Source organism: Mobula birostris, chromosome 24 (genome assembly GCF_030028105.1).
Source record: "Mobula birostris isolate sMobBir1 chromosome 24, sMobBir1.hap1, whole genome shotgun sequence".
Lineage (NCBI taxonomy): Eukaryota > Metazoa > Chordata > Chondrichthyes > Myliobatiformes > Myliobatidae > Mobula > Mobula birostris.
In genome coordinates, this window is record NC_092393.1 from 49,304,115 (window position 1) to 49,448,293 (window position 144,179).

At 41.0% G+C, this 144,179-nt stretch overlaps 2 protein-coding genes across 4 annotated transcripts; one reads left to right on the plus strand and one right to left on the minus strand.

Moving 5' to 3' along the window:
• Positions 1 to 5,597: 5,597 nt before the first annotated feature.
• On the minus strand, positions 5,598 to 49,762 carry cog1 (component of oligomeric golgi complex 1). Of its 3 annotated transcripts, XM_072242153.1 has the most exons (15): positions 49,191 to 49,761; positions 42,508 to 42,752; positions 39,827 to 40,008; positions 39,473 to 39,643; positions 38,038 to 38,194; positions 34,385 to 34,595; positions 32,215 to 33,012; positions 24,779 to 24,925; positions 22,559 to 22,720; positions 16,376 to 16,503; positions 16,166 to 16,274; positions 14,604 to 14,713; positions 11,051 to 11,129; positions 10,459 to 10,514; positions 5,745 to 5,827 (listed from the first exon to the last, which is right to left on the minus strand). In XM_072242153.1, the coding sequence occupies exons 1-14, from the start codon at positions 49,503 to 49,505 to the stop codon at positions 10,497 to 10,499; spliced, it is 2,832 nt and encodes a 943-aa protein (XP_072098254.1). In that variant the 5' UTR covers positions 49,506 to 49,761; the 3' UTR covers positions 5,745 to 5,827; positions 10,459 to 10,496. The 3 variants fall into 3 exon arrangements, with proteins under 3 accessions (XP_072098252.1, XP_072098254.1, XP_072098255.1); XM_072242151.1 differs by lacking the exon at positions 10,459 to 10,514 and having other exon boundaries at positions 5,598 to 5,827; XM_072242154.1 differs by lacking the exons at positions 5,745 to 5,827; positions 10,459 to 10,514 and having other exon boundaries at positions 16,189 to 16,274; positions 49,191 to 49,762.
• Positions 49,763 to 49,878: 116 nt separating this feature from the next.
• cant1a (calcium activated nucleotidase 1a) lies at positions 49,879 to 68,497 on the plus strand. The gene is made up of 4 exons (XM_072242259.1): positions 49,879 to 50,164; positions 58,492 to 59,146; positions 61,702 to 61,905; positions 63,684 to 68,497. Exons 2-4 carry the CDS (start codon positions 58,519 to 58,521, stop codon positions 64,052 to 64,054), a joined length of 1,203 nt encoding a protein of 400 aa, XP_072098360.1. The 5' UTR covers positions 49,879 to 50,164; positions 58,492 to 58,518; the 3' UTR covers positions 64,055 to 68,497.
• Positions 68,498 to 144,179: the final 75,682 nt, after the last annotated feature.

The following is a 144,179-nucleotide window of genomic DNA, read 5'->3' on the forward strand; positions in this document are numbered from 1 at the left end:
TACCCAATGACTTGTCCTTCATATCCGTTTGTGGCAATGAATTCCATAGATTCACCACCCCCTGCTAAAGGAATTCCTCCTCATCTCTGTTCTAAAGTGTTGTCCTTGTACCGAGGCTGTGTCTCTGGTCCCAGATTCTCCCACTATTGAAAATGTTCTCTCCACGTTCACTCTGTCCAGGCCTTTCAATATTTACTAAGTTTCAATATCCAATAATTTGGGGAAACAATTGAAAGAACTGAACAAAATGCAAATTAAAATGAGAGTAATTCAGCAGATCAATCCTTTATGACCTCAGATAACGACCGATGCCTAACATGTCAATTTTTCAAGTGTCATGTTCACTTCAATTGTAATATTTAAGAGAAGTTTGAATAGGTACATAGATGGGAGGGTTTTGGAGGGTTAGGGTCTGGATGCAGGTAGATGGGAGTAGGCAGAATGTCAGGTCAACATGGACTAGATAGGCCAAAGAGTCTGGTTTCTGTGCTGCAGTACTTTCTGACTCTAATTTCATATCATTAACATCTTCTATTAGTATTACAACAATAACCTATCTTTAATAACTTCATGCATTATCCTCAGAACAGCACAAGAGGGAGACATTTTGCACATTAATGGGGAGAACTTGAATCTCAAGAAGCAAATGTTTGGTAATAAGTTCTGTTAGAATGACAACCGGAGGTGGGGAGAAAAGATTTCTGCAAATATATGATTGAAGATCAAATCAAAACTGAAAACCTGAGAACTTCCCTTCAACCATCAGGCTCCTGAACCAGAGTAAATAACTTCCCTCATCCCAACACTGAAATAATTACCCAACCTATGGACTCACTTTCAAGGACTTAGAACTCGTGTTCTCAATATTATTTATTTATAATTTTTTTTGTTTTGCTTTTTGTATTTTCACAATTTGTCATCTTTAGCACATTTGTTTGTCAGTTTACTTATGTGTGGTAATTTTCATTGATTATATTGCATTACTTTGTATCTGCTGTGAATGCCTGCAAGAAGGTGAATCTCAGGATAGGATATGGTGACATATATGTACTTTGGTAATAAATTTACTTTGAACTTTAAAACAGAAACAGAAGATGCTGGAAATACTCAGGAGGTCCAGTACTTCAGTTTGAAGATGGTACTGGGCTGGAGGGGAAAACAAACAATTCATTAAGTTGCAGGAACAGTAGGGCAAGGGAGATGTTTCTGATAAGCTAATAAGTTGTAAACAAAGTTATCTAGTTAATGCACAATTTGCTTCCACTTCTAATCCAATGTACTGGATTCAATATGTTCTCTTCTACGTTGGAGGAACCAAATGCAGACTGGTTGATTGCTTTGGTTCACAGGGGTAACCAAGATTCCTGTTGCCTGCCTCTTTAATTCCCGATCCCACTCTGACCTATTGGTCTGTATCCTCCTGTATGATTAAAATAGGCCCCAACTCAAACAGTTACTCATTTTCCATCCGGGTACATCTGCAGCCATCTGGTCATTTGAATTCTGCAGCTTTAGGTAAATTAATATCCCAGTCTATGTCAGTCATCTATCTGTGATATTGGTTTAGCTTATTTTCAAAAATTTCTTTTGCTTCCTCTGGGAGGACATGGCCAGTCTGACCTATTGTGTATGTCTTCCTGCTCTGCATTTTGTTAGCCTTACATTGCTTTAGCTCTATCTGTCAATATTCTCCCATTCACTCATTGGCCAAATAATCTTGTTTACAGCGTATCCCCGTGGGCATGCTGTTTTCCCCAATCAGAGACATCCTCCTCAAATTTCCCTTCAGCTTAATGAGCTTTGTTTCTTTCCTTCCCAATTCTGATAGAGAACCTTGGATTTGAAACATTAACTCTATTTCTCCTCCCATGTATGTAGCGTGACTTGATAAATACTGTATGTGAGATGTTTTGGTTTCACAGAGGAGTGAGCACATGAATAGAAACCTTAGAAGCCTGGGTGGGTGACCGAAAGATTTTGGTGACAAATTTTATCAAAGGTTAAAGGTCTTAAAGATCAGCTTTTTTGCCACATTGAAACAGCAAGGAAATCTATGTAGTAAACATACCTTACAGCTGGTGGTGGGAATTGAACCCCAAACTTAAGCTGCCATTGTAAAGCACTATGGCAATAGCTCTGCAGCAGAAAGGGATCAAGGGGTGCACAATCAAAAGGAACCCGTAGGGGGAGTAGCTCGTAGCCAAATCATTTAACATGATTGTAGAGGTTCAATATGATGGGATCACGAAGATAATTCATGAAGGCAGCCAGTAATGATGGATAAGAGAGGTCCAATGTGGACTGATAGAAAGCACAATCTTTTTTTTAATGCAGTTGGAAATCAGTACATTACTGAAAGACAAATTGGTGTCAGTGATTCTTTTGTCAAGAAAACAGACACAAATGCAGTATTTTGGACATTGGGGGAGGTATAGACAAGTAAGAGGAAACAGGAGAAAAAAATTGTAGGTACAGATGTTTGGGGTATTAAGTGCAGTTAATGATAAGGATGTTCAGCATGGTGAGGGAGGAACAAATGGAGTATTGATTTGAGCGGAGGCAATGGGTGATGAGGGGGTCCGTGATTATTCTGATTTTGAGGAATTTTCTGGAATAGGATTTAGTTTTGAAACATCACGTTATCATTATAGGGTAAGATTTGAGTTGAAATCAGCTTTTAGCAGGTTAAATGGGATCCGGGATCAGCCATGATGAAATGGCAGAGTGGACTTGATGAGCTGAATGGCCTAATTCTACTGTTTTTTTTGGTTTTATTAGCTCCAAGTCTAAACTCTAGTTTGCACGAAAATAAAATTAGAAGCCAAAGATTTAAAAACTCTGAAACAAATGATATTTTTTTACTAAACAACATTGATCTAGTTAATCTTGTCACAGCACATAAATTTGTGCCCTGAAGTTTTTTCTGCAAGTCCAGTTCACCATAAGGAATCAAGTAAATGTGACTGAAAATTGACCACAAGTTCCTCCATATTAGAAGGGGTTTCTTTCCCCCATCCAAGAGTGTTTGGGGTATGGATTTCATCACATGGGTGGCAAGACAAAGCCTTGACATGTTTGGAGTATCCATACACTCCTAAATATCATAATCTACAAGACCATGGATCAAGAGCTTCAGTGGGATTTAGGCTGGGTTTGTCAAGTGGTACCTTACACTGTAAATATCTATTACATCTGTCCCAATGGAACAGATATCTCCAGCAATCTATATCTTCGTTCGACAGCAGTGACACAATGTGCCATCGTTCTCCCTACTTGATAACGCACCACTATTACCTACACCATGTTGACACTGTCTTACATCAGTTTGACAAGTCAGAATATTTTCCAGTTGAACATGGGAAACTGATCATTTGAAGAATCTTCAAAATGACAGTCGCTGATAGTTCACATGCCCCATTGTTGTAGTTTTTTCTTTTGACTATAAAAACCGTGCTGCGTCCTTGGAAGTCCAAGATGTTTTGTTCAGTTCTCTATATAATCAGGGTCACATAATGAACAATGTTTAAAACGTAGGCCGGTGTAATTTTCTTCCATTTAAAGTTTACTGAACAAATTTTCTCGTTTGAGCACATATTGAAGACTCTTTTTACCCAAAGCAGGAACTTCTCTTCCCCCAATGTTTCAATGCGCAACCAGCATTAAAAAAGTGATTGATATTGAATATACAAGTCATATTGGATGAGTTATGGAAGTTTATGGTAACACAAGAAATTCTGCAGATTCTGCTAATCCGGAGCAACATAAAAAAAAGTGCTGCAGGAACTCAACAGGTCAGGCAGCATCCATGGAGAGAAATAAACAGTCAATATTTTGGGCCGAAATGTCAACTGTTTATTCCTCTCTGTAGATGCTACCTGACCTGCTGAGTTCCTCCCACATTCGGTGTGTTGCTCTGGTAATACTGTAATTTGGTAAGCAATATTATCCTTTCCATTAGCTCCCAGAGAACTAATTAATATTTTGAAAGGAGAATATACAGTGGTTCCAGGCAAGAAAGAAAGACCAATCAATTGTATATTTGGATTTAATGCTACACATTTTTTACCGTGTCTTCCTTCTGATCAGAAAGCCTGCAAGGTAAAGTTCAGCTACCAAACCAACACTTTTAGATCTCATGGATCCTTAGCTGCGATCATGTATTTACCAACAAATTAATGGCAGTTAATAATAAATTATCCCCAATCATATATTACTACATTTAACACAGAATTTGTATGTCACTTGATTCAAAACTAACACTGGTAAAAAAAAAAAATCTGCCTGTTAAAATACAGCAGTATTAAATATCAAACTATGGTGTTACCATAGAGATGAAGATTTAGTTTCCAAAGATTAAATCACTCTCTTCAGGTGTAAATCTATTGTAGGAGTGTAACTTGAACATACAATGTTTTTTCATATCATGGACAACATTTGAAAGTTGTTGATTATAACAAAATGCTGAACAATTTGCATATCTGGGATATGACACAACAGGTGAGTAATTGGCTGCAATATCCAATTACACAGCTTCGTTTTATGAGCTTTTCTTCCCCCCTTTTGCTCTGCAGTATTGCCTCTGGCACAAATGTATGCAAGAATAGTTATGGCAATAATCCAACCATACATTTCCCCAAATACAAGAGATAAAGCTTTGAACCAGCTGAGCAACAAACTTAGTATTGATTTTTCTGGAGAGAAAAATGCCCTTTTTTTGGTTAATAATGAAGGCTGCCAAAATGTTAAATCTTACCATAAATAATCTACTTTATGGCTGTGTTACATCAAAGACACATGTACCTTTTAGACCATAGAACAGTACCATACAGGAAAAGGCCCTCCAGCCCATGATGCCTGTGCCAAATATGACACTGAATTAATCTAATTTCTTTTTCATGTTAATGATCTATACCCACTGTATTCCCTGCAGATCCATGTGCCTATGTAAAAGCCTCTTTGCCATTACTCTCATATCTGCTTCTGTTACCACGTTGGCACTGATGATTATATAAACTCAACATTCCATGCACATTCCCATTACACGTTCCCTTTCTCAGTTTAGAGATATGCCCTCTAGCATTCGGTATTTCTACCACAGGAGATAGATTCTAGTTGTCTACCCTGTGGCTATCAATTTTATAAATTTCTCAGGTATTTTTCAAGCTCTGTTTCGGTTGCATCCTCTTTTAGTAGCATAGCAATGTAAATATTTGGAATATAAAGAGCTTAATCAAAATAGGACCACACATCCAAACGGAATGGAAGATTGCAATTTGATGGATGCGTACTGCCAAAACATTGAAAGAGAGAATGCCCACGTGAATGAACAGCTGAAGAATCCACTCATTAGAACGCAGTCTTGACACCCTGGAGACAAGCTCACGTTACCATTTTGTTATTTGATTTAGCATCACTAGGAATTGAACAGCTTCCAATTCACTGAAGGCCCAAGTTGACATACTGAAGACTCCACAACACTATCTTTTTATAGAAAAAGATACCTTAATAATGTCAGAAGTACTCATGGCAATTTTAAAGCAATTGCGCTTACCACCTATTTAAATTGTACACTATAGACATCAATACATTTTCAGAGTCAATAGTAGTCAATTTTATTTTTGTATTTATTAATTGATTATCTACATCAAAGGTTGCCTCCACCCCAGAGCTGTCATTATCACTTGGTCATACTTGATAGCCAGCCTAATTTAAAGAGCGACGATGCTGTTGAAGATGAGGATGTATCATCATCGTGTAAAGAAGCCAGCTGATGAAATAAGGCGCCAGGCTTCAGACTGTCTTCTTCTGTGACCGATGTGGGCAGAATCTACAACAAAACGAATACAATATTTTAAGTTCCACTTTCTGCGTATATTGCGCAAGACTGAAGGTTACAATAGAGAACTGTGCAAGTAAAGTCATTCATTATTCACCGCTACTCCAACAGTGTGTGTTGCAACAAACATCCCACTGCAATTCTACATTTTTTTGATAAGTTAAAATCAATTATTTAATTTAGTGATACAGCACTCTTCAGGCCCATGAGCCGCACTACCCTGCAACACACCTATTAGCCTAATAACAGGACAACTTACAATGACTAATTAACCTATTAGCCAGAACGTCTTTGGACTGTGGGGAGAAATTGGTGCAGCCCCATGGGAGAACTTAAAAACTCCTTACAGACAGCATTGGAATTGAACTCAACTCCAGAATGCCCTAAGCTGCAAAAGCGTCATGCTAACTGCTATGCTGCCGTAGGGCCCTAACAAAAATATTCTTAACTATCTTTCTCACTGTTCCCTGAATAACTCCCTCCACAAACTACATAAACTCCTTCGGAGAGATCACCATTTATAAGCACAATATTCTATGCACATCTGCCAGTGGATTAAATGATGAAATAATATATGGTTGACAATATTCACTAAAAAACACACACACACACAAATCGACCAGCCGTATCATGATGCAAGGTCATTTTTGGAATGAAAGAGGCCAGACGTGGTAAATAATACAATTATGTCATAGATCCTTTTACAAGAGGTCATGCCCTCTTCTTGCTGCTACCATCAGGCGGGAGTACAGAAACCTGAAGTTCCACATGACCAGATTCAGGAACAGGCACTTTGCTAAAGTGATCAGGTTCTTGGAACCGACCTGCACACTACGAATCCCCCCCTCAGCAATGGAAAACTAAAGACCTCTTGCACCACCATGGACTTGTCTCTGATTGTGCTTTATTTCTGCACAGTCTTTCCCCCCTCTTCATTGTATAATCTGTGTATAATTCATTACTTATTTAAAGATACAGTGCGGCAACAGGCCCTTTCTGACCCATGAGCCCACACTGCCCAATTACATGTATAAACCTACTAAACAATACATCTCTGGAGTGTTGGTGGAAACCAGAGCACCCAGGAAAAACCCACGTAGTCACAGGGAGAACGTACGGCTGTAGCAAGAACTGAACTTCGACGAATACACACAAAATGCTGGAGGTCACTGGTGCTGTAATAACACTATGCTAGCGTGCCACCCCACGGTCTTGTACATATAAAATTTATATTTTGTGTCATCTGAATCTTTGTGCGTGTGATGCTGCTGCAAGCAAGTTCTTCATTTAATCTTGTAATCTCACCGGACTTGTGCACATGACAATAAACCTGACTAGTCTATTAATTACAGCACAAGCGTGAAGACCATCACTCAGTGTCCTGCAATGACACTAAAGCTGTAAAGTATGGATTTGTTCTGGCCAGGCACAGCTGTTCACCTGACAGAGTAGCTGAGATACGAAACCCATTTGGCTCCAACTGAAATTTCCATTGGCCAAAGGTAATAAACAGGACATAGTTAATACTTGGGAGTGCAGCAAGTGCAGTCACCACAATTCCAGCAGGTCAAATTTAAGCAGTGGAACATGCAGTCTTCCTGACAATGCATTCACATGCTTTAATATATCTGACAACTTAAGCAGCAGAAAGGTAACTTACAGATTAACACACAAAATATTGGAAGAACTCAGCACGATGGAGGGGAATAAACAAAGTTTTAGGCCTGGACCCTACATCAGGCCTGAAAAGGAAGGGGGCAAAAGCCAGAATAAGGTAGGGAGAGAGGTGAAGGAGTACAAGCTGGCAGGTGATAAGTGTGACCAGCTGAGGGGAAAGGTGGGCTGTTGGACAAGGAGGATGAAGTGAGAAGCTGAGAGGAGGTAGGTGGGAAAAGGTAAAGCACACAGTTTCCTATCCAGAAGTCAGAATGAGACCTGCAAGTTACTTCACTGCTAGACTTCAATGACAGGGTCCGGTTTTGCAACGGTCCTCCATTTGAATATGGTAAATTGCCATTTAAAAGCTGAACCCCATGGATTTCAATGGGAATTCTTGACCTGTAAGTCTATTGTTTTATATTGACTGTCCTGTTGTACATACTATTATGAATTACTATAAATTGCACATTGCTCATTTAGACGGAGATGTAACAAAGATAATTCAATTCAATTAATTATTTGTATCTTTATTTTAATGTAAATATTTTAAAAATTATTAAACTTAGTACTTGAAGTGATATACATCACATCTCAAGTAATAAAAGGCCTCATAGATAAAAACCCCAACTAAGAGCTGCCATTTCACCGGTCAAGAGGGATTTGGACCAAATGGACGGAGCTCAGTTAGGTAATTTGGTTGGCATAGACGAGCTGAGCCAAATGGCCTGTTTCATGTGCTGTCGGGATCCATGACTCGTCTATCAGGGATGGGCCACTGTACTTTTCAGCACCCTACCTAGTTGCAAATTGAGACACTGCAGACAGACTCCAGGATATAGAAGATCAGGACCACTTTCCTGCTCTCCTGAGCCTGACACATGGGCACTGTGGGAGCGCAGACTTGGTCCAACACAATCTGACTTACTCTTACAGATAATTAACGTAATGCTAATTAAAAATTTATATTAGAATCGATCATTTCTATTCCACAAAACTGAAAGATCTGAGTTTAGAGCTGTCCTTATCCAAAAGATCCATGTATCACTGCCAGTTGATCTATACTGACTGAAGAGTGTCAATGTAGTTTTGAGTAATTATCTATTAGAAATTAATGCCACAGCTGTTTGGTATTTCATAAAAACACACACCTCACATGCACACTGATGGATATTGAAACAAGCTGCATTACCAGCATTCGGCAGCAACTCTTCAAGGACAGGAACACAAAGTACAAGTATATGGCAATAAATTACATTCGTGAATTTGATTTATAAATAATTCAAACATGGTATGTACTGAGTATCATAAAGGCCATCAACTCTGAGAACCATTTTAGTGTAAAATATTGACACGATTTAAAGTAATTTTGTTGTTTCAAATTAAACTTTACTTCATAACATTCATTCATAGAATTTAAGTGTTTCTGTGTAAGACAGCAGATAAAAGTTTTGTTGAAAGCTACATAAAAATTCAGTCCTCAAAGTATTGGGTATGTTTAACCACAGCAAATGTTAAGGTTGCTAAGTTGTAGCCAGATTAAAAGGAAAAAGCTGTTCTAGCACCAATCCTGCCCAACTCTACAAGCAAACAGTCCATCACTGCAAGCCACTCTTGCCACATCCAGGTGATTCGTTACAGCCCTGATTAAAATGCTTCTGGGCAATGCAGTAAAGCAGAACACACAAACCACTAATAGTAGTTTCTGGGCAACAGTACAAAAGTTATACAAGAAAACTCAGGTAGCAATAAAACCAGTGCATTTGAATTTAGGTAGCGCATCAGTGCCCCCATCAAATTTACTCAAGAACAAAAACAATTCTCGTGCATAATAATGTCAAAAATTACAGCAGCCTCCATGTTTGTACAATTAACCTTGAGAGGTTCCCAACCTTTTTATGCCATGGGCTATTAAGCAAAGGGTCTGTGGACCCCAGGTTGGGAATCCCCACTTACGAGCGTTTGTGTTGGGAGAGCAAAACTAAAATCGCAAGTGAACTTTTGAATCCACAGTGCAGTTCTTGTTTCATAATTCTAGATAGGTAAATACAACCAAACCATGAATGTACACATAATCAAACAAGGGATTCTACTGATGCTGGAAATCCAGACTAACACACAAAATGCAGGAGGAATGCAACAGGTCAGGCAGCACCTATGGAGAAGAATAAACAGTTGAAGGTTCGGGCTGAGATTTTCAGGACAAAAAAAGATTCAACTGTTTATTCCTCTCCATAGATTCTGCTTGTCTTGCTGAGTTCCTCCAGCATTTTGTGTTACTGCAGACATAATCTCTTCAGTATTTTGTAACCTCTCTTGCAACTCTGAAGCTGTTGGTTAATTGCAAAATTTGCCTGCTACCAAAAACTATAAAAAAAACTGTGCTGGAGACACACCAGAAATTGTCTTTCCTTTTCCACAATATTGTCACTGAACTCCAAGTAAACGAAAAATTTGTAACCAGAATCATTAAAGTTAGCAAATAGTTCAGCCAGAAAAAGTATAGCAGAAATGAAAACAGGAGTAGGGAAGACAAAGTAAGCAATTTTTTCTTTTAAGGACACGGTGGATCATAGAATTATATTTTAGCAATTAACAATCAATTTTGCACTAATGGAATGGGTTTCAGGATTTAAACAGCATTCTTTTTCATATTGCAGAGTCAGCTATAATCTCAATGTCAGCCTGTTCAGAAAACCATTTCAGAGCAGATACAAAACTCAGTGCTTATTGAAACAGAGAACACAAGGTAATTTCTTTTAGAAACGCACATCCAATTTGAAACTGAGTTAAATTTAGTTCTAGCAGAACGAGCCTTGCACAGGCTTGACTGTCTTCACACTACTTCACATTTACTCATCAGAAATGCACTGGCATTGCTGTCCATCTGATCATAATGCTGTTTATTGCATATGATTACTCGAGCATAATGCAAAGCTAAATACACTGCACATGACTATAAATACCCAGTGAAGCTTCATCGAAAGGTCGCAGATGTGACAGGTCAATGGTTCAGCTGAAACTGAATTTACAGAAACCAGTTAAATTGGAAGCACATTATGAATAAAGATCCAAGTTTTAATGTAAGTCTTAAATGTTATAATATTTTATGTAGTGTGGTATCAAAGAAACTAAAATACACCAGGATCAATTTAATATTGCCACCAAGACATCATCCATAGTCTTGGTGAAGGACTGGTTTCAGTAAGAGGATGCTCCTGCTCTGCTAAACTAGCATCTGAAATGTGCAGAAAAAGTCTCAGCCTTTTCCAAAAAATTAGTATCATGTCAAAAATGATCAATATCTTTAAGGGGCTAGGCACCTTGTAAAATATACAATATAGAAGACTTTATCCACCATTTTGATAAAACCCATTGTTGTATACATACACTGTAATAATGATTAGGTGGGAACACTTAAAACTATTATTATGATGAAACAGATTTCTTCAGGTATAAAAACCAAGGAATTAGCTGCTTTACTTTTGTGGTACAAGAGTTAAAATTCAAACCACATCTATATTCACAGTAATCACTGAACATGAAATCCACACCTACCTGACTCTTAACTTCACTTGCTCGGACAGATGATTTCGGCTTTCGGGAACTTGTCATACTAAGTGGCAGTAGACCAAATCTAGAATTGCACATTTACAATGTTAATGAGATGTATGATTAGTTCATACCAATAGTTCAAACTAACATGAATGACCAAGTTACTCCATAGTGTATAAACTAAAAGTTAGTTGAATTAGTAAGCTACTAATATGCCTGAAACAGAAAATGGATTTTGTTTCTTTGCACAAACATTTCTTAATTTATACCAGGGCCAGTCTGCAAGGTAGCAAACAAGGATATAACACTGAAACAAAGTTGTGCCAAAATACATGTACTCAATATGCAAATGAATATCATTATTGGCCAACTCAAAATGAACTTGCAACATGAACCTTTCACTTCAATGTTGGCTCTGATCTTTAAGAACAAATCAAAACTAAGTGCAATCTCAATGAAAGGTCATTGACATCTTCCACCCCACCCTCCACTCCTAGCCAAGTACAGAAAAAGCCCAGTTATCCAGAACCTTGCCACCTGGCATGCTATAGTAACTGAACATCCTGAGTTTTCTCAACTAGGACACCAACATTCTGATTTATTCAGGAAAACTATTCTAGGTCCCACAGAACTGCAGGAAGACCCAAAGGAACAGCAACAAAATCCCAAGGAAATGAAATTTTGCAAAGGAAATGCACACTGAATTTTCATTGTTAAATATTTGACTAACCTGCCATATAGCACTGAATAGACACTGAGGCTCACTGTCAATGTTGACCCTAGTCCCATTTACCAGCACTTGGACCAGAGCCTTCTATACCTTGCTAAAGGTTGAAAAGGTACCGGACTCCACAGGTAGTGTGTTGATAGGTGGGGGGAAAATCTCAAAATCCCTCCGGGAGAAGGCTCAGGAGCTTGAAGACTCGTAAAGCCAGATTTGGGAACAACTTCTTTCCAACTGTGATAAGACTGCTGAACGGATCCTGACCGGATCTGGGCCATACCCTCCAAATATCCGGACCTGCCTCTCGGTTTTTTTGCACTACCTTACTTTCCATTTTTCTATTTTCTATTTATGATTCATAATTTAAATTTTTAATATTTACTAATTTTTACTATTTTTAATATTTAATATTTGTAATCCAGGGAGCAGGAAGCACAGAATCAAATATCGCTGTGATGATTGTATGTTCTAGTATCAATTGTTTGGCGACAATAAAGTATAAAGTACCTTCTCACTCCTCACATTAAATCTGACCATTAGTATTATATATCTATTATAGAAAAAGGGTTCCTTCTGTTTATACTGATCAACTTTGTATCTCTCTCTCTCTAAAATTCTTTGTCAGCATTCTGAGCTCCAAGGAAAACAAATCATCTCCTGATAACCTCCATGATACCAAAGTCTAAAGTTCAAAATAAATATATTATCAAAGTAGATACATGTCACCATACACAAACGTGAGATTTGCTTTCTTGCGAGCATACACAGTAAATCCAAGAAACATGATGGAGTCACTGATGGACCGCACCCAACAGGACTAACAACCAATGTGCAAAAGACAACAAACTGGAAATACAAGCGAAAAAGAATTATAATAAACAAACATTAAATATCGAGAACATGAGATGAAGAGTCCTTGAAAGTGAGTCCACAAGCTGTGGGAACTGTTCAGTGATGGGATGAGCAAAGTTGAGTGAAGTAATCCTCAAGAGCCGGATAGTTGAGGGGTAGTAACTGTTCCTGAACCTGGTGGTGTGGGTCCCGAGGCTCCTGCATCTTCTTCCTGATGGCAGCAGTAAGAAACGTTGGCTGTTTGTTCATTTCCATAGATGCCACCTGACCTGCTGAGCTCCTCCAGCAATCTGTGTGTGTTGCTTTAAATTTCATCCGCCACAGCCCTCGACTTGCCAGCTGATCAATATCATTCAGTAACCAAAGGTTATCCCCCATTATCGACAACATCAACAATTTAAATTTATTTATTTATTTATTTATTTAGAGATGCAGCACAGTAACAGGCCCTTCTGGACCAGTGAGCCCACGCCACTCAATTACACCCATGTGTCCAATTAACCTAATAACCCGTATGTCTTTAGAATATGGGAGGAGACTGGAGCATCCCAAAGAACCATACAGGGTCACAGGGGAGATGTACAAACTCCTCCTAGACAGCAAAGAGAATTGAACCCGGGTTGCTGTTGCTGTAATAGCACTGCATTACACTATCCACTAGGCCACCATGTCGCCATTATGTTTATTATGTTCACTGCAGTCATTATGTGCTTTGGCAGTTTTTAAACTTCAATGATATGCAAGAATCTCACTTGCCGCTGCCAGAGGGAGGTGCCTGTGATTGACCGGTCTCTATCTCCCTCTTGCCGGAGTCTTGGGTCTCAAGATTTAATTGACTTGGACACTGTAATTCATGTTACATGTGTTTCTCATTACTGGTTACCTTTTTTATCGTTGCTCTTTTGTGTGATTTTGATCAGGGCGGACCAGCTCTGTGGTCTGCAGTCAGCAAGCCGAACCGATACAACACCGAATTGAAATGAAGTGAACTAAACTGAAGATTTCTAGTCCGTTTCAAGGACTCTGTCATTTGATGTTTTATATTCAGTGTGTTCTTTCGCTTGTTTTTTGCCATTTGCACAATTTGTTCCTTCTTTTTGCACATTTCTTTGTTTCGTGGCTGTGGGAAGGGGAATCTCAGATGTATATAGCAACAATCTTTGATAATAAATATACTTTGACTCTTTGAATTTAGATTTTCATTGATGGGTAAAGAAGTCTTAAAGCCAACATTCAGCCAGTGAAAACACACTACAGAAAATTTACAATATTTTCACCATCTCTGGTGTTATTTCCGATTTACCCCCTTTTACAGAGATTTTGTCTCTACCACGTTGCTGGATCAACTTAGCAAAAAAAACTTGGGGAAATGTAACATCCAATCTGAACAATAAATGATCAAGAATGACGCTAAGGTGAAATCAGCCCATGTACCTCAACCTCTATGATTCCAGAAAGGCATGGGACAGGTTGTCGTTAACAAAAGATACAGAGTGACAAGAAAACAGACCATGGGCATGAGCATAGGAAGGCTAGACAGACTGAAGATGTTCTTCCGCCTGAAAATGTTTCTATGTTATGAAATAAAGATGAAATAAAGATAAAAATGATAGAATCCAATGGAACAAACTTATAATTCCTATGGTATTAATTTATAGCATCCTTAACAACATGATTCACAAAAGCTTCAAATAAAAATTGCCCAGTAATACCTTAAGAAGTAGGTTATGTGTCCACATTCAAAATTTTTATCACGTAAACAAGACTAAATTGCAAACCAGATCTGTGCAATACTAAGACCATAAGACATAGGAGCAGAATTAGGACCATTGAGTCTGCTCCCCTAACAATTTTCCATCTGAATACCAAATAGCCCAACAGCATCTAACAATATGAAATTGGGCCACATACAGACACACACATTTACAACAGTTACATTCTTCCAAGCTTACCACAGAAATGTGATAAGGATTCACTTACCGGATTTGACTGGAAGCCAAAGGCAAGATATTATGAGGTTCTTGCGAGTTAAATATCGTACTTCTGTTGGTGTATTGTTTCTCTGTGCCAGTTAATAACCCAAAAAGCACCTAAAGAATAGAAACAATTTTGTGGTCCGGCTCAAAGCAGAGCAAGAAGAGCAATCTGAAATTAATCATTCCTTTACATTTTGCACTGATGTACTCAAATTTTCTTTTAAAACGTTATGATTCAGAATCATTATGAAAGTGTTCACTACAGCCCTTTCCTGTTTTCGCAGGCTCTGTATTTCAATGACTCGATACAGTTGCCAGAGATTAGATGTTCAGTGAGGGAAAAACAAGTCTTTAAGCCCACTTTCCGCCAATTTTAGCTTTTAATATTAGGCACCAGAGGCTAGGAAACAAATTTACAACAGAATAAATAAGATTATACAGAGCAGGAATTAGGAGGCTATGTTCCAGATGTCTCATTTTATGATGGCATGATTAGCAGAACTAAAAGAGGGCTAATTCTGATGCCTGGGGTTGATTCTGTTTAAGTATTTACTCAATGTTATGGTAAATCAAAACTGATTAGTGTAAGGAGGCATGTGTTTATTTTACATTGATATCTAGTAGCACAGAGGCTTAGAAAAATCCATCAGTGAATATGCATGCATTTAAGTATTGGGGGTTGTAAATAATAATATTTTTTGCAATATTTATCACCAGTATTGCTAACTATAATGCGAAGCTTGTATGGAGCTAAAATAATATTTATACAATGTCTTTCCATGTATATTCACATTCTGTCACTGTACGGTACATTTTATCACATTAGTATACTATATATTTAGTGGCCATTTTATTAGGTACATCTGCTCGTTACTGGAAATATCTAACCAGCCAATTATGTACTCAATGCATAAAGCAAGCTGGCATGGTCAACAGGTTCAGTTGTTGTTCAGACCAAACATCAGAACAGGGAAGAAATGTTATCTAAGTGACTTTGACTGAGGAATGATTGTTGGTGCCAAATGGCATGGTTTGATTACCTCGGAAAAGCTGATCTGGGATTTTCACGCACAACAGTCTCTAGAGCTTATAGAGAACGGTATGACAGACAAAAAACAACGAAGCATCCAGTGAGCAATAGTTGTGTGGGCAAATGCAGCTTGTTAAGGAGAGGAAAGTGGCCAGACTGGTTCAAGCTGACAGGAAGGCAACAGTAACTCAAATCGCCATGTGCTGCAACAGTGCTATGCAGAAGAACATCTCTGAATGCGCATGTCGAACCTTGAAGAGGTTGGGGCACAGCAGCGGAAGACCACACCAGGTTCTACTCCTGTACCTGATAAAGTGGCCACTGAGTGCATTTCAAAAAGGTAGCACAAAACTTACTATCTTTACATTCATTACAATTATTCACCAACCAAATACACACCAAATTAATTTTCACGAACTTCATCTTCCTTTCATCCACTAAACTATCCTATTTCACAATGCTTGTCCAGGAATCCAACCGAGGTTTGGAACTACTCTATACAAAAGATTTGATTCAGACTTAGCTGTTCTACTTACTGAAGTCCTTTGAGAAAGCTTACTCAGATTGTTGTTAAGATGTGGAGTAAAAACATCCAAATCAAATGGATCAATGTGGCTTTCCAAAGTGTCTGTCACATTCTGAACCCTAGTTTAGTAAAAGCAAAGAACAATGTCAATCTTAGTACAAGTGGTTACATGTTTTTTCAAAGAACAAAATATTCAGGCTTTTTCAAAGAAGATCAGTACCTTGGGTCTTGCTGATGTCTGCTGCTTTTCACCTCTTCATTTCTGGCTATTAAAACTGAACTGAGGTATTTAAGATCAAAAAGCAGTTGTAAAGCTCTGTTCTGGGTTAAAGGGAATGCAGAGTCAACCTGAAACAAGACAAAATGATAAACACACACATATACATTCAGTGGCCACTTTGCTAAGTACACCTGCTCATTAATGCAAATATCTAATCAGTCAAACATGTGGCAACAACTCAATGCATAAAAGCATGCAGGCGTGGTCAAGAGGTTCAGTTGTTGTTCAGACCAAACATCAGAATGGGGAAGAAATGTGATCGAAATGACTGACTGTGGAATAATTGTTGGTGGCGGATGGAGTAGTTTGAGTATCTCAGAAACTGTTGATTTCCTGGGATTTTCAAACAAGAATCTCTAGAGTTTACAGAGAATGGTGCAAAGAGAAGAAAAAAATCAATACATATTACATAAAGTTTGATTCTTAAATACTTTGGAACTTAATTAATGCTCCACCATGCTGAGGTTGAACCATAGAAAAAAAGCATTTAATACTGAAGGCCAACCAATAAAGATTTTAACCTTTTAACAATATGATGCTGCCTACCAATCCTCAAGAAAGGGCAAAACTATTGAAATGTTATAGATCTAAAACAGAGTATAAACATTATAAGAGAATGAAAAACATATTTTAAAAATCAAAAGTAATCTCTAGCCCATATTGCAGTATGGTTACCAGCCAACTGTGGATTTTAAGCACCATCAAATATTTCAAGATCAGATTGCAAGTGGAAAGAGCAAGTTATGCTTTGCCAAGATAAGGATGGCCTGTCAATCCAATGAAGTATTAGAAATTTCTGAACTGCATTCACCCTTTAGCAAATCAGACAATGAGGGATTACTTCATGTAAAAGTCTTTTATATTTATTTTGATGCAGAAAAAGATGGGAGTTTCATAGAAACATAGAAAATAGGTGCAGGAGTAGGCCATTCAGCCCTTCGAGCCTGCACCGCCATTCAGTATGATCATGGCTGATCATCCAACTCAGAACCCTGCACCAGCCTTCCCTCCATACCCCCTGATCCCTTTAGCCACAAGGGCCATATCTAACTCCCTCTTAAATATAGCCAATGAACTGGCCTCAACTGTTTCCTGTGGCAGAGAATTCCACAGATTCACCACTCTCTGTGTGAAGAAGTTTTTCCTAATCTCGGTCCTAAAAGGCTCCCCCTTTATCCTCAAACTGTGACCCCTCGTTCTGGAATTCCCCAACATCGGGAACAATCTTCCTGCATGTAGCCTGTCCAATCCCTTTAGGATTTTATACGTTTCAATCAGATCCCCCCTCAATCTTCTAAATTCCAACAAGTATAAGCCTAGTTCATCCAGTCTTTCATCATTTGAAAGTCCTGCCATCCCAGGAATCAATCTGGTGAACCTTCTTTGTACTCCCTCTATGGCAAGGATGTCTTTCCTCAGATTAGGGGACCAAAACTGCACACAATACTCCAGGTGTGGTCTCACCAAGGCCTTGTACAACTGCAGTAGTACCTCCCTGCTCCTGTACTCGAATCATCTTGCTATAAATGCCAGCATACCATTCGCCTTTTTCATCACCTGCTGTACCTGCATGCCCACTTTCAATGACTGGTGTATAATGACACCCAGGTCTCGTTGCACCTCCCCTTTTCCTAATCGGCCACCATTCAGATAATAATCTGTTTTCCTATTTTTGCCACCAAAGTGGATAACTTCACATTTATCCATATTAAATTGCATCTGCCATGAATTTGCCCACTCACCTAACCTATCCAAGTCACTCTGCATCCTCTTAGCATCCTCCTCACAGCTAACACTGCCACCCAGCTTCGTGTCATCTGCAAACTTGGAGATGCTGCATTTAATTCCCTCATCCAAGTCATTAATATATATTGTAAACAACTGGGGTCCCAGCACTGAGCCTTGCGGTACCCCAGTAGTCACTGCCTGCCATTCTGAAAAGGTCCCGTTTATTCCCACTCTTTGCTTCCTGTATGCCAACCAATTCTCTATCCAAATCAATACCTTACCCCCAATACCGTGTGCTTTAAGTTTGCACACTAATCTCCTGTGTGGGACCTTGTCAAAAGCCTTTTGAAAATCCAAATATACCACATCCACTGGTTCTCCCCTATCCACTCTACTAGTTACATCCTCAAAATATTCTATGAGATTCGTCAGACATGATTTTCCTTTCACAAATCCATGTTGACTTTGTCCGATGATTTCACCGCTTTCCAAATGTGCTGTTATCACACCTTTGATAACTGACTCCAGCAGTTTCCCCACCACCGACGTTAGGCTAATCGGTCTATAATTCCCTGGTTTCTCTCTCCCTCCTTTTTTGAAAAGTGGGGTTACATTAGCCACCCTCCAATCCTCAGGAACTAGTCCAGAATCTAAAGAGTTTCGAAAAATTATCACTAATGCATCCACTATTTCTTGGGCTACTTCCTTAAGCACTCTGGGATGCAGACCATCTGGCCCTGGGGATTTGTCTGCCTTTAATCCCTTCAATTTACCTAACACCACTTCCCTGCTAACATGTATTTCCCTCACTTCCTCCATCTCACTGGACCCTCTGTCCCCTACTATTTCCGGAAGATTATTTATGTCCTCCTTAGTGAAGACAGAACCAAAGTAATTATTCAATTGGTCTGCCATGTCCTTGCTCCCGATAATCATTTCACCTGTTTCTGTCCATAGGGGACCTGCATTTGTCTTAACCAATCTTTTTCTTTTCACATATCTATAAAAGTTTTTACAGTCAGTTTTTATGTTCCCTGCCAGTTTTCTCTCATAATCTTTTTTCCCCTTCCTAATTAAGCCCTTTGTCCTCCTCTGAATTTCTCCCAGTCCTCAGGTGAGCCACTTTTTCTGGCTAATTTGTATGCTTCTTCTTTGGAATTGATACTATCCCTAATTTCCCTTGTCAGCCACGGGTGCACTACCTTCCTTGATTTATTCTTTTGCCAAACTGGGATGAACAATTGTTGTAGTTCAACCATGCGATCTTTAAATGCTTGCCATTGCATATCCACCGTCAACCCTTTAAGTGTCATTTGCCAGTCTATCTTAGCTAATTCACGTCTCATACCTTCAAAGTTACCCTTCTTTAAGTACAGAACCTTTGTTTCTGAATTAACTATGTCACTCTCCATCTTAATGAAGAATTCCACCATATTATGGTCACTCTTACCCAAGGGGCCTCTCACGACAAGATTGCTAATTAACCCTTCCTCATTGCTCAATACCCAGTCTAGAATAGCCTGCTCTCTAGTTGGTTCCTCGACATGTTGATTCAAAAAACCATCCCGCATACATTCCAAGAAATCTTCTTCCTCAGCACCCTTACCAATTTGGTTCACCCAATCTACATGTAGATTGAAGTCACCCATTATAACTGCTGTTCCTTTATTGCACACATTTCTAATTTCCTGTTTAATACCATCCCCAACCTCACTACTACTGTTAGGTGGCCTGTACACAACTCCCACCAGCAGTTTCTGCCCCTTAGTGTTGTGCAGCTCTACCCATATCGATTCCACATCTTCCCGGCTTATGTCCTTCCTTTCTATCGCGTTAATCTCCTCTCTAACCAGCAACGCCACCCCAACTCCTTTTCTTTCATGTCTATCCCTCCTGAATATTGAATATCCCTGAATGTTGAGCTCCCATCCTTGGTCACCCTGGAGCCATGTCTCTGTGATCCCAACTATATCATATCCATTAATAACAATCTGCACTTTAATTCATCCACCTTGTTACGAATGCTCCTTCCATTGACATACAAAGCCTTCAGGCGCGCTTCTACAACTCTCTTAGCCCTTATACAATTATGTTGAAAAGTGGCCCTTTTTGATGCTTGCCCTGGATTTGTCGGCCTGCCACTTTTACTTTTTACCTTACTACTTTTTGCTTCTACCCTTATTTTACACCCCTCTGTCTCTCTGCACTGGTTCCCATCCCCTTGTTGTGAACTAACCTCCTCTCGCCTAGCCTCTTTAATTTGATTCCCACCCTCCAACTATTCTAGTTTAAAGTCACCTCAGTAGCCCTCGCTAATCTCCCTGCCAGGATATTGGTCCCCCTAGGATTCAAGTGTAACCCGTCCTTTTTGTACAGGTCACACCTGCGCCAAAAGAGGTCCCAATAATCCAAAAACTTGAATCCCTGCCCCCTGCTCCAATCCTTCAGCCACGCATTTATCCTCCACCTCATTGCATCCTCCACCTCATTTCAAATCCATTACACAAAACAGGTGCCTACAAAGGCACGAAACTGTTATTCTGAAGCATAATATGAAGAATGGATGCAGAAATCTTGTAAAAGAACAATCGGCTTATTCCTATTACTTTCATAAGAATTTGATGATTTTCTCATAAAGTACTATACAGTATTTAGCTAATTTTTTTTTGGTGGGGGGTGGTTTCAATATAATTCACCTCAACTACTGTGCAGTCACAGTCCTAGTTATTTATTTTCACAGAAAAGCACATTGGAAATCAAAGCCATGATTACAAAGACCAGTAACCCACCACATAATCCACACGTTATAAACAGTCCTAAGCAAATCAGATTCAAGGAAGAAATACACCACCTTTAGGATTCTTAAGACATTCATGGGATTTTCTATCAGTCAGTATGTACTGTATCATCAAAATGGAGATAAGACAGCTGATTTTTGTACTGTATTTTAAATCACCTTTTATTCTTCAAATTAGGAGAAGACGGTGGCATGATGCAGCACGGGCAGCCTCTCCAGTGAAACTATATCATATTTGTTAAATAGGGTACCGTGCACAATTCTGATTTGATAGAGACAGCTGTGAGAAGCACGGAGGAACATCTGGAGAAATTTCTGAAATACCCAGTTTACTGCCGCTGCTACTGTGCGATCGAGAATCTCCGGAGGGAAGGCCCCAAATCCTCGGCTTTGCCTGCTGCTGGCGGCCGGGGCTGGGGTCGAAGCACTTGGCAGAGATGGTGCTCGGTGTCGGAGGGCTGGTCGGAGGCTCGAAGTTTTCAGACGACTCAGAGTTGGACTGTGGTTCGACATGGCAGGGAGAGTTTTCTTCCTTCTCCCATCTGCGTGAGATGTGGGACTTTCAAGAGACTTTGAACTTTTTTTTTTAACCGTGCCCATGGCCTGCTCTTCATCAAGTTACGGTATTGCTTGCACTGTTGTAACTATATGTTATAATTATGTGGTTTTTGTCAGTTTTTCAGCCTTGGTTTGTCCTGTGTTTCTGTGATATCACACCAGAGGAATATTATATCATTTCTTAATGCATGCATTACTAAATGACAAGAGGACTGCGTGTCCTCATAATCTAATCTAAATCTGTAATAAACGTAAGCCTAACCCACTCAAACTATCTTCATATATTAACCGCTTCACTCCAGACGCAAGTCTTATGAACCTTCTGTACAATGCCTGCAGATGGAGACCCATCATGTAGTATGGCATCAAAATCATTAACCACTGAGCATTAAAATTTAGGAACAATATCATCAATAATTTACTTGCTCTTGCTTTTCCAGTACTTTACTGGAATGACAGAGTCCACTTTCACAATAAAATAGTTTCTGTGACACTTCTATCGTACATCATAATGAGCAAACAAAAATTCTGAGCAAGTTGATATCCTTGAAACTCATGTTACATTGGCAGATAATCAAATAAAAATTTGCAGTCTTACACATACCACACAAACCTTTCTCACTGACGTCAAGTTAACACTGGTCTGCACTGACTGCTTGATTTCTGTATTTTCTTTGAAAAATTACCAGTAGCTTTTGGATAAGCGATGTCATTAATAAATGAAATTAATACCCAAACATTGACGACATCGCAAGCTGAGGTACCATGGAAGGAAAGGGTGAATGATCGTACTATCACAACTGTCACTGTGACCAAGTTTAAATGACTTCCTGAATAAGCATCTTCGTAAACAACAGATGCACCGAAAATAAATGAGCTCAACATATCTTTTAAATTAAACAGTCCTTAATAGCTTTAGTATATTCACAATTATTGGTCAGTCAGTGAGATTTTATATGATCCAAAGTTTTAACTGAGCCCTTCTTTTTATTATTTTGCAGCAACAACAAAGATCTGATGATTTTTTAAAAATTCCATACCTTATCCAGTTTTGTGGAACACAGTCTTTCATAAGCAGGAAGCACCTCATCCATACAGGACTTTAGCAACTCCTGAAGCGTGACCTTAGGAAGAGCATGACCTCCAACCCGGTTTATTTCTTGGCATAAATTAAAGAGAAGTGACTGAACATACCAAGAAGGCTATGGGGGGGGGGGGGGGGGGAGAAAAACAAGGATGTGAACAAATGAAATGCTAGAATAATTATTTTTTGACATATTGACATATGATATGACTTCATTCACACTATTAATTTATAATTATCTTGTAGTAACATACTTCGTAAAATCACAACACCTAAAAATCTTTTGCAATTTCATTGAAATTACTAGTGACGTTAATTCACTATATAAATGTTAAAGTTTTGCTAAGCAAACTTCTGTAGAAAGCTCAGCAGAGTAGCTGGAAAAGGAAAGTAGAATGAACGTAGATGAAAACATTGAATAATCAGGACCTACCAGAATAAATCCATAGAGACTAGGGGGGGACTGCAGGGATCACTAATAGTGTGATTAATCATGCACTTTTCATTTCAATTCAGTACTATGTGGAGTCAGGATTTAAGACTTTTCCACATCTACGGTGCTGATAGATTAGATTACAGTCATCTGTGGATTCAAATTACCATGAGCACTACTTTTATTACCGCAGAAATAACCCAACAAATTCTGGCGCAGTCAAGTAACAGTTGTACCTCACTATAAATAACACCACTTTGGAAGAACACAGATTGAAGTTCATTTATCACACATTCCGCCACCCCACTATTCCCAAATTCCCACAGATAATACATCGAGAAAAGACAAATAATTATACACCAATTAACAATTGAATGTTTCGTATTCTTTGATGCACCTTGACTTCTGGTTCAAAAATAGCTTTAAATAATGTCAGCAGGTTATTGGTCTAGTTTTACAAGAAAGGTTGTGCACAATTCAATTTTACTGGAAAATTCTGCTAAAAGGCTATTAAAGCTGCATGTTTTTTTCTAATAACACAAACAAAATACTGGTGGAATGCAGCGGGCCAGGCAGCATCTACAGGAAGAGCTACAGGCAACATTTCGGGCCAAGGATCCTTCCTCAGGACTAAATGAAAGAAGAGATAGTAAGAGATTTGAAAGTGGGAGGGGGAGGGGGAGATCTGAAATGATAGGAGAAGACAGGAGGGGGAGGGATGGAGCTAAGAGCTGGAAAGTTGATTGGCAAAAGGGATACCAAGCTGGAGAAGGGAAAGGATCATGGGACGCCACCTCCTGTCTTCTCCTATCATTTCAGATCTCCCCCTCCCCGTCCCATTTTCAAATCTCTTACTAACTTCCTTCAGTTAGTCCTGATGAAAGGTTTCGGCCTGAAACGTCGACTGTACCTCTTCCTATAGCTGCTGCATTCCACCAGCATTTTGTGTGTGTGTGTTGCTTGAATTTCCAGCTTCTGCAGATTTCCTCGTGTTTGTGCTTTTTCCTAATAGCCACATACCATACAGTGCAAAAAACCAACCTGGGTTCCATTCCTGTAGCTGATAAAGAGGCTACTGAGTGTATAACATAGGATGTAAATATATGGTGGGAAATCTAGAAGAACTTATCTACACTAGTAAGAACAAAATTTTATTGCTAGTTGAAATCCAGTAATCCTTCATACTTACACTTATGCAAAGCTGCAGCAATGTAACAAGGGCTTAGGTGCAATCAAGTTTTAATTTAACAAGGATGTTAAATAAAAATGTATTATTTTGAAATAAGTGATATCGGGGTAATAAAGGGTGTTACCTATATTAACACTACCCTGAAGACACAATGTCTTCAAAAAGAGATTGTATGTGCTAATAACAATGAACATGCAATCAGCTCATGAGTTGCAAGAAAATATGTATTGAAGAAAGGAGAATTACTATCTATGCTACCCACTTAATTTTATATTTTGGATATTACCATTCATAACGGCAAACATCCCTACAATTAGTGCAATATGTATGGAGAGAGGAGACATAAATTGATGCTGATAGTCCAGGGAAATGGAACGGGAAAAGTACACATACAACCCCTTAATATATAAATACTACGTTTGCTATCTTAAATGGTAAAAGTATCATATAACTACCAATCAGATGTGAATAAAGATTTTGGTGATTGGTTGCGTCCTTGATTTTCCTCCTGAAAACAAGTTATTTGAATGAGAAGAACGAACAATCCTTCTAACCTGTACAGGAAGACGGATTTTGGACGTCACACTGTTCCCAGCTTCTGTTTCCTCTTGAATTTCAATTTCATCCCAGCTGGTCGCTGTGCACAGAATAGCTCCAGCTGTATGACAGTGCAATGTTTGGGTGAAACGGGAAACTAAAGCCTGAAAGGAGAAAAATCAAAATTATTAAGAAACTATAAGTCACTGAAAATAGGAAAATAAACTGACAAGTCTTTACATAACCAACAACTTACATTACACAGGTTCATATAATGTTGTATAACATCCAACGCCATCTCATAAAAACTATACCAAACATTTCACACTAAACTTATATGAAATGCAAGACTTTAAGAAACATCTTGAAGCAGGAAAGACAGAACAGCATATGCTTCCATGTTCACTCACCAAATGCAACATTTCTAATTTATCAGGTTCACACAACACAATACAAAATTTCTCAAATTTATAATAAAGTGGCCACTTCATTAGGTACAGGAGTGGAACCCAGAGTGGGGTTCTGCTGCTGTCGTTCATCCACTTCAATGCTCAATGTGTTGTGTATTCAAAGATGCTCTAACTGTTAGAACACATGGTTGTTTCAGTTACTGTCACCCTTCTGTCAGCTTGAACCAGTCTGACCATTCACCCAGATCTCTCTCATTAACAAGGCGATTTTGCCCACAGAACTATCGCTCACTGGATTTCTTTTTTGTTTTCACACCATTCTCTGTAAAGTCTAAGAGACTGTTGCATATAAAAGTCCCAGGAGATCTGCAGTTCCTGAGATACTCAAACCACCCCATCTAGCACCAGCAAACATTCAATGGTCAAAGTCACTTAAATCACATTTCTTCACCATTTTGATGTTTGGTCTGATCAACAACTGAACCTCTTGATCATGTCTGCATGCCTTTATGCACTGAGTTGTTGCTTGGCTGATTAGGTTTTTTGCAGAACAAGCCAGAGGACAGGTGTACCTAATAAAGTGACCAATTAGTCATTGCTTCATGGAGCAAAGGGGGAAGGGAAGAAAGTTTAAACTACACCAACACTTCTTTATTTAAAAAAATTTAAATATTCAGAATGGTGTTGCCTTGTAACTCTTTCCAACAACTAGCTGCTGTTCTCAGCTGCCAGCCAGTATTTTTCAGCAAGGATCGGAGAGCAAATTGGTGGCAGCCAAAATTCAAAGTAGTATGGAGTGGTTGGGGCGGGGAGTAAAAAGGAAAGAAGGTTTTACTTTATTTCCGCTCAGACCCATGTTGGAGAAAGAATGGCCCCAACAACTGGCCCAATCCAGCATTTGGAGCAATTCTCCCTGACAACTGACTGTCCATTCTCATGGCCTGGCAAATTCGACAGGCTTTTCAGCTCATTCTACACATTCCCTGCTCTGCAACAGATTCTGGCCTAGGATCCCCTTATAGCAATCACGCCGCGTGCTCATCCACTGATGCCACCATTCCTACTTCTCCACCATCTCTACTTTACAGTCTGTGCTCACAAAACAGAGTGGCTATGTGAGGCAGCACTCAGCATTCAAACGAAAATTTGTGTAGACATCTAATATTGTAGAATCCACATTTTTAGAAAATAGCAAACCGAGGGAGACTCAAACATCCCTATTTAAGGTTACTTAAATCTACAATCCTGAATGCATCTACAGTGGCATCTCAGTTAATTCAAAAAATTCTATCCGTTAACAGGTGAAGTGTCGTTTGGGGCCATGAATGGTAGTGAGGGAGGAGGTGTAGGGAGAAGTGTAGCACTTGTTCCGCTTGCAAGGCAAGTGTCTGTGGGGGGGAGGGGATCAGTGGAGAGGGGTGAATGGACAAGGGAGTCATATAGCAAGCAATCCCTGCAGAAAGCAGAAGGGTTGGGTGGGGGGCGGTGGAGGGAAACGTGCTTGGTGGTGAGATCCTGTTGGAGAAGGATCTATACCAGGCTGTGAAGCAACCAGACAGAATGCACTCCGCTCTATAGAAATTGTCAGAAAACAGAGCTGCCAAGGACAACTGACTAAAGCACCGGCCCCGAGGCATCCCCTCTTTACCATCATCAATGAAGTGATCCCCCAAACTACATCAGGTCTCACCAAGGTAGAGGACACACCTGGAGCACTGGATACTGTACTTGATGAAGCAGCCCCCCCAGTCCACGTCGTTATCTCACCAATGTAGAGGAGGTCACACCACGGGCACTGGAGGCAGTGCTCAATGAAGCGGCCCCCCAGTCTACATCATATCTCACTAATGTAGATAAGGCCACACCGGTGGTAGAAATGTTTTAATCCTTTAGTGCTGCGATGTAGTCACTCTCAAGCACAAATTTAATCCTGAACCACACAACCAATTTAAAATTAGGGACAGTTCAGAAGAACATGGAGGGCTAAGAATTTAAAGTCAATCGAAAAAGACATCTAAATTCACAAGTTATTATCTAAATGGCATAGTACTGGAGGAGGAAAGAAATCCTTGATCGAACTGAATGCAATTCAGGACAAAAGTGTTCTCCAAAAGTGCAAGAAAATGCCAAGTAACTGACCATCAAACTTGAAGATACAAGCTCTTTCCAAATTTAATTACACTTATTTAAAAAAAAAGTGGAATGAAAATGTAAATCTAGAGTTGCTGCATCACTGTGGTATGGAAATTGCACTGCAGCAGGCAAGAGGTCTTTACAATGGGTAGTTAAAACTATCCAACACATCACATGCACCAGCCTCCCAACATCAGTCATATATACAGAAAGAAGCCAGAAAAAGGCCAGAGATATCATGGTTCCTACCCACTCTGCTTATGGATAGTTTGTTCCACTCCCAAGAGTGGAACAGTTACATAATATCCATGCCAGGACCACTAAACTCAGAAACAGTTAGTTCCTCCAAGCTAGGCTGATTGTACGTGGTCTATCAGCGGCGTCAACAGAGCTTTACCAAGAGGGATTTCTCGCAAGTTTGCGGCAGATATTCAAAAAGGGAGCTTCAAGAGCGTTTGTCCAATGTACATGGCCTATCAGCAGCTATAACCAGAGCACCAGTCATGAGTTAGATAGCAGGGAAGGTTCAGGTATAAGAGGGAGATACTGCCTAGTGGAGCGGTCATCGACGAGTGGTCTGAGGCAGAGTGGTAGGGCTTTGGCTTATTTGGGCTTCGGTGAGGTAAGTGGCTGTGTGGACTTCTGTCTTCGTTTTCTTTCCTTTTTTAAAAAAAAAGGAATAAAGAGCATGCCTGTAAAGTTAGTACTTTGCTCTGGGTGTCAGATGTGGGAATCCTGGGAATCTTCCAGACTCCCAGATGTCCACATCTGCGGCAGGTGCACCGAGATGCAGCTCCTGAGAGACCGTGTTAGGGATCTGGAACTGCGGCTTGATGACCTACAGCTTATTAGGGAAAGTGAACAGAAGAGATAGAAGCTACAAGGAGTTAGTCACCCCGAGGCTGCAGGAGTTAGAGAAGTGGGTGATTGTCAGGGAAGAGATGGGAAGAGCTCAGATAGTAGAGAGTACTCCTGTGGCCATCCCCCTCAGTAATTGTTATCTCGTTTTGGATGCTGTTAAGGGGGGGGGGGGGTGACCTGACAGAGGACAACCACGGCGATCAGGTCTCTGGCACTGAGCCTGGTTCTGTGGTGCAGAAAGGAGAGAAGATGAATGCAGTAGTCATATGGGATTCCATAGTGAGAGGAACAGACAGGAGGTTCAGTCAGCCTGACAGAGATACTCGCATGGTGTGTTGCCTCCCAGGTGCCAGGGTACGGGATGTTTCGAATCAGGTGCAGAGTATTCTGAAGGGAGAGAGTGTACAGCCAGAAGTCTTGGTACACGTTGGTACCATTAACACAGGAAGAAAAAGGGAGGAGGTCCTGAAGAGAGAATTCAGGGAGTTGGGTAGGAAGCTGAAAAGCAGGACCACCAGGGTAGTAATCTTGGGTTTGTTGCCTGTGCCATGTGCTAACGAGCACAAGAATAGCATGATCAGGCATATTAATGCGTGGCTGAGAGACTGGTGTAGGGGGCAGGGCTTCGGGTTCTGGATCATTGGGGCATCTTCTGGGGGAGGTACACCCTGTGCAAAAGGGACAGGCTACACCTGAACCCAAAAGGGTCACTAATTTGGCAGGGAGATGGGAACCAGAGTGATAGGGCTGAGGGAGGGGAAAACAGAAATAAATCAAAGATGGCGTGCAACAGAGATGATAGAAAGGACAGGCAGGAGATGAAGCCAGTCGGATGAGTTACAGGACAATAAAGGCGTGGTGCAGTTAACACAGAAAGCAAACAAATACTTGACTGCAAGTGTTGTATTTGAGTGCACGCAACATAAGAAATAAAATGGACGATCTTGAAATTCAGCTACAGATTGGCAAGTATGACGTTGTGGACATCTGTGAAACTTGGCTAAAGGATGGCTGCCACTGGGAGTTGAATATCCAAGGATATACGGTGTATCAGAAAGATAGGTGAGTAGGCAGAGGGGGTGTTGTAGCCCTGTGTATAAGAAATAATATTAAATCATTAGAAACTGATGACAGGATCGGAAGGTGTAGAGTCTCTACGGGTTGAGTTAAGAAATGGCAAAGGTAAAAGGGTAAATGGCAGTTGTATGCAGGCCTCCAAACAGCAGCAAGGATGCAGATTACAAATTACAGCAGAAGATAGAAAAGGCATGTCAGAAAGGCAATGTCATGACAACTGTTGGGGATTTTAACATGAAAGTGGACTGGGAAAAACTGGCCCTCAAGAGAGAGAATTTGTAGAACGTCGAAGGGATAGCCTTTTGGAACAGCTTGTTGTTGAACCCACGAGGGGATCGGCTGTGCTGGATTGGGTGTTATGCAATGATCCGGATGTGATAAGAGAGCTTAAGGATAAGGAACCCTTAGGGAACAGTGATCGCAATATGATCAAGTTCATTTTGAAATTTGAGGAGGAGAAACAAAAATCCAATGTCAGTGGAATACAGGAAATTACAATGGCATGAGAGGGGAACTGGCCAAGGTTAACTGGAAAGGGACACTAGCAGGAAGGACAGCAGAGCAGCAATGGCTGAAATTTCTGCAAAAAATGTAGGAAGTGCAAGACAGATATATTCCAAATAAGAAGAAATTTTTGAATGGAAGAAGGACACCACCGTGGTTGACAAGTGATGTCAAAACCAAAGTAAAAGCAAAAGAAAGGGCATACAAGGAATCCAAAGCTAGTGGAAAGATAGAGGATTAGAAAGCTTTTAAAAACTTGCAGAAGGAAACCAAGAAGGTCATTCGGAAGGAAAAGATGAATTACGAAAGGAAGCCGGCAACTAATATCAAAGAAGATACTAAATGCTTTTTTAAGTATATAAAGGGTAAGAGAGTCGAGGGTAGACATAGGACCAACAGAAATGACGCTGGAGCTATTGTAATGAGACGCAGAGATGACATAGGAACTGAGTGTATATTTTGCAGCCTTCACAGAAGACATCTGCAGTACACCAGACATTCAAGAGTGTCAGGGAAGTGAAGTATGTGCAGTGAAAATTGCGACTGAGAAGGTACTCAGGAAGCTTAATGGTCTGAGGGTGGATACATCTCCTGAACCTGATAGAATGCTCCCTCAAGTTCTGAAGGAAGTAGCTAGAGAGATTGCGGAGGCATTAACAATGATCTTTCAAGAATCGACAGATTCTGGCATTATACTGATGGCTGGAAAATTGCAAATGTTCCGCTATTTAAGAAGGGTGGGAGGCAGCAGAAAGGAAACTATACACTTGTTAGCCTGACACCAGTGGTTGGGAAGTTGTTGGAAGCGATTGTTAGGGATGAGATTATGGAGTACCTGGAGGCACATGACAAGACAGGCCACAGCCAGCATGGTTTCCTGAGAGGAAAATCCTGCCTGACTAACCTACTGCAATTTTTTGAGGAAATTACAAGTTGGGTAGACAAAGGAGATGCAGTAGACGTGGTGTACTTGGATTTTCAGAAGGCTTTTGACAAGGTGCCGCATATGAGGCTACTTGGCAAGATAAGAGCCCATGGAATTACAGGGGAGTTACTAGCATGGGTAGAGCATTGGCTGATCAACAGAAAACAAGAGAGTGGAAATAAAGGGATCTCATTCTGACTGGCTGCCAGTTACCAGTGGAGTTCCACAGGGGTCAGTGTTGGGACCACTGCTTTTTACAATATATGTCAATGATTTGGACTATGGGATTAATGGATTTGTGGCTAAATTTTTCAATGATACAAAGATAAGTGGTGGAGCGAGTAGTGTTGAGGAAACAGAGAGTCTGAGATAGCTTAGGGGAATGGGCAAAGAAGTGGCAAATGAAATACAGTGTTGGAAAGAGTATGGTCATGCACTTTGGTGGAAGAAATAAATGGGCAGACTATTATTTGGATGGGGAGAGAATTCAAAATGCAGAGATGCAAAGGAACTTGGGAGTCCTTGTGCAGGATACCCTAAAGGTTAACCTCCAGGTTCAGTCGGTGGTGAAGAAGGCGAATGCAATGTTGGCATTCATTTCTAGAGGTATAAAATATAAGAGCAGGGATGTGATGTTGAGGCTCCATAAGGCACTTGTGAGGCCACACTTGGAGTATTGTGTGCAGTTTTGGGCTCCTTATTTTAGGAAGGATACACTGACATTGGAGAGGGTTCAGAGAAAATTCACGAGAATGATTTCAGGAATGAAAGGGTTACCGTATGAAAAACGTCTGGCAGCTCTTGGACTATATTCCCTGGAGTTCAGGAGAACGAGGGGGGATCTCATAGAAACATTCCAAATGTTAAAAGGCCTGAACAGATTAGATATGGCAAAGTTATTTCCCGTGGTAGGAAAGTCTAGGACAAGAGGGCACGACTTCAGGATTGAAGGACATCCATTTAGAACAGAGATACGGAGAAACTACTTTAGTCAGTTGGTGGTAAATCTGTGGAATTTGTTGCCACAAGCAGCGGTGGAGGCCAAGTCATTAGGCGCATTTAAGGTAGAGGTAGATAGGTTCTCGATTAGCCAGGGCATCAAAGGGTATGGGGAGAAGGCAGGGGAGTGGGGATGACTGGAAGAATTGGATCAGCCCGTGATTGAATGGCGGAGTGAACTCGACGGGCCAGATGGCTTCTAATCCTGGTCTTATGATCAACACCTACACCCATCAATCCATCCAACACCACTACATACACTGTTACTTTATGTACATGCAATCAGTCTCCATATTTAACCACTTTTTATATTGGATTTTATAGGACGCTTTTTTATTTATATTCATTGTGGTATTTTTGTTTCTTTACTGTGTTCTTTGTGCTTTTTTTATGCTGCATTGGGTCTGGAGCAACAATCACTTTGTTCTCCTTTATACTCATGTATTGAAGAACAACAATAAACAATCATAAACCTTTGTAAAAATTCACTAATATCAATGCACTGCTAAATTCACTAATAAACAAGGTAAATGTAGACACTGACCTTTGATATGGCAACATTCCAAATTCGATACGCACTCATGCTCTGTTGCAGCAGTTGATCCTTTATTTCCTGCCATTTTGCCTGTGCTGGCTTCACTTCTTGTAGCTTCCCTTTCCCTAGCTTCTTGACAGGACGGAGCTCACAGACAACATCATTACCACTTGACTTGCCCAAAATGCACTGCTTGAGATGAGGGCTGAGTTCTCCTATGGACTGACACAACCGTGCCATAAAAAGGATGGTGTTGAGATTGCAATCATTGGGAGAGTAAGGGCAGCTTTGCAGTCGCTCGTCTGCCATTTTAAGCTCTGCTCTCACACAGTTCAGAATGTACTGCACACAAGCAATGCACTCTGTCTGCAGCATCTCTTCCACCTTCGCCGTGTCCGCGTATCGATCAAATGCAGAATTCTGTAGCTGTGGGGTTGAATAGTCATTGACGTTGTCTTTTAAGGTGGAAGCAGCTGGTGGAAGGTACATCACTAAATCATCCAGTTTAAGTTTTAATTTGGAATCAAGTGCTGAACAGAAACTTTGAACACAAAGTGTAAGAGCCTGAGTCTTCATGGAGAGTCCACTCTTAACAAAGTGACTACGATTTGTTACACTGACCCAAGCAGTGTCTGGTAAAAGATCATTATTGCTCTCTGACCAAAGATATGCAGCAACGTTGTATTCAAACTCAACAGGTTTATTAAGGGCAGTGCTAGTGTTTTTGGCCCGAAGCTCCTGTAGTGCTGAAATCAAGAGCTGTTTGGAACTGTGCGAGATAGACTCTACACCTTCTTTTGTCAGTGCCTAGAAAGAAGAAAAACATTCATGTATCTTGTAGACCATAATTTCCCAATTTCCCAAAATGTTCTTCCTGTCGAATTCCCTGATCACATTTTCAATTGTAAGAAATATTATTTTTGATTTCTGGTCTGACTGGGAACAATAATCCAGATAAATACAATGGCTTTTAACAAAGAAAACATCCCTCTTTACAAAGGCATAAGGTAAGTAAGTGAGCATTGTCTAAAATCTCAACCACAACTGATGAGTTTTATAAACCGGGGAGAAGTTATGAAGAGATAGATTTTGCAGAGGATTCCAGATCATGGGATTTAGAAGTAAATGGCTCAACCTTCATTTTGAGATAGAAGTATTTTAAAGAGTAGTGTGCAAGAAACTGACATCATGGAGGCAGCAGTGCAACAGACTTTCAACACAGGGAAAGGTGACAGAGACAGGAAGCAGGGGCATGGACATGCCAACACAGAGAAAATATGATTAGAAGTGAATTTTTGGTAGAGATACTAATGGTTTGAGTTTTTAGATGAGCTTTATTTGTCATGTGTACATCAAAGCAGACAGTGAAATGCATTGTTTATGTCAATGATCAACACAGTTCAGTATGTGCTGGGAGCAGACAACAAATGCCACCATTTTTCCGGCACCAACTTACTAACCCTAACCCTTGCATCTTTGGAATGTGAGAGGAAACACAAGCTGTCACAAGGGAACATACAAACTCCTAACAGACAGTGGCAGAAATTGAATCCTGATCACCGACTGCTGGTGCTGTGAAGTGTTGCACTGACTGCTACGCAGGCATGCCATATGCAAGGTTAGATGGGAATATGCTTAAATTGTTGCATCCAGGGATTTAGAGATAGATGGACTGTAGCAGAAGCCAGTGTTAAAACTAAGATAGACAGCGTACAAGATAGGAAGCTCAGCTTGACATCCAAAATGTCACCAAGATAATGGAGTGATTTTGCCTAGGCAAAAGTTGATGGCCCACTCTTGTGCCAGTCTATTCCGTAACTTCAGAATAGTTGTAGAATGTTATCTGTTTAAGCAATATCCTGTGTCTTTTTAAGTGTACAGAACAAAATTCATTTGATTTTTCAAACACGAAAAATTATTATAAGCATTAGTTCTCCAAGTTTGAGTTATTAAAACCCACTCAGCTACTTAAGAAACCATAATGGGAGCAGTTTATTCCTTTGTAGGTCACAGATAAAGAGATTTAACCACACTTAAAGATAGGGTATTAGTATTCTAGACAATGGCAAAGAGGAAAGGGTAAACTCAAAGGTTTTAGGAATGATTGACAGCAGATTGTCATTCAGTTTGAAAGTAGATGTAACAAAATTTAAATCAGGAAACATTGGTGGTATTCTACCTGTAATCTGTCAAGGAAGAGCTGCTGAAGGAAATCTTCCCAGAAGGAGAAAGGCTTCTCCAAGAGTCGGTAGCAAACAGTTTCCCAGTTCTGATATATTGATTCACTAGTAAGGAGTTCCCACACGGCATCTCGAATTCCAGCAAGACCCTTCAGACTTTTCACATAGATCAGCAGATTCCCAATTCCCATTTTTATGTCATCCTTACACCTTTAATAAAAGTGAAAAATCAAATCATATTTTAAAATCTTAATTGTATTAAAATTTTCTACACAGAAGGTAAGCACTTAATTTCCATTAAATTTAACCACTTCCTCCCAATTTACACCATTTTTGCCTTGTGTCCTGAGCCTAAATATTAAATTACTATACAAATATTCATTCTATTTTACCCCTATGGCTATCATGACAGATTGAGGCCATGACTACATGCAATGTTCCCTTTAATTTGTGCTCAAAACCTTGTACTGTGCAATTTTTTTTGCCCAGTGATGACAATATGTGCGCACTGAAAAATTTCTTCAATAAAAACAGTATAAATAAGCCAGTTCTAAAATCTGCAAACAAATCATCGCAAACTCCATGTTGTAAACACCTTCCATATCAGAAACCGGAAAATGAAATGATTGTGTACGATCGTGAAGTACACTTAACATGCCAACGAGGTGATAACAGTTTGTAAGTTCCTCTGTGTGCTAGTAGCAAAAGATGTGTGCATGCACACCCTAGAGGGAAGATTGACCATGAGTGGCTCTTTGGAGAAAATTTCTGATAAAAAAATATAAATGTACACTTAAAAGATACCATTCATGTATAGTGCAAATTTATTACTAACAAGTAAAAGGTCCGATGCTACCTTGGGCCATCATACAGGCAAACAATTAGGTTATTATTGCTATAAAATAGTAAAAATGTGCAAAAGTAACGGTTTATCGTGTATATTTTCATGTCACAAGCTACTCATCCATTGTGGATGACACAGGTAATAGAGATGCTGTCTTACAGATTCAATGGTGCAGTCTGTCTGGAGTTTGCACTCTACGTGTTTTCTTTGGTACTCAGGAAAGAGAAAAAAAAATCACACAGACTGGTCCACCATCTGGCCTCAGTAAACTGCCCATGTTTAAACAAGTGATAAAGTTAGGAGAGGGTAGTTAAATGGGAACGTGGGGAAAATAGCTGACAATCAGTGAAGAATGGAACTCTCCTGTGATCTGGTATAGATGAGATAAGCTGAAATTCCTTTCTTCTGCATCATGAGGAAACAGAGTCTCATGGTCAAAGATGACTTATTTCCTCTCTGTTTCTGTAGGTACTAAAATCACCACAGGCATTATGGGAACTGCAGATTCCTCCAAAGATGGGGCAGACCTTGTGGGAAGCTTATGAGGTCTATGTCTTTCACCACTTACACAGGGAACTGATACACTCTCAATCCATGGATTCAAGGCTCTCAATGGCATTCCAACAGAGAGCAATGGATTCATAGCAGTTAGGGGCTATGCTGCATTTCTTCAAGGGAAACTTTCCACTGTTTGCAAAGTAATTTTCAATGAGAAAACTGGAATAATGTGTCTGCTTTAGAGATGACAACAAAACAGGGATGATGAACATTCTCCCATCTACATCAACAGTGCTAGGGTTGAGAGCTTCAAATTCCTAGGTGTGAACATCACCAATAGTCTGTCCTGATCCAACGAAATCGATGTCATGGCATGAAAGCCCACCAATGCTTTTACTTGCTCAAGAAGCTCAGAAATTTGGTATGTTCCCATCAACTCCTACCAATTAATACCAGAGAAGGCATTCCATCCGGATCCATAAAGACTTGGTAAGGCAACTGCTCTGCATGTGACCACAAGAAACTGTACAGAGTTGTAGACACAGTTCAGAACATCCCTTCTATGGATTCTGTCAATATTTCTCACTGCCTCAATAAACCAGTCAGCATGACAAAAGACCCACTCAACCTGGACATTTGCTCTTCTCCCCTCACCCATCAGGCAGAAGATACAAAAGCCTGAAAGCATGTACCACCAGGCTCAAGGGCAGCTTTTATCCCACTGTTATCAGACTCTCGAATGGACCTCATGTACAAGATGGACCTGGCCTCAATCTTCTTTGTTATGATCTTGCACTTTATTGTTTACTTGCACTGCACTTTCTCAGTAGTTTTTACACTTCATTCTTTTATCTTATTTTAGGTCAAGTCAGCAGTGAAACTGTCGCTCTTTTGTATTGCACATCACATCTGAAACTGAACGTCAGTCCTGCCCTTCCCCTTCCCACTACAATTACTGTCATATTCCAAGTGCTGATTCAACACTCTGTCATAAAAGAATATTCACTCCACCCAAGAAAAAGCTTCTTAAATTCATATACAGATCGTCTATCTCGAATCCAGCAATCACTAATCCGGTTCCACCACTGGTTCAGATATGATTTTTGCCAGTCTCATTTCAAATTTTCCGCATCACCACGCCAACCCGTCGCCCCTGTTTTGCTGGTGCCATTAGCAGAATAAGCCTTTGGCATGGTCTTTAAACGAAGCAAATCATTCCTCTGTGCTATTCTGCATTTATTCTTATAACCAGTGCCTATCTAGCCCTAGTCATGTCTTCATTGAATAAAGAAAGTGCTCTTCGTTGTGTAAAGCACGAACACCATATGTTATCTTTACAAGATAAGGTGGAAGTTCTGAGAAAACTTGACAGTACTGTGTCTGTGAAAAGCAAATACGACTTGTGTAATACTGGGACTTCCAGCTTATAATAAGAAACAGAAAGAAAAGTTACAGCGAATCCAAAACAAAATAACAGATGTGCATAAGGAAAACAATGAAAGATGGGAGGTATTCACAACTAGATAAAGTTCTCAAAGTGGTTTAAACTCTGCATCAGCAAAGGTGTAGAATTGTCAGGAGAGATGGTGAAGGAACAACTGAAATTATTTCATGATGTAATAGGACTGGATTATGAGTGTGATTGCAGTGAAGGGTGGCTTCAGTGATTTAAATGGCGACATGGCGTAAAATTTCATCCAGAGCTTTCAAAGGTATGAAGCAGTTTACCATGCCAACAAAAAAGGATGGATTACAACCGACATTACATTGGAATGGTTTGAACATTACTTTGTTCCAGAAGCGAGAGCTCACTGACTCTATTGGTCTGGACAAAAATTGTAAGACAATGTTGATTTTAGGTAAGAGCTCTGCACATCCAAAAGCAGAACTCTTGATACTGTTTACAGGGCACTTTAAAGGTATGGTGAGATGATCATCACGAGGGTTAGAGATGTTTATTTAATCTTAACCTAATCATCTGTGATTCGGCAAAATCGCTAATCCAGCTCTGCACAGGTCCCAGTCATTCTGGATATGTGGTGGTCAGCCTAAACCAATTTAGAATTGCCTTGAAAAATTAAACATTGCTGGAGGCCGAAAATAAACAAAGACAGGCATAATGAGTTATGTGCATATTTTGAGGAAGGAAGTAGTTAGTTAAAGTAAAGAGTGCAGTAGAGATAGGTGTATGGTCTCACCCTTTACGATAAAGAAATATTGACAGGCCATCTAAGAGCAATTTATTTTAATTCTAACCATTTATAATCTTCACAGGGTTCAACAAAACACAACTAAAACCCACTTTCTTACATGCTGATCCATTGCTGAAGAGTGTCTCTCAAATAATCATGGCTTATCGGATGAGCAAGTGTCCTCAGAGACGGCTGAAAATTCACAATGGAAGGTGGCAAATACTTGAACCAACTCTCAGATTTCACTTCTTCCTTTAACATAGTGATTCCTTTCTCTACACAGATTAATCAAAGATATGTTTAGTTGCCTATGCTCAGAAAGAAAATGCAATAATTTTACATTGGCCTTAAAAAAAAAGGTGATTTTTTTTTAAATGACAGAAAATGATGATATAAACCACATTCTTTACAAATATAGTATTTTCAACATGACACCAAAATCTGATGCTGTCATTAAGTAGTGTATCATTCCTCAACATTGCCTGAGGAACCACATCCACATACTACTTCTGGCTTGCGTGCAAACCCATGCAGGTATGCTCACCTATTTGTACTGGGATTCCTTTTGTTCTCAGCCAAGTACACCATCAGACTACAAGACAGTGGAGCAAAATTAGGCATTTTGGCCCATTGAGTCTGCTCCACCATGCCATCATGGCTGATTTATTATCTCTCTCAACCTCATTCTCCTGCTTTCTCCCTGTAACTTTTACCACCCTTACTAATCAAGAACTTATCAACCTCCACCTAAAATATACCTAATGACTTGGCCACCACAGCTGCCTGTGGCAATTAATTCCACAGATTCACCAACCCCGGCTAAAAAAATTTCCTCCTCAACCCTGTTGTCAAAGTAAGTTCTATTCTGAGACTGTGCTCCCTTGTCCTAGACTCCCCCACAATAGGTGCACCCTCTACATGTCCATCTCGGCCTTTCAATATACAGTAGATTTGAGGCATCCCCTCATTCCTCCAAACTCCAACGAGTACAGGCCCAGGGCATTCATGTTAACCCTTTCTTTTCAGGAATCATTCTCATGAACCTCCACTGGATCTCCTCTCCAATGCCAGCACATCCTTTCTTAGCTAAGGGGCCCAAAACTGCTCAACAAGTAATCAGCCTTTGAGAAAATCCAGGGACAGAAAAAAATGCTGCACAAACGTTTTTTTTTGCAACAAATCTTTAGATGGTTACTAAAAGCAATCAAGGATATTTTTCCCTTTCTCAATGGTCTACATCAACCAAGGTCAACTAATATAACCACAGACATGGAAAACCCCTGCAATAACTCGGTCTGATGCTGTATGGCATAGATAGTACTCCCAAATAAGCACTTTGAGGAAAGTGACATTAAAATAAGCTTTCTACATTACTTTAAAAAGTCAATAGTATGAGACCCGACAAACTGAGATTAGACACCATATCTCGTTTCAAGTTATTTTCGATAGCCCAATAATCTAGACTTAGAAGGAAACAAAAGTATAAAATCTCCTTTCAACCATAATACATGTCTGAAGACAGTTGTAACTGAACCTGAGAGGCTTGTGCATACCTGTTGGGGACCCACTTGTGATGGATTCCAAGGTAGTAAAGAGAAGGCCGGAGGTTAGTGTGGAATCTTGTGCTTTTCCTTGACTTGGGGTATAAAACAGAGCTTGAGCCTGATACATTGTGGTGGCTAGCAGTTCAACCAACGAACACACCTGTGCCTTGATACCAGCTCCTACAAAAAAAGCAATATTAAAGCTCAAAATGTGATATAGCCTTCGATTCCTTGAAACTGTCATTAAAAAAAGTAAAACAGAACTCTCAGTCCAATGGCATCATTCCCTGCCATAATAACCAGCACTTTTCATCCATCCAAAGACTAGATTTAAACAGAAATGGGATCAATATTTGTGCTCACCGTGGTGGGGTTGGTTCAGTAACTGCTGTATTGCTGATTTCCTAGCTAAAAGAAAATCAGTGAGGGCCTGGCGTGGCGAACTGTCTTCCAGCAGGATAATGGAACAGAGAGCCTCTGCGATTGCCTGGTCTGATACAGCACGGCCCTTAAGAAGTGCTTTACTTTCCTGCAAAATGGATGATCTACAAAAACAGCACACATGGGTAAGAAACAATATTCTTTCCATTCAAATGAAAATAAAACTTTATTTCATGTAATTAACTCAAAAACTTCCAAAAAAATAAACTTCCCATTTTTAAATGAAATGAAAAGTAGTGAATGACTAATCTCTAACAAGTGCCACATATAAAGTTTGAATGCAGTACTCATTGCTGACCATATATTAAAAATGAAGCAACACACACAAAATGCTGGAGGAACTCAGCAGGTCAGGCAGCATCCATTGAGCGAAATAAGCAGCTGACATTTCGGGCCTGATCCTTTATCAGGACACAAATGAAGTTTTCATATTGCATCAAGTTATTACTAACAGTCATGCTTGCCATTCCTTTTCTTTTCCTCTGGGTATAGTCTGACATGTTATACTAGAACCAAATTAGCAATATATTTAAGCCCTAGTATCTTACACCACCAGGCTGGGATCATTCAAACATTGGTGATACCACATTTTGCTGCCATCCAAAATAACTTGTTTCTTTGTCTATTAAGGTGGACAAATGAAGGAACATCAGCTCTGTCTTACCACAAACTCTGCATGACCTGCTGGATTTTTCCAGTGCTTTCAACCTTCTGTGTATTTTACCATGTTAGCTCAGTTCTTCTCATCAGCTCATTAAGTCTAGCCTCCTACCTCCTTTCCATTAAAAATACAGATTCAGAAGCTTAACTTACTGAATGCTATGGAGATTTATCCATTTTAACTCTTCACATCAGACATTCCCTCTATTCTACACATTGCTCCCACCATCCCAAACTGCAGCATCTTCATCGCTACGAGGTCGAGAACTGTCGTGGCAGATTGTGCATTTACTTCCCACAAGGATAGCATTCTCTCTTCAATTAAAACTGTTTAACTCCCACCAGAAACTATGTTTGAGACATGGATAGAAACAACAATGCAAATCAGTGATCCATTGAAGAAAGAGCCCAATTTTCATTTCAATCCATAACTGGACGTATTAAGCTTAATACAAGGCCAGCAAGGGGAGCTTGCTCAATGTGTAAAAGAGACCACAAAAACAAATGCAAGCCTCCCAGTTCCAAACAAAACCAATTCTCAGAGTCCATGAATTCATATCTATTTAATGCGAATGAAATTAGCTGGCTGGTGGTGTAGTGGCATCAGCACCGGACTTTGAGGGAAACAGACCTGAGTTTGAATCCCGCCAGCTTCTTGCTCGCTTTCTGTCCATGCTGGATTAAGCATCAAGCTAGCAACTTGGCCTCGTAAAAAAACGGTCAAATGCTACAGAAACAGCAAAAATCCGCCTGATGCGCCACAAGGAACTGCAGTGCTAATGAAAATCAAGCAATCTCCTCTGAGCCAATTACAGCACCAACACAATAGTTCTGGTCAAAGAACAGTGAGGCTGTCTACAAGAAGGGTCAGAGCCGTCTCTATTTCCTGAGGAGACTGAGGTCCCTTAACATCTGTCGGACGATACTGAGGATGTTCTACGAGTCTGTGGTGGCCAGTGCAATCATGTTTGCTGTTGTTTGCTGGGGCAGCAGGCTGAGGGTAACAGACACCAACAGAATCAACAAACTCATTCATAAGGCCAGTGATGTTGTGGGGATGGAACTGGACTCTCTGACAGTGGTGTCTGAAAAGAGGATGCATGCCATCTTGGACAATGTCTCCCATCCACTACATAACGTACTGGGTGGGCACAGGAGTACATTCAGCCAGTGACTCATTCCACCGAGATGCAACACAGAGCGTCATAGGAAGTCATTCCTGCCTGTGGCCGTCAAACTTTACAACTCCTCCCTTGGAGGGTCAGACACCCTGAGCCAATAGGCTGGTCCTGGACTTAATTCCTGGCATAATTTACATATTACTATTTAATTATTTATGGTTCTATTACTATTTATTATTTATGGTGCAACTGTAACGAAAACCAATTTCCCTCGGGATCAATAAAGTATGACTACAACTATGTTACCAACATGTAAAGGCTTCTTCCTTTTCTATTTGTCACACTAAACCAACAGCTCCTCCTCAGTAGGTACATACTTTACTGATCCCAAATGAAATTAGCATCATAGTAGCATAAGTGCACAGGTATACAAGAGTTATAAGAAAGAATTTAAAAAGTTACCTATTCATGCATTGACTCAATATTCAAATATGTTTTTAAATCTGTGCTCCACGCAACTCTATGAGGATGCTTCAATTATACTGTTTTAACAAAATCAAGAATGGATGTTTATTCATTAAAGCCCAAACTTCTTCCCCTATTCTGACTTTTTTTGTCATTCTACTCAAGGTAAGAATTCAGAACTGAATAAAAAACATCTCAAAATGATCACAATTTCACAATGACATTAAAATACTTGTAGTGAATGATAATCTCAAAATTCATGCATGCCAAATTAGAATTGGTCATTTTGTCCGAGGTGAAACATGACTGATGAATGACAAGGTAAAGAAAAATTGTTTTTACACACGACCAGCTCACCTGAAATGGCCTGCTGCTGCGACCTGTCGTACAAGGATGGGGAATCGTCCCAGGACAGGACTGTAATGGGAACCTGAGGAGTCCAATTGGAGAATGCTATGAATGTGGCGGCAGAGCAAGTACATCTGAGTAGCATAGAGATAATGTGACGATTCTAAGGCACTCCAAATCTTCTCTGGCATATTCAGAAGAAGTTTAATCTGCACTGCCATGCTGTAGAACTTCTCCTGGGACTGTTGCTGAACCTGAAGCAGAAATTAAGAAAAAAGAAAAAAATCAGTATCTGCATAGCACGTCTTTAGTACACCCGAACAATTTGAAAATCAAGTTTCTAGCATTAAGATAAACACGAAATGCTGGAAGAACTCAGTAGTCAGGCAGCATCTATGAAGAGGAAGGCATGCACTCAACGATTCAGGAATAGCTTCTTCCCCTCTGCCATCAGCTGTCTAAATGGACACTGATCCCATGAGCACGACCTCACTACTTTTTTAAAATTCTTTTTGCACTACTTACAATATTTAACTTAACTTTTTAAATATATACTTTACTGTAATTTACAGTTTTTATTATATATTGCAATGTACTGCTGCCGCATAACAAATTTCACAACATATGCCAGTGAATGAACAGTCAACATTTCAGGTTGAGACTTGGGCCCAAAGCATCGACAGTCTAATTCCCCTCCACAGATGCTGCCTGACCAGAATTCCTATAGCATTTTCTGTGTTACTCTGGATTTCCAGCATCTGCAGAATGTCCTGAAGGATCTCGGTCCCAAATGTCAATTGCTTATTCACTTCCATAGATGCTGCAAGACCTGTTGAGTTCCTCCAGCATTTTGCATGTGCTGCTTTGCATTTCCAGCATCTGCAGACTTACTCATGTTTATAAACTGCAGAATAACTTGTGTTTCACATTAAGATGGCCTATATTAAACACTGCAAAGATCAACTCATCTGCTGCATATCTCAAACACTTTCTGCTTTAAATTCAATCTTTGTTTGGCTCTACCTACTTTACTGGTGGCCAGAGAATCCATCTTTTATCCTCAAATGCTTGTTAATCTGTATCAGTTTTGTCCCAAATAGGGAAGCTTCTCCAATTTAATACTGCAAAACCGATGTCACTCTGTTAAAACTGCTTTAAGATATGAACTTTGGCTATCAAATTCACTGCTCCCTTGTCTGAAGGGCAATGCAATTTTAACAAATATTGATGATTTTCCACAAATTAACACATTAAATACAATATCAACGCAAGATGCAGCCAGCCTCATAGTTGTTGACACACTACAACTCCTTCCTTCGAACTGCAGTAGCATTTATTGTTACTCTTAGCTCTGAACTCTACATCAGTCTGTTGCAAACTTCCTATCCTATATTCTCTATCAGATTACCTAAGTTCCCTACCTCACCAAGCCCTGCACCAAACTCATGCTACTTACTTCCTAAGTCCTTAATTATGACCCTTATACACCCTTCCTTGTTACATGTGTCTTCAGACAATACGGATTCACAGTTATGCGAGGGACCTATTTCTACCAACGTCTCCTTATATGCGTCCAAAACTCACAGTTATGCGAGGAGCACTGCTTTCCTGCCAATACAAGTCAGGTGTGTGCGCCTCAAAATCTCACTCCCACCAGTCTCGCATTGGTTTTAGCAAGCTGTGGATGTGTGATCTTGCGCTCTTAAACTTTTGTTGGTTTTACCTACGGCGTAGTGATTTTGTGCTTGAAATATTTAACTATGTCTCCTAAGCGTCCGATATCATGTCCTGGGCCATCAGCCGAGTGGCACAGAACTGCTTTAACACTTGTTACATATCTCGAAATCTTGTGTTTTTTTTTGTGTGAGAATGATGTAATGGTCTTTTGGAGATCACCTGATGTAGTTTTCCTGCTGATGTGAGGTCACATGATAACATGCGCACCACGGGTATATAAGGGAAGACCTCAGATGACGCAGTTAGTTTTTTAGTTTTCCAGCTAGAACGTTAGTGTGAATCTGTTTCTGTTGCGTATTTGTTTTTATGACGCGGTTTCATTTTTAAAATGGAGTGTTACGTTCTGTTGCAAGGTACAATAGTGCCGGACTAGAAATTTTTGCTAGATGTGTTGATGTACCTTATTCCAGCAGTAGTACGGGAGAGTGAAGACTTTATCGAAGTACAGAACCCAAAGAATTGAGAGAAGTCGGTATCGTTCGGCAGTTTAACAAAGGATCGACCTTATTGAGTCTTCGTTGAAGTAGTGACCTGCATCGAAGATAACTCTTGCCAAAAGAGCAAAGAATTCATGCAAGGTGCTCTCTAGAATTTAAGGTCAGTTGTTTTAAAGTGTTTATTTCCTGCATCGTGAATCCTTTGGACAGAACCAACAGGAAAGTCGCGTCTATGAAGAAATCCTTCTCCAGAGAAGTCTCTCCCAATTGAACGTATAAACCTGTTGGACTTTCGAATTTACCATTTTAAGAACTATTTCTGATTTTACCGTTTTAAGAACTGTTTTCGCATTTAATGCTTTAAGAACCAGTGCCAAGTGACGATTTGTTGAACGGCTGCATAGTGGTTACCTTCTGGTGAAGGTTCTCGTTTGTTTTTTTATTGTTTATCTGTGTTTAATAAATGTTTGGTTGTTTTTATATAACCTGTCTCGATTGATGATTTTTGACACAAAATAATCTGCAGATGCCGGGATCAAAGCAACACTCACAGCACGCTGGAGGAACTCAGCAGGTCGGGCAGCATCAGTGGAAACAATGAGTCGACGTTTTGGGCCAGAACCCTTTGTCAGGACTGAAGGGAAGGATCTGAAGAATGCTTGTAGGTTCAGTTGAAAAACCAGTAATTTGAAAGACAAAGGGGTGGGGGAGGAGAAGCAGGGACGTCACAGGCAGGAAAACAATGGATAGTAGAAGGAGGAAGCGGAATCATGAGGGAGGTGAGGGCAGAGTGAAATAGGGATAGAGGAAGGGAGGGGGAGGGAATTACCGGAAGTTGGAGAATTCTATATTCATACCAGTATGAACATACCCCCTCCTTCTTTCTTCAGTCGTGACGAAGGGTTCCGGCCCAAAACGTCCACACATCGTTTCCACTGATGCTGCCCGACCTGCTGAGTTCCTCCAGCGTGCCGTGAGTGTTGCTCTGATACTCATTTTTGTCGGTTACGTAACACACTTGAAAAAATGTTGGAAATTATAAACAGCATGGCATCAGCTGAAGGTAACACAGCTCTGGGACGCTACTGCCAGGAACAGAATCTTGCCTTTAAAGTTCTTTTGTTGCTTGACAATGCGCTAGCCCATACTAAACACTTGGACAGCATTCATCCTAACATAACAGTGCATTTCCTGCCGCCTAACACAACATCGCTGATTCAACCACTCGACCAAGGTGTGATCCACATTCAAGGCTTACATATTTTTTTATATGGCGAACTCTCTCTCAGATGCTGCAAGCAACAGACGATTTTGAAAATCCCGGGAGTTTACCAACGGTGAGGGAATGGTGGAAGTCAGAACACTTGGCACAAATGGCGATGGACATGGACCCAAGTTTAGAACGGAGTCAGCATTTCAGTCCTTCCCTGCCGTCAACACTTCTTCCCTGCAAGGAAATTTATGCTGAAACATAAAATGCTGCCAAGCAAACAACCCTCGCATCTTTCTTCAAATCAGTGTCATCTCCTGCTGCTAGCAGTTCTAGGAGTTCTGTGAGTCTTCCTTCACCCCTTGCTGTGCTTGATATGATCCTGACGACCACAACCATCCACCTTATCTATGTAAAGCTGCCCAACACCACAACAACCACTCATCTCCCAGAGCGAACACACCTGCCACTGTTGGTGAGTACTGTACACCCTCAGATGTTAACTTTCTATGATTTATTACGTTGAATATTACCTTAAATTGATGAAATATAATACGAATGTTGCCTTGCGGGACTGCTGTTGTGTCGTATTGGTATGAAAATGTGAATAAATTACAGATAAAACATATTTAGGAAGTCCTCTGGAATGCATCCCTATTTTCTGCATTTAAATAATTATTCACATTATGCAATTTCACATTATGCGTCGACTGCGAGGAACATATTCCCCGCGTATAACGAGGATAGGGTGTATTCAGTCTCCACTGTTTCAAAGTTTCTCAGTCAGGTCTCCTTAAACCTCACTTTACCCAAAATGATGCTGGCAATGTCTTATCAGCCACAATATACATGAACACATCACTTTAAAATCGGCATCCTTGTGTTCAACTCCTTGACATGACAAACTCCTCATTTTTAATCTTGTGGTTATTTATTTATGTATTTATTGAGAAACATTGTGGAACAGGCCATTCTGCCCCTTTGAGCCACGCCACCCAGCAATTCCCAATTTAATCCCAACCTAACCACACGGCAACACACATCAAAGTTGCTGGTGAACGCAGCAGGCCAGGCAGCATCTCGAGGAAGAGGTACAGTCGACGTTTCGGGCCGAGACCCTTCGTCAGGACTAACTGAAGGAAGAGCTAGTAAGAGATTTTAAAGTGAGAGAGGGAGGGGGAGATCCAAAATGATGGGAGAAGAATGATGGATCTCCCCCTCCCCCTCCCACTTTCAAACCTCTTACTAGCTCTTCCTTCAGTTAGTCCTGCCGAAGGGTCTCGGCCCGAAACGTCCACTGTACCTCTTCCTAGAGATGCTGCCTGGCCTGCTGCGTTCACCAGCAACTTTGATGTGTGTAGCTTGAATTTCCAGCATCTGCAGAATTCCTCGTGTTTGCCTTCTAACCACAGGGCTATTTACAATGATCAATCAACTGGTACATCTTCTAACGATGGAAGGAAACCGGAGAACCTGGAGGAAACACAGGTGGTCATGGGGAGCTGTGCTGTCCAGCAGTCCCCTGATTTAACTCTAGCTTCATCAGACAACAATTTACAAGAACCAATTAACCTACTAACCGGTACGTCTTTGGACAGTGAGAGAAAACCAGAGCAACCGGAAATTTTATTTTAAAAACGCAAAGAGTGGTGAGTCGTGGAATGGGCTGCCGGCAACGGTGGTGGAGATGGATACAATACGGTCTTTTAAGAGACTCCTGGATAGGTACATGGAGCTGAGAAAAATAGAGGGCTGTGGGTAACACGAGGTGATTTCTAAAGCAAGTATATGTTCGGCACAGCATTGTGGACCGAAGGGCCTGTATTGTGCTGTAGGTTTTTTATGTTTCTATGAAACCCACGTGGTCAAGGAGAGAAAGTACAAACTCCTTACAAGACGGCTGTACTGTAAAGTGTTATGCTAACCACTGTGCTATGTGCTCTGGGAACAGGGACACCACTCTGGGAAAATCTTCTTTCCTCTTCAGTGGCTTCCTAGTCATCCTCCTTCCTTCCTTTTACCACCAATGGTCCTGTCTTCAGCCATAGAGTATTCACAAATTCCTCTCCTAATTCTAAATGTAGAAGACTGTACAGAGGCTCCAGTACAATGCTGAAGATGTATCAGAGATGACACGACACACTAGAACATCTCTCCAGTGTGTATCAACACAAGTCCTGGGGTGAAGTCCCAAGCTGGAGACCCATCTGCAAGTCCGAGAATCCGATGACAAGGACTGAAGGCCCAGAGACAGCCTGTCTTGGGGTTGGGGGCATGTCTGTGTGTGTGAGTGGGTGGATGGGAAAGGGGATTATCTTGCTGTTGTCTTGTTGTTGCAGTGTTGCTCTGTGTAATATTGAGAGCATTCTACCTTGCCGCTGAGCTGCCCCCAGCCCATCCTTAGGTCAGAATAATTTGGTTTAATATCACTGGCATATCATGAAATTTCTTGCTAAGCAGCAGCATTACATTGTAAACCACAATAAAACTGTAAATTACAGTAAATTTATATATTTTAAAAGTTAAATGAAATAAGTAGTGCAAAAAGAGAAAAAAAGTCGTGAGGTAGTGATTATGGGTTCGATATCCATTCAGAAATCTGATGGCAAGAGGGGAAGAAGCTACCCTCAATCGTTGAGTATGTTCTGGTTGTTAACACTAACAACGCATTTCACTGCACGTTCTGATGTACACACGAGAAGAAATATTAATCCGAAAAAGATTCCACGCATTACTTCGAACAACAAAGCAATTCTTTATAGCTTTCAAAGCAATATGTAATCTCTGCTAAGTTTTCTCTATTAGTCTACAAATCTACACGGCCTTGAACACGAATAGTAACATTAGCAGAGCACACCACCTGCACACCCGTCTGGGGATGTCACAGTTGAAACCCCAACACGAGAACTTTAGCAGTTCCGAAAGAAAGACAGCCTCATCTCCTCAGAGGCAATTAGGACTCGTAATAATTAACACACACAAAATGCTGGAGGAGCTCAGCAGGCCAGGTAGCATCTATGGAAAAGAGTACAGTAATAAATGCTGGCTTTTATCCCACAAAATAAACCATATAAACTATTACTTGCGCTTTGAGGAAGTTTGTGAGTCTGCTAAAAGACAGTGACTATATGGTAAATGTATAGCATTGACCGTAAAAGGCTTGGGTAGGTCTCTCCTTCGGTTTGGACACTTCCATCTCATTGAATAGATAGCAGACGAAATTTCAGCAGGACAGTGATCTGCAGTGCAACAGGAGCGACTGTTCCTGTTGAGGTACTCGGCAGGAGCTGGACCCGCCCCGCACTTACCTGGTTACTCCGGGAGGTGAGAGCGGCGGCTCCGCCGGCGGCACCTGGCTTGATCCGGGTACAGTAGTCGAACATCTCCTGCACCGAGGACACCACCTTCTCGGAGCAGAGCCGCATTTCGGTGATGGTGTCGGCCGCCTCGATCAGGTCCCGGTACCTCTCGCCCACCATCTGGCGCAGTTCCTCCTTCTTCTGCTCGATCTCGGCGCGGACTCGCCGCTCCACCTGCCGGATCTCCTCGGTGCTGTAGCGCTCGAAGAGCGACGCCGAGTCGTGGATGTCGCTGACACGGAGGCTCTTGGCGGGGACGGCCATGGCTCGGGGTAGAGGAGGGGGGGGCGTGGGCCAGGAGCTGCAGTGATCCCGAGTGGAAGGTGGTCACCGCCCGTCGCTGAAGGGCGGTCAGACCAGCCCGAGCAACGAACCTGCCGATTCACCGAGACGGTCCGATGGCGAGTGCACCATCCTGTATACAGCGGTCCGAGTCGGAAGTCGCTTGGTTCTCCCGTCCGATCAGAGACGTGGCTATTCGGGGATGATGGAAGCTGGTCATACTACGCAGGCGCAACACCGGAACGCGAGGGCGCATGCGTGGAATCTTACGCTCCGGCTCGACTGTACGCGAAATCAACCCTCCTGTCCAGGGGGGGAGGGGGTAGGAGCTTGACGCATGCGTAGAAACAATACCTCCAGCCTAAGGAGGTTGGAGTTTGATGCATGCGTAGAATCAACACCTCCCGCCTGAGTTTGGTTCGGCTTTTCCCGTACGGCGCACGCGCGGGAGCGGTCTCTGGCTTCCCCACCCCCCCCACTCCCCCCACCAGCCCTCCGGGATCGGGGCGTAAGATGGGGGCGGTGCAGTCGCAGTAGCGGAAGTTCACAGGTGAGTGAGCGGCATGACAGCTCCTCACCCGTGGCGCTGATGCCGGAGTGTCGACGGCCGCGGCGCTGGTGACACTCACCTACCTTGTCCGGTAAGTGTTGGCGGTTTTCCAGACTGGCTCATAGCGGGCGATGAGGGAGCCCGGGGGGGTCCCGCCGGCGTCCCCAGGGTAGTGGGATGGTGGCCTGATCGACTCGGGTAACTTCTGCTTCTACCAGGAAGCCCAACTACTAAAAAATACCGGCGGATCCGCATCGCCCAGATCCTGTTTCGCTGTAGAACTAAGGCTGGTCTAGCTCCCTGATACCTGTGTCGAATCCCCTGCCAGTCGATATTTCTTGTTGCAACTCAAGGACAAATTTTATTTTTAATTTCACCTTGCTTTGTGTACCCTGCAAATAGACCCATTCTATAATGTGTAGTTTGTACATCAATTAAACCTTTCCATTGGAAATAAACTCCCCTATCCCTAAGCTCATAAGCATAGACCGATAGATTTAACGTCTTTTACGTTGTGATCTTCATATTTTTGATGACACAGATCGACTTGTTCTGTAAATTAGATTACTGTGTTTAAAAATCCGATTTAAAATTTTATTCATTGGGTTTTGGATACACGAGACTACATTTGCTGGAACAAAAACAGAACAAGCTGCTGGAGGAGTGCAACGGATCAGCCAGCCAGCATCTGTGGAGGCAAAGGAATAATTGATATTTGTTTGGAAATTGTGAAAGTATCAGTTCTGAAGAAGAGTCTCGGCCCAAACCGTTGACTCTTTAGCTTTTTCCATAGATGCTGCCTGACAAATTTCACTTCACATGCTGGTGATAATAAACCTGATTCTGACCTGCTGAGTTCCTCCAGTATTTTGTGTGTGTTGCTTTGGAAGTGTGAAGGCTTGCTCCTGCCTCACCCCTCCTCCTCACCTCTATATGAATATGCCCCCTTTACCTTTTCAGTTCTGATGCAGAGGTTCAACCCAAAACCTTGACAAATCCTTTTTCCTCCACAGACACTGACTATAGATTCTACTTGCTTTTTTTTGGTGAAGCTGCCAAACGTGTACATGTCTTGCTGGTCCTTTGTATCCGTTGAGTTGGTGGTTGGTTTTCAAGTCATGATGACTTTTGAATGCTGTCGTTTAGGTGTGCCTGCATTGAATCTCAGGCTCTTTCATTGTCCTTTCTCAACCCACAATGCCCAGCTCTCAGCAACCAAGTTTCTACTCACAACTGAGCTCATAACTTTTGAGGGCACAAGCAACAACATCATGACACTTCGAGCAATAAATATTTTCTCTCAGTTTGGTTTGGTACCCAGTTGGCATTCAACTTCCAAACAATGTTAAACCTGAAGTCTTACTGACCTTGCACAGTTTCGCTTAATGTATATCGGAACCCGAAATTTCCATGATGCAGTAAAGTGGAAAATAGCTCTTTCAAAGTAACAACTCTGAGATTCATTTTCTTGCAGGCATACTCAATAAATCTATAAAATAATAACCATAACAGAATCAATGAAAGAGTGGCCAACCTGGGCATTCAACCAGTGTGCGAAAGACGACAAACTGTGCAAATACAAAAAGATAGATTTAATAATAAATAAATAAGCAATAAATATCGAGAAGATGAGACAATGAGTCCTTGAAGGTGAGCCCTTTGGTTGTGAGAACATTTCAATGATGAGACAAGTGGAGTTATCCCCTTGGCAAAACTAGCACAATACAGCAATAGAAGGAAGCTGCTGAAACCTCATTTACAATATTTCAGTCCCTCTGGATGCAGGAGGGGTGTCAAAAGATTATTGAACCGCTGACTTGGTTTGCTCTTTCTTTTAAACAAACAGAATCACTGGACAGCTAAAATTCAAAAGTAGATATTTCTAAATGAATTGGACAAATTAATGGAATTTGTTCCAAGGGACAGTCAGCCTGGGTTTATCAGGGAACATTGTATTTACTGATATATGCTGTAACAAGCATAAGTGAGGTTAGCACATACAGTATCTATATAAATTTTTATCAAGTCCTGACAATAGAGATAATTGATCAATAGCTCAAAAATGGAGTTTAAGAGATGTGAGGTACTGTATTTCAGGAGATGTAACAAGACAAGTAAGTGTACAAAAATGGCAGAATATTGAGTGGTTTTTTTTTCATGCTGTTTTTCTCTAACTCTGTGTACATTCACAGATCCTTATGGTAAGATAGGTCAAAAAGTTACAATGGCGTATGGCATGCTTTCCTTTATCAGCTGAGGCTTAGGATATAAAAGCTGGAAGAGAGTGCTGGTACTGTATAGAGCACTAGTTAGGGCATGGCTTGAAATCTTTGATACCAGTCTGGTCTCCAGGGTGTTGAGAAGATGTTGGAAATTTACAAAAGTGTTGTCAAGGCAGGGTAGTAGTGGTTTTAAGATCCAGAAAGGTAGGTCTGTTTACTTTGAAACAGATGAGGCCAAGGGGCAGTTTCACTGATCTGCATGCAGTCTGAGGAACCAGGGCAAAGTAAATAGATTGCTGAGCACAGGCTTGCGATGTGGGCGGTGGAATGCGCGGGTTGCCTCCAGCACATCTTTAGGTTGTGTTGGTTATTAAGCAAATGATGCATTTCACAGTATGTTTTGCTGTACATATGATAAATAAATTAATCTGAATCTAAAACGTATTCCCCTTAGAGGAATACTAGCCAGAGGCCACAGTTAAAGATATTGTTGATGAATTATAGGGCAGATGAGAGAAAGTGTATTCAGAATGACACTGACGCAGGTCTGACTGAACTCACTGCCTGAAAGGATGATGGATGCAGAAGTCTTCTCCACATTCAAGAAGCTCTTGGCTCTGCACTTGAAGAGCTCTGAACTGAACTCAAGCCAGAAGGTGGAGTTAAAGAATTGGAGTGTGGTCATCTGGCCTGGAAGTCTGTCCTGCTACTCAGTGTGGTTATGGCTGATTTGCCCCAAGCTACAACTTTTCTGGCACTTTCCCAATGCCCTTACTTTCCAACATTACAAAAATTTGCCCATCTATTCTTTAAATATTTCCAAAGGTCTAACTTTCATAATCTGTAGAGGACAGAATTCAAGAGGTTAACCACCCTCTCCAAGAATAAGATCCCATCTTTTATTTTATAACTATGTACCTGTTGAGGGTATACTAATGAAAATATCTCAACATCTACTCTGTCTTACCACTTTAAGATCTTGTACATTTCAATAAGGTCACTTATCATTTTTCTAAGTTCCAGCAAATACAGATCCAACATTTTTAGCCACATATGATAAGACAATCCTCTCACTCCAGGAGTTAGTCCTGACAAAGGGTCTCGGCCTGAAACGTCAACTGCACCTCTTCCTAGAGATGCTGCCTGGCCTGCTGCGTTCACCAGCAACTTTTATGTGTGTTGCTTGAATTTCCAGCATCTGCAGAATTCCTGTTGTTAGTCTATTAATCTCTTTTTGACTGCTTCAGATGCTAGTATATCCCTGCTTAAATAAAAGGGCCGGCACTTCCTGGTACTCCAGATGTGGTCTCATCACCAAAACAGAGCAGTTTTTATAGTTTTTATAAAATACTTCCTTTAGCAATGTGAAATTTGATATTTTCTCACTAAAGCAAGGATACATATACCCACCTCCCTACCTTCTCACCTGTTTCTTACTTCCCCGGGTACCCTCCTCCTTCCTATTCTCCTATGATCCACTCTCCTATCCTATCAGATTCTTTATTCTCCAGCCCTCGACCTTTCCTACCCACCTTGCTTCACCTATCACCTTCTAACTATCCTACTTCTCCTCCCCCCACCTTTTTTATTCTGGCATCTTTTCCCTTCCCTCTCCGTCCTGAAGAAGAGCCTCAGCCTGAACTGTCATCTGTTTACTCCTTTCCATAGATACTGCCTGACTTGCTGAGTTCCTTCAGCAATTTGTGTGTGTTGCATGTAATTTTTTAAAATGAGCAAGTAGGAACAAGTAAGTTGCTGTCACAATTTAGCATTATCTGCAGTAATTGTATTGTTCACTGTAGATTTGTAGCATCAGAGTGAATTTATTTAGCTTCAGTCGCACAGCGGTTAGTATAACACTTCACAGTGCTAGCTGTCAATTCCTGCCATTGACTGTAAGGAATTTGTATGCTCCCCATGACCATGTGCATTTTCTCCCACATTCCAAAGACATACAAGTTAGGTTTAGTCATTTGTGGGCACACTATGTTGGTACCAGAAGCATGGCAACACGCAGGCTGCCCCTCAGCACAGTATCCACGCAAAAGATGTATGTATGTATCGATGAAACACCGCATTTTCGATGTACATGTGACAAATAAAGCAAATCTTTAAAATGATCTTTCAGCTTTTAGTAACCCATATCCTAAGCCACTATATCTTGATTAGAGGTAGCTTAATAATGGATTTGGTTGTCACATGATGATACTATAATTATCATTTATCGTGGATTACAAGGCACAGAAGTCACGGTCTCCACTGCAACCAAGGAAGGCCCCCATTATGACAACTACTTGTACCACTGGACCCAGACTTCTGACATCAAGAAAGTGGACTTGCCCCAGTGCAATGGCGTCTCCACTTTAAAAATTCTTTCACACAGTTCTCCTGTCATTGATATGATGGACAGACAACATTGCAGGATACATGGAATACCTTGGCAGGCTGGCAAGATGTACTACTCAACAATGCGGTAGAGATAATCTGACCTAAACTCTTAAGTGAAAATGACATTAAAGCACTTCTGTTTAAAAAAGTCATCTGAGAGCTTCAAAATTTGTCAGATGCTCAATCCATATATGACTTAAAAAAAATAAATTGTGACTAACTGCCAAGAATTTGCCAGCTGTTAACTGCAGTTCACATATGATCATGAAATCTGGCATTGAAAGGCAATTCACATTGTTTACAGAATGGAATTAAAGCAAGACTTTGAACTAATTGTAAGCCAGCAATGCTGAAGTAATAAACTGGGGTACTTGCAACAGGAGGGATGAGGTGAGGGTTAGGAATGGAAATAGAGCAGTATGGGGTTTTGAGATAAATGTATTCCCTGCTATTGTGGAATGGTGAAAAGGAACCAGAAAAGTTTTATTTTCTCATGCTTAATTCTGCCAACACTCTTGGAAGCAGAGAAAGCTAAAATCCTGTTGTGAGTTCCAGCCCAGAATACATCGAGACAACTGATCTAATCAATAACAGCTATATTACACATTGCTAATGATAGTCAGCGGTTAACAAATCACTTGTGTTATTTATTTCTTTGTGCAGATTGGAGAGAGTTATGGACTCTTAACTGACATCTTGTGTGATGAGGGAAAAATTGGATGGTCAGAGACATTTTTGTTCCACTTGGTTAACATAATTATAGTAGTGTTCAGCTGCGGCTCTCTTGGTAGCACTTTCTCCTCCAAATCACATGTTGTAGATTCAAACCCAACTGCAGACTTCAGCTGATAGTTCACTGCACTGGGGGAATGATACATTATCAGCGATGTTGTCTGATAGATATGATGTTAAATGAGTGCTTCAAATACTGTAAATATAGAAGATCAATTATTTTATTTTCCTGGTGACCTGGTCTGTATTTATCCTTTAATTATAATAATTAAAAAGCAGATTATCTTGTCCTTGCCACATTGCTGTATGTAAGAGCTTGTTTTCAGCAAGTTGGCCACAATGTTCCTCCATTTTAACAATGGCAAAACCTCAATAAAATGTACTTATGATGGAGGAAAGGCAGTATAAAAAATGCAAGTTTTTCTTCTTTAACTCAAGTAGGTGGATAATTGAGATATAACAAAAGCTTCAGCTGGCGACAGAGTACACGCTCTGAAGGGATGAGGCAACCAGGACCGAGCAAACTGAGTGAAGGCAACTTGAGAAATATTAGTGCTGAAAGATCATAAAATGTAAAAATACAGCTAATATCAACTTTTGTGGGATTTAGTGTAAAATAAAGTCCTCTTTTCAGAGTTGGCTGTTCAATTTTCAGCCCAAAAATTGTTTATTAGGGGGTTTCTGTGGATCTTTATTGGGAGATCTTTATTCTCTAACTTAGCAATTGCAGAAAATTAAAGTCATTAAGCAAAGCTCTTTAACTTGTGTTGAGAGTTATTGAACTGTTAAATAAAGGAAAATATTTTGTGCGAAGGATGGGGGAAGGGGCTTTGACTTCAACATTTCTATCATTCATTCTATTGGGTTCTCATTTTGTGGATGTCTGTGAAGAGTATGAATTTCAGGTGTATGCCGTGTATTAATACTGAAAGGGAGTTGTACACTTAATAACTTGACACATGCTTTGTTTTTCAACAAATTAACTGATGTTAAATAAGTCAAGCATTTCAATCAATGAATTTTAATGACAGCAAACCCATGATAAATGACCATCCTATTGTTCAGAAAGCACAGTTGTTCTGCATCTAACTCCTTTGCTTCCCATACTTCCCCTTAAACTCACCAGGTCTCGGGTCTGTATGTGGTCTTTCTATAATTTGTAAAACAACCTTTTTATGTTGCAGGGTGAGGGAATTAAAAAAGCAAATAGCAAAAATCTACTTGTGTTACAGGCAATTAATGGTCTTCTATCTGTATTCCACAGTATTTTTTGGGGGACAGTAGTGCTGTAGAAGTGAATAGGTTACTCTCTCAAACAGCTGTGGAAGTTGTGATAAAAATATACAGTAGCAATATTCACTGACTTCCACGCTATAAGTTCAGCAAAGCATTTCCCAAGGCTAATATAGACAAATTCTTATCAGGTTCTCGACAATTCTTTGTTTCAAGTATGAATTTTGCATTGATAATTTGAAAAATCTTTTCCTTCCTATTTTGTACATCCATAATGCTAGCAAGCTGATCATTATCTACAAGTCAAATTTACCATCTAATTTCCTGTTGATGGACATAGAAAAATTGAACAAGGAACTTAAACTCTGAATCTATTATTATTAACTGTTTTCCCCTGAAGAAGTATATTTTATTGAATATATGCAACTACAACTCTAGCTCAATTCAGATAAGAAGATTGACATAGCAAACCAGTGCTTCAGGAGTTCAAACCATTTATTTCCATGTTTACTTCTAGGAACTTGAGGTAAATTACTAACAGCTATACTGCTGAGTGAAGCATAGGGGCACACAACTGAAGCTTTTCTTTGGGGGTTAAAAACTGATGTAAATTCGAAGCTGGATTCGGCTACTAAGGCTGAAACCCTGAGGGACTGCTGAATAATGAGCCCTTTTTATTAGTTGCCGTTCAGTGAGTCTGACATTACAGAAATCTGTGTCTTATTTGCAGACAGATGTAGTCTGTTGGGGTGAGTTTCCAACACACTGAAGTCTTCTGGCTAACAACTGCACATGGTCACATCAATACTTGGTCTATTCAGATCTCAAAGCAGGCTTTTCTAAGTTACATGTACATGTGATTCAAAGGCTGTTTTTAATATTCAGAAATTGTCAGGAGTTTATTAATAACATATAATTATTCAGATACAGGCATTTTATGTATGTGTCATTATAGTTATTCTTGTTTTTTCTTACCTGAACAAACCTAATAGTTACAAACAGACCAAGCTTGTTAGATTTGTTTCAGCTGGGGTTTCTTTTATCAGATATTAAACATGAAATGTTTGAAACGCTGAGCGAGTCAGGTAAAATCTGTAGAAAAAGAGATAACCTTTCAAGTCTGAAAGCCATAATCAGAAAGTGAAAAGGTACACAAAATAAATGAATTATTGAATCTCATTATTTTATTTGTTTTTTTTATATTTCAGACAACTATCAAGAATATTAAGATTATCTATGTACAAGATTGTTTAAGACCACATTAAGCAAATTTTATTAAATCAGAATGTGTGTGGTTTTTGTGGTAGGTCAATATTACAGCAGGAAATTCATCTTTTGCACTTGAGAAGACTTACTGTAAAATTCAGCTCTGTTTCAGGTGTCAATTGGAAAACTTAGCTAAGTGTGTAATATATCTTGAGTATTTCTTCAAGGATTAGCAGACACCTTTTATTAAGGACTTTCTATGTGGTGAAAATATGTCTTGTGTGTAGTAGTGCTGGTTACTGTAAACTTGCTGAATCCACAGTTCTCTAACTAATACTTTAGCTGAATACTTCAATTGGACTGAGATTTTATTTTTATTTATTATATATATATATAAAACTATCACCTTCTATGGTCATCTTGCAACATTATTTAAATGTTTTTGTCATATATTGATGTAGAATGAAGGTGTCCTTCCAAAGGGTTTTGGCCTGAAATGTCAACTGTACTTTTTTCCCATAGATGTTGCCTGGCCTGCTGAGTTCCTCCAGCATTTTGTGTGTATTGCTCGAATTTCCAGCATCTGCAGATTTTCTCTTGTTTGAAGTTTTACCATTTCTTTCCTTTCTCCTTTCAGATCTAATTCTGCCTTTGCTGAAGCCTCATGTCTGGCCATCTCTATGGTTTGCCTGAAGGAAATGATTCTATGAGCTCCCTTCGCATATCCATTGGTGGTCTTCCTGTTATAGCTTCCATGACAAAAACAAGAGACTCTCGTTTTCATCTAAAATGGAAGGCTATACTAGTAGCTGCTGTCATTCTCTTCATACTATACATGGTATATTTTCACAAAGGATCCTCAAATAATTCTCATCTGCGAAATGTCCACAACTGGCAGATTGATAATTTTCCGAGGGACAGATACAACGACACGTACCCTCTTTCACCCCCGCAGAAAACACTGGAAGGCATCCGATACCGTATCGGCCTGATTGCTGACCTGGACACCAGCTCAAAGAATGAATTGAACACTTGGGTCAGTTACTTAAAGAAAGGCTACTTAATTTTATCAAACAGTGGTGACAAGGTGTCTGTAGAATGGGACAAAAATGACTCCACTCTCAAAACACATTTGTCAGAAAAAGGACGTGGCATGGAACTGTCAGAGCTAATAGCATTCAATGGAAAGCTTTACACTGTGGACGACAGGACGGGAGTAGTGTATGATATTGATGGGGACAAGGCAGTCCCTTGGGCCATCCTATCTGATGGTGATGGGACTGTTGAGAAAGGTACCGCAGTAATTTACTTTCTCTGTTTATGCACTATAAATTGCTGTCTGTCTTGTGGGAGACTGTAGCTTTCAATTCACTGTGTAAGACCCTGAGTAAAAGTTGGTTTAGTTAATGCTTTTTATAAAGTCACATTTGCTCAAACCTGTAGAGATCATCGAATTATTTGGAAAATAATTGCATTTCAGATAACCAGTAATGCAGCAAAATCTTTGCTTCACAGACTAGAGGGGCATCCATTTAGAACGGAGATGAGGAGAAATTTCTTTAGAAGAGGACGTGAATCTGTGGAATTAATTGCCATAGACAGATATGGAGGTCCAGTCATTGGGATTATTTGAAGTAGAGGTTGATACGTTCTTAATTAGTCAGGGTATCAAATGTTATGGGGGGGGAAGACAAAGAATGTGGTTGAGGAGTATAATAAATTAACCATGATAAGCATATTCAATGGGCAAAATGATTGAATTCCTCTCTTGTGTCTTATAGTCTTATGGTCTTGTAGAAGATGTTAGGCAGTGGGATCAAGAGAGGCATTGTGAATGTCGTGACTGTGAACAAAATCACCAGAGAGACACTGAAGCTAGTGGGTATAGATGTCTTTATTCAGCAAAACGAGCAGCAGGCATCATATTCGACACATTCTTGGAAGAAGAGGCCTGTGTGGCCCATATTACATGACATTTTTATATACTAAGGATCAAAGGTGACAGCAGGACAATTCTATAGTTACAATGTGTCTAAAATGCTTCCTTTAAATTACATCTCTAATTTTCAAATACCTCCATCTTCACACCCATACCCCAGACACTCAAAACGAATGTTAATTCCCACTGACACTGAGCAGCATTCATGCATATGCAGGCATCTGCGGTCAAATGGAGTGTTTCTTTGTTTGCAGCCAACCCCAAAATGCAGCTCCAGAATGACCATTGTTCAGAGCTGCATTTTGGATTCAATCTACAATCCACGTTCAGGTCTAAAGACTGGCTGCTGTTGAAATTAGTACTTGCTATATACCATAACTCAGAATATGCCCAAACAGTGAACAAGGACAGAGATTTCCAAGTTAATGCAGATGCAGAACCATCAGGATCATCTGAATGAAGGTAATGAGTGAGCTAGGCTTTTTGTAAAGTTGAACTCGGGTAGCTACTCATATATTGTAGTGGGGCCAACATTTAAACTGTTTGGAAGATAATAAAAATAGTCATAATTTGCAGGAAAAATAAATGCTTTCTGTGGGTTATTGCAAAATGTTCAGATGTGATGTGTTATCAGAAATTCTGTGTGATAGATGTGTAAAATCAGTGCCTCAAATGAATGTGGATAACCATACTTGGAGAAGGAAGTAGAGGAGCTCATGAAGAAGGAGCTAGCATAAATCTGGGGAAAGAATTGAGTGCATAATTTATGTGAAATGACATTAAGAAGAAAGAAGCTTGACGGTGGGAGAGAAATTGGTTTGATGCTGGAAGGGTTGAACTTGATAGGCAGGGGGAAATCAGAGAAAATACTGTACAGTGGTGCAATTGTACCTTAATGGAAAATAAGAAATGGAGCTCTCTGGGATATCGTGAAGTGAGAACGAAGAAATAGGCCTTATATTTCCTCAAAAGGAGCTTATCACTATTGAAGGTTAACAATTTAAAGTTATTATGATCATTATCCGCAGTCAATTCTTGGATTATTAAATGTTGCTTAACACAATCTGTTAGGAGCAGTATATTTTTAAATGGCTTCTGCAAGAATGGGTTAGTGGCCTGCTGCCAATTCATTATTATTAACAATGTGCCAGGGTCTTGGATTTGCATTTGGAGTTTTACTTTAACAAATTGAGGAGTTTCCCCCCTCACTTTCACTATAAGAAATTTCCAACCTCTGGTCCCTTCCAAAACCACTTTGCAACACATTGGATTTCTGTAAACAAAATATTTTCACTGGAGAATTAAAATACCATGAAGAGAAGAAAATTCTCCAATGGAATTATTCCATGGGAAACATTCTTGAACTATTTGAGGCAGTTTGGTTAAAATCATAAACCCAAGCTTTCTCATTGCCTTTTAATGCTATAATAAGATCAGTCATGGGAGACCCCAACTGTGACAATACTCCAAAACTAACACCAGTAACTAAACAAAACTGTGTTCTTACACTTAATGTCTTGATGGCAAATTGGAGACATACTTTCACTTGACATTTATTTTACTGTTTATCAGTCCATTTGTGAAAATGCAAATATAAAACTATATTTTATAAAATCCATATAACATAAGAGCAGAATTAGGCCATTCAGCCCATCAAGTCTACTCTGTTTCCCATTTGAATACCAAGAGGCTCGACAGTATCTAGCAGTATCACATTGGACCATAAGCAGGCACACAAACTTACAACAGTATGCATATATTATATATACTATATATATTTTTCTGTTGCATATACATGAGTAAATCAGCATCTGTGAAGGGATAAGTCTTGTTCATGTTTCACTGTATGCCATTCATTCAAAAGGTTTGTGTAAATCCTTAAAATGAACTTCTGTGCTATTTTTTTAGGCTTCAAAGCTGAATGGTTAGCAGTAAAAGATGAGCACCTTTATGTAGGAGGACTTGGTAAGGAGTGGACTACCACCACAGGAGAGGTAGTCAATGAAAATCCAGAGTGGGTGAAAGTTATTGGCTACAAAGGTGATGTGAATCATGAGAACTGGGTGCCTCACTACAATGCTCTGCGCACAGCTGCCGGCATCAAGTCTCCAGGTAAGAACAATGTGTGCCTTTGGTGACTCAGCATATGTGTGGAAAAACCTGTAGTATAATTTGGTTTTGTGCTAAGAGTGTGTCAGGATTAGTCACTAGTGAGTGATTATTTTCCTGTGGAGATATGAAAGAGCAACAAGTGACCATCGTGAAAATGAAGTGACCCAAAAATTGGAAATTAACATGGGTGCGCACCATTTTCTATCGAGATTGCAGTATTATTCCTGTCACTGCCCTCTCAAAGGGTCATAAAGGTCTTTAAAGTTGTGATCTACTTTATCACTGGCATATAATCTTACCGGTCACTGGACCCTTTACTGAGAAAGGATGTGCTGGTATTGGCGAGGGTCTGGAGGAGTTTCACGAGAATGATTCTGAAAATGGAAGGGTTATCGTAGGAGGAGCATTTGATGGCTCTGTACCTGTAGTGACTGGAGCTTTGAAAAATGGTGGCGGGGGGGAGGGGGGAGGATCTCATTGAAACCTATTGAATATTGAAAGGCCCAAATAGAGTGGATGTGGAGAGGATTTTTCCAATAGTGTGGGAGCTTAGCACCAGGGAGCATACCCTTGGAATACAAGGACGTCCCTTTAGTACAGAGATGAAGAGGAATTTCTTTAGCTGGAGAGTGATGAATTTGTGGAATTCATTGCCTCAGGTGGCTGTGAAGGCTAAGTCATTGAGTAAATTTAAAGCGGGAGCTGATAGATTCTTGATTAGTAAGGGCATCAAAGGTTACAGGGAGCAGGCAGGAGAATAAGACCATAAGAGATGGGTACAGAATTAGGCCATTCAGCCCATTGAGCCTGCTCTAGCATTTCTATCATGGCTGGTTTATTATTCCTCTCAACCCCAGTCTCCTGTCCTCCTCATCAATGATTTAGATGATAGATTTGATGGCTTTGTGGCCACGTTTGCAGATGATATGAAGATAGGTGGAGGAGCAGGTTGTGTTCAGAAAGCAGGGAGTCTGCAGAAGGAGACAAACGGATTATGATAATGGAGAAAGAGACAGATGGAATATAGTGTAGGGAAATGTATGGTCATGCACTTTGTTAGAAGGAATAAAGCTGTAGACATTTTCTAAATGGGGAGAATATTCAAAAACAGAGGTGCAAAGTTCTTGGGAGTTCCCTGCCTTTTCCAATGGTTTATGGTCTAAATGTTTTTTTAATCACAGTTGTTTTAGATAATAAAATTAACCAGTTGCTCACTAAATAACCTATTCCATCACACATTCAGAATTCAGATTTGAATTTTATTAAACCATGGCACACATTGCAATTTGTTTTGTCAATAGCAGAACATTATAATTGGCTTGGCTTGCCCGTATGAATTACTCCATGGGGAAATAGTTTTGGCTTTGCGTGCCTGCCTTACAGTAGAAATAAGCAATTCAAAATTGTGTTTCCATGCAAAGACCAGGAGGGCAAACCTACCACGCCTAGGAATAGATTACAGTTGGAAATTTTGTTTACCATGTAATGCGCATTTACTTTGTTTTTACCAATTATGACAATTTTAATGTTTTGGAAGAGGAATGAAAACTAACAAAATTAAAATTTGAAGGTGGATATCAGTTCTCATTTTTTGGGGTTTATTGTTGGATGTACCCGTTTCATTCCTTTAATTTGTAGCACTATTAAGCCGCCTTCATTAAATTCATTTTATAGGAAGATTACAAAAGAAGGATATGGTGTAACTGAGTCTTTGCAATGTGATTTACAGTTTTCCTAGATTGAGAATGAAGTGTCATCATTCTGTTCTCCTAACACAGGATATCTGATTCATGAATCTGCTGCGTGGAGCGATCGGCTGCAGCGCTGGTTCTTTCTGCCACGGCGAGCCAGCAACGAACGCTACAACGAAAAAGATGATGAGCACAGGGGAACAAACCTCATTATTAAATCTACTCAAGATTTCAAAGAGGTCTCGGTGAGCAAGATTGGAGAGGTTAACCCAACACGAGGATTCTCCTCCTTCAAGTTCATTCCTGATACAGACGATCAGATCATTGTGTCACTGAAATCTGAAGAAGATAATGGGAAAATAGCCACCTACATTATGGCTTTTACTTTAGATGGACGCTTCCTTTTAGAGGAAACTAAAGTGGCTGACATAAAATATGAAGGAATAGAATTCATATAAGATTCCTCCCTAATCAAAAGTGTTAGGATTTGGATCAAAGTGCTACTGCTTCCAAGAAAAGCATTTCCTGATGAATGTTGGTTTCTTCTTTAGAATGGTTCTTGGTTGCTTTTAATCTGAAGTTGTGTTCTTTTATAATACCCTGTTTGTTTACATTAAAGAAACTGAATCCGAGGTATTGCAAAATCAGCACCTCTGCACTCTTCTTGAAGATATTTTTCACATTTTCTTGTCATAATTAAAAATATATATAGCTGGGATGTTGCCTTGTATTTACATGCCATAAAATCTGCAACCGTGCCATAAAGTTTACTTGTCCCTTACCCTCAGATCAAAGCTGATTGTTTCGTTAATCTGTGAATTTGTGAACTTTAAACTTAATGAAGTTGCATATCTTAAAACCAGAAATAATTAGTAAAATTACTATTTCACATGGATAAAATATCAATTTGCAGGATAGAATATCAGCCTCGGTAAATTGCTGCATGCAAGCTGTGGCCACTGCAGTCTGTATGTGGTAATGGATGGTAGGTGGTGACTGGACCAGCGCTCAAATACACTGATGTACTCGAGATATTCGTAAGCTGGAATCATCCAGGCAGTGTGGGGAACAGTGGTTTACTCGTCTGTAAAATTAAAACCTAGTCCAAATGTGATCAAAGCCTGGGAATGGGATTCTCAATCATGGCCACATCTCTCCTGCAAATATAATCATCTCAGATGTGCAATTGAAACAATTTGTATTTTTAAACAAGCATTATTCAAAGAATTTACAGAAAAAGTATTCTGATTGCTTAAGAACACTTCAGTGCTGCCAGTGCACCTTAGTTTTGGTGAAGTTGCACTCAATGCTACCAGAATGTAATGTATTTTTCTAACCAGACTTAGGATCTCGGGGTATATGACAGTGTATCTATTTCACCAACATGACGTATCCCACTGAGTTTCCATCACAGAATCCTCTGTGTTGAATACTGCTGCAATTGGCCTATGCCCCATTCTTAATAGGTGTTCTTCCATCTAATAAGTCAATGAAGCCTACCTTGGCATATCATGAACCCATTTGCTTGTTCCACGGGGTGTATGTATTTATACTGTGTAGTTCAGTGTACTTTAGGAAGAAAACAGGCAAATATTGTTCTCTTGTGCAGGTCTCTCACTCTCACTTTCTTCTCAAGCCATTGACAATTGTTGATATTAGTGTATTAGGAAGAACCACAGTTTTATCTGACCATGGAAATTCCGTGTTTTGTGAAAGTATATCAGATGCCCATCTTCCTCAAGTTCTCATTGAGCTTTGTAAAATGTTCAGAAGAAAACCACCAAATACTGCAACATTACAGAATTGTTTTCCAATCTCTATTTTTTCATCGTACTGATCAATGTCTTTTGCAGTGCCTGATGAGTCTCATGAATTGTATTGTATCCTGTGACTTCCATCTGGTTTAGTTTTACACAAATTTGCTGCAAGGCTGCACATCTTCCTACACTCGACCAAGAACTTGGCATCTTTTGCAGCCTCTTCAATGCCCTGGAACCTCAGTACACATTGGAAGACACTCTAGTATACATGACCTGACTATTTGGGTGTCGATTTTAGTCCAAGGGCAAGTACTATTTCCAATCTGTAACCCAGGCTCATTCATCTAAATTAGTTGAGTCAAGTTCAAAGTATTTACAAACAGCTTTAAAATGTAATTCATGATTATTTTCCCTGAACTTGCATTGGTGCTATTGAGATTTTGACTGGGTTTAAACTCTTGTACAACGTAATGGCAAGTTATTGCTAATTAATACATTTCATAGTTGGCCTTCCCCATGTCAGTTATTGAAGGAGGTGCCTGTGGGAATAATACATCATTACTCTGAGAAGTTATTTTTTGCTTATTTTCTTCCACATGAAGTTGTACTCTGGATTGAGTAGCACACCACTTGCTAATACTCAACCATAGGTAGCATTCACATTGACAAGCTGTTGAGCTATCTCAAGAGGCACTTCTAGAGATGGTTTGGAAGACTTGAATATCCTTACTAATAGAGACTTGTGCATTTATCTATGATTTCTTGTAAGCAGTTATATTTTTAAAATTCTTTTAAAATGATGTGATGTACGACTAACTAGACTCTGCACATTGAGTAATGCTTTCCAATCTGCCACTGCAGGCATGAATTGCCCTTTATTTGCTTTCATAATTCAGTGGTTTTCAAGTTTCCTTTGAAAGAAACTACATGAACTTTTAACATCATGCAGATCAACAGTATAAAAACGTTTCCAAAAGAGTTATTCTTTCCTGCTACAAAGCTGTAAACTAGAGAACATTTTCAATGAAAATAAAACTTATTTTCTGTTTATACCATCCAGATCCATCTGCATTTCACTTTGAGAAGAATTTCTCTTTGTTATATTTTACAGAATCATCCACCCTAAACACAGACACATCACAAGTAGCATGCTCTTTTCAATTGGTTCTAATGAAGTCAGAACTAATTTTTGGATGTATTTGCACACAAAATCAAGGCTTGCTAAAATTTATTATAATGCATTTATTTATAAAGTACTGAGCCAGCCAAACATTAAACCAACTCAAACTTGAATGTATGACACAATATACACCCTGCCCAAACTTGCCCAGCACAGTTAGGCTTAAGTTGGGAAGCCAGGTTTTGGTGGAAAATATTACACCACTGTCCTGGTTTTAGCTTTTTACTTATTGAAAGGTTTTGGAGAGTAAGAAGGTGGGGCACTGAGTTCGGTCCTCCTTTATGTAGTTAACCAAGTAAGACTTAAACCTACTCTTCTCCTGTTTGCCCTCTCCTCAGAAGAGTATAGTGTAAGATTTCAATACAAGTAGCGCCATTGAATGCCGAGGTATCATAAGAATGTTACTGGAGACCTTCAAAGCATCTTCCAGTATTCTGTGCTTTTGTATAAGTATTCAATACTTGATGTTGCACTCTCTCAAAAAGTAATGGTGGAGTTTTTCTGTTGGGTTCTCACACAAATTTTTCCATCATAAATTGTCCAAAATCATCCAAACCAGCACAAATGATCACCAAAATTGAACTGATGTTTTTTAAACACACATTGTAGTGCACACCTGGAATACTGTGTACAGTTTTGTTCTCCTTTCAAAGGATATGCTTGTCTCGGAGGCACTGGAACAAAATTCTCGCTTGATTTTTGGGATGAGTGATGCCCTGAGAGGTTAAATTGTGAGGCCGTTCTCTCTCAGGTTCAGAAAAATGGAGGTGATCACAAAATAATGTACATACTTCAGATTTGCAAACTAGAATTGAAGGCATAGTCCTGGAAATAAGGATAGGACATTCAGAATTTTGGTAAGAAGGAGTTCCGAGGATTGAGATTTTTTTTTGGGGGGGGTGGATTTTGTATATTAAAGGACTATGCTTGTTCAGTTATTAAGTGTTTGTAATCAGAGAGGAATGAGAGAGAGAAAGATTGGATAGGAAAATGTTCGGTAAAAGAGTTGCCAAAATCTTGGTGAATGGTAGTGAAGGCTCATGGGTCTATGCAGTCAACTCTTCCTATTTTGAATTGATAACTTATCTTTTGAAAAGTTAAATATTTAAGTGATATTTAGATTATTTTGTAAATTAAAGCAATGAAACTACTAAGAGCTTCTGCATATTTTAAATAACATTCAGTAATTTCAAATTATTTGCAGGTCACAGTGGACAATCATGTTTATTTTTTGTGATTAAATCATTTTATGCTCAATAAGTACACCAAGTTAGTTCTTTACCCATACTACCTGTTTGTGCTTGTTACCAGCATGTTTTGCATCAGTGAGAGGTGAGTTAAGTGAATCTTGGTCCATAACACTTAAAGAAAGAAAGCACAATTTGTACTGCAGCTTGCAGTCAAAGTAACAACTCTACCCCTGTATCATGATGGTCAGCTTTATTTTGACTTGAGTTTGAGCATCTGGAAATTGTATTCAGATAGTTATGGTTCATTTCAAGTGCATTTTGCATTCTGGAAGAGATCACCTTCTGTTAGCACGTTTAATCACCTTATTCATTCATGTGAAAATCAATTTAAATCTGATAATAAATTAGTGGTGAACTAGTGGTTCTCTGCTGTTTAATTATTTTTTATTTTTTTTCTGTAATTTAAATAATGGTTATTGCCATGGGTTGTTTTAACTTTATCCTTATGGTAAAACACTTTTTAATGTTATTCACTGGATCTTTAGATGGAAATGGTTTGTGAAAAAGGCACTGGGAATTTTACAAAAAAATGTGTTTACTTAAAATTGAAGTCCAATAACTTAAAAAAAAACGACATACAGTGCATAGATGTGACTTGTCCACCAGTTCTACTCTGACTCATCTGTATCAGAAACAAAAGAATGTATGGTTAAACTTGTTTGGATTTCATGTAATTGTTCATGCTGACACCAATAAATCTACGTCCAATAATTTAAATAGTGTTTAAGTTTGTTCACTTCAAACTGCACTTTTACCAATTACTAGCCCAGTCAAATTTGTCAGTAACAGGGCTATTGCCTAATTTTGAACGAAGTGTGACTTCTGAATGAGCACTTGCAAGACTAAGAGATATATCAGCTAAAATAAAGTCATTACATTGTGTGTAACAACAACAGAGCCAATAATTTAATTCAGATTTGTAAGTAGATTTTAAAGACGTAATTGAAACACCAACCTTCTCAATGAATAATTAGTATGAAGCAATAGAAAATCCTTTTATATTCATTCAAGAGGGCTTCATAGGCTCAATCAGCAGTTAATTTCCTATTTCTACTAGCCGTCAAGATGGCATTGAGTTGCGCTCTTGAACCACTGATGACTTTGAGGTGTGGGTATAACAGCAATACTGTTGAGAGTTCAGGATCTCGACCAGATGACAGTGAAGGAATATCAGTATATTTCCAAGTTAGGCTTTTATTTGGCTTGGATGGCAGCTTCCAGTCGTGTTCCCATTTGCTTCTAGTTCAGGGGCTCCCAACCTTTTTTATACCATGGATCCTTACCATTAATGAAAGGTCTGTGGACCCCAGGTTGGGAACCTCTTATTAGTTGGTAGGTGTTGTGCACTTGGAAGGTGTTTCTGAAGAATTCTTGGTAAGTTGCAGCAGTACTTTCTGTAGAATATAGTTACTGTGCGTTGGTGGGTGGAGTGAATGAATGGAAGTGGACTGGGTGCCTTTTCAGCTTATTGAGTTTTGTAGCTGCACTCGTCCACGCAATGGAGAATATTAAAAAATAAGAGCAGGTTTAGTCCAGCTGGACCATTGTGCCTGCTCCTCCATTCAATAAGATCCTGGCTGTGTTTTCTTCAACCTGGTATGCAAAAATCTATTTCTAACTGTGTCTTAAATATATCTAATGAGGTAGCATCCATTGCTTCACCGGGCAGAGAATTGCACAGATACACTGTTCCCTGGGAAGAACAGTTCAGATTCAAATTCATTTATCACATGTACTTTGAAACATAACAGTGAATTGAGTAACTTGTATTAACAAACATCACAACCTAAGGATGTGTTGAGGGCAGCCCGCAAGTGAAACCACACATAGAGGAGCCAACATAGTATACCCACAATGTTCAGTAGAAGAACAAAACAGGCCCCTTTTCACCCTCCCATCCACACACTCATTCATGCACACACTAGACAGTTCTCCAATCTTAGCACAGGCTTCCAGTGTACTTGTGGACTTTGATACATTGACCTCTGACTTCCCCAATGGACTCACAAACCCTGTGCAATGGCCATCAGGACTCAACTTTCAAACTTTTAATTGGCCTTCAGGCTTTGATCTTCAGTTATTGACCCCCCAGGACTCGCCAATGACCAAATCTTCTCCTCCAAATCTTGAAGGAGATCATCCGTTGAGAATGTCAGTGTTTCAATTAAATCTCTAAAATTGAGTTATCTCTCAAGATCTCTCTAATATCTCCCTCACTTCTAATCTGACCTACCTGTGGAAACAACTTCCCTGTCAATCTTACCTATTCCTTTCCCCACTGTGTTTTCCATTATCCCCGCTTTAAGATTTGTGGATGATCAGCATGTTTTGGAGATGAGTTACACGCTACAGGATTCCAAGCCTCTAAACTGCTGTTGTAGCCACATTGTATGCATAGCTACTCCATTTCAGTCTGTAGTAAATGGTAACTGAAGTTTAAATTTCAAAGTAAATTTATTATCAAAGCATGTGATGTACCATGTGATTTCATGAAACTACCCTGAGATTCATTTCTTTGCAGATATTCACAGTAGAGCAAAGAACTACAATAGAGTCAACAAAAAGCTACATATTGAAGGCAGGAGGAGAAGATGGTGACGCAACGCAGCTTGCAGCAGCCACTCCGGTGGTGATGTCTGTTATTTGTCAAGTAGGGTGCTGTGCACAATCCTGATTTGATGGAGATGGACATGAGAACACAGAGGAACATCTGGTGAAACTTCTGAAATGCCTGCTTCGCTGCTGCTGCGTGGTCCAGAATCTCCGGAGGAGAAGGCCCTGAGTCCTCAGCTTTGCTTGTTGCTCGGCAGCCGGGGAGGGGTCAAAGCGCTCGGCAGAGGATAGTGCTCAGAGAGGCTGTGTCGGAGGGGCTGGTCGGAGGCTCGAAGTTTTCGGACAGACTCAGAGTCCGCTGCGGTCGGGTGCTTCCAATGGTGCTGCATCGGCAAGTTGGCGGCACTTGGAGGTCCATGGTGGAGGGGGTTCCTCCCTTCTGCCGCCTGCGTGGGATGATGGGGCTATCGGGACTTTGAGACTTTTTTTACCGTGCCCATGGTCTGCTCTTTATCAAATTATGGTATTGCTTTGCACTGTTGTAATGATATGTTATAATTATGTGGTTTTGTCAGTTTTAGTCTTGGTTTGTCCTGTGTTTTCTTGTGATATCATTCTGGAGGAATGTTGTATCATTTTTCAATGCATGCATTTCTAAATGACAATAAATGAGGTCTGAGTGTCCTCATAATCTAATATAATCTAATCCAAGGACGTTGACAGTGGGGGTTCAGTGATTGTGAAGTTAATGACAATGATTGTCAGGAGATGATGGCTGGATTTTTTTCTTGTTGGATATCTGTATGGTATGAAACTAATTAGGCAATGCCTAGCTCTCCATTTATCCACATGTCTCCCATCAAAATACAGAAGAACTACAATTACAGTAAAGATATTGATATCAACATATCTCCAAATGCAAACATTAAAGCTCAGAATGACTTGATGTTTAGTAAGTTTATAGCTTGCACTGGATTATCCAAGCAAAGTTAAGAATATGATGTCAACATTTTCAGGTTCCTAGACAAGATTGTTGATAGTTATCGTGTTGATTCTTCTCTTTGTGACTGCATAAAACCACAGAATCTCCAACTGCATAAAACCACAAAACCAAAGTTGTCAAACTGGTTATGACATTGGACATTTGTTACTCTCTTCAAAGATGCTTCTGAATGATAGGGGAGATGAAGCACTGTTTTATGATTTACAACAAATCTTTGGAAGATAAATGAGTCTTCCCTAGAGTACAAAATTATTAAGGTAAATATTCAGTATACTTAAGCATATCAGTTAAAAGTATGCAACGTCTTTAAAGAAATGAAGAATTCACTGTGTTAGATAATTGTGAACTCAAACTTTTTGATCAGACTATCTATAACTTAGAATGTAAAAATAAGAATTCTGGTCATGAATTTTGATTCTGACATTTCAGAACATAATTAGATTTGTAAGATATAAAAACTAAGTACACAAGAATACAATAACAAGTAGCATGTTGGTTAAATATTATTTCTGTTCTTAAATGGATTATTATCTAGGATTTGAATCGAAGTCTTCCTTTCAAACCTGGTTTCATTGTGGAAATAGCTTTAATTGACAACAGAAACATAAAATTCTGGGTATACTCGATGAGCCATGCAGCATCTGCGAAGAGAGGTGCAGCTAAAATTTCAGCTCTTCAACAGAAATAAATTGTTAATACTGTAAATAGTTGAGATTCATAAGTAGATAGAGCCTGGCTATGAAATTCAGTGAAGGAATTCACTGAAGTGTTCATAATTTGTGAAATCAACTCAATCCTACAGTAGAACAGAGATGAGAAGGAATTTTTCTAGTCAGAGGGTGGTGAATCTGTGGAATTCATTGCCGTAGATGATAGTGGAGGCTAAAGCAGAGTATATTTAAAGCAGAGGTTGATAGCTTCTCTATTAATAAGTTAATCAAAGGTAGTTGGAAGAAGGCAGGAGGATGAGGTTGGGAGGGATAATAAATCAGTCATGATGGAATAGTGAAGCAGACTCGATGGGCCAAATGGCCTAATTCTGCTGCTATGTTTTATGGTCTCAAAAGGTAAAACTTTGATTTGCAGCTTTAATGTGGGTTGTACCTTTGTATTTTAATGTGCCATCTCAATTGATAAGGTTTAATATCAAACATTTAACTTCAATTAGAATACTACACTGTAATATTTTTGACATAGTCCTAAATCTTCTGATTCTTCTAAATAAAATGTGAATAATAACTGATATTATTAAAACTATTGATCTATTGACAGTCTGTGTAGTTCACTGTTACTTGATCCAAAAATATTATATATAATGTTCAATAGAGACTTGTATTCAGTGCTGTAGCTATGAAGTTCATGGCCATCTCTTCTGCGGTTTGCATTAAAGCAAATTTAAAGGTCAGAGTCTGATTTACCAAGAATAGCTTTTCATATCTAGATTACACCTTGTTTGCTTTTTGTTCTGAGCATGCACTGAATACGGTGTGCAAACAGACACAGCCCTGCTCCTTGTTGAATCACATTTGGTTTTTGTTCTTGTCATCTGTGTACTTGGACCTGATATAGCTGAAGGTCATTCTAACCCTTGGCCATTAGGCTCTGTCAACCTATAACCGGGGAAGTGACGACCCCCTCCTGCTAGACTGTTTGAGGTAATTTATTTTTTTTTAATCTTCTCTTCTAATATTTGTATATCTGTGCATATGTATATAGTCTTTTCTCCTATATACATAATTTTGACAATTAACATGATTAATGGGAATGAATGTGAGGATTATCAACAACAAACTAGTAAACCATAACCAGCATGACTTCAGAAATGGAAAAATGATCTCCAGTCAACCCAGATCACTTTGAGGAAGTAACTGTTGGTAGATCTAATTGTTGTGCACTTAAATCTTCAAGAGGTGTTCAACACACTAGAACCCAAAATTTGAACTCAATGCACTAGATTCTTGGGTAAAGTTTACAATCGAGGAAGACATTTTCAGAGATGTTGAGAGGTAATGATGAAAAGAGCCTTCGAACCTGACGTTAGGTCTGAAAGGCTATCACAATTCTCATCAGAAGAGATTTTGCTGATGCTGGAAATCCAGAACAACACACACAAAATGTTGCAGGAACACAGCAGTTTAGGCAGCATCTGTGGAAGTGAATAAACAGACAACATTTCAGGCCAAGACCCTTCATCAGGACTGGAAAGGAAGGGGGAAGAAGATGGAGGGGGGTGGAAGATGAAAGAGTACAAGCTGGCAGATGATAGGTGAGACCAGGTGAGGGGGAAGGTAGGTGGGTGCGGGAGGGGGTAATAAAGTGAGAAGTTGGGAGGCATTGGGTAGAAAAGGTAAAGGGCCGAAGAAGAAGGAATCTGATAGGAGCGGAGAGTGGACCACGGAAAGGAGGATGGACACCAGAGGGGGGTGAGGAGAAGAGAAGAGGTAAGAATGAAGCCAGAGTGAGGAATTGAAGAAGAGGGAAGGGAGAGTTCTCTTTGTAATTTCAAGTACTTGTCCTCTTAGACTGTTACAAAGAAGTTTAATGGAAGTTCAAGAAACAGGATGTTTCAATTAGATATTTTACAACCTTTCAATATACACATTGAATTCAACAATTTCTTAATGTTATCATCCCTATATTTTGTTTGAAGGGCAGGCATTGGTAATGGCCCCACTGTTCCTGAATGCATCTCCTATCAGCCCATATCTTGCTTCCTTTTGTGTCAAACTACCATCTGTAATTTTTCCTTTTTCCCATTTCCTTTCATTTCTTCAATTTCTCCTTTCCCTCCCCTCGCCCAAACTCTATCTGAATACTGGCACTTGCTACACATATCAACTTTTCTCAGTTCTGATAAAAGATTATAGAATACAAGTTGCTTACATCAATGAGGTATTTCCAGCAGTTTCTAATTCTATACAAGCCTCTTTTGAAGTTCTTATTGCACCTTTTTCCTTCCTGTTAAAGCATGTTAGTTTTTTTGTCAAAGCATTTACATTGAAATGTGTCGTTTGCGTCAATGCCCGACACAGTCCAAGGATGTACTGGGAGCTGCCCACAAGTTTCACCATGCTTCCACACCAACATAACATGTCTCAATTTACTATCCCTAACCGGTGCGTCTTTAGAATGTGGGAGGAAACCAGAGCACCCAGAGGAAACCCACAAGGTAAAGAGGAAAATAGACAATAGGTGCAGGAGTAGGCCGTTCGGCCCTTTGAGCCAACACCACCATTCACTGTGATCATGGCTGATCATCCACAAATAGTATCCAGTTTCTGCCTTATCTCCATAACCTTTGATTCCGCTATCTTTAAGAGCTCTATCCACCTCTTTCTTGAAAGCATCCAGAGACTTGGCCTCCACTGCCTTCTGAGGCACAGCATTCCATATATCCACCACTCTCTGGGTGAAAAAGTTTTTCCTCAACTCTGTTCTAAATGGCCTACCCCTTATTCTTAAACTGTGGCCTCTGGTTCTGGACCCACCCATCAACGGAAACATACTTCCTGCCTCCAGCGTGTCCAATCCCTTAATAATCTTGTATGTTTCAATCAGATCCCCTCTCATCCTTCTAAATTCCAGTGTATACAAGCCCAGTCGCTCCAATCTTTCAACATATGACAGTCCCGCCATCCCGGGAATTAACCTTGTGAACCTACGCTGCACTCCCTCAATAGGAGAATGTCCTTCCTCAAATTTGGAGACCAAAACTGCACACAGTACTCCAGGTGTGGTCTCACCAGGGCCCTGTACAGCCGCAGAAGGACCTCTTTGCTCTTATACTCAATTCCCCTTGTTATGAAGGTCAGCATGCCATTAGCTTTCTTCACTGCCTGCTGTACCTGCATACTTGCTTCCAGTGACTGATGTACAAGAACACCTAGATCTCGTTGTACTTCCCCTTTTCCTAACTTGACTCCATTTAGATAATAATCTGCCTTCTCGTTCTTACCACCAAAGAATGCACCAATTCCTTACAGACTGCAGCAGAAATTGAATCCCTTTTGCTGGCGCTATAACGTGTTATACTACCTGCCACCCTATTTACGATTTTATGGATCAATCCAGTAAAAATAAATTTCCATTTTTCTTTGGGAAGAGTTGTTCTATGGAGTTACTGTAGCAAATGCGGGAAAGGTCGGTTTCTCACCTGAAGGAGAAGTAGTTATCTGGGATTGTAACAGTACAGGCCTGCCTTTTTCACAGCCGTGTTTTGAATAACGTCATTTTCCGATCTGAATTGCGATGTTTGTGATATTTAACTGAAGATTCCAATTGAAAATCACAATAGCTTGTTTTGTATTTTTCACACCATCCTCTACAAACTCTGAAGACTGATGTCCATAAAAATTCCAGGAGACCAGTGGTTTCTGAGATACCCAAGCCATCGCATCTGGTACCAACAATCATTCCACAGTCAAAGTCACTTAGATAACATTCCTCCCCCCCCCCCCATTCTGATGCTTTGTCTGAAAAATAACAGAATCTGTTGACCACATCTGCATGCTTTTATGCATTGGGTTGCTGCCACATGTTGGCCGATTAGATATTTGCATTAATGAGCGGGTGTACAGGTGTACCTAATAAAGTAGACAGAGTGTATATCTAGCATGAGCATGTCACATATTTGGGAATCCCAAACAAAGTTGTAAGATTGGATGAAGTTTTTAATGAGCTAGATAAAATTGGATACTTAAATAGGCCAAACAAAATGGTAAACTTATGATCCACTTGTCTGTTTGTCTTGCAGGGACCTGCTCCTTGGAAATGTTTCTGTTTATCTCTTAATCAGTGTTATTGGACATTGTGATAAACAACAGCAATAGCAGGAATTCTAACTTCTGATCAAATCACATCAGTTCCTATTATTTCTCTCAGAGGTCTAGTACCAGAGGGCACAGCATCAGAATAGAAGGACGTCCCTTTTGAACAGAGGCGAGGAGGAATTTCTTTGGCCAGAAGATGATGAATCTGTGGAATTCATTGCCACGGACGGCTGTGGAGCCTGTCATTGGGTACATATTATTTTGGAGGCCGATAGGTTCTTCACAAGGATGTCAAAGGTTATGGGGAGAAGGCAGCCGAATGGGGTTGAGAGGGATAATAGATGCACCATGATGGATTGGTGCAGCAGAACATCTTTGTATTCTGAGGCAGTGCCCTCTGGTCCTAGCCTCCCCAACAAAAGGAAACATCCTTTCCACGTCCAATCTATCTAGGTCTTTCAATATTTGATAGGTTTCACTGAGATCCCCCCCACCCCAGTTCTTCTAAAGTCAAGCAAGTACAGGCTCAGAACCATCAAACACTCCTCAAATGTTAACCCTTTCATTCCCGGGATCATCCTCATGAACCTCCTCTGGACCCTCTCCAGTGCCAGCCCATTCTTTCTTAGATAAGGACAGGTCACAATATCCCAAGTGTGCTACTGTGTGGTCCAGAATCTCCGCAGGAGAAGGCCCCGAGTCCTCGGCTTTGCTTGTTGCTCGGCAGCCCGGGCAGGGTCAAAGCACTCGGCAGAGGATGGTGCTCGGAGAGGCTGTGTCGGAGGGGCTGGTCGGAGGCTCGAAGTTTTCGGACGGACTCAGAGTCCGCTGCAGTCAGCTGCTTCCAATGGTGCTGCATCGGCGAGTTGGCGGTGCTTGGAGGTTCACAGCAGGGAGAGTTCCTCCCTTCTACCGCCTGTGTGAGATGATGAGTCTATCGGGACTTTGAGAAATGTTTTTACCGTGCCCATGGTCTGTTCTTTATCAAATTATAGTATTGCTTTGCACTGTTGTAACTATATGTTATAATTATGTGTTTTTTGTCAGTTTTAGTCTTGGTTTGTCCTGTGTTTTCTTGTGATATCATTCTGGAGGAACGTTGTATCATTTTTTAATGCATGCATTTCTAAATGACAATAAATGAAAACTGAACTGAAGTGTGGACTGACCAATGCCCTATAAAGCCTCATTATTACATCCTCACTGTACTTCTGACATTTATATCCGATCCAAATTAAAAATATACAGGAGGTAAGTGGACACATAACAAAAACTAAGGCGGATCCTGTAAAGTCTCCCCATCCAAAATGGGAAAATCCTGCGTGGCAATGGGATGTTCTGCAATGTATCGTCCTCACGTGGAGGGTGCAAGGAGAAGCCACACTCAAACAGCTAAAGTGGCTTTCACAGCCAAAGTGGCTTTCACAGCCAGCAAGGTGCAGCCACCCTGTTTTGACAGCTGCCGAAGCTGACATAGACTTTGGTTGGTATTGGTATTGGTTTATCATTGTCACATGTACCAAGGTACAATGAAAAGCTTGCCTTGCATACTGTTTACACAGATCAAATCATTACACAGTCCATGGGGCTAGAATAAGTTAAAATAATAACAATGCAGAATAATGTGTTAAAGCTACTGCAGGTAAACGATAAAGTGCAAGATCATAATGAGGTAGATTCTGAGTCCAAGAGTCTACCTGATTGTTCAAGAGTCTGATAACAGTGGGACTGAGCCTGCTTGTGTGGGATTTCAGGCTTTTGTATCTTCTGCCTAATGGGAGAGGGCAAAAAGAGATTGTCTGGGGTGTGTAGGGTCTTTGATTTTGTTGCCTGCTTTACTGAGGAAGCGGGAAGGATAGACAGAGTCCGCAGAGGGGGGACTGGTTCCTGTGATGTGCTGAGCTGTGTCCACAACTCTGCAGTTTCTTGCAATCCTGTGCAGAGAGCAGCTGCCATACCAAATCATTATACACTCAGACAGAATGGCTTCTGTGGTAATTGGCCTGAACGTTGGATCTGAATCGATTTATGGTCAGCACCATAAATTTCTGAATAAGAGAAATCAAAGATAATAAAGGCAAGATACCACAATATGGTTTGTGTTCTATTCCATGTAACCAAAGGTTTTAATGGTATTAATTCGGAACTCCACGCATCATTTCCAGGTATAGTTCCCTGCCTGAGATACTTGGCCATATATTCTACTCTGCTCCAGTGCAAACAACTCATATCTTCCGTTTTCATGGCTTTTGCTCTTTACATTCTCCCCATACCACTGCAGGGCCCATCCCTGAAACATAACAAGTAGCGCGTAAAGATCTTTACGACCCCTCCTAGAACCAGTCAGGACATCCAAACGGAAATTCTGGAAGCCTGAATTCTGCTGGCCCTTCCAAAATTCATCTGTTCTCAGTAATACTTCTGGCCTGCAGGTCACTGTTTTTACATGTTTAATCTCTCCCTAACAGCCCTCATTAAACTAGCAACCTGTTGGTTTACAAGTAGCATATTGCTATGGCAACCCTGGCCCCACCCTATCTCTGACCTAACCAGCCACCTCTACCCTTTCACTCTACCAGTTCTGTTGAAGTGTCTCAGGCCTGAAGATTTAACCCTTTCTACACATGCTGCCAGACCTGCTCAATATTTCCATCTATTTTTTTCTGGTATAATATCAGACTTCTGAACCTTGTCACACAAGTCTAAAGTAGGGTTGGTGCTAAATATCAGGTCACAGCAGAAGAAAGAACATTTGTTTCAGTTTCACTACCTTAGCCATATTAACAGACAGAAAGATGAACACGTACACTAAAAACAGAATACTACAGTGCTATGTTTATTCTATCCTGACTTATGGAAGTGAATGCTGGACCATTTCTCCAGCAATGGAAAAGAGACTAGAAGCAGCTGAGTTATGGTTCTACAGGAGACTGTTAAAAATATCATGGACCACACGCACATCAAATGAAGAAGTTCTCAGAAGAGCCCAAGCAGTTCGATCACTCATACCAACAATAAGAGAAAGACAACTCAGATTCCTAGGACACATCATGTGGAAAGATGAACTAGAAAAACTCATACTCTCTGGAAAGATCGAAGGGAGCAAACCTAGAGGAAGACCTCGACCTATGTACATCAAAAGCATAGCCAGGTGGCTACACATCGAGGAAATGGAAGTCACCAAAAGAACGAGGGATAGATCTGTATGGAAAACCATGGTCACCAAAGTCCGCATCGGACATGGTACCTAGACAGAGCTAGGCCCATCTGCCCACATTTGGTTGCAGCCCTCTGAACCATTCCTTTCTACGTGCTTAATCAGATTTCATTTAAACATTGATAATCTGGCTGCCTCAGCCTCTACTCCTGGCAACTTGTTCCAAATATGCATCACACTTTGTGCGAGAAAGCTGGCTCTGAAGTCACTTTTAAATCTCTTGCCGCTGATCTTCGGCTTATTTATTCATTACCTCAACTGTTTATTCATTTCCATAGAAGCTGCCTGACGTGCTGAGTTCCTCCAGCATTTGCATCTTCAACCTACACCATCTTTGTGAAGCAAATCCTACCTGAGAAAAAAGCTGTGCTTTCACCCTGTCTATGCACCCCCCCCCCCCACTTCAATCTCCTATGTTCCTGGGAGTAAAGTCCCTGTCTATGCAACTCAGGCACCCAGGTCCAGGTAACATCTTGATAAATCTATTCTGCACTCTTTCTAGTTCAATAACATCCTTCCTATAAAAAGGTGACTAAAACTGTACACAATACTCCAAGTCAGCCTCATCAATATCTGACATAACGACAGTATGACTTCCAGCTCCTATGAAAAAGGATCTAGTGTTTTCCCAGTGTTTATGATGAATAAACTCTTCTCAGGCTTCCAGCTGGGTACAGGTATTGAATATAAACAATGTTTCGATGTCAAACTCTGCCGTCTTCATCAGGGGTCATGCAATCACCTCTCTCTAACAGCCCTCATCCACCTTGTTGGTTTAGAAATTAGCATATTGCTATGGCAACCCTGGCCTCGCCTAAGTAGACATATTACAATTGAATTGCAGTTCTTACTAAGACTGAGATCTTAGTCTTTGTTAAAATTCTTTTCCTCTAGTTTTATTTCAATGACTTCCTTCACCAGGCGGTACCAAAGGCCATTGGTGCGTTGCAGTAGCTTTGTGCCGTTGAAGTCAATCTTGGGAAGGTTGTAAGCAAGATGGGACAGCAGAAACCTGATTGGATGAGGGCTAACCAATCAGGAGAGACAGACTACAGGGGTACAAATACCACTGGACCAAACATGCCCAGGCATCATCCTGATGAAGATGACAGTTTGTCATCGAAAAGTCAATTATAATCGATTCCTGTACCCAGCTGGAAGCCTGAGATGCGTTTATTTTTCCAACTCCTATACTCAATGTCCCAACAGGTGAAGGCCAGTCAGCCAAACACCTTCTTCACCCTACCCACTTGAGATGCCACTTTCAGCAAACTATGCATTTGAACTCCCAGGTTTCTCTGCTCTGGAAAACCCCTAGGGCCACAACATTCACTGTATAAGTCCTGCTCTGGTTTGATCACCCAAAATGCAATGCTTGACATTGAAAACCATTTGCCAAACTGCAACCCACATACCTAGCTGATTAAGAGACCCCTGTAATTTTTCATAACCCTCCACACTGTCTCCTGCACTAACTATTTTAGTATCATCTCAGCAGATGTGTCTTGGGCTCAGATGCAGGATCCTGAAGGCACTCAACACTGGCGCACCTCAAGGGTGTGTACTTAGCCCAGTCTTCTACTCTCTATACACACATGACTGTGTGGCTAGGCATAGCTCAAATACCATCTATAAATCTGCTGACGATACAACCATTGTTGGTACAATCTCAGGTGGCAACGAGAGGGCGGACAGGAGTGAGATATGCCAACTAGTGGAGTGGTGCCACAGCAACAACCTGGCACTCAACGTCAGTAAGACGAAAGAGCTGATTGTGGACTTCAGGAAGGGTAAGATGAAGGGACACATACCAATCCTCATAGAGGGATCAGAAGTGGAGAGAGTGAGCAGCTTCAAGTTCCTGGGTGTCAAGATCTCTGAGGAGCTAACCTGGACCCAACATATTGATATAGTTATAAAGAAGGCAAGACAGCGGCTATACTTTATTAGGAGATTGAAGAGATTTGACATGTCAACAAATACACTCAAAAACTTTTATAGTTGTACCATGGAGAGCATTCAGACAGGCTGCATCACTGTCTGGTATGGGGGTGCTACTGCACAGGACCAAAAGAAGCTGCAGAAGGTTGTAAATCTAGTCAACTCTATCTTGGGTACTAGCCTACAAAGTACCCAGGACACCTTCAGGGAGTGGTGTCTCAGAAAGGCAGCGTCCATTATTAAGGACCTCCAGCACCCAGGGCATGACCTTTTCTCACTGTTACCAGCAGGCAGGAGGTACAAAAGCCTGAAGGCACACACTCAGCGATTCAGGAACAGCTTCTTCCCCTCTGCCATCCAGTTCCTAAATGGACATTGAATCTTTGGACACTACCTCACTTTTTTTTAATATACAGTATTTCTGATTTTGCACTTTATAAAAATCTAATCAATATACGTGATTGATTTACTTGTTTATTTATTATTTTTTTTTAAATTTTATTTTTTTTGTTCTCTGTTACGTAATGTATTGCATTGAACTGCGGCTGCTAAGTTAACAAATTTCATGTCACATGCCGATGATAATAAACCTGATTCTGATTCTGATCTGTCAATATTTAATTTCATGAAGGAGTCTGGAGACCTGGGTTTACATAAGTGGCAGATCTGAAGTACCAATCTGCTGGAGGAGGTCAGCAGGTCAAGCAGCATCTGTGGGAAGAATGGAATTTAGACATTTCAGGTCAAAACCCTGCACCAGTCACTTCCTCCCAAAAGATTCTGCTCAACATGCTGACTTCTTCCAGTAGGTTGTACCTGGAGATTCCAGTGCCTACCGTTTCTTGTGTCTTTAACATTAGATCCGTGCCCAATTTCACCCAAGTGCCCCAGGCCACTCTGGAGACCTGGAAATTCAAATGCATACTTTTTTTTTCAGTATCTCTTTGCCATTTGCCAGGGAAATGATTGCATTCAGGATCTCCACAGGTAATAAATGAGTTCTGTTTATACAGAAATCCTTAGATCAGAAAATACACAAAAATCACTCACTGTGGTAACCATATCTCCAAAATATTATCATAATTTGCATCAAAGCACACACAAGACTTACAAGAAGCAACAATTACTAAAAGTGGAAAGAGAGGAAACTAGTTTTGCTGCTTGCAGAAAAAAATCATATGTATATATAATCAGACTTGTTAATTTTAATAATATTATGGGAGTTCACTTATATGTGTGATTGTCAATAAATAGGGCATTTGTAACATGGGAGATGACCTGAATTGTCTTTAAAAGTCTTTCATTGGGCAATGCCCAAAACACCCATGATTTATTAACACTTGTGGATCAGGATCCTAGTTTGATGCAGGCCAATTAACACATCCCATTGTCTTAGAACATTGGACTTAGAATGTATTCCACAGTACAGGTCCTTCAACACATGATATAAGACTGTAATACCATAAGATATAAGAGCAGAATTAGGCCATTTGACCCATCAAGTCTGCACTGCCATTTCATCATGGCTGATCCAATTTTCTCTTCAGCCCCAATCTCCTGTCTTCTCCCCGTATCCTTTCGTGCCCTAACCTATCAACTTCTGTCTTAAATATGCATAAAGACTTGGCCTCCACAGCTGCCAGAATTCCAGAGATTTCCCACTCTCAGGCTAAAGAAACTCCTCCTCATCTCCATTCTAAAAGGATACCCCTCTATTCTGAGACTGCGGCCTCTGATCTTAGACTTTCCCACCATAGGAAGCATCCTCTCCACATCCACTCTATCAAGGCCTTTCACCATTCAATAGGTTTCAATGAGGTAAACGCCTCATTCTTCTGCATTCCAGTAAGCACAGGCCCAGAACCATCAAACTTTCAATCCTGGAATCATTTTTGTGAACCTCCATTTAGCCCTCTCCAGTTTCAGCACATCCTTTCTAAGATAAGGGGCCCAAAACAGTTGGCATGGCATCTAAAACTTTGTCAGACTTCTATAGATGTGTAGCGAAGAGTGTATTGACTGGCTGCATTATGGCCTGGAATGGAAACACCAATGCTTTTGAATGGAAAATCCAAATTCGACCCACTACATCATGGGTAAAGCCCTCCCAACCACTGAGCACATAAACATGAAACGCTGTCATTGGAAAGCTGCATCCATCATCAGAGATCCTCACCACCTAGGCCATGCTCTTTTCTCACTGCTGCCATCAGGTAGAAGGTACAAGCTCCTCAGACTTGCACCACCAGGTTTGAGAATAGTCATAACCCTACAACCAGCAGGCTCTTAGAACATAGAACACAGAGCATCGAAATCTACAACATGTTACAGGCCCTTCAGCCCACAATGTTGTGCTGACCATGTAACCTACTCTACAAACAGCCTAGAATTTCCCTACTGCATAGCCCTCTATTTTTCTAAGCTCCATATACCTCTCTAAGAGTCTCTTAAAAACTCTTGAACAAAAGATCATAAGACGATAAGACATGGGAGCAGAATTAGGCCATCTGGCCCATTGAGTCTGCTCTACCACTCAATCCTGACTGATCCTTTTTTTGTAGGAAATAACTACACTCACTTGCCCATCCATTGAGATATCCCACAGACAATAATCTCATTTTAAGGACTCTTTATGTTGATATCTCACGTTCTCGCTATTTATTACTATTTATTTATATTTACATTTGCAGAGTTTGTTGTCTTCTGCACTCTGGTTGATCTTTCATTGATCTTTAGTATTCTATTGATTTGCTGATTTTGCCTGCAGGAAAATGAATCTCAGGGTGATATATGTACTTTGAAAAAGGGATCTAGCGCTTTCCAGGCATACATGATGAATAAAATCTTCTCCGGCTTCCGACTGGGTCCAGGTATTGATTTCATCAGGGATTCATGAAGATGGTAGAGTTTGTCATTGAAATGTCAGTTAAAATCGATACCTGTACCCAGCTAGAAGCCCAAGAGGATTTTATTAGTTATATGTACTTTGATAATAAAATTTACTTTGAACTTCAACTGATTCTCATTTGAATTACTACCTGCTACGTACACCTACTTCCTTAACTCCTGAATCTATAACGGTGAAACTTTTATTACCCAGATTAACCCTAACCTAGCCACAGGACAATTTACAATGTCCAATTCACCTACCCCGCACACCTTTAGAAAAGTAGGAGGAAACCAGGGGACCCAGAGAAAACCCACACATTCCAGAGGGAGGATGTACAGAGGCTCCTTACAGAGGACACCAGGACTGAACTCTGAATTGCAATGTCCTAAGCTGTAATATTGTCGCGCTAACCACTATGCCACCGTGAGCTTCTTCTGTGATCTTCCCCGTCTGTACGTTGGAGATACTTAGGATCTGCAGTTAAGTACATTTTTATTCCCTTCCCCACCCAGGATGTTAGCACAGTGGAATACAATTATGGTTCAAAGTCGAGATGGTATGTGACTTCAAAGTTAAAGTCAAAGCGTAAGTTTAATGTCATTGGCACAGTACGTGTATGCACAGGTGCAGTGAAAAGCTTACTTGCAGCGGCATCACAGACACGTAGCAACATATAAGTGGCATTCACAAGAAATGCATAAATTAACCATAAATTTCAACCACACCAAAACACAAAAACACAATTAGAAAAACAAATACAAAGCCTTTAGTGTTGCAAGTTGATCATAGTATTGCTGAACAGTTTCCTCCCACAGGCAGTCAGACTGCTGAATAGCTGCTCCACCTGACTCTGCTTTAGACACTTTTAACTTGCACTGGACACTTATAACTGATTTAACTGACATGTGGCCATTGTGTTTTACTATTTATTATTATGTTTATTATTTAGTGTTGTGTTTGTTATGTTATGATTGCACTGCCCCTGAGAAACGCTGTCTCATTCTGCCCTGCAGAGCTGATGTATGGTTAGAATGACAATAAAGTTTTTTGAATCTTGAATCTTAACCTGAGGTAGTGATTAGGGTTGTACTGGCTGGTTTCAAGAACTGAATGGTTGAAGGGGAGTAGATGTTCTTGAACCTACCTGGTGGTGTGAGACTTGAGGCTTCTGTACCTCCTGCCAGATGATAGCCAAAAGAAGATGGCAGGGATGGTGGGACCTTTGATGATAGATGATGGATGTTGTTGACTTGAGGAAACACCTCCTCTAGAGACAACTGATGATGGGGAGGGATGTGCCCATGATGTATTGGGCTGAGTCTACTACTTTCTATAGTTTCTTACACTCCTGCTCATCCAAATTGCCCAGGCAGACCATGACACAACCGTTCAAGATTCTTTCAAAAGTTCACCTGTAGAAGCTTGTACCTCCAAGAGGACCACAAACTTGTTGTAGGGTTTGGAGGCTTGTGTGCCTCAGTAACCTGGAGAGCTGTGCTGGCTGAAGTCACCCATGCCAAGCAGGTCAAAGGGTAGAGGCCAGACCAAGAGTGGTCCACCGGTCCTCCAGGTTCAGCGGTTCAGCTCAGGACTGACAACCCTGACTGGACAAAGGAAGTTGTTACAGAAACAGCAATGAAGAATCCCTTTCTGTCTGTGTGCGATGGTATGGACAACCAGCAGCGTAATGGGCAGTAAGCAAGAAATTTATCAGAATGTTCAGTGCCATTGGAGGAAGGAGGAGAAGATGGCGACGCGACGCAGTACGCGCGGCCGCTCCGAATTGATATCGTATCTGTGAAGTAGGATGCCGTGCACAATCCTGATTTGATAGAGACAGACGTGAAGAAGCACAGAGGAACATCTGGAGAAACTTCTGAAATGCCCGCTTCGCTGCCGCTGCTACTGTATGATCGAGAAACTCCGGAGGGGAAGACCCCAAATCCTCGGCTTTGCCTATTGCCTGTTGCCGGGGCCGGGGTTGAAGCGCTCGGCAGAGATGGTGCTCGGTGCTCGGTGTTGGAGAGATGGTCGGAGGCTCGGAGTTTTCGGACGGACTCAGAGTCGGACTGTGGTCGGATGCTTCCGGGATGCCGCATTGGCAAGTTTGCGGCGCTGGAGGTTCACCGTCTGCGTGAGGTGATGGGACTTTTGGGAGACTTTGAGACTGTACCGTGCCCATGGTCTAGTCTGTTCTTATCAAATTACGATATTGCTTTGCACTGTTGTAACTATATGTTATAATTATGTGGTTTTTGTCAGTTTTTCAGTCTTGGTTTGTCATGTGTTTCTGTGATATCATTCTGGAAAAACACTATCATTTCTGAATGCATACATTACTAAATGATAATAAAAGAGGACTGCATGTCCTCATAATCTAATCTAATCTAATTATGCCAAACCTTGTCAATATTCTGGGAGGTTCACTGAGTGATTGTGGTGTTCCCATTTAACAGTGGCCCATGTCCTTCTTGATGAGCTTGGAAAGTACTTTTGAAGAAGTGCCGACAATTTGCAGCAAGGTCATTTTTAGCTGGCTCATCTTCCAGTTACATTGCAACGATGGTGAAGTGAATGACGACTTGAGGGTAATAGGTGGAGTACCATTCCAGCGGGCTGCTTTGTGCTGGATTGTGTCAAGCTCCTTGAATGATATTGGAGGTACTTTTCCAGGTAAGTGAAGAACAACCAACAAGCTCCTGGCTTGAACTTTGCAAGCGATGAATTAAGAGATGAATAATTCGTTGTGGAATATTTGGCCACGAGCCTGCTCTTGTGACAACTGCATTGACGTGATTGCTGTATTTAAGTTTTCAGTTAGTGGAGACTCTTGGAGGATGAGGTGATTGGAATGTCATTGAATGCTGATGGGAGGCAGTTAGCCTGTGTCTCTAGTTAGATTTGTCATTGGTAGGCATATGCCATCTTTTCTGAACATTGCCTTTGCTTTTGCTCAAGGTCATGGGCTAACTCATTACCAGAGCAAGTGTCAACTTCACTCATTAGCAAACGTTCCTCATATTGTGGTGAAGGTCACTAATGTCACAAGTTGAAAAGCACCCAACACTGTCTCCTGATCCTGTGATGACCGAACCCCAACAATCCTAATCTGCCTTGGAATCAGATTTGGTTCCACCCATCAGAGAAGTCAACAACATCAGTCCCTGATACTTTGCATTGGACTAGATAGACTGAAAGGTCAGTTTCTTTGCCGTAGTGCTCTGTGACTCTGTGAGTTCTATCAACAGCAGGTTCTCTGGCACTGAGCAGTGCCTAGCTTGACTGATTGTTTTAAGTTCGAGGTAGTCAGTTTTGCCTCATCTGTAGAAATCAATTCTTTTTTGCATATTTGAACCAAAACTCTAATGATGTCTGAAAGGCTTAGGTAGAGTGGTAGAGTGGAAGTGCAAAGTATGTTTCCAATAGTGGGAGAGTCTAGGACCAGAGAGCACACCTCAGAATATGAGGACATTTCTATGGAACAGAGATGAAGAGAATTTCTCCTAGCAGAGTGTGGTGAGTCTGTGGAATTCATTGCCAGCAACGGCTGTAGAGGCCAAGTCATTGGGAATATTTAAAGTGAAGGTTGATAAGTACTTAATTAGTAGCTGCCTCAAAGGTTATGGGGAGAAAATAGGAGAATGGGGTTGGGAAGGCAAATAAATCAGCTATGGTGGAGCAGACTCAATGGGACGGATGACCTAATTCTGCTCCTGTGTCTTGTGGACTAAAACTGAACTTTGACAGGCAGGTGCTCCACAACTTCCAAAAAAATCTTCATAGGCAACATCACTTCTTCCTTCTGCCACCAGATGGCACTGCATTCAGTAAGCTGTAAATTAAATAAGGTGTTCCAGATCCGCTTTTTCTGCCCATTTGTAACAATATGGTTGTTTTGCAGAAACATATACTTTTAAGAAAGTTAGCACATCACAAAATACAAGAGATTCTGCAGATGCTTGTAATCCAGAGTAACACACACGCACACAAAATGCCACAGGAACTCAGCAGGTCAGGCAGCTTCCTTAGAGAACAATAAACAGTCGATATTTTGGGCTGAGGCCCTTCATCAGATATTAAATATTGTATTTTATTCCCACATGCTCTTAAGAGAGGGGAAGAGCAGACAATATTTTACACTCCAGATGATTTAAGAATCTTCTAATTAAAAATAAAACAGTGTGGAAGTTTCTCAAGAAAAACATTGGAAATCTGAAATAAACTCAGACCATCAGAATTGTATCAGATTATGGGAAGCATAGATAAAGAACAGAGCAGGGAGCTTTTTTTCCCAGGGTTGAAACATCTAATGCTAGGGGAACTACTTTAAGAGTTCTAAGGAAATGTGTAGGGCGAGAGGGAGAGGTGGGTGCTTGGAATGCATTGCCAGGAGTGGAAGTGGGGGCATTTAAAAGGCTCTTAGGAGAATGGAGGGACACGGACCTTGTCCCAGCAGAAGGGAGTAGTTTAGTTAGATTAGCAAAACATTGTGGCAGAAGAAACTGTTCCTGTGCTGTACTGTTCTATGTTCTATTTTATTAGAATGAAAGGGAAAACAGGTTAATCTTTCAACCTAATGAACTTCCATCCAACTGCATATGTGAATCAGGTTTTTTTAGTTAGCCTGTGGATAACACCCATGCTTGTAATAATACCCATGGTGTCCTCCTGAATTTCCTATGGTGAAATTAATCACTACCAATAAGAGATGTGGTCTATGTTTTATTACGTATTCCATCTTGATTGTCGCAAAGACCCTGACAGTGTAGGATGACTGCTGATGCCTTCTCTGGATCTTGCTCAGCAACGGGACAGTGACTGTCTGTACTTCAGGCGGACATTTTGAGCCAGACAAGTGGTGTTCCATTGCGTCTGTTGTTTTATCTGTTTTAAGCCTGCATATTTTATTAAGATCAACTCGTTTACAGTAAATCTTCAATGTAGAATAATATCCCAAGACCCCCCACAAAAAATATAAAGAAATGTTTAGACAGTTGAAGTTGGTCAAAGCAGAAGGAGGTCAGTGGAAAAATGTGTGAATGGAGAGTTGTACAAAAGGAGTTTCAAATCAGTGTCCTGCTCTCCCTCTCTTGTGCCATCATCCAATGCCAGTTACCTCCACCGTATTATTTGTGGGTTTTTCTCAAATTTTTCTCGATTCCATTCAACTGATGTTACCAGCAGTCTATTTCACAACCAACGTCAGAGGCAAGATCATGAACAGCCTTGGAAAGAAATCCATCCAGTTTAAACCCTTTCTCTTGAAAATGGAAGCAAGAGATAGAACTTGGGTCTAAAATGATTCCTTGTCTATACTGAAGGGGGCAGTGGTGTCAAATATGTAGCTTACACAGCAAACATCACATACGGTAAATCATCTATAGCTTGAATTACTTCATGAATTTACGAGTACTGTAAATCAATAGCGTTCTAAAGTAATGAAAATTAGCAAACTACACCAACAAATAAATGTTTCTAGTAATTTATACTTCCTTAATTATGACCTAATGAATGACTAAGGACAAATTTTCAGAGTATGTTACGAGCTTGTTTACCTACCAAAGTAACACACTCAAAATGCTGGAGGAACTCAGTAGATCAGGCAACACCTATGGAAGGGAAACAGCTGATGTTTCAGACCGATATCCTTCCTCAGGACTGGAAAGGAAGGGGGAAGATTACCAAGTTTTTTTCTAATTAGTTTGTCAGCATAAAGTCAAAAGTACAGTGGCCTATCTGTTTGTAAAGTAGTCCAATGCTTCTAACAGAAGGAAGTGGACTTCTATTCAAAATATTTATATTTGAAGGCTGGTCTCCATTGCATTCATAACTGGCTAACTTGTAAGAGATTTTGACAGAGCTCACACAGGATTTTTGATCTAGCATCTCACTGCATAGGAGTGTTTTATCTTTGGGCTGGTGAAGGAATTGGAATATGCATGAAAATTCAACAGAACCTTCTCTCCTGCTGTAAAGCCCATTTCCTGCCATTGACAACAAAATGGTTTTTAAAGTAGCCTTGGTAAAGTTTGATTATCAGAATTTCCCATTGTTTATTGTCATTCTTCAGGACACAAGTACAAAGGAGAAAGAAATGATTGTTACTCTGGATCCAATGCGGCGTAAAGATCACAATCAATATAAATATAAAAGCAATCCTTTAAAACACAGTGTACAAGTAACTGTTTGAGTGTGGCTGTACATACAAAAGAATAGCTCAAATATATAAAAATGCAAACACGAGGAAATCTGCAGATGCTGGACACTCCACCCATGAGTCGGCTGGGGTGCTATACTGCGTCCGGTGCTCCCGATGTGGCCTTCTATATATTGGCAAGACCCGACTCAGACTGGGAGATTGTTTCGCTGAACACCTACGCTCTGTCTGCCAGAGAAAGCAGGATCTCCCAGTGGCCACACATTTTAATTCCATGTCTATCCACGGCCTCCTCTACTGTAAAGATGAAGCCACACTCAGGTTGGAGGTAGCCTCCAACCTGTTGGCATGAACATTGACTTCTCAAACTTCCGCTAATACCCCACCTCCCCCTCGTACCCCATCCGTTATTTATTTATTTATATACACACTTTCTTTTTCTCTCTCTCCTTTTTCTCCCTCTGTCCCTCTGACTATACCCCTTGCCCATCCTCTGGGCTTCTCCCCTCCCCCTTTCTTTCTCCCGAGGTCTCCTGTCCCATGATCCTCTCATATCCCTTTTGCCAATCACCTGTCCAGCTCTTGGCTCCATCCCTCCCCCTCCTGTCTTCTCCTATCATTTTGGATCTCCCCCTCCCCCTTTCAAATCTCTTACTATCTCTTCCTTCAGTTAGTCCTGACGAAGGGTCTCAGCCCGAAATGTCGGCTGTGCCTCTTCCTAGAGATGCTGCCTGGCCTGCTGTGTTCACCAGCAACTTTTATGTGTGTGGCTCAAATACATAGACTGATTGTATGTACATAAAATGATGCTAGACGCAGGAGTAACTGTGCATAAGGTGACTCTGACAGGAAATAACAAAGTGACAAAGGGACTCTTGGTGAGTGGAACTCTTCCAGGTAGCAGCAGTGTGTGTGAATTGAATTGAATTGACTTTACTTCTTTACGTCCTTCTCACTCAGGAGGAGTAAAAACCTTTACGTTCCATCTCCGTCTAAATGTGCAATGTTCAATTTATAATAAATAGTATGTAGAACAGGACAGTCAATATAACATAGAAATACAGTTGTGTCAGCATGAATTAATCAGTCTGATGGCCTGGTGGAAGAAGCTGTCCCGGAGTCTGTTGGTCCTGGCTTTAATGCTGTGATACCGTTTCCCAGATGGCAGCAGCTGAAACAGTTTGTGGTTGGGGTGACTCGGGTCCCCAATGATCCTTTGGGCCCCTTTTACACACCTGTCTCTGTAAATGTCCTGAATAGTGGGAAGTTCACATCTACGGATGCGCTGGGCTGTCCACACCACTCTCTGCAGAGTCCTGCGATTGAGGGAAGTACAGTTCCCATACCAAGGCAGTGATGCAGCCGGTCAGGATGCTCTCAATTATGCCCCTGTAGAAAGTCCTTTGGATTTGGGGACTCATGCCAAACTTCTTCAACTGTCTGATGTGAAAGAGATGCTGTTGTGTTTTTTTCACCACACAACCGGTATGTACAGACCAGTTGAGGTCCTCGGTGAAGTGGATGCCGAGGAACTTAAAGCCGTTTACCCTCTCAACCCCAGATCCATTGATGTCAATAGGGTTAGCCTGTTTCCATTCCTCCTGTAGTCCACAAGCAGCTCCTTTGTTTTTTGCAACAGTGAGGGAGAGGTTGTTTTCTTGACACCACTGTGTCAGGGTGATGACTTCTTCTCTGAAGGCTGCCTCATTATTATTTGAGATACGGCTATTCAATGTAGTGTCGTCAGCAAATTTAATTAGCAGATTGGAGCTGTGGGTGTCGACACAGTCATGGGTATACAGAGAGTAAAGGAGGGGGCTTAGGACACAGCCCTGAGGGGCTCCTGTGTTGAGGGTCAGAGTGGCAGAGGTGAAGGAGCCCACTCTTACCACCTGCTGGCGATCTGACAGGAAGTCCAGGATCCAGCAGCAGAAGGCAGGGTGATGGCTGAGGTCTCTGAGCTTTTTGTCAAGCCTGGAGGGAATTATGGTATTGAGTGCTGAACTGTAGTACAAGGACAGCATTCTCACATAAGCATCCTTCTCCAGATGTGCAAGGACAGTGTGAAGAGCCATGACTATTGCATCATCTGTCAATCGGTTGTGTCGGTAGGCGAACGGTAGGGGGTCCAATGTGGGTGGCAGCAAGCTGCAGATGTAGTCGTTCAGACGCGCTACCTTGGTCTTTTTCGGTACAGGGACAATGGTGGATGTTTTGAAGCAGGGTGCACTCTACACTGGGAGAGGGAGAGATTAAAAATGTGGAAACACAGTGAGACAGTGACTGTGTCAGTGTAGGTATGAGGTGTGGAGTGTAAGTGTAAAGTGGCAGTGCTTGAAGGGTTGGAGGGTGCTGAGGGGCTATGGAGGGGAGTGACTGATGTGGATGTAGTGGTGGTGAATATTTCCAATATTTAATCTTTATAAAGTATTGGAAATCCACATCATACAGTAAAGCTGAAATGTGTCCAACATGAGGGGGAAAAAAAATCAGGAGATTTAAAGAAAATATTGCATGGAGCTATCGACTTAAATTTAGACATAAGAATAACCAGCAGTCATGCTGAGTGTGTCATTTTCTTTCTGCTTAATGCATCAAAATTATGCGTTGTCATCTGCACTCGCTTTTGAGTCACATCTCGTTCCTGTTTTGTTCATTTCCATTCTGATTTTGCTCTTGGCTCAAAATAGAATGGAGCAGTGAAGCTATATAAAGGTCAAAGTTCAAAGTAAATTTATTATCAATGTATGTATACATCACCAAGGACTACCCTGAGATTCATTGTCTTCCAGACAATTGCAGTAGATACAAGAGAATCAATGAAAAACTACATATACTGGCAAAAAACAATGTGCAAAAGAGACAAACTGCAAATACAATAGATAAATGGACGGATCAATAGGTAGATAGATAGAGAGTTACGTACATACATGAATAATATTGAGAACATGGCTTGAAATTGAGTCCACAGGTTGTGGAATCACTTAGAGTTGAAGTGAGTGAAGTTATCCACACTGGTTCAGGGGACTGATGGGTAAAGGGTAATAACTGTTCCTGAACTTAGTGGTGTGGGACCTAAAGCTCCAGTACCTCCTTCCCAATGGCAGTGAGAAGAGAGCATGGCCTGGAAGGTGGGAGATCCTTGAAGATGGTCTTAAGGTGACAAAAGAAGAAAGTTGTCATAGAAAGGCTTTGAAAATAGCTGTTCCTCAATATTCAATAAGTTCGCTGATAGGAGAAAAACAGTGCATGAATTTTAAAATGAAAGGATAAGAAGCTCACATTCTGATGCCACCCTGATGCCAGTAATAAGCTCCAGAAAGCAAAAAGCTTAGGTGTGCTCCTCATGGACCTGATGGGGTTTGGAAGGGCCTTTTGAATGCAATGTCATTTTGGTCTACAGCTGCTCTTTTGAACATATCTGCCAGATGCAGCAGCCAATTGCTACACGATGGATGGAAGTGGTTTATTTACTGGGAACTCTGGCTTTGTATCCCGTCTGGGTTCTCTTCCTGGAGTGGCAGTGGAACTTCTCTGATCCAAGAATGGGCATCCACAAACGTTCCTGATTCTTTGCTCAAACCGAGCAGAGTTCACAACCCCACAAGCTCAGAGCTTGGCTGGCCAATATCGTTTGGGTTCTTAAATGGCGATGACCCTGTCTAAAAATGTGTGTAATTAGTTAGCAAAAATGGACAGAATTCTAATGCTGAAAATGGCTGGCTGAATAAAAAGCGATTTGGAGGGTAATTCTGCTGGAAAAGGAGTTCAACTCAGTGTTGAGTAATAAGAATTAATTATTCAGAAACAAGGTCTGCTCGTAGTATTTTTATTGGTGCTCTACCTCCATGGCCCCACAATATTTCACCTTAGACCATAAGACCGTAAGACACAGGAGCAGAATTAGGCCAACCGCCCCATTCATGATGGAGAGTTGCTCCATCATTCCATTATGGTTAATTTATCATTCTTCTCAATCCCACTTACCTGCCTTTACCTGTAACATTTGACATCCTTACAAATCAAGAACATATCAATGTCTAATTTGAATATACCCACTGACTCGGCCTGCATAAAGGTCTGTGCAATGAATTCCACAGATTCACCACCCTCCGGCTAAAGAAATTCCTCCTCATTTCTGTTCTAAAGGGATGTCCTCCTATTTTAAAGCTGTGCCCGCTGGTCCTAGACACCCCACTAAAGATCTCCACTTAGTCCATTCTATCCAGGCCTTTCAATATTTGGAAGGGTTCAATGAGAATCACCACCTCCCCTCCACACCTATTCTTTTAAACTCCAGCAAGTACAGACCTAGAACCATCAAATGCTCCTCATACATTAACCACCTCATTCCCAGAATCATCCATGTGAATCTTCTCTTGACCCTCTCCAATGTCAGCACATCCTTTCTTAGATAAGGGGCTCAAAACTGCACACAATACTGCAAGTGTGGCTGGACCAAAGCCTCAGCATTAATTACATCCTTGCTTTTATATTCTAGTCCTCTCGAAATGTCTATATTTCTGAGCTATATTTCATTAGGAGTTTGAGGAGATTTGGTTTGTCACCTAAAACACTCGAAAACCACAGTAGATGTACCATGGAGAGCATTCTGACTGGCTGCATCACTGTCTGGTATGGGAGGGGGCTACTGCACAGGACCCAGAGAAGCTACAGACCCTTGTAAAATTAGTCAGCTCCACCTTGGGTACGAGCCTCTGAAGTATCCAAGACATCTTCAAGGCGCGCTGTCTCAGGAAGGCAGCGTCCTTTATTAAGGACCTACATCACCCAGGACATGCCTTCTTCTCATTGCTACCATCAGGAAGGAGGTACAGAAGCCAGAAGGCACACACTCAGTGATTCAGAATCAGCATCTTCCTCTCTGCCATCCAATTTCTCAATGGACATTAAACCCATGAACACTAACTCACTTTTGTTTTGTTTCTATATCATTTCTGTTTTTGCACCCATTTTAGTTTAGATTTAGGTTATTTAGATTTAGATTATGAGGACACACAGTCCTCTTTTATTGTCATTTAGTAATGCATGCATTAAGAAATGATACAATATTCCTCCGGTGTGTTATCACAAAACACAGGACAGACCAAGACTGAAAAATCTAACAAAACCACATAATTATAACATATAGTTACAACGGTGCAACAATACCATAACTTGATGAAGAACAGTCCATGGCACAGTAAAAGTGTTTAAAGTTTCTCGAAAGTCCCACATCTCACACAGACAGGATAAGGAAGAAAACTCTCCCTGCCATACCCGACCACAGTCCGACTCTGAGTCGTCCGAAAACTCCGAGCCTCCGATCAGCCCTCCGACACCGAGTACCGAGCACCATCTCTATCCGAACGATTCAACCTCAGTCTCGGTCGCCAACAGCAGGCAAAGCCGGGGATTTTGGGGCCTTCCCTCCGGAAGATTCTCGATCGCGGAGTAACAACAGCAGCGAACCGGCGTTTCAGACATTTCTCCAGATGTTCCTCTGTGCTTTCACGTCTGTCTCCATCAAATCAGAATTGTCCACAGCCCCTATTTAACAGATACAAAATCATTTTCACCGGAGAGCTTTAATTTAACTACTTAATATACATATATATATACTTACTGTAATGATTCATTATGCTTAATTTTCTATATTATCATGTATGGTAATGTACTGCTGCCAGTAAGTTAACAAATTTCATGACATATGCCAGTGATATTAAACCCAATTCTGATTCTGATGAATGCTAACTTTGCATTTCCCTTAAGAGTATTTATCCAGCTCTCTCTTGAAATTACTACTTCCATCATCCACAGGCCAAATATTCCAAATCACCACTTACTATGTTTGGAAACATTTTCCTAATTTCCTGTCAATGACTTTGTTGTTGACATTCACTGGTAGAAATAAATTATTAGTCAAGGCTTCAACTCTGAATAACCAAAGGAGGTTTGCTTACAGTCAGCCATCTTGGTGACCACAGGGCAGTTGAGAAGATACCCCTTGCACGAGGAACAAATGCCATGGCCTAATCTCCAATGTAATTAAAGAGAGGAGACAAATGGCACCAATAACTAGTCGGTGTTTGTAGGAAGGATAACTAGAAGCAATTAAATATGTGCTCGCATTTCTACCAACACTGTTTATGTTTATTAAGAACAAACATAACAGTCAGTGGGATGAGTTAAAATGTAACAGTGGGCCAAAATCAAAAAGGGTGATGAATACAGGACCAAAGGTATTACATTTCAATGCACCCAGTATATGGAATAAGGGAGATGATCTTATAACGCAGTTAGAGATTGGCAGGTATGATGTAGTGGGCGTCTCCAAGTTCCAGAAAGCAAAAGGCTTGGGTATACACCTCATGGGCCTGATGGGATTTTGAACGGCCACTTGAATTCAATGTCGTTTGGTCTACAGCTGCTCCTTTGAACATATCTGCCAGATGCAGCAGCCAATTGCTACACGGTGGATGGAAGTGGTTTATTTACAGAGAATCCTGGCTGTGTATCCCACCAGATTCTCTTCCAGAAGTGGCAATGGAATTTCTCTGATCCAAGAATGGGCATCTGCAAACATTCCTGATTCTTTGCTCAAACCGAGCAGAGTTCACAACCCCACAAGCTCAGAGCTTGGCCGGCCAATATCGTTTGGGTTCTTAAATGGCGATAACACTGTCTAAAAATGTGTGCAATAAGTCAACAAAAATGTACAGAATTCTAATGCTGCAAATGGCTGGCTGAATAAAAAGTGTTTTGAAGGATCACTTTGCTGGAAATGAATGCTAACATTTGCATTTGCCTTATGAGTATTTATCCAGTTCTCTCTTCAAGCTAGTGTTTCCATCACCCATAGGCTAAATATTCCAAATCACCACTTAGAATGTTTAGAAAAAATTCCTTATCCCTTGTCAATGACTTTGTTGTTGAGATTCACTGGGAGAGCATAAGTTATTAGTTGAGGCTTCAACTCTGAATAACCAAAGGACATTCACTTACAGTCAGCCATCTTGGTGACCACAGGGCAGTTGAGGAGATTGCCCATACTCTGGGAGCAATGTAATTAAGGAGGTGTGATAAATGCCACTGATAACTAGTTGGTGCTTGAAGAAAGGATAACTAGAAACAAAGAAAATTCAATGCTTCCTGTGGAAATGTACATAGTAAAACTACCATTTGCAGTAATGTGAAGGATCAAAGAAAGGGGGAAATAAACTAAAGAATCGGGAAAATGAGGATGAATAGATTAAGAACACAAGAAATTATGAAATTCTGCAGATGCGGGAAATACATATTCAGGACTGAAGAAGGGTCTCAGCCCGAAACATCGACTGTTTATTCATCTCCGTAGATGCTGCCTGACCTGCTGAGTTCCTCCAGCATTTTCGGTATGATTTTTAGATTAAGGTTCTTTAATATGAGCAGATTTATTTGGAAGTAATTTTGATGAGAGAATATAGGGAAGTTAAAGTTCATGAATGCCTGCAGCTCTATTTCATTAGGAGTTTAAGAAGACTTTGTACATCACCAAAGGCTCAAGCAATTTTCCACAGATGTACCATGGAAAGCATTCTAACTGGTTGCTTCACTGGCTGGTATGGAGGGGCCACTGCGCAGGGTGAGAAAAAGCTGCAGAGGGGTTGTAAACTCGAACAGCTCCATCATGTTCACTAGCCTTCCCACCGTCGAAGACTTCTTCAAAAGGCGATGCATCAAAAAGGTGACCGTCATCATTATGGCCACCACCGTCCAGGACATGAGGTCTTCCTGTTGCCATCAGGGAGGAGGTAAAGGAGGCTGAAAACACACTCACAACATTTTAGGAACAGGTTCCTCCCATCTGCTGTCAGATTTATGAATGGCAATGAATCCATGAAAACGACCTCACTATTTTCGCTCTCTTTTTGCATAGCTATTTAATTATTTTTATTGTTTTAATTATAGTCTGCTTTATACTTCTGCTGCAAAACAATACAGTCAGTGGGATGAGTTAAAGTGTAACAGAGGACCAAAATCAAAAAAGATGACGAACACAGGACTGAAGGTGTTATATTTGAATCCACGCAATATTCGGAATAAGGTAGATGATCTGATAACGCAGTTAGAGATTGGCAGGTATGATGATGTGGGCGTTTCCGAGTGGCGGCTGAAAAAAGATCATACTTGGGAACTTAACATCAAAGAATACACATTGTATCAAAAAGGCAGGCAGGTAGGCGGAGAGGGTGAAGTGGCTCTATTGGTAAAAAAAGAAACCAAATCCTTAGAAAGAGGTGACATAGGATCAGAAGATGTAGAATACTTGTGGGTGGAGTTAAGAAACTACAGGGGTAAAAAACTCCCCCACTGGGGGTTATATACATGCGTCCAAACAGGATGTGGGCTACAAATTACAATGGGAGATTAAAAAAAGACATGTAAAAAGGCAATGTTACAGTAATCAGAGAGGATTTCAATATGTGGGCAGATTGGGAAAATCTGGTTGGTGCTAGATATCAAGACGGAGTTTGTAGAATGCCTAACAAGATGGCTTTTTAGAGCAGCTGATGGTTGAACCCATAGGAGAATACCTATTCTGGATTGGGTGTTATGTAATGACCCAGACTTGATTAGGAAGCTTAAGGTAAAGGAACCCTTAGGAGACAGTGATCAAAACATAATAACTTCACCGTACATTTTGAGAAGGAGAAGCCAAAATCGGATGTATCAGTATTACAATGGAATAAAGGGAACTATACAGGCATAATACATACATAATACATACATGGATGATCAGCCATGATCATAATAAATGGCGGTGCAGGCTCGAAGGGCCGAATGGCCTACTCCTGCACCTATTTTCTATGTTTCTATGTTTCTATAAGAGCGGAGCTCGCCAAAGATAATCGGAAGGGGACACTAGCAGGGATGATGGCAGATAGCAATGGCTGATGTTTCTGTGGGAAATTCAGAAGGTGCAGAAAAGACACCTTCCAAAAATGAAGATGTATTCTAGAGAGAAGATGAGGCAATGGTGGCTAACAAGGGAAGTCAAAGACAGCATAAAAGACAAAAGAGAGGGCATATAATATAGCAAAAAATAGTGAGAAGGTGCATGATTGGGAAACGTTTAAAAACCAACAGAAGGCAACTAAAAATGCAAGCCATTAAGAGAGGAAAGATAAAATATAAAGGTAAACTAGCCAATTATTATAAAAGAGGATTAAAAAAAGTTTATGCAGATACACTATATAAGAAGTAAAAGAGAGATGAGAGTGGAAATCGGACTGCTGGAAAATGACATTGGAGAGGTAGTAACGGGGGACAAAGAAATGGCAAAGGAACTTAATAAGTATTTTGTGTCAGCCTTCACTGTGGAAGACACTAGCAGAGTGCCAGAAATGCAAGAGTGTTGTTGCTATTACCAAGAAAAAGGTACTTGGGAAGATGAAAAGTCTGAAGGTAGATAAGTTACCTAGACCAGATGGACTGCACCCCAGCGTTCTGAAAGAGGTGGCTGAAGAAATTAGTAATCAGTGGAGACATCAATAATGATCTTTCAAGAATCACTAGATTCTGAAATGGTTCCTGAAGACCGGAACATTGCAAATGTCACTCCACTCTTTAAGAAGGGAGGGAGGCAGAAGAAAGGAAATTATAGTGTTTTGCTTAACAAGGTAAGAGCTCATGGTTTTACGGGCAAAATACCAGCATGGAGAGAAGATTGGCTGACAGGCAAGAGGCTATGAGTTGGGAATAAAGGAGTCCTTTCCTGATTGGCTACCAGTGACTAGTGATGTGCTGCAGGGGTCAGTGTTAGGACCACTTCCTTTCACGTTGTAAGTCAATGCTTTGGATGATGGAATTGAGGATTTGTGACCAAGTTTGCAGCTGATACTAAAATAGTTGGAAAGGCAAGTAGTGTTGAGGAAGCAAGGTGTCTGTGGAAGGACATAGACAGATTGGAGGAATAGGCAAAGAACTTGCAGATGGAATATAGTTTTGGGGAGTGCATAGTCATGCACTTTGGCTGACGGAACAAAGGTGTGGACTATTTTCTAAACAGGGAGAAAATTCAAAAATCAGAAGTGCAAAGGGACTTGGGAAAGCTTATGCAGGATTCCCTAAAGAATTCCCAAAAACTTGCAGGTTGAGTCAATAGTATGGAAGACAAATGCAATGTTACAATTCATTTCAAGAGGACTAGAGTACAAAAGCAAAGTGTAATGCTGAAGCTTTATAAGACATTGGTCAGATCACACTTGGAGTATTGTGAGCAGTTTTGGGCTCCTTACCGACGAACGGATGTGCAGGCGTTGGAGAGAGTCCAGGGGAAGTTCACAAGAATGATCCCAGGAATGAAAGGATTAACATATGAGGAGCGTTTGATGGCTGTGGGCCTGTAGTCCCTAGAGTTTAGAAGAATGAGGGGGCATCTGATTGAAACTTATCGAATATAGAAAGGTCTGGATCGAGTAGATGTTTCCTATAGTGGGAGAGTCTAGGACCAGGGTGCATAGCCTCAGAACTGAGGGACATCTATTGGGAACAGAGGTGAGGAGAAATTTCTTTAGGCAGAGGGTGGTGAATCTGTGGAATTCTTTGGCATAGAAAGCTTTGCAGGCCAAGTCATTTGGTAGATTTAAGGCAGAGGGTGATGGGCTCTTGATTGCTAAGGGCATCAAAGGTTACAGGGAGAAGGCAGGAGAATGGGGTTGAGAGGGATAATAAATCAGGCATGATAGAATGGCGGAGCGGACTTGATGGGCCAAATGACCTAAGAACGGTCTTGTAATGAACCTGATTCTGAAGGACAAAGAAGCTAAATCAACCAGTTAGAAATAATAGCACAGATTCATAAAGAAGTCCACAAGGGATTACATATTAAAAATAATTGAGTAAACAAGAACAGCGATTTTTTTTAAAAAAGTGGTCGAGTGCAATAAAGTAAGAGGACAAACAAGACCAGTAAGAGTGGTTGTAATCCAAAGTAATAAAACTGGAAGAGGAACAGCCATGAACTTTATATTAGTATCAGTGCTTTGTGTGCATCTGCTCTGGGATGTTCCTTAACAATAAAACCAAGAATAATGGATGAAGAAAGACAAAATTGTTGGCATATAGAAAGGATCAGGAATTCATAAAGTAATTAAACCTGAGTTCTTTGCAGCAGAGAGCACAGAAAGGAAGGGTAGTATTCTAATTTCCTGTGTGCAAGCCACTGAAATGATCAGCCAAAGGGAATAACTTAATTCGACCTCCCTTGCCCCATCATTGAAATGTTTCCACAACATTTGGACTCACTTTCAAGGACTCCTTTTTTCAGATTAGATTATGAGGACACGCAGTCCTCTTTTATTGTCATTTAGTAATGCATGCATTAGGAAATGATACAATATTCCTCCGGTGTGATATCACAGAAACACAGGACAAACCAAGACTGAAAAACTAACAAAAACCACATAATTATAACATATAGTTACAACAGTGCAACAATACCATAACTTGATGAAGAACAGACCATGGCATAGTAAAAAAGTTCAGAGTCTCTCGAAAGTCCCACATCTCACGCAGACGGGAGAAGGAAGAAAACTCTCCCTGCCATACCCGATCACAGTCCAACTCTGAGTCGTCCAAAAACTTTGAGCCTCCGACCAGCCCTCCGACACCAAGTACCGAGCACCATCTCTGCCGAATGCTTCGACCCCAGCCTCGGTCACCAGCAGCAGGCAAAGCCAGGGATTTTGGGGCCTTCGCTCCGGAGATTCTCGATCGCACCGTAGCAGCGGCAGTGAACCGGCATTTCAGAAATTTCTCCAGATTTCTCTGCTTCTCACGTCTGTCTTCATCAACTCAGAATTGTGTACGGCATCCTACTTACAAATACGATAACATTTCACCGGAGAGGCTACGCGCACTGCGTCGCGCCACCATTTTCTCCTCCCGCCTATTTCAAGGACTCTTCATCTCATGTTGTCAATATTTATTGCATATTTATTTATTATTATTTCTTTTTTTTTGTTTTTGTAGTTTGTTGTCTTTTGCACACTGGTTGAATGCTCAAATTGGCGCAGTCTTTTATTGATTCTGTTATGGTTATTACTCTATTATGGACTTACTGAATATGCTGGCAAGAAAATGAATCTCAGGGTTTTATGTACTTTGATAATAAATTTACTTTGAACTTTTTGAACTTATCTCTGTGCCGTGCATGAATTTGTCTCAGATTGCTTTGGGTGCCCGTTTGCAAGGAACATTTCTCTTCGAGATCTCTGACGAGTACCTGCGCAATATTATTTATGCCAATACTCTGCAGCTAGTACTTAAAAAAGCTATCGAGGAAAGGGGTTTAAGGATAAGTCTTGTCGCCATTATTATTGCTCGAAGCCGAATTATCTTTATAGAGCTAGACATCATTTAACAAGTTCCATTGTGACTTTATGTTTTTGCCCTGTACTGTTCCACAAAACAACACATTTTATGTCATAAGTATTTTTTAAATTTAGAAATACAGTACAGTAACAGGCCCTTCTGGCCCAACAAGGCCACAATGCCCAGTTACACCCATGTGTCCAATAAGCCTACGAAACTGTACTTGTTTGGAATGTGGGAGGAATCCCACATAGTCAGAAATGAACCCATACCACCAGTGCTGTAAAGTGTTATACTAACCACTTCGCCACCGTGCCATCCCCTGCACTAACGTACCACCCCGACATGTGTCGGTGATAATTAAACTGATTCTGACAATTGATTTTGGGACAATCAGAGACTCCGACTAGAAACTCTGAGAAGATCCTAGATTTGTAAAAGTAGCAGACGCGGCTTGATTCCAAAACTTTACATTTTCTTCTTTCCATTCTGTAAAGCCAATAAATAACAATTTATGCCTCTCACGTTAATGTGCACTCAAATAAACATGGACATAGAACTGGGGTAGTCTAGTTAAACCCTCCAGGCTGACGTTTCGCACTGCCCTTTGGTATGCCCCAGATGACAAAAATATCCGTCTCCATCTCTAAATTAACATCCGATTCAGAGTCAATTATTTCCAAGCTGCTTCCCGCCTTGCATGCAGAAGTGCTTCTTGCCTTCACTTTGAAAAGTCTGGCTCCAATTTTTAAATTCCTAATCTGTCCTACTGGGGAATATACTTCCATATCAATTCCCTTCAGTATCATGAAAAACTGCAGTTAAATCACCCATAACCTTCTACATTCCAGAAATATGGCCTAAGGTTGTAGAAGCTAATCTCACTTTAACCCTTTGAGTTAAACTTTCCCTTCAATAAATCTCTGTTGCAGAGTTGCTCAGGTACTGTCGAACAAGTGACATGTTTATTTGCAACATACATTGTCCTCTAGCCCAAGATACCCTTAATCCTCTCACATATTTTCTATGGTTGCCCATGACATTTTAATGATCTGGTACATGGATTCCCTAAGCCTTTTGTAATTGCTTCAAGCTTCTCATGGTTTAGAAAATACTTTGTTCTTCCCTGGTCAAAAATGAATGACTTGGGAATCATAAATATAAGAGGTTCTGCAGATGCTGGAAATCCAGAGTAACACACGCACAGTGCTGGGGGAGCTCAGCAGACCAGGCAGCATCTATGGAAATGAATAAACAGCCGAGACCCTTCATCAGTTAGAGTTTTGGTTATTCACTTCAAGATTCAAGATGTTTTATTGTCATTCTTCACTACAGGAGTGTAAAGGAGAATGAAATGATCGTTACTCCGGATCAGATGCAGCATAAGAAACACACTTAGTATAAAAACAAAAACAACAAAAATACAATAAATGTAAATACAAAAGCAATCTATAAAACACAACGTACAAGTAACTGTTACATACATATGTAGGTTTTTGTAAATAAAATGGTTTTAAGTTTAAGGGAAACCAAAACAACTGCTTTATTGTCAACTAAACACAGAACATAAAGTTCAGTAAAATACTTCACGTTGTTACACCATCACTTCAGACCAGACTCTTAACGTGAAAAACAGCTCAATGTTGATGGTTCAGAGTTGTGCATACAGCGCCTATAAAAAGTATTCACTCCTCCCGCCCCCCGGAAGTTTTCACGTTTTATTGTTTTACAACATTGAATCACAGTGGATTTAATTTGGCTTTTTTTGACACTGCTCAACAGAAAAAGACTCTTTTGTGTGAAACTGAAAACAGATCTCTACAAAGTGATCTAAATTAATTACAAATATGAAACACAAAATAATTGATTGCATAACTATTCACCCCCTTTAATACGACACACCAAATCACCACTGGTGCAGCTGATTGGTTTTAGAAGTCACATAATTAGTTAAATAGAGATTGCCATGTGCAGTCAAGTTTCAACTGAGTGTATTAAAAATACACGAGTATCTGGAAAGTCCAACTGATGGCAAGTCAGTATCCTGGCAAAAACTACACAATGAAGACAAAAGAACACTCTAAGCAACTCTGCGAAAAGATTATTGTAAAGCACAAGTCAGGAGATGGACACAAGAAAATTTCCTAGTCACTGAATATCTCTAGGAGAACAGTTAAGTCAATCATCAAGAAGTGGAAAGAATATAGCACAGCTGTAAATCTGCCTAGAGCAGGCTGTCCTCAAAACCTGAGCGACCGTCCAAGAAGGGGACTAGAGAGGGAGGTCACTAAAAGACCTACGACAACTCTGGAGGAGTTACAAGCTTCAGAGGCTAAGATGGGAGAGACTGCGCATACAACTGTTGCCCGGGTGCTTCACCAGTCGCAGCTTTATGGAGAGGGGCAGAGAGAAAGCCACTGTTGAAAAAAAACACATGAAATCTTGGCTAGAGTTTGCCAGAAGGCATGTGGAACTCTGACGTCAACTGGAAGAAAGTTCTATGATCTGGTGAAACCAAAACTGAGCTTTTTGACCATCAGACTAAATGTTATGTTGGTGTAAGCCAAAAACCACACATCATCAAAACCCACCATTGTTACCTTGAAGCATGGTGGTGACTGCATTATGCTGTGGGGATGCTTCACTACAGTAGGCCCTGGAAGGCTTGTGAAGATAGAGTGTAAAATGAATGTAGCAAAAGACAGGGAAATCCTGGAGGAAAACCTGATGCAATCTGCAAGAGAACTCTCTTACTTGGGAGAAGGTCTGTTTTCCAGCAAGAAAATGATCTCAAGCATAAAGCCAAAGCTACACAGGAATGGCTTAAAACAACAGAGTTAATGTCCTGGAGTGGCCAAGTCAGAGTCCAGACCTCGATCCAATTGAGAATTTGTGGCTGGACTTGAAAAGGCCTGTTCACTCATAATCCCCTTCTTGCACGGTCACTCAGTTTTTGAGGACAGCCTGCTCTAGGCAGATTTACAGCTGAGTCATATTCTTTCCACTTCTTGATGATTGACTTAACTGTACTCCAAGGGATATTCGGTGATTTGGGAATTTTCTTGCATCCATCTCCTGACTTGTGCTTTTCAATAACCTTTTTGCAGAGTTTGCTTAGAGTGTTCTTTTGTCTTCTTGGTGTAGTTTTCCAGGAACCTGCAATCTGACAGAGCCTGAGCAGTTTTGTAAAGACAAATGGGGAAAAATTGCAGTGTCCAGATGTGCAAAGCTGATAGAGACCTATCCACACAGACTCAAGGCCGTAATTGCTTGCCAAAGGTGCATCTATGAAATACTGACTTCAAAGGGGTGAATACTTATGCAATCAATTATTTTGTGTTTTATATTTGTAATTAATTTAGATCACTTTGTAGAAATCCATTTTCATTTTGACACGAAAAGAGTCTTTTTCTGTCGATCAATGTCAAAAAAAGCCAAATTAAATCCACTGTGATTCAATGTTGTAAAACAATAAAACATGAAAACTTCCAAGGCTTTTATAGGCACTGTATGTTTTCCCCATTACATTACCCTACATATAGACTGATTGTGTGTACATAAAGTGAAGCTAGATGATGTTTATGTAATGGTGGGGGTTGGATTAATAGGTGGAGGTGTTGATCAGCTTGACGACTTGGGGAAAGCAGCTGTTTTTGAGTCCGGCGGTCCTGCTGTGGATGCTGTGTAACCTTTTCCCTGATGAGAGTGTGACAAACAATCCATAAACAGGGTAGGAAGGACCCTTCATGACATTACTGGCCCTCTTCTGGCATCTTTCTGTATTTATGTCCTCGATGGTGGATAGGCAGGTGTCGGTAATGCATTGGGCAGTTTTGACTACTCATTGTAGAGCCATTTGGCCCACCGAATTTGCTCCAGATGAACAGATACAATGAACTTGTGAAGTCCAGACAAATTCCTGGACCTTAGTGTCTACATTACGAGATACAGAGAAAAGTGGCAAGAAGCAGACAATAAGTTGGAGGTCATCTCCCGAACCTTCCTACATTCTACAACAGTGCCATTAAATTGAAAGGGAGAATATGTGGCACTTTTACAGCTGTGAAAGGAAAGGGAGGTTAAGGAAATAGACCAGATGCTGGCGAATGCTGCATTCTGGAATTAAGGGTGTGGTTAGAGCACTTAGAAAATTAGAATGTAATTAAGCAAAATCAATGTGCTTTCATGAAAGGAAAACCTTACACTTCATAAACCTAATAATTTTTTGGAGGAGTAAATAGCTGGGAGTTTAGGAGAAATCACTGGATTTTCAGAAAACATTTGTTAGAGAACAATAAAGGCTGTTAACAAAATGAGGGTTTACAGGACAGCATTAAGGAATCGTGTAGCCCCTCCTTCTCGTCGATAGAAAGGAACAAAAACAGAAAGTGATGGAAATACTTGGTAAACTAGGTAGCATCTGTAGACCACAAAGCAAGGTTAGTGTTTCATGGCAATAATGCTTCATCCTCGCAGGATAAAGGGAAGGTTAAAGGAGAGAATTCTGAGATCAGGTGTGTGGAGATATCCGCGGGCTGTCCCCAGCACACCCTTGGGTTGTATTGGTTGTTAACGCAAACGATTCAGAGCACCGTAGGTTTCGACGTCCATTGAAACGAATCTGAGATGCACCACTCTGTTTCAGTTTCACACAGTGTGATGTCTCAATGATCAGTCTGACCACCCAGCTGTTGTTAATTTACCTTAGCGACTCAGGTGAAAAGGCAGGATGCAACGTATATCAATATGCCAATAACACAAAGTTTGGTGAAGATTAAGATGCACCAGGGGCCTCAAGTGGCATCTACACTTTGTGGTTACTTTATTAAGTACACCAGTACACCTGCTTATAATGCAAGTTGATGCACTATCAATTACTCCAAAAGACTGAAAGGCTTTTATTAACAGTAAATGGACACACGTCCATGCTGAATATCTGTCCTGGACTGAGGGAGGAGCAGTGACACAATCGCCTTTATTCAGGGGTCTGTGGGTGGAACCACAGGGGCAGTCAGCAGAGGGGCGTGTCCAGGCAGGTAACCCAGTTACAACATATATACATGGTTTGCCACACAAGTATCAGCCAATCATGTGGCAGCAACTCATGGAGGGCAGCAGGGCATTCAGATAGGCTGTACATGTGCGCAGGATGGCAGCAGAGGGTTAAGAAGTCGAACAGCCGGGGGCAAGAAGCTGTTACCCAGCCTGGCCGTACTGCTTCTTATGCTCCAGCACATTCTGCCTGATGGCAGGAGATCACAGAGATTGTGGGGAGCATGTGAGGGGTCTTTGACAACACCGAAGGCACTGTGAATGCAGTGCTTCTGATATATGTCCTGAATTGTGAGGCGGGGGGGGGTGGCGGGGAAGGGAGAGGGATGTCGGTGATGTTTATCACAGTCCTCCCTATCTATTCCAGGGTTCTGTGAGCCAATGCATCACAATTCCCATCCCAGACGGCGGTACAACTGATCAGAACACCCTTGATGGTGCTCCGGTAGGAGGTGGTGAGCAACAGAAAGGCTTTCAACTTCTGAGTTAGCGGGGAACGTTGGCACACAAAGAGAACTTGGTGACTATTTGGGTGAGGAACCAGGCCAACAATGACAGAATGGACCCAACAAGGGAGTGGAGAGGAGCCACAAAGTTGGCAAGGGAAAAGAGAACGGGCTTCTTTGCTGAGCTTCCATAATTCAGTTGACAAAACAAAACTATGAGATTCCTTTTTTATTAGAATAAAACAGCTGGTCCAACTTGCTGAGGTAGTTGAATGGACACATGATGTACTAAGTGGAACCATGTGTGATGTGGACAACTGCAATGCTATCATTAATATTTTGAGCCTGCTATATTACACATGTATCTTTTGGTAAGGCTACATAAGTTGCATTCCATGAATTAGTTAAAACCACATGTTATGCTTTTTATAAAATGGCATTGTGTTTCTCATCATCCCAACTGGCAGACTCACAGACATCATGGGTCTTAGTTGCTGAGATCACTGAAGATTAGTTGCACTATGAGGCTTTTGTTTCCTGAGTAATGTCTACTTATTTGAACAATCTCAGATAGATTTGCAGTTCAACATTTAATCACTTAAAGTCCTGTTGACAAATGGGGTGGCACGGTAGCATAGTGATTAGCCTGACACTATTACAGCACCCGCGATGTGATTTCACTTCCGCCACTGTCTGTAAAGAGTTTGTACATTTTCTCTGTCACCGTGTGGGTTTCCTCCAGGTGCTCCAGTTTCCTCCCACATCCCAAAAACATACGGGTCAGTCGGTTACTTGGTCACACGGGCAGCGTGAACTCATAGGACCAGACAGGTCTGTTGCCGCACTGTATCCCTAAATAAAAATAATATAAATACTGAACTTGAAACTTGAAATGTAAAGAAATGTTGAAAACCTCTTCAATTTTCACAATGAACAAAAGCCTTCAGAATATACAAAAACAGAAAATGTCAGAAATGTTCAGCAAGTTGGGCAGCATCTGTGGAGAGAGAAATAGAGTTAACGTTCTGTCCGATCTAGAAAAGAGAGATGAAAATATGCTTCAATGTTGCAGAGAAACTGGGGGAGAGATGGAGAGGACAGAGAATATCTGTTAAAGAACGAGTTAGATGGATTCATAACGGCAATTAGAAATGGTTATTTTCCTTATCTGTGTGAAATGCTGGTAACTGCACAGCTGTGGGACTTGCTTAGAAGTCAGGCTATTACTAATGGAAAAAAATAAACAAAACCACAGATTGGTAAGTTGGTAAATGGGTAAAATAGTTTATTATTGTCAGACATGTCAGATAACCTTGTTTTACGTACCATCCATACAATTCATTTTATTACAACAGGGATTGAGATAGTACAAGATAAGGGAATCACAGAATGCAGAATAATGTCTTACAGTTACAAGGAAAGTGAAGTGCAGGCAGACCATAAGGTTTAAGGCCATAACGAGGTAGATTGTGAGGTCAGGAGTCCCAGCTTATTGTACTATATCGTAGATGGATGACCGACAGTAAAAATGACCAGTTTTCACACAGGCAGAAGGAACAACTTGGTTAAAATTGAGGAATAGGATATTGAACATAAAACATTGTCACATTGTTATGTTTCATAACTTCAAAACATTAAACTAATTCAACGAAAGACATGTGTGAGTCTGGGAATGCGGGTCTAACTTTGTGTTTACTTTAAACTAGATGTGCAGGTATCACGTGGTAGCATAATGATGTATACAATTCATGTATTTTAGATTATGAAGACACGCAGTCCTCTTTTATTGTCATTTAGTAATGCATGTATTAAGAACTACAATATTTCCACATATAACCCACAATGAATCATTTAAATGAGCAAGAATACTTAATCAACCAATTTATATACAAGATTACTCAAATATTACTTAAATATTAAATACACCACAAACATAGAACCCCACAGCACAGATCAGGCCCTTCATCCCACAGTGTTGTGCCGACATTTTAACCCAATCTAAGATCAATATAACCTTTCCTTCCCACATAGCACTCCATTTTTTTTGACCATGCATGTGTCTCAGAGTCTTTTAAATGTCCGTAACGTATCTGCCTCTACCAGCAGCACTGGCAGTGCATTCCACACACCCACCACTCTCTGTGTGAATAAAATGCTACCTTTGACATCCCCCCCCCCCCACATACTTTCCTCCAAACACCTTAAAATTATGCCCCCTCGTTTTAGCCATTCCCGCCTCTGGCTGTCCACTTGATCTCTGCCTCCTGTCATGTTACATAACGAGCACCTCTGCTCTGTCCGCCACAACAGACAGGATCTCCCGGTAGCCACCCACTTCAACTCTGCTTCCCGCTCCCATTCAGATATGTCCATACATGGCCTCCTCTACTGCCATGATGAGGCTTAACTCAGGTTGGAGGAGCAACACCTCATATACCGTCTAGGTAGTCTCCAGCCCCTTGGTATGAACATAGAATTCTCCAACTTCCGGTAATTCCCTCCCCCTCCCTTCCCTTATCCCTATGTCACTCTGCCCCCTCCCCCAGCTGCCCATCACCCCCCTCATGGTTCCGCCTCTTTCTACTACCCATTGTGTTTTCCCCTATTCCTTCTTCACCTTTCCTGCCTATCACCTCCCTGCTTTCCCTCCCCCACCCCTTTATCTTTCCCCTTACTGGTTTTTCACCTGGAACCTACCAGCCTTCTCCTTCCCACCCTCCCCCCACCTTCTTTATAGGGCCTCTGCCCCTTCCCCCTACAGTCCTGATGACGCATTCCGGCCCGAAACGTCGACTCATTGTTTCCACGGATGCTGCCCGACTTGCTGAGTTGTGAGTGTTATCATGTTACATATCTCTGTCAAGTTGCCCCTCATCCTCTTTCACTCCACAGAGAGGTGGGGTGGGCTGCAACTTGGGAGGCAGAAGCCAAAGTGCTCTTCCTCAGGCTTGTAATACACCTCACTGGCAGACAGCTGGAAGCTCAGGGTTGCTCCCGTGGACTACATGCGCCTTGTGAACTCTGTATTGTCACCACTCCGCACACTGATGTTCTTGCTGTGGGTTTGAACTTCTTTCCAATGCTTGGCCACAGAGCTTGCAACAGGTCTTTGCAAACCTAACCAGTGTTCTGCTTTGCTAGTGTGCCCTGGGTTATTGCCAACGTGCTATCATGCCCTCATGGCAGAGGCACCTGTATCTTAACCTGAAGGAATGTGCTGAGACTGCCTGCTTTTTGGCATTGCTGTACCACAAAGAACAATGCATTCATAAACAAGGGAAAATCTGCGGATGCTGGAAGTCCGAGCAACACACGCAGAATGCTGGAGGAACTCAGCAGGCCAGCAGCATCGATGGAAAAGAGTAAAGCAGTTGTCATTCCAGGCTACATTCACGCTTTATCTGGATGACACAGATTCTGGTGGAGCAGTAGCAGTTACAAAGACACTAAAAGTTATATAAAAAAAACAGCAATTATACCAATTGTTCAAAGTGAAACTAATTAATTCTGACATGTTGCAACTTCTGAACGTTGATGTGTCATTTTCTGTTGAATTTCTAATTTGTACTCTGGGCAGAATTCCTCATTGCAAAACAGAATGTCACAGACATTTCAAAAGAAAGCACAAGGTATCATGTGTGAAAGGGAAGGCAGATCAATTATCAGAAGAACTAAAATGGTAGAAAGGGAAGGAGATTCTCTCTGGGAATTTAACGGGTTCTGAGACTTCTGTGCTAATTTATTTTGTATGGGAATATTACAAGAGTGACTCGAATGTTCAGAACATGGAATTAATTTGGGAAAATTAGGAACAACACATAATAAAAGAATGATTTTATTATTCAGACATCTTATTTTCTTCTATTTTTGTATCACAAATTATGGGTTGCCTCAAAATCATAGATGACGTTAGTAAATGGTTTATTTGTGTGGGGTGAAGATGAGCTGGTACAATGTGACAGTAGGAGTGATGACGATCACAGATGACGTTAGTAAATGATTCATTCGTGTAGGGGTGAAAATAAGCTGGTACAATGTGGCAGTCAGTATAACTGGGCTAGGGCAATGTTAGGAATGTGACCACATCAGTAAGAAATTTACATTACTGGTGGTGAGGAAGGCAAATGCAATGTCAGTATTCATTTTGAGAGGACTAGAATATAAGAGCAAGGATGTAATGTTGAGGCTTTATAAGGTACTGGTGAGACTGCACTTGGAGTTTTGGACACTTATCTAAGAAAGTGTGCGCTGACATTGGAGAGGGTCCAGGTGAGAATCACGCAAACAATCCCAGGAGTGAAAGGGTTAATGTATGAGGAGCGTTTGATGCTTCTGGGCCTGTACTCGCCAGAGTTTAGAAGAATGAGGGAGGGTCACATTGAAACCTATTAAATATTGAAAGGCCTTGTGGATGTGGAGAGGATGTTTCCTATAGTGGGGGAGTCTTGGATCGGAGGGCACAGCCTTAGAATACAAGGATGTCCCTTTAGAATAGAAATGTGGAGGATTTGTCGTTGTGGCTATCTCTCGAGGTCGAGGATGATGGTCTTCGTTCTGAAGAAGTGGCCCACAGAGTGAAGACGCCTGTGCGTGTATTTGTTTAATGTGTACTTGATGTTGCACTCCAAGAAGCACACGATACTTCACCAATCAACCAACTGATTCCAATGGCATGGAAACCATGACGATTGGAGCTGATGGATTTGTTGCAGCCTTCATCCGCCTTCACAGCCGTTGAGTTCGAAGTAACTTTGTCCGCCTGTTCCACCGTTGAAGTCTTGGTCGGATTGTTGTTTGTCAGGGGTCACACCCTCGACCTTACCGCCATGGGTGACCCTACCAGGAGCATAGCTCCAGGCGGCATCTGTGCCGTATGTGGAGGAATATCTTTAGCCAGACACTGGCGAATCAGGGGAATTTATTGCTATAATCAGCTGTGGAGGCCAAGTTGTTGAATAGATTTAAAGCGGAGGTACTTGATTGGTAAAAGCGTCAAATGTTATGGGGAGGAGGCAGGAAAATAGGGTTGAGAGAGATAATAAATCGGCTATGATGGAACAACAGAGCAGACTGGATGGGCCAATGGCCTAATTCGGCTCCTATGTTTTATGGTCTTCATCCCCTGCATTCAGAAATGTGGAAATCTTTCCTAATCATGAAACATTGCAATGTGGGCAAGGTTTAACCATAGTAACCTATTGCAATCTGAAGTAGATAGAATATCTTTCATATGCATCTTTCTAATCATTAGAAATATAACAATCTGAGCAAAGATAATAATCATTTATTTTATTGACAGCAGGTGGGTTTTACTTATAGGAGATAAATGCAAGGCTAGCATGTATTGGGCATCAATAATAATGTCATTAACAAGGAGAAACTGTCTTCCTGAACTGAAGCAGTACTTTTAGAGATTGTACTATTGTCTGAAGTTATCCAGGATTTAGATCTGACGACAATGAAAGATTGACTGCATACCCTCAGTAGCCTCTTTATTACGTGCAGGAGTGAAACTCCGTGTGGTCTTCTGGGGCTGTAGCCCATCCCCTTCAAAGTTCGAAGTGTGGTGCGTACAGAGATGCTCTTCTGCACACCACTGTTGTAATGTGTGGTTATTTGAGTAACTGTCGCCCTCCTATCAGTTTGAACCAGTCTGGCCATTCGCCTCTGACCTCTCATTAACAGGGCATTTTCACCCACAGAACTACCACTCACTGGATGTTTTTTTTTGTTCTACACACCATTTTCTGCAAATTCTAGAGACCTGCGCGTGAAAATCCCAGGAGATCAGCAGTTTCCGGGATACTCAAACTACCCAATCTGGCACCAATAATCTTTGTATGGTCAAAGTCAGTTAGATCAGATTACTTTGCCATTCTGATGTTTGGTCTGAACAACAACTGAACCTCTTGACATATTTTCACGAGTTGTTGCAAGCTGATTGGCAGATTGGATATCTGTATCAATGAGAAGGTGTACAGGTATGCCTAATCAAGTGTCCTCCGGATGCATTTCCAAACTGGGATAGTACGGGATTTGGAGGGGAATCTGTAGCTGTTCCTATGTGACTGACTGCCTTTGTCCTGCCTAGACATGGAAGTTGTGCGTTTGGTAGGTGTGGTTGGAGTAGTCAGGACAAGTAAATCCAATGCATTCTGTAGCTGGCGTTTGACATAGTTGCAACGTGGCAATGGTGAAGAAAGTGAATGCCTGGTGCGCTTGCTCAGTGTCAATCATACGGTGTGCTTTATTCTGGATGATATTGAACTTCCTCTATGTTATTGAAGATGCTATCCTCCAAGCCTGTGGAGATCATTTGCTGACGCAATTAAATCTCATTTACTTCAAAAATTAAAGATCTTTAACCTAGGTTAACATGTACATCGAAACATACCGTGAAATGCGCCATTCGCGTCAAATTGAACCAGCAAAGATTGTGCTGGGGGCAGCCCACAAGTGTCCCCAATGTTTCCAGCACCAACATTGCGTGTCCACAACTCACTAACCCAGACCCATTTATCTTTGGAGCGTGGGAGGTAACCAGAGCATCCAGAGGAAGCCAGCAAGGTCACGGGGAGAGCGTAGAAACTGCTTCCACACTGCAGCAGGAATCGATCTCTGATCGGTGATCACTGGTGCTGGAAAACCATTGCAATAACCATTGCACTACTACACTACCCCCAAGTAACTTGCAACAATTCCTCAGAACTAACAACCCTGACTGGTCAAACAAAACCCTTAGGGAAACAGCAATGAAGAATCCTTCCATGTCTGGGTGTGACGGTATGGCCAAGGACAGACAGATGGAGGACCTTCACTGCTGCCCTAAATGCCAGCAGGTGTAACGGGCAGTGAGTATTTCCTTATAATTGAAATAGTGGTCTAATTCAGTGGTAGACCTGAGGAGAGCTAAGGTACCGGTGACCCCTGTTTCCATCCAGGGGGTCAGTGTGGACATGGTGGAGGATTACAAATACCTGGGGATACGAATTGACAATAAACTGGACTGGTCTAAGAACACTGAGGCTGTCTACAAGAAGGGTCAGAGCCGTCTCTATTTCCTGAGGAGACTGAGGTCCTTTAACATCTGCCGGATGATGCTGAGGATGTTCTACGAGTCTGTGGTGGCCAGTGCGATCGTGTTTGCTGTTGTGTGCTGGGGCAGCAGGCTGAGGGTAGCAGACACGAACAGAATCAACAAACTCATTCGTAAGGCCAGTGATGTTGTGGGGATGGAACTGGACTCTCTCATGGTGGTATCTGAAAAGAGGATGCTGTCTAAGTTGCATGCCATCTTGGTCAATGTCTCCCATCCACTACATAATGTACTGGGTGGGCACAGGGGTACATTCAGCCAGAGACTCATTCCACCGAGATGCAACACGGAGCATCATAGGAAGTCATTCCTGCCTGTGGCCATCAAACTTTACAACTCCTCCCTTGGAGGGTCAGACACCCTGAGCCAACAGGCTGGTCCTGGACTTATTTCCTGGCATAATTTACATATTACTATTTAACTATTTATGGTTTTATTACTATTTAATTATTTATGGTGCAACTGTGACAAAAATCCAGTTTCCCCCGGGAACAATAAAGTATAACTATGACTATGACTATGAAATAACAAAGCAATTTGCCTTGCCCTGGGGTTAGTTGATGAACTTATGCAAGGTTTGATCTGTCTAGTTTTATAAAAGTACAGAGCTCCTCTGAGCATTTTTACTGCGACAAGTGGAACACTGTTTCTTCATGTTCCATTATGACTTGCCAATAGGAGATAGATAAAAAGTGATATGGATGTCTTGCTCCTGATTTTGGGGGAAAAAAAGCCCCGTGCTTCAAGGACACAGTTGCCCCAATAATAATTGATTTAGCTGTAGAAAATTGCAAAGAAAAATAACAAATTAACTGCTGACCCTGATTAGTGAGGAATGTGTCTCTGGTAAGTGGTTAATTAACATATGAACATCTCTTTATGTTAGAGCAATTTATCAAATGCTGGAGGAATTCAGCAGGTCAGCCAGCATCTACAACAGATAAGTGGTTGACAAGTGGTTTTACTGTATTGCTGTGGGAAAGTAGTGAATATTTCTGAAACATGGTGGCATGTTTCCATGAAAATAGAATTAAAGGACGGTCTCTGCTTGGAAAACACAGGCACTCTAATTTGCAGTTTACAACCCGTATCAGAGCTGACAATGGTAAAACAAAGGGTATTCGCATCATTGGAATCATTTCCAACTCTGGAAAATAATGCACACTTCAGTTTCCTAAGAGGATAATATCACAATTAACTATTCATATTGCATTCAGGTTAAAAGCAGATTGAAATATTGGATAAAAGTAATTGGGGCAGTACAGTAGCTTAGAAGTTAACGTAATGCTTTATTGCACCAGCGACCCGGGTTCTATTCCCACCACTGTCTGTAAGGAGTTTGTATGTGACCACGTGGATGTCCAGATTAATGTCACATCCAGATGAAAGATACATCTTAATCCTCATTAGATCATCCAAACGTTCCAGTTCTAGTCTGTTTCTGGATTTACATCTGATTGAATTGATCAAACTGAATCTATGTTTTCAGTCAGCACTAGAGGCTTGAAATGTGCCAACAACGTCAACAAGAATTGACAATTCTTCAAATTCTTCTTTTCTAAGCCCGTAGTTCAACATATCAGTGAACATCTTCATTGACCCTGTCTTAACTTTCTCAGAAATGACAAATTTTAAATCACAGTATTGCTGCGATGTTTTTGTCTTCGTTTGTAATAGTAGCAACTGAGTATTTTTTTGTCAGTTGTACAAGATTCTCTTTTCTAAATTCAAAATTGGTTGCATTTTCTGCATTCTCCCTGTATGTCTTCATGCCCTGACTAATGAAGAACCTATCAACCTCTGCCTTAAGTATGCCAAGTGACAGCCACCTGTGGCAATGAATCCACAGACTCACCACTCTCTGGCTAAAGAAATTCTTCTTCATTTCCATTCAAAATGGATGTCCTCTATTCTGAGGCTGTGTCCTCTGTTCCTAAATTACCCAACAATAGGAAGCATACTCTCCACATCCACTCTATTGATGCCTTTCAACATTCAATAGGTTTCAATGAGATCCCCATTTATTCTTCTGAAAAAGGGAGTATCATGTTGCGGAAACTGTACTGATTAGGGTTTGTGTTGGGTGGTTGAAGAGAAGTGGTTGTTCTAGCACCTGTGGTGGTGTGGGGCTTTGGGCTTCTGTACCTCCTGCACAACGGTGGCTGTGAGAAGATGGGGTGGCCTGGGTGGCAGGGATCATTGATGGTGGATGTTGCCTCCTGAGGATAGTACCGTTAGTAAGGAAGGATGTGCCCTTGCTGTACAATATTAGCCTGAGTCCACTATTCCTCATTCCTTGCACAGTATTTACAGGAAAATAAGTGGGCCTTCAAGACCTTGCAGCAAATCTCAGACATAAGTCCAGAGGATTCAAATTAGGCCATTCAGCCCATCAAGTCTGCAGTGCCAGTCAAACATAGCTGATTTATTTTTCCTCCCAACCCCATTCTCCTACCTTCTCCCAGTAACTATTGATGCTCTTGCTAATGAAGAACTTACCAAACTCTGCTTTAAATATACCCAGTGTCTTGGCCTCCTCAGCCATCTGTGGCAATGAATTCTACAGATTCACCACCCTCCGGCTAAAGAAATTCCTCTTCGTCTGTGTTCTAAAGGGACTCCTTTCTATTCTGAGGCTGTACCTTTCAATCCTGGACTTTCCCACTATAGGAAACATCCACTCTATTCAGGTGTTTCAATATTCAGTGGGTTTCAGTAAGATCTCCACTCATTCTTCAAGATCATATTGGTTTAACTCTCCTTTACCTTGATCCTATTCACCCATCTTGGTTCCATAATCGTCAGTGTTCTTGCGTATGCAAATATATTACTGTTACCCTGAGCCTTTCCCGTGATGTAAGACCATAAGATATAGGAGCAGAATTAGGCCATTTGGCCCATTGAGTCCGCTCCGCCATTTCATCATGGTCCTTTCGCCATTTCTCATTCAGCCCCAATCTCCTGCCTTCTCCCTGCATCTTTATGCCCTGACTAATCAGGATTCTATCAACCTCTGCCTTAAATATACCCAACGGCTTGGCCTGCACAGCCGCAACATTTTTCTGAGGAAGAAGAGTAGGGATGTGTTTCAATTTTTATTATTCTGATGTGAATAATTATTTGCTGGTTTTACTCCAGTACAGTTGAACTCTAATTTCACCATCTGCGTGCTGGCTCCCACATCAGAGGAAATTTGAGTACACCACTGAATCTTTTTAACCATCAAGGACATCGATTAGATCAACTCCGTCATCTTCCACTCTCAGGGAATGTAACCCCATCAATTTAACCAGCCCTCATAATTTAACCCTTTCAGTCTGGGTGTTATTCTGTTGGAGCACACACAAAATACCTGACTGCAGTCCCCTCTTTCCCAGTGCAACCTGCAATTTACATATCTCCAACCTCGTTATAGAAACATAGAAACATAGAAAATAGGTGCAGGAGTAGGCCATTCGGCCCTTCGAGCCTGCACCGCCATTTATTATGATCATGGCTGATCATCCAACTCAGAACCCCGCCCCAGCCTTCCCTCCATACCCCCTGATCCCTGTAGCCACAAGGGCCATATCTAACTCCCTCTTAAATATAGCCAATGTACTGGCCTCAACTGCTTCCTGTGGCAGAGAATTCCACAGATTATATTCCAGTTGAGATTAAATGATACAGCTCAGCTTGTCAAAATTAATAAAAACCAGGAGGCAAAATCAGAATCAGAATTAGGTTTAATATCACTGACGTATGCTGTGAAATTTGTTGTCTTGCGGCAGCAGTACAGTGCAAAAGTTAAAAAAGCACTATAAGTTGCAATAAGAAATATATATAAAAATTAAATAGTGCAAAAAAAGAGCAAAAAAGCAAGTAAGAGAGCAGCAAGGTAGATACAAAATGCTTGAGGAACTCAGCAAATCAGGCAGCATTTATGGAGGGGAGTAAACGGTCGGCGTTTAGGTGGAGAGTGCTTTCTCACACACATGAGGTCAAAGTCAAAGGAAAATAATTCCCAAGGTACGTTTATGCCACCATATACTTCTTTGAGATTCATTTTCTTGCAGGCATTTACAGGAAAATGAAGAAGTACAACTTATGAAAACTATACATAAACAAAGAGTGATAACAACCAATGTGTCGACAAAAACAAATGGTGCAAGTGAGACCTAATCTAATAACACTGAGGTGCAGCAACTCTTTAGTACTGCTGCAATACTGATGTCAGCATTTGAGACAGTTTGTGGGCGTTTCCTGCAGTTCAGAAATTCATGAAAATGCCAAAAGAAAATAAACAAAATCAAATGATTCAGCTGCAAGAGCAGTGGGGTGTTGAGAATATCTTTTTCAAAGCTTGAAGTGCGTTGGTGCCAACGGGCCGAGATAACCCCAGTCTGGCAAAATACTTTGCAATGATCACATGCCTGGAACGGGCGCAACACTGAATTTTTCCATCGTGGCGACTGTTCTCTCGCCCTTCTTGTTGGCAAGTAGTTCTGAGCTTTTCAGCTGCACTGTTTTTCTGTGGACTTGCTTGTTTTTGTTACAATTACTGAGTGCCAACACAGATGGATATAATATGTTCTGACAAAAGCCAATTACTCCAACCCCCACCTCACCCCTTAACAAATTGCAGCTGGAAATTGTGCAGCGGTGTCAACAATCTGTGCTCCTTTTATGGTTGAAGTCAGGCTTTAGCTGCGAGTCTTTTCAAAGCCAAAACAAACACTATTTCATGGAGAAAATGTGTGTTAATAGAACAAAACTCTGCGTGGTCAGTGGAAATAACTGAACCAAGAGGAAATGAGCAACTTGCTAACACCAAGTAAATGATCCTACTTCCCTTACAGAATATACAGGATATTTAACAAATTTTTACCACTATTACCTATTTTAATGGAATATTCAAGAGAATTCCTTAAAAGTAATATTCAAAGTTTAAAGTTCAAAATAACTTTATGATCAAAGAACATATATATCATCATATACTATCCTAAAATTCACTTTCATGCTGGCTTTTACAGTAGATACGAAGAATTCATGAAAAACTACACATACAAATACTGCCAAACAACCTCAGTGCAAAAAAAGACAAACAGTGTAACTACAAAATAAAAACAAATAGTAGTAAATAAATACAGAGAATATAAGTTGTAGAGTCCTTGAAAGTGTGTGCATAGGTTGTGGAATTATCCACACTGGTTCACAAGCCTGATGGTTGACGGGTAGTAACTGCTCTTGAACATGGTCTGTGGGACCTGAGGCTCCTGTCCCCCGGCTTTGATGTCAGCAGCAAGAAGAAGGCATGTCCTGAGTGGTGGGGGTCCTTGATGATGGATGCTGCTTCCTTGTGGCAACGCTCCTTGCAGATATGCTCAATGTTGAGTAGGGCTTTGATGGTTTTGATGATCCAACACTTCCTTCATTCCTGTTTCCATACCAGGCTGTGATGCAACCAGTCAGGATACTCTCCACTGTGTAACTACAGAATATTAATCTGATATCCATAAAATATTATTAAAAAAATCCTTCTCAAACAATCTTTTCATTTCTTTAAACATTTAATATTTTGCTTCTTCAAAAGTAAGACTAATTGCATATTAACAGCTAATTAACTGAGAAACAATAGTTCATTATTTTACAATCTTTGCTCCTTTTAATCCGCTCCCTAAGCCTTTCCTCCAAGCTTCCTCCCTCATCCTCCTATGCACTGCAGCTCAGAGGTAGAGCACCAATGCAGCTCAGAGACAGAGCGCCAATGTAGCTCAGAGACAGAGCACCAATGCAGCTCACAAATAGCCATCATAACTCAAGAAAATAAAGCAGCTATTTATCCCTGTCCACCCATCTGTCAATCAGGTCTATCATCTTCTCTACGTCCCTTTCCTTCACCAACCCTGCTTTCTTTAGTTTCATTAATATATGAAAATCTATTGATAACTCTGATAACTTTAAACAAACAAAAATCTATCAGTCCTGATGAACGGTCTCATTCCAAAATATCGACTGTGGATTCCCTTTCATGGACGCTGACAGACCTGCCGAAAACTTCCAGAATTTTGCGGCCTTCTTTGGATTTCTAGCATCTGCATTACCTCTTGTGTTTTTGATTTCTACCATTTATTGATCCTCTTCTTTGGGATTGCACCTTTTGAGCAGCATTTGGCTTGAGTTTTTCAATTATAGTTGAAATATTACTATATGTTGCTGATCTTTCATAAATCTATCCTTCCTCGGATAACTTAAAATGGACAAAAGTCAAAATCAGGATCCGGTTTAATCTCACCAGCCTACGTTGTGAAATTTGTTGTCTTTGCAGCAGCAGTTCAATGCAATACATCATATAGAAAGAAACCCTGCGAATTACAGTACATATTGTATCATTTAAATTGTTAAATTAAATGATTCAGATATCAGTCAAATAATTATAGGCAGACTCAATGAAGTAAATATTTTGGTTTACAACATTTGTTAGAAATTATTCCGAAGACTGATAATTGTAAAGTGCACCCATTGCTGATAGCAAATGAAACATTACGAAGTCAAAGAACGTAGATGAACTTTTTATAATAAAATTACTATCATACCAGCTCTTTTTCTGCCTCCTGTAATGGGGTCTGGTTCACAATACTGCGTACAGACTAACACACAGAAAATGCTGGAGGAGCTCAGCAGGTCAGGCAGCATTTAGGGAGGTGAATGAACAGTTTCGGGTTGAGACACTTCATCAGGATGAAGAGGCTCGACCCAAAACATCGACTGTTTATTCCCCTCCATAGATGCTGCCTGACCTGCTGAGTTGCTCCATCATTTTGGGTGTTTTGCTCTGGATTTCCAGCAGCTGCGGAATCTCTTGTCTGTATGATTTACTGCTAACAGACTGCAATCCAGGCTAACACTTAATATCCAAGCAGAGCATCGTTTCTTGGCTCACAAATGTGCAGGAGAAGGTAGGAACAGTCCAAGCAAGATAATGATTGCAGTATTCCTCAGGCAGCAGTAATGACAGAAATGAACAATATCCCTGCGGTCACCTTCATCTGTCGCTCAGTTCCAAACAAGCAGTGGGCTTGATCGTTAGCTCTCAGTTAGTTTTGTTCTTTGATTGCAGCACATCCTGCAGTGGCCCAGCACATTCATTTTACCAGTTGACAGCATCTGCACTCTCTTGTGTCCTTCCTCTGCTCTGTGCAGTGTGCCAGTTCAGTTACCCTCTATCCGGCTTCCATCTGACAGAGACAAGTCCCCGAGACAGGTTACTAACGCAGTATTCCAAACACACTTCTAAAGCCTTAGAACATGAAACAGAGAATAGCACAGTGCAGTGTAGGCCCTTTAACCTACTCCATGTCCCATCTAACCCTTCCCTCCCACATCGCCCTCTGTTTTTCTATCATCCATGTATCTATCTAAGAGTCTCTTAAATGCCCTTAATGTATCTGCCCCTATCACTACCCCTGGCAGCATGTTCCACACACCTACCACTTTCTGCGTAAAAAACCTATCTCTGACATCCCACCTATAACTTTCTCCAACACCTTAAAGATACGCCTTCTTTTTAGCCATTCTGCCCTGGGAAAAAGGAGCAGGCTGTCTACTCTATGTCTCTTACCTTGCACACTGCTATCAGGTGACCTCTCATCTCCTTCTCTCCAAAGAGAAAAGCCCAAGCTTGCTCAACCTATTATCCTAAGTCATGCTCTCCAATCCTGACAGCATCCTGGTAAACCTCCTCTGCGCCCTCCTTAAAGCCTCCACATCCTTCCTATAATAAAGCAAACAGAACTAAACACAATACTCTAAGAGTGGTGTTAACTGAGTTTTATAGAGTTTCATAAACTCAAGAGATTCTGCAGATGCTGGAAATCATGAGCAACATACACAAAATGCTGGATGAACTCAGCAGGTCAGGCAGCATCTGCGGAGAGGAACAAACAGTTGATGTTTCAGGATGAGACCCCTATCAGGACTGAAAAAGAAGGGAGGAGAAGCCAGAACAAGAAGGTTGGGTGAGGGGAAGGGGTACAAGCTGGCAGGTGATGGGTGAAGTCAGGTGAGGGAGAAGGTAGGTGAGAGGTGGAGAGGTGATGAAGTGAGAAGCTGAGAGGTGACAGGTTGAAAAGGTAAGGGACTGAAGAAGAAGGAATCCAATAGGAGGTAAGACTGGACCATGGGGAGAAAGGGAAGGATAGGGGTACCAGTGTGTGCTGATAGCCAAGTGAAGAGAAGAGAAGGGGTAGGCGGGAACCCAGAATGGAGAATGGGAAAAGACAGAACAGGAAGGGAGGAGAAATTTTCATTAGTTAGAGAAATCTATGTTAAGACAGTGGCTATAGTAGCAAGTCTGGGTGAGCACATGGTCAAAGAGTCAGAGGTCAGAGGGGGGAACAGTGAGAGAGGGTCTCACTGAACTCCTGTTAATGAGAAGATTTGAAATTATAGAGCTTCTTTGTGCATCTTACACAGATAGAGAAATTATGACTATGCCAAACCTCTCAGTTTCAAGAGGTTGAAACTATTTTAATTTGTTCTTTTTTGATCATCACATTTTCAACAATAAACCTTCTGATACAAATAACAGAAAAGAAATCAAATTAAGTCAGGCTGTGGCTGGTTAAAAATAATTTGTTTGCTCGGACGGAAGAAGAGATGGCTGAGAGACTGAATTGCTCATTGCTGGTCAGTTCGGCATGCTGGGATAGATCTGGGTTTGTTTTCCAGCTACAAGATGGAAACTTGGAGCTGGATCAAGATTTCACTTAGTCATTCAGCTGGAATAGGGAGGAAGAGTGTCAACAGCTCCGATTTTGTTTGAATTTTATGGATTTGACTAGATTTTTATCAAACTGAATTAAGCCATAGATATTCACTCATCACTTTATTTCTTTCCTGGTTATTTAAATTAATTGTTGAAATTCAGTCATCCTCATTAAAAATATTTATTTTTGGGATATTTAATCCTCATACATAAATAGATTAAGAAAGTTATTTTAAACATGGCATAATTATGAATAAAATGACTATTATTACAAGGCAGTGATAAACAATTATTAGGATCATATGGAGATACAGGTTGAAAACAGGCCATTCAGCCCATTGAGCCCATGGCATCAATCAACCACTCATTTGCACTAACACAACATTAATCCTTTGTTCTACTCTCCCCATACTCTCATTGATCCCCTTTCAGATTCAATCACTCACCTACCCACAAGGAACATCTTCCAGTGCCCAACTAACCTACCCACCTGAACATCTTGAGCATGTGGGAGGGAAATGGGGAAAACCCAGTGTATATACATTTGCCGGGGCTTGAGTACTTGAATTGTAGGGAAAGAGTGAACAGGTTAGGACTTTATTCCCTGGAACACAGATCTTTTAGAGGAATACAAGATTATGAGGAGTAGAGATAGGGTAAATGCTTGCAGGCTTTTTCCACTGAGGTTGGGTGAGACTAGAACTAGAGGTCATAGGTTTAGGATGAAAGGTGAAATATTTAAGGGGAATCTAAGGAGAACTTCTTCACTCAGAGGGTTGTGCAGCATGTGAAACGAGCTGCCAGTGGGAGTGGTAGATGTGGTTTCATATGTAATATTTAAGACAAGTTTGTATAGGTACTGGTGTTAGTTTATTATTGTCATATGTACTGAAATACAGTGAAAAGCTTGTCTTGCATACTGTTTATTCAGATCCAATCATTACACAGTGCATTGAGCTAGAATAAAGTAAAAGAACAACAATGCAGAATGAAGTGTAAAAGCTATCGAAAACATGCAGCGCAGATGAACGATAAAGTGTACGACCATAACGAGGTAGATTGTGAGGTCAAGAGACCATGTATCCATTCAAGAGTCTAATAACAGTGAGGTAGAAGCTGCCCTTGAAAGTATAAACTAATATTTCTTCTGCATGATGGGAAAGGGGAGAAAAGACGATGTCCAGGGTGGGTGGGGTCTTTGAATTTGCTAGCTGCTTTACTGAGACTGCGGTCCGCTAAGCTGTGTCCACAACGCTCTGCGGTAGAGGGCTATGGTACAGGGGAAGGTAGATAAGACCAGGCTGGCATGATGAGATGGGCTGAAGGGCCTGCTTCTGTGCTGTAGTACTCTATAGCAGGCAAGCTACTCGGCGCCAAAGGTCAGCATTCAACCTGAGGCTCTGGTGTTGCGAGTCAGCAGCTCCGCTAGCTGTGTCTCTGTGCTGCCCGTTCCTGCATGAGGTGAGTGAACACACAGACACATACATATCCCTTGTTCGTGAATTCCACAGCCCAAACTCACTCTACGTTGAGATACGTCCCTGCCTGTGACACGTCAGTGCTGCACTGTTGGAGATCTTGTCTATTTTGGCTTATCTCCTTTAGAAGGACAAGATAAATGCCATAGAAGAGCAGGGATCCTGGACAACATTTATTCTGAAAGGGGCAGGTAGATAATCTGCCCTTACCCTATTACCGTATGTGGGAGCTCATTGTATACAAATTTGCTGCTGACTTTGATGCCTTACAACTCTGCAAATCATCTTCTCAGTATTATTTTTCTTTTATTTGCACAATTTGTCCTCATTAGCATATTGGTTTTCCTGTCAGTCTCTTTTAGCATATTTTCCATAAATCTTGTTATATTTCTTCTCTTTCCTGTGAATGCCTGCGAGAAAATGAACTTGAAGGAAGTATGTGGTAACATTAATAATAAATGTACTTTGACTTTGTATGCACACTTTAAAAATATCTAATTGGCTATAAAGCATATTGGGATGTCCTGAAAGTAGGTCAAAAGTGCCACATAAATGCAATCTTTGGTTTCTATGGAGCCTTTTGTTTTCAGGCAGTTAAGGTCAATCCAATGTTATATTTTTTAATTTCAACCTAATAATGCAAAAGCCTCTTACTTACATTACAGAATTAAAAGATATAGATTGCGCCTTTCATTAGAACAAAGGGCAAGAGAATCTATGAGACTTATTCCAAGTTATGAGCAGATTTGAATGAATGAAATCAGAATATTGACTAGTTAATCAGTCACCAACTGTGCAGAATACATCCAGAGTCATCAGCAAAAGAGAAAAGGTGGGGGAGGGATGGGTGTAAAGGGAATGGGTAAGACATGACCTCAATAGATGATGGAGGAAACAGAATTCATAATGACCTTCACAAATTAAATATTTGGACAAGATATTACAATTAAAATGGCACAGCTGAAAAGCAGAAGATGGAGATTAAGTAGAAAATTCACTCAGAGCTCATAGAACATAAACATACAGCACAGTACGGGCCCATCACACTTCAATGTTGTGCCAACCTTTAAACCTGCTTGACGATCAATCTAACTCTTCCCTCCCACATAGCCCTCCATTTTTCTTTCATCCGCGTGCCTATGTACGAGTGTCTTAAATGTCCCTAATGTATCTGATTCTACCACCACCCTTGGCAGCACGTTCCACACATATACTACTCACTGTGTGATAGGCTCTGACATGCCTCTACACTTTCCTCCAAATATCTTAAAATGATGACCCCTTGTATTAGCCATTTCCACCCTGGGAAGTAGACTCTCACTCTCCACTCAATCTATGCCTGTTATCAGTTTGTACTCCTCTATCAAGTCATAGAGACATAGAACACCACAGCACAGAAAAAGGATCTTTGGCCCATCTAGTCTGTGCCAAACTATTAACCTGCCTACTTCCATTGACCTGCACCCACACCATAGTCCTCCCATCCATGTACTTATTCAAAGTTTTGTTAAACATTGAAATCAAACCCACATCCACTACTTCCCCTCATCCTCCTTTGGCCCAGAGAGAGAAAAAAAAGCTTGTTCAACTTATCCTCAAAAGTCATGTTCTCCAATCTAGGCATAATCCTGGCAATGTTTCGTTTGGCTGTATTCAAGGGTATTCACGTATAGTTGAATGACAATTAAACTTGAACTTGTTTCCCCTCACCAAGAAGCTCCTGAACCAGAGGGGATAACTTCAGTCACCCCAATACTAAACTATTCCCACAAACCATGGACTCACTTTCAAGGACTCTACAACTCATGTTCTCGATATTTATTGTTCATTTATTAATGACTTTTTTTTTGTTTCTCCTTTTCTTATTTGCACAGTTTGTTGTCTTGCACAATTGATTGTCCATTTTTGTTGTGTGAAGCATTGAACACTTAATAGGCAACATATGCTTAAACACATGTTGGTGGGGTGGAGATACATCTCTACCAAAGAAAGTGTAAGGTGCTCCTTCCCTCCACTAGTCGGCAGGTCATCATTAGCAAGGTGTAGCACCTGCTTAGCCCCCCGATAAGTGTCACGTGAAGCCATGGAAGCAGGTGGTGGATGGTCGTATGAGCAGGTGGGGGATATCACAAGTACTGGTTATGTAACCACTGACGCCAAGCAGATAATCTCTGAGGGATATTGATCATTGTTGTGGTCACCCGTCTTGTAAAGACACTGCCAAGGAGAAGGCAATGGCAAACCTCTTCTGTAAATTTGCCAAGAACAATCATGGGCGTATGATCTTGATTGCCTATGCTTTGACACCACTCATAATGACGATGATACAGTGGTTTTGATGGCTGACAAAGGTGTATCTAAAACATAATTACAACTGACAGCTATGGAGGAAGAATTCAACAGACAATGGAAATGTTTTGAGAGGGTAGGATTGGCATAGTGAAAACATAGTCTGGAATATCTGATACTCAACAAGTTATCTCATCTGTGGAGAGAAAAATTAGAAATGGTAAGTTATTGATCAGGAGCATTGCTTGCATATTCCTCTTCACAGAAGATGCCTGACCCACAGAGTATTTTCTAGCATCTTCTGTTATTCTTTTATTTCAGACTTTTAGTGACCAAGGTAAAATGCTACCTGTCCATTCATTTTTAATATCTCCGCTATCTGAATTCAGAACTTGAAGTAGAAATGAAATGAAATGAAGCTTTTTTTTATCACAGTTCTGCAGTATTTGGAATTTAAATAAATACAGAGCAAAAAACTTCCTCTGCTGTATTTCTCCCTCCAAACAAAAGTTCAAAGTTCAAAGTAAATTTATTATCGAAGTACATATACATCACCACATACAACCCTGAGATTCACTTTCTTCTGGCCATTTGCAGTAAATACTAGAGACACAATAGAATCAATGAAATGCTGCACCCAACAGAAAGGACAAATAATCGATGTGCAAAAGACAACAAACTGTGAAAGAAATAAAGAAGTAGTAATAATAATAAAAATAAGAAATAAATATTGAGAACATGAGATTAGAGTCCTTGAAAGTGAGTCCATAGGTTGTGGGAACAATTCACTGATGGGGTGACTGAAGTTGAATGAAGTTATCCCCTCTGATCAAGAGCCTGATGGTTGAGGGGTAGTAACTGTCCCTGAACCTGGTGGTGCAAGTCCTGAGGCTCCTGTACCTTCTTCCTATTGGCAGCAGCAAGAAGAGAACATGGTCTGGTTGGTGGGGTCCCTCGACGATAGATGCTGTTTTCCTGCGACAGCGCTCGGTGTGGACCCATAAACCCATAAACCTGTTGATAATGCACTATGGTCCGTCATCAAACCACACAGATCATGGACTTGTGAAATAATGATGTCAAATAAATTAGTCAATCATTAATCAATAGTCTGTTATACAATGATTCACTCAAATAACTAGTGAATCATAGTTAGCCAGATGATTCCTGAGTCATTTATTCCAGAACAGTTGGCCCACAAGTTAAGGTTTTAATCAATATTAAACAGCATCCTGTTCGTTTCTGATCTCCACGTTGCAGGAAGGATGTAATTATGCTGAAGAAAATGAGAAAGAAATTCATCAAGATGTTGCCTGAAATGGGGACTTTAGTTAAGGGGGGGAGGCTGGATAGGGTGGGCTTGTTTTCCCTGAAGTGCAGGAGGTCTGATAGGAATATACAAAATTTCTGAATGGACATTGAAATCATGAACTTTACCTCACTACTTATTTATTTCTGCTTTTGCATCACATATTTAATTTAACTATTGATAAACATATATATACTTACTGTAATTCACAGATTCTTTTCTATATTATCATGTATCACATTGTGCTGCTGCTGCAAAGTTGACAAGTTTCATGACCTATGTCGCTGACATTAAATCTGATTCTGATCCTGATAAGAGTCACAGATAGGGTAGATAGCCAAAGTCTTTTCTCCCCATGGTAGGGGCATCAAAAACAGGAGGACCTGGGTTATGGTGAAAGGAAGAAGTTATAAAGGGGACCTGAGAAGAAAACCTTATACCTAGAGAGTAGTTGATATCTGAAATGTTGCCCCGGGTGGTGATAGAATCAGATACAATCATTTATGTTTAAGATATATTTGGTTAGGCAACAAAAATATATATAAGGACCTAATACAGACATATGGTGTTAGTTTAGATCAGGGGTTCCTGACCTGGTGCCCATGGACACCTTGCCTAATGGTATTGGTCCATGGCATAAAAAAGATTGGGAATGCCTGGTGTAGATGGATAAAAAGGTCAGCATAAATGTGATGGGCTGAAAGGCCTGTTTCTGGGCTGTAATGACTCCTTAAATACATTCAGCAGTTGGTAATGTTACTTCTTGCATCTAAGTTCTTCTCTCTTCATACACCATTATAATTATATTTGTTTCTCAAGCTAAACTTAATCCCATCCTGTAACTGTGAGGTAAATTTTAGGTAAGTGCATTGTTTTTAACTATCAGAAGAGTCAACTGATGGTTTATGTTCTAAATGCCATACAATTTGCTCTTGAGCAACGGCCTCTTTTCCAAGATTAAAGATTTTAAAGATTTCAATTCATCAGCATTACTGCTTTACTGAGCAAGTTTCAAAATCTTTACTTTATACTTTATTGTTGCTAAACAATTGATACTAGACGTAGAATCATCACAGCGATATTTGATTCTGCACTTCGCGCTCCCTGGAGTATAAATCGATAGTAAATATTAAAAATTTAGATTATAAATCATAAATAGAAAATAGAAAAGGGAAAGTAAGGTAGTGCAAAAAAACCGAGAGGCAGGTCCAGATATTTGGAGGGTACGGCCCAGATCCGGGTCAGGATCCGTTCAGCAGTCTTATCACAGTTGGAAAGAAGCTGTTCCTAAATCTGGCCATACGAGTCTTCTCCCAGAGGGAAGATGGATGAAAAGTGTGTTGGCTGGGTGGGTCATGTCCTTGATTATCCTGGCAGCACTGCTCCGACAGCGTGCGGTGTAAAGTGGGTCCAAGGACGGAAGATTGGATTCTGTGTTGTGCTGCGCTGTGTTCACAATCTTCTGCAGCTTCTTCCGGTCTTGGATAGGACAACTTCCATACCAGGTTGTGATGCACCCTAGAAGAATGCTTTCTACGGTGCATCTATAAAAATTAGTGAGGGTTTTAGGGGACATGCCAAATTTCTTTAGCTTTCTCAGGAAGTAAAGGCGCTGGTGGGCCTTCTTGGCAGTGGACTCTGCTTGGTTGGACTAAGTCAGGTCACCTGTGATATTGACCCCGAGGAACCTAAAGCTTTTGACCTGATCTACTTGCGCACCACCAATGTAAATGGGGTCGTGCAGTCCGCTACTCCTTCTGAAGTCAACAACCAATTCCTTCGTCTTGCTGAGGTTGAGAGACAGGTTATTGTCTTCGCACCATGCCACGAGGTCCTTAATTTTCTCTTCTGTTATATACCTGAGTTCCACAAACTCTGAGGTCATTGGACATTGAAGTTGAGCTCAATATGAAGGCTGAGACTTGCTTGGCCATTGATTAATATGTTTCATTCTATCTGGACTTGTGTTGAAGACCAGGCATCCATCTTCCTCCACAAAGGTTGTTTCTAGAGCTTCCATTGTTGGTGGTTGCCTCAAACCTTCCCCTCCTTGGCAAGGTCTATCATTGGTTCACACTTAGATCATCTCCCTGGCAACCAAATCATCACTTGATCATTTGTGCAGCTTTCTTGTGCAAATAACCATCTCCATCTTGGGATCCTTTCTCTACTCGTTATTCTCACTTACTCACGGCCTTCCCCCACAGCCTTCCCCATCATCATTCCCTCTAATCTACTCCAGAACACACTTCCTCTTGCAATAGCAGGAAGTGGTGGTGGCTCTTTTGTGGCTTTGTCCGCAGAAGAACAGCAGAGCCTAGTGTCCACACCACAAAACCTGATGTGACCAAAAGTGCAGTGCTAGTTTAATATCCAGTTTCATACACAGACAAACCTTTCCTGCTTTGCCATAAGCGTTTAACCCATTACCTGCTTATTCTCCATGATGAACATAACAACATAAGAAATAGCTGGATGTTAGGAGTCGGGGGGTTGGCAGTCACTCCCCACACAGGGACTGAGTTTGAGCTGAGTTGTCAAAATTCCGACACATATGTGATTATTGGTGTGGACTGTAGCTTATATTGGTCTCCTTCAGTTTTCTGTTTTTTTTTCGTGTTACCAGTTGCCAGGCGGGCGATACGTTACTCTTTCTGGGTGAGGGAGGGGATAGGGATCTGCGGTCTGATGTCCTTGTTGGTGTTTTTCCATGTGAGCGACCTGTTAGATTTTTGGACGGGTGGGGGGGTGGGGGTTGGAGTTTGATGTTATTGTTGCTGTTCTTTTTTTGCATGGGTGGGTGAGAGAGGGGGGGAGAGGGAGAGAGAGAGAGGGGGAGAGAGAGAAGGAGATGGGGGGAGACAGAGATAGAGAGAAAGAGGGGGAGAGAGAGAGGGGGAGAGAGAGGGACAGAGAGAGAGAGAGAGAGGAAGAGAGAGTTTGGGGACAAGACATCATCTCATTATTCCTTTCCATAGATGCTGTCTAACCTGCTATGTGTTCCTCCAGAATTTTGTGTCTGTTGTGTTGAGTAGCACATCTACCAATTAATGAAGATTTGATGATTTGATTTCATAGAGCTACTCTTGAGAAAGATGTTTCACCTTGTTTCTTTTACTTAAAAATAAAAATTTTGCGGCCTAGGGAAAAGTACTGTGACGAGACTACACATAAATTAAGATGTTTGCTGGCCTGGGCTTCCACCAGTGGCATCAGCAGTTGGTCTGCCACCTGTCCTCAGGGGAGGGAGAGATAAGGAACAATGAAGCAGCATTTGGAGATGTTAATGAAGGAGCCATCAGTCTGGGTATTGTCTAGAGCGGCTCCCCCCTTTGAACCCTGAACTGTTTGAAGTGATGGACAGGCGATTTGGAGATGTGTAATGAAGGGACCGGAGAGAGAGAGCTGTCTAGAGCGGCTCCCCCCTTTGAACCCTGAACTGTTTGAAGTGATGGACAGGCGATACCCCAGCAGGGGGATAAAAAGGGACAGGTTTGCTAAGGCAGGACACACACGACACCCGAGGTAACGAGACCCTGGAAGCGGTGCGCCTCTCACAAGTCGGTGGGAAGTACCAGACAACGCACAGGGTGGAAAGGTACGATCAGCAGGAACTCGGTGTGTGTCCACCCTCGCTTGGGTGCTGGGTTCACTGCAGAGGATCGACCGCATCTGGAGGAGGGGTCACAGTCGGTGACCTCAGGTGACATCACAAAGGACCCGCCCGAAAGCTGCTTGTGAGCAATATGGCCGGTCTGTGAGTGGAAGCCGTTCTGAATGATTAGTCGTTCTCGTTCTCTCTCTCCCTCCCCCAACGTTGTCCATCACCATGGCAACGATTACTGCGAACTGAACTAAATTGGACTGAACTTTGTGTCACTTTGAAATTGGTCATTTACCCCTAGACAACGATAGAGCTTGATTGATGCTGTTATCTTAATTCTGTGCACATGTGTGTTTATCATTGCTGAATTGTTGCATTTATTATCCTTTCGATTACTGTGTTGCTTGTTTCTTTAATAAAACTTTCTTAGTTCTAGTAATCCAGACTCCAACTGAGTGATCCATTTCTGCTGGTTTGGCAACCCAGTTACGGGGTACGTAACAGTACACACTCAGGACAACAAATACTTTTTCCGGTTTTAATTCCTTTATCTGTTTTAGATGTTTAAGTGCCAGAAGAGGGTCGCAAAACAAAACAAATGAATTTACAACCAGTTCTTGCCAGTACAATCTCAGTTTAACTTTCAATCCACACCCTTGTGTAGCGGCAAATTGTGTATGCAGTATAAAAATACATAAAGCAAACTGCACAAAACTAATTCAGAACTAGTACGGTAGTGGCAATCCTGAAGGAACACAACACAAACAACATTGGAATCCCCCCAACCCTGTATCTTATACACAGCAGCGAAAAATGTATGCGAATACATCTCATCTAAGACGCCTACTACTCTTTAGTACACACGTGCTGAACTTCCAAACAGAGACTAACCATTTACATTACGCTGTTACATGCACAATCAGTCCCGATACAATAAAGTTAGACAAAAGGTACACTTTGGCACAACTTTTACAAGGTATTGCCTGGTAGTTAAATTACAGGAAGACTGACCTACTTGGGCTGGTGAGGAACTTTGCACAAGCCACGCTGTCCAGCGTTGATGCTTTCACTCATGAAAATCTAAAGCATCCACATGTAGAACATGACAAATTACCGATATTCTCGATTCGCCAACAAGCATAAATGGATATTGTGAATTAATGCTCACCTTTCCTCACCATGCCCAGCATCTCTGGGAGGAACTCAATTCCAATGCCTCACCAGCTTCTTCAGCAGAAAACAAAATGGTCTCCCCACTATCCCACGCACGCGTCATCACATCACTGTCTCCACTTAAAGGTACAGACAACTATTCTAGCATTACCTGGATGGATGCCTAAGTGCATTTTTAACAATACTGAATAAGATTCGACGGTCACCTGGTTACAAAAATATTTTAGTGAAGATTTATGAACTATCACTGGGCAACAAATTTTTTTGAACATGTTGCTTCCTCAGAATTTCCTTTTTTGTTTATGACAGATCGCTTGAAGCTGAACACAAATATAATTTCAGACTACTTTTAGCATGTAGCAATTTGGAGAAACAAGAAATTAACTGTTATTGAATATAATCCATTTAATTGCATAATGGTGCTGTCAGTTTGCAACAGTTCAACTAAGCTAAAAATGTTTTGTCCATGAATTTTATTTATTCTCAGTGTCTAAGGCTTCTCACTTAAAAGTCCAACAATAATCACCCAGCATTGTCCTGATACTGTTTCTCCATGGCCGCAATATCCTGGTGAAACATTTCACCTTGCTCGTCACTGACAGTGCCAAGTCTTGCAAGGAAGAAGTCTAAATGGGAATGCAGAAAATGAATCTTTTAGTGGCATGTTCAACTTCATGGTTTTGTGTGCTTCAAGCATATTGTCAACCATCTGCACGTAGTTTGGCGCTCAGTTGTTGCTAAGAAAATTTTCAACAACATCCTTGAATGCTTTCCATGTGATTTTCTCCGGTCCCACCAGAAGTTCTTCAAGTTGGCTGTCATCAACCTACTTGACTTGTGGCCAACAAAAATTCCTTCCTTAATCTTGGCAACAGTTATTCTGACCTGAATTAGGAACTGAAAGAACAAATACACGTGATTTTTTAAAAAAATAGTGCATGATAGGGAAATATCATGGCAAATTACATAATCAGCAGCCCAAAATCTATAAGATATGTCCAAAAATATTCAGGAAGCAAAATCGTTGTTCAATATTATTGGTCATTTTGTCATTCTTGATGTTGTAGGGCTAACTAAGTCTGAAAAAGAAAAATTAACAAAAATTAAGGAGTATAAATCATCAAAGTTCAAAATTCAAAATAGATTTATTATTGAAGTATGTATAATATATGTTATCATCTGCAACTCTGAGGTTCATTTTCCCTGCAGAGATTCACAGGAGAGCATACAAATGAAGACAGGATTTGTGAAAAACTGCACACTAAAACTGACAAACACCAATGTCCAAACAAAGATAAACTGTGCAAATACAAAATATCAAATGATAACAATAAATAAATAAATTAATAACACTGAGAACATGAGTTGTGGAGACCTTGAAATGTTATGGAATCATTTCAATGTTGAGGTGAGTGAAGTTATTCACAGTGGCTCAGTTGCCAGATGTTTGAAGGGTAATAACTGTTCCTGAACTTAGTGGTTCATAGTCAGGGTAAAATCATATTATTTCTAACTTTGTCCCTCACAGACAAAGTGAAACCTATTCCCTGACGTGGGCTGCGTTTTGCAATAATGATTTCAAAGAAGCTGCCTCTGCCGTCAACATAGCAAAGTGAAATAGACTGGAAACTTGGGATTTCTATGCAAAATAGGTCTGTCACAGAAACTCTGAAATTTCTCTCATCAGCTCTGTCTCTCCAGCACTGTTCGCTCACCTCCATCACAGACTGTGCTGTTTTTTAATGTTCCCTAATGGAAAACTGGAAAATCGAATTAATGTTAAATTCATGTATTTATAAACTAATCCCACTGAAATAATCCCTGAAAATGTGGCACATTATTGGAGGAGGTCTAAATCCATTGTTTGCAACTTCCACAATGCTAAATATCAAATTTATGCATGTAGATTTTAATTCTCTGAGCTAAGTATTGCAATAAATTCTAACATAACAGTAAAAAGTTTTTCTTGCTGATATAGCTGTTAGTTACACAAACATTTGTGCCTGATCCATTCTTTATTTAGCACAGTCAAGTGTTCTTAAACAATAATCTAAGATTGCCCATGCTCCTATTGGTTTTGTCTGAGACAATTCTTCAATGTGATTGGCCATTCAGTCAAATTGTTTACATTACTGTTGCTAGGTGCTAGGTAGCAACACACAGCTGACAAGAGATGGTTAGATCATTGTCACTAGCCTTCATCAAGGTTTACAGCATACACTGTTGTTTTGCTTCCACAAACGAGGTCATTAAAGCAATACAAAAACATCGGCAGAAGTACCACAGTATTAGAGATTGTTATCCTAAATAAATATTACAGATATTGGAATCTATCTTTTCCAACCTGGACTCCTTAGAAAAAGAATGCCAGTGCTGCAGGAGGAAGCAGTCAAATATGTGCAAGTCCTAATGCATAGAATTATTAATGGATTTCAGGATATGTTAATAGTGTCTGGAGAAATGCTGACTATATAGACTGTGTCCATCTCCTGAGTAAATACAGATGCGAAAAATCCATTTAACCTCTCCCGCATCTCTTTTTGCACCATGTATAGATTTCCACTCCGATCTTCCGGAGGACCAATTTTGTCCCTTGCAATCCTTTTGCTCTTAATATATCTGTATCTGTATACGTCCTTAGGATCCTCCTTCACCTTGTCTGCTTGAACAACCTCATGTCTTCTTTTAGCCCTCCTGATTTCCTTCTTAATTGTTCTCTTGCATTTCTTACACTCTTCAAATACCTTATTTCTTCCTGTCTGCCTGTACCTGCAATTCACCTCCTTCTTTTTCTTAACCAAGGTCTCAATATCTTTCTCATAATTTATTTATACTTCAATCATGTAGCCTCTTAACCTCCTCTGTTCCAGTATAAAAAGACCTAGTCTCTTCAATCTTTCCCGATAACTAAAAACACTTCATTCCAGGTAACTTTGTGGTGAATCTTCTCTGCACCCTTTCATGTGTTATCCATTCTTTTCAATTGTGTGGTGCCTAAATCAACACAGTACTCAAGCTGAACTATGCTTCATATAGTTGGAACATAGCTCTTGAAAACCATTGTTCCCTAAACCTGTTATCCTTGTCTTTTATTCTGACAGGACCACACATATTCAGTACTCTCAAAATTTCACTTTTGAAGGCTTCCCACTTATCAAGTACACCTTTGTCAGGAAACAACCTGTCCCAATCCACATTTCTGATACCATCAGAATTGGCCTTTCTCCAATTTAGAATCTCAACCCAAGGACCAGAACTATCCCTTGCCATATTTACCTTGAAACTATTGGCATTATGATCAGAGATGGGATGTTATGTAGAAGTTGTATATGATGTTGGAGAGGCCTAATTTGGAGTATTGTGTGCAATTTTGGTCACATACCTATAGAAAAGATGTAAATAATGTTTAAGGAGCACAGAGGAAAATTACAAGGACATTGCTGGAAGTGGGGGAACTGAGTTATAAGGAAAGATTGAATAGGTCAGGACTTAATTCCTTGGAACGTAGACAACTGAGAAGAGATTTGATAGTGGTACACAAAATTATGAGGGGTATAGATAAGACAAATGGAAGCAGGCTTTTTCCACTGAGGTTGGATGGGACTTCAGCTGGAGGTTATGGATTAAGGGTGGAAGGTGAAAAGTTTAAGGGGAACATGACGGGAAACTTCTTCACTCAGAGGGTAATGAGAATGTGGAGCGAGCTGCCAGCACAAGTGGTGGATGTGAGGTCAATTTCAATGATTAAGGGAAGTTTGGACGGGTACATAGATAGTAGGGGTATGGCTGCAGGTTGATGGGAGTAGGCAGTTAAATTGGGTTGGCATGGACTAGATGGGCCAAATGGCCTGTTTCTGTGCTGTAGTGTTCTATAATTCCATGACTCTATGTTACAAACTTAGCTCTGATATCCACCCCCCCCCCCATACTTTCCTCTTTTCTTTGCCTTGTTTTGCATATTGGTTGTTATTCTATTGTAGTTCTTAATATTCTTGTAAATGCCTGCAAGAAGGTAAAGAGCAAGGTAGTATGTGGTGACATATAAGACCAGAAGACATAGGAGCAATAGGTCTGCTACACCATTCCAGCATGGCTGATCTTTTAGTCCCCTGAACATCATTCTCCTGCCTTCTCCATATAAACTCTGATTCCCCTACTGTCAACCTATCAACCTCCACTTTAAATACATTCAATGACTTGGCCTCCACATCCGTCTGTGACAATGAATTCTACAGATTCATCACCCTCTGGCCAAAGAAGTTCCTCCTCATCTCTGTTTTAAATGCATGTTCCTCTATTCTGAGGCTCCGGTCCTAGACTCATCCACTGCAGGAAACATCTTTTCCATATCGACCGTAACCAAACCTTTCAATATTCAATAGATTTCAATGTGATTTCCCCCCCTCCCCATTCTTCTAAACTTCAGAGAGTACAGGCCTAGAACCATCAAACATTAACCCTTCATACATTAACCCTTTCGTTGCCAGAGTCCTTCTCATGAGCATCCTCTCCAATGCCAGCACATCTTTACGTACTTTGATAATAAATTTTACTCTGATGTTTTAACTTTGAATAAATGGAGATCGCCATATTGGCCATCCATGTCAGTACTTTCAGTTGCACTTTGCCATACCCTCGGGTCACACTTCCCACTTGTCAGACATGATTCTGCCAACAGTGTTTTCTCCCTTTATAAACACAAGAGATTCTGCAGATGCTGGAGATCCAGAGCAACACACAAAATGTTGGAGGAACTGTGCAGGTCAAGCAGCATCTATGGAGGGAAATCAACTGTCAACTTTTTGTGCCAAGAACCTTCATGAGCAGTGGTAGGGTATCGGCCCAAAATGTCGATTGTTTATTCCCCTCCATAGATGATGCCCGACCTGCGGAGTTTGTCCAGCATTTTGTGTGTTGCTTTCTCCCTTTGCCCTTTTGCAAACTAGCATGAGGTTCCTGCACTGTAATCAGCTCTTCAGTGTCCCCAGACCTGCCAGAAACAAGGATTTTCTTTATTTTGAATCACTTTTCACAGTTCAGTGCATCCAAATCCATTTTACAGGAAATGAAGTGTTGCAGAAAATGTGGCTGCTGATTTGTATACAAGAAAAATTCCCGCCTGTAGCCGCCAGATGATTAGCAAATGATCTTTATTTTATCGGTGCCACGTGAAGGATGAAATTAGGCTGGAGACAGGGATTATTTTCTTCTGCTCTGTTTGTAATGATGATGGTGGGTCTTTCACGTCTGTCTAAGAGACAGATAGTACATTGGTTTAATGTAGGCAGCAGACGGTGAAGAGTGAAGAAGGTCTCCCTCAGGTCTCCCTTAAACATTTCACCTTTCACATAAATGGGTGGCAGGGGAGTGGGGTGGAGATACGCCTCTGCCAAAAGGAGGTGTAAGGTGCTCCTTCCCTCACTAGCCTGCAGGTCACCCTTGGGCAGGTGTAGCACCTGCTTATCCCCTCCCTCCACCCCCCCACCCCCGATCAGGGTCACGTGAAGCGATGGGAGCAGCTCATAGGAGCAACCGGTTCATATCACAAGTCCGGGTTATGCATCCATTAACAACGAGCAGACAACCCCTGAAGAGTATTGATGGTGGCGGGGTTACCCATCTTGTAAAGACACTGCCCAGAAGAAGGCGATGCCAAACAATTTCTGTAGAAATATTTGCCAAGAACAATCATGGCCATGACAGATGGAAGACAGATCATTGCCATGTCATATGACACGGCACATAATGACAATGATGATTGCCAACAACATACTTCCAGCACTGTGGCGGACTGGCAGATTTGCAGTACTGGTGCAAACACTTAAGACATGCAAACAGTTCTCCCAAGGAGCTATTGCCTTCATGGAGAACAACTGTGTAGGACGTTGTTTAACATGGGGAGGCTGATGCACCATACAGTCCAGTGGCATATAGTGCAAGGTGATTGGGGACCATTCACTGCTACAGCTTTCCGCCACCTTCACTGCTGTTGTGAAATGTCATCATCTTCTGCCAGCTCTACCGTTGAAGTCCTGTTTGGATCACTCTTTGCCTGGATCCTCCTCTTGGACATGATGGTATCACTCCTGGAATATCAGCAGCACACAAGCCTCGCCACCAGGACAAGATGACAATCCGCAGCATTCACGGCATGTACTATGTTTCACCCCTTGGCCCTGGAGAAGTGCTGTTTCATTTAGCTGTATACATGTGCATGGCTGAACGACAATTGGACCTGAACTTGAACTTCTGTCTACATGCCATACAGACAGACTATTCCACACATAAGGACAACAAGGTATACAAAAGAATATATCTGCAAACTGTAGCAGTAAAGTTACAAAGAAAACATAGTGCACCCAGATAAATAAATTCATGCGGGCATGAAAAGGTAAATTGAGAGATTGAGAGTTTGGCCCAAGAAGGACCAACCAAAAGTCTTGAGTGACTATCGTCCAGTGGCCCTGACCTCACACATCATGATGAAACTAAAGAGGCTGGCCATGGCTCACCTCTGACCTCTGGTCAGGTCAGCCCTTGATCCCTGCAGTTTGCCTACCAGGAGCACATTAGAGTTGAACAGAGACTACTCCCATTTGGATAAGCAAGGCAGCACTGCAAGGGTCATGTTTTTTTTGATTTCTCAAGTGTTTTCAATACCATACAGCCCTCATTGCTGGGGGAAAAGCTCCATTCAAAGCAGGTTGGCACTTCCATTGTACCCTGGATAATGGACTACTTGACTGACAGACCACAGTTTATGCGACTTGAGAGCTGTGTGTGATACATGGCTATAAACAGCATTGGGGCCCAACAGGGGACTGTATTGGTTCCCTTCCTGTTTACCCTGTATACCTCGGTCTTCAGATACATCACTGAGTCATGTCATCCACAGAAGTTCTCTGATGACTCAGCAAAATTTGAGTGTATGAGGGTAGGATGGGAGGATGAATACAGGGCCCTGGTGGAGGACTTTGTCAAATGGTGCAAGCTGAATCAACTGCAGCTCAACGTCAGTCAGACAAAGGAGTTGGTTATGGACTTTAGGAAGACCAAGCCTGCTCTGCACCCTTTTACTATTGATGGTGAGGACGTGGATGTGGTGAGGATCTACAAGTACCTGGGGGTGCACCTGGATGAGAGACTTGAGTAGAGCACCAACACAGAGGCTGTTTACAAGAAGGGCCAGAGTCGCCTCTACTGCCTGAGGAGACTGAGGTCCTTTGGAGATGCAGGCCTCTCCTTCGCATGTTCTACCAGTCTGTTGTCGCTAGTACAATCTTCTATGCAGTGACAATGGCATCAACATGGGTGATGCCAGCAGGCTCAATAAACTGATTAGAAAGGCTGGCTCTGTTATAGGAGTCAAAGCGGACACACTGGAGATTGTAGTAGATCAAAGGACCCTACAGAAAATGCTGACAATTCTGGACAATGTTTCTCACCCTCTGTATGCCTCTTTCACAGAACAGAGGAGCACTTTCAGTAATAGACTAAGACAACTGCACTGCTCCAAAAAGTGCTCTATGAGGTCATTCTTACCCTTGGCTATTAGGGCTCTTTTATGAGTCAGCCTTCAGCCCGGGAAGTGATTATCCCCTCCTGTTAGACTGTTTGTGGTAACTTACAGTATTTTGTATCCTTTCTTCTCTACTAATATTTGTATATTTCTATATCTGTGCACTTGTAATGCTACTGTGACACTGTAATTTCCCTTGGGATCAATGAAGTATGTATGTATGTATCCATCTATCTTTATCTTTATTGTATAAAAGGTCTGTTCGAGAGTCTGATAAAAATGGGTTAGAAGCTGACCTTGAACCTGGTGGTAGGTGATCTCAAGTTTTTGTATTTTCTGCCCAATTGGGGGGTGGGAGGTTCGAGGAGATGGAGAAGAGGGAATGACCAGAGTGGAAGGGGTGGGGTCCTTGATTATGTTATGCTATGTAATACCCTCAGAAATAGTTAAAAGTTAGGACCTATGTTTGGACTACTGGAATGTGATGATTCCTATGAAGACTTAGTTTAATTAAGTTGAAGGACCATTGATCCAGTTATGTATTTATTTTTTTAGAAAGCTTGTTGCTGTAACCAAAGTTCTAGCTGAGTAACCTATGTGAACTCCTTGCAAAATATTGAACTTCCCAAGGAATCATGAGTTATTGTTCAAATCAACACTATACATAATTCAAACATGTCACTTTTCATTTCTTTCCAACCACACACAAGATCTGCTGAAAAGCTTTTGCAAACTTAAAAATAATCTGAGTCATTCTTCAACTTGGGACTTTGCGGTTATAAGTGGTTATAAGCCTTGGGATGACTTTGTTGATCATACAAGTAGGAAAGTTTTTCCAACATAACATTTCAGTAAAACTCATCCTTTCAAAGTAAAACCCTTTAAAGTGTCTACTGATAACAGTGCAGACAAAGCTGTCGCTGAGAAGGTTAAAGGATCTCCGACTAGCTAAATAATTATGACTGAAAGATATACTCTGCCCTTAGGCCCTGAAACTCCCCTCATCTTGTCAATTTCAACAATAATAATAAGTAAAATAACACATGGGCTAAAAAGACGATCTAAGATAAGGGTGGTTTTCAAGGTCTAATGGTAGACATCCTTGTGTTTCACCATTTCCATATAGAATCTGAGAAAAATTTAACCCATCAAATCCTCCACTGTCTGAGAGTGTGGTAACCCAATGAGATAATGGAATCACGAATGAATGTTTTCAATGTCACATCCTGGCATTTGTCACAGGTTCAGATCTTTCCTCATAATGGCCAGTAGCTTGCTAACCTTGAACTCAATATACATCCAGCCAAATGCAAGACAAAAGATAGATACTCAGACCCTGGTGGGCAAAGTTCAAGGTTCAAAAGCTCAACATACATTTATTATCAAAGTAGGTATAAATTATACAACCTTGAGATTCGTCTCCTTACAGGCAGCCACAAAACAAGATACCCAAAAGGACCCATTAAAAAAAGACCAACACGCACACAATGGCAAAGAGAGAAGCAAAAACACAAATCGTGCAGACAATAAAAGCAAGGAACAGCAGTCAGAATGAAAGTGAGGCCATAGACACGCAGCCCGGAGCAGCCAGAGCAGGCCCAGAGCCTCAGCCTCACTTCATCACACAACAGAGCAAATCATTGCAGAACTTACAGCCCGGAACCGCTGGAGCAGGCCTACACTCTCAGTCTCAGTGCCACAAAGAGCGAAGTAAATGTTGCGGATAAGCAAGCGGAACTGGACTGACCCTTGCCTTTGGTCCGAACACCTTGACCTTTCAATCCATCTGGCCTGGTGCTTAAGTTGTCCAACCATTGGGTTATTCCATGCTCTAAGGCCTGGGCCCTATCACATCGATACGCTCTGGGCCCGGACCCCACCACTATATCCGACCCTTTCAAATCAGCTTGATCAGACCTCTACTCCTCAGCTTTTTCTCCCTCCAGTCCTGTCGAAGGGTTTTGGTCCGAAACGTCGACTGTACATTTTTCCATAGATGCTGCCTGGCCTGCTGAGTTCCTCCAGCATTTTGTGTGTGTTGCTCAGATTTCCAACACCTGCAGATTTTCTCTTGTTTGTGATTTGATTTCCTCCAGGTGCTCCGGTTTCCACCCTCATTCCAAAGACTTATGGGTTAACAAATTTTGGGCATGCTATGTTTGCATCAGAAACCACTGCAACTGTTGCAGGCTGCCCAGTTCAATCTTCGCTGATTTGATTTGATGCTAAACTTTAGATAGGTACATAGGTAGTGGGCTATGTGCTAGGGAAACTCTAGGCAGTTTCTAGACTAGGTTACATGGTCAGCACAACATTGTGGGCCGAAGGATCTGTAATGTGCTGAAGATTTCTAAGTCTATGTTCTACATCTATTAAACGGTGCATTTCACTGTATGTTTCAATGTTTTGACGTACATATAACAAATGAAGCTAATCTTAGTTGTAAACTTAGCCAGCTCCATCATAGGTGCTAATCTCTGTAGTATCCAAGACATCTCCAAGGAGCAATGCTTCAAAAAGGCAGCATTCATCATTAAGGACTCCCATCACCCAGGTCATGCCTTGTTCTCATTGCTACCTTCAGGAAGGAGGTACAAGACAGTGAAGATACACACTCAATGATTCACAAACAACTTCTTCCCCTCAGCCATCTGATTTCTGAATGGACATTGAACCATGAACACTACCTCTATACTTTTTTAATTTCTATTTTGACACTACTTATTTAATTTAACTCTAAGATCATAAAACCATAAGGTATATAACAGCAGAATTAGGCCAATTTGCCCATCGA

What these genes read in the sequence shown, in the direction of transcription:
- cant1a (XM_072242259.1), top strand. Translation starts at nt 58,519, where the DNA reads ATGTCTGGCCATCTCTATGGTTTGCCTGAAGGAAATGATTCTATGAGC. An exon ending in TGATGGGACTGTTGAGAAAG is followed by an intron (nt 59,147 to 61,701) that starts GTACCGCAGTAA and finishes CTATTTTTTTAG; the next exon opens with GCTTCAAAGCTGAATGGTTA. An exon ending in TGCCGGCATCAAGTCTCCAG is followed by an intron (nt 61,906 to 63,683) that starts GTAAGAACAATG and finishes CTCCTAACACAG; the next exon opens with GATATCTGATTCATGAATCT.
- cog1 (XM_072242151.1), bottom strand. Translation starts at nt 49,505, where the DNA reads ATGGCCGTCCCCGCCAAGAGCCTCCGTGTCAGCGACATCCACGACTCG. An exon ending in TCTTCCTTGACAGATTACAG is followed by an intron (nt 33,013 to 34,384) that starts GTAGAATACCAC and finishes TCTTCTTTCTAG; the next exon opens with GCACTGACAAAAGAAGGTGT. An exon ending in GTTCCACAAAACTGGATAAG is followed by an intron (nt 16,504 to 22,558) that starts GTATGGAATTTT and finishes GTCTTGTTTCAG; the next exon opens with GTTGACTCTGCATTCCCTTT.